The following is a 144,179-nucleotide window of genomic DNA, read 5'->3' as shown; positions in this document are numbered from 1 at the left end:
TGCTGCTGCTGCTGGGTTACCGTTGCCGGTCCCTGTTTATGGAACCTCTTATCTTTATTACATTTATGACTACATGGCGGTACAAAGCATGCTATCCGCACGCTTTTTGTCCTCATGCAAGGCCTGGGTTGTTGTGTCTCACAAAGCGTGGCCTTCTCCTCCTGCGCCTCCTCCTGTTCCATCACGTGTGCTGCTGCTGCTGCTGCTGCTGCTGGGTTACCGTTGCCGGTCCCTGTTTATGGAACCTCTTATCTTTATTACATTTATGACTACATGGCGGTACAAAGCATGCTATCCGCACGCTTTTTGTCCTCATGCAAGGCCTGGGTTGTTGTGTCTCACAAAGCGTGGCCTTCTCCTCCTGCGCCTCCTCCTGTTCCATCACGTGTGCTGCTGCTGCTGCTGCTGCTGCTGCTGGGTTACCGTTGCCGGTCCCTGTTTATGGAACCTCTTATCTTTATTACATTTATGACTACATGGCGGTACAAAGCATGCTATCCGCACGCTTTTTGTCCTCATGCAAGGCCTGGGTTGTTGTGTCTCACAAAGCGTGGCCTTCTCCTCCTGCGCCTCCTCCTGTTCCATCACGTGTGCTGCTGCTGCTGCTGCTGGGTTACCGTTGCCGGTCCCTGTTTATGGAACCTCTTATCTTTATTACATTTATGACTACATGGCGGTACAAAGCATGCTATCCGCACGCTTTTTGTCCTCATGCAAGGCCTGGGTTGTTGTGTCTCACAAAGCGTGGCCTTCTCCTCCTGCGCCTCCTCCTGTTCCATCACGTGTGCTGCTGCTGCTGCTGCTGCTGCTGGGTTACCGTTGCCGGTCCCTGTTTATGGAACCTCTTATCTTTATTACATTTATGACTACATGGCGGTACAAAGCATGCTATCCGCACGCTTTTTGTCCTCATGCAAGGCCTGGGTTGTTGTGTCTCACAAAGCGTGGCCTTCTCCTCCTGCGCCTCCTCCTGTTCCATCACGTGTGCTGCTGCTGCTGCTGCTGCTGGGTTAGCGTTGCCGCGTGGTCCCTGTTTATTGAACCTCTTATCTTTATTACATTTATGACTACATGGCGGTACAAAGCATGCTATCCGCACGCTTTTTGTCCTCATGCAAGGCCTGGGTTGTTGTGTCTCACAAAGCGTGGCCTTCTCCTCCTGCGCCTCCTCCTGTTCCATCACGTGTGCTGCTGCTGGGTTAGCGTTGCCGCGTGGTCCCTGTTTATTGAACCACTTATCTTTATTACATTTATGACTGCATGGTGGTACAAAGCATGCTATCCGCACGCTTCTTGTCCTCATGCAAGGCCTGGGTTGTTGTGTCTCAAAGCGTGGCCTTCTCCTCCTGCGCCACCCTCCTCCTGTTCCATCACGTGTGCTGCTGCTGGGTTAGCGTTACCGGTCCCTTTTCCTGGAACCTCTTATATGTATTACATTTATGACTGCATGCCGACAAAAAGCATGTTACCTGTGCAAAGAAAACAGACATTTCCCGCATTTAAAAGACAGTTTTCCCTTTGAAACTTTAAAATCGATTTTCTCAAAAACTATAAGCTCTTTTTGCTAAATTTTTTTTCCTCTTGTACCCACTCCCAAGGTGCACATACCCTGTAAATTTGGGGTATGTAGCATGTAAGGAGGCTTTACAAAGCACAAAAGTTCGGGTCCCCATTGACTTCCATTATGTTCGGAGTTCGGGTCGAACACCCGAACATCGCGGCCATGTTCGGCCTGTTCGGCCCGAACCCGAACATCTAGATGTTCGCCCAACACTACTGCCCATACAATTTTATGGGCCTGTTCACAGTGCTGTGTTGTAATGTATCACGTTATTCTAACTCACTGCATGCAGGCTTTGTATTAAGGTCTATGGCTTCAATTCATTAAAGGCTGTTTGATAACAAAAATCAAATCGTTAAAATACTGCATTCTGTATTTTAGACTTGTGTGTGTTAATTCATCAATATTTTCACAGCTGTGGTAGATGTTCGATAAGTTAACGAACGACTACGGCTTCGATTTATCAAAGGCTGTTGGATAACAACTGAGCAGCCTGGAGTGTCTGTGTCATTAACCTCCTTAGCGGTATGTCCGACACTCTGTCGGGCATACCGCCGGCTGTCCCCAGGAGTCCCCAGTATAATTTTTAGAGATCGCATTGTTTTAATAGCTTCAGCTAGCACTAGGCTAGCTGGCATCCCCTGTTTACTTTTGATCCCCCCAATCGCCGCTAAATAATAAATACATTACCCCCCCTGGATCCAGCGATCGCGCAGCCTCCCTGCACATCTCCAGTCCTCTCTATGGGGAGGATCCGGTCGCCGACGTCATGACGTCATGTTCGATCCTCCCCATAGAGAAGAGCGGAGCTGTCCGGGGAGGCTGCGCCATTTGCTGGTTCCAGGCTGAGCAGTGTATTTAGCGGCGATCGGGGGGATCAAAAGTAATCAGGGGATGCCGGCCACCACTGCTAGCTAGCCTAGTGCTAGCTGAAGCTATTAAAACAATGTGATCTCTAAAAATTATACTGGGGGACCCTCGGCTGCAAACCCTTCTGAGCGGCGTAACGCTCAGGAGGTTAAACGCTGCAGTGAGGCAATTACAATAGAGGCATCCCGACATCCCTTTAGATGTAAACATTTGTTATATTTCCTGTTTGTTATACTGCCTCTGCTGCTCTGAATCTGTCCATTAGTCTTTCTTAACCACTTGAGGACCACAGTCTTTCTACCCCTTAAGGACCGGCCACTTTTTTTCCATTCAGACCACTGCAGCTTTCACGGTTTATTGCTCGCTCATACAACCTACCACCTAAATGAATTTTGGCTCCTTTTCTTCTCACTAATAAAGCTTTCTTTTGGTGCTATTTGATTGCTCCTGCGATTTTTACTTTTTATTATATTCATCAAAAAAGACATGAATTTTGGCAAAAAAATGATTTTTTTAACTTTCTGTGCTGACATTTTTCAAATAAAGTAAAATTTCTGTATACATGCAGCGCGAAAAATGTGGACAAACATGTTTTGGATAAAAAAAAACCCATTCAGTGTATATTTATTGGTTTGGGTAAAAGTTATAGCGTTTACAAACTATGGTGCAAAAAGTGAATTTTCCCATTTTCAAGCATCTATGACTTTTCTGACCCCCTGTCATGTTTCATGAGGGGCTAGAATTCCAGGATAGTATAAATACCCCCCAAATGACCCCATTTTGGAAAGAAGACATCCCAAAGTATTCACTGAGAGGCATAGTAAGTTCATAGAAGATATTATTTTTTGTCACAAGTAAGCGGAAAATGACACTTTGTGACAAACAAAAAAAAAAAAAAAAGTTTCCATTTCTTCTAACTTGCAACAAAAAAAAATGAAATCTACCACGGACTCACCATGCCCCTCTCTGAATACCTTGAAGGGTCTACTTTCCAAAATGGGGTCATTTGTGGGGTGTGTTTACTGTCCTGACATTTTGGGGGGTGCTAAATTGTAAGCACCCCTGTAAAGCTTAAAGGTGCTCATTGGACTTTGGGCCCCTTAGCGCAGTTAGGCTGCAAAAAAGTGCCACACATGTGGTATTGCCGTACTCAGGAGAAGTAGTATAATGTGTTTTGGGGTGTATTTTTACACATACCCATGCTGGGTGGGAGAAATATCTCTGTAAATGACAATTTGTTAATTTTTTTTACACACAATTGTCCATTTACAGAGATCTTTCTCCCACTCAGCACGGGTATGTGTAAAAATACACCCCAAAACACATTATACTACTTCTCCTGAGTACGGCGATACCACATGTGTGGCACTTTTTTGCACCCTAACTGCGCTAAAGGGCCCAAAGTTCAATGAGTACCTTTAGGATTTCACAGGTCATTTTGAGAAATTTCGTTTCAAGACTACTCCTCACGGTTTAGGGCCCCTAAAATGCCAGGGCAGTATAGGAACCCCACAAATGACCCCATTTTAGAAAGAAGACACCCCAAGGTATTCCGTTAGGAGTATGGTGAGTTCATAGAAGATTTTATTTTTTGTCACAAGTTAGTGGAAAATGACACTTTGTGAAAAAAAAACAATAAAAATCAATTTTCCGCTAACTTTTGACAAAAAATAAAATCTTCTATGAACTTACCATACTCCTAACGGAATACCTTGGGGTGTCTTCTTTCTAAAATGGGGTCATTTGTGGGGTTCCTATACTGCCCTGGCATTTTAGGGGCCCTAAACCGTGAGGAGTAGTCTGGAAATCAAATTCCGCAAAATGACCTCTGAAATCCTAAAGATACTCATTGGACTTTGGGCCCTTTAGCGCAGTTAGGGTGCAAAAAAGTGCCACACATGTGGTATCGCCGTACTCAGGAGAAGTAGTACAATGTGTTTTGGGGTGTATTTTTACACATACCCATGCTGGGTGGGAGAAATAACTCTGTAAATGGACAATTGTGTGTAAAAAAATCAAAAAAGATTGTCATTTACAGAGGTATTTCTCCCACCCAGCATGGGTATGTGTAAAAATACACCCCAAAACACATTGTACTACTTCTCCCGAGTACGGCGATACCACATGTGTGGCACTTTTTTGCACCCTAACTGCGCTAAGGGGCCCAGAGTCCAATGAGTACCTTTAGGCTTTACAGGGGTGCTCAAAATTTAGCACCCCGCCCACTTGCCAGGACAGTTAACAAACCCCACAAATGACCCCATTTTGGAAAGAATACACGCTAAGGTATTCCATGAGGGCCATGGTGAGTTCATAGAAAATTTTATTTTTTGTCACAAGTTAGCGGAAAATGACATTTTGTGAAAAAAAAAAAAAACACAAAACCACAATTTCTGCTACCTTGTGACAAAAAATAAAACATTCTATGAACTCACCATGCACCTCACGGAATACTTTGGGGTGTCCTCTTTCCAAAATGGCATCATTCGTGGGGTCTGTCCTGGCATTTTAGGGTCTCTGCAATCATTACATGTATGGCCAGTATTAGGAGTTTCTGCTATACTCCTTATATTGGGCATAAGGGTAATGCACTGTGGGCTGAAAGGAAAAATTAACGTCAAACAATCAATCAATGTGGATGAAAAAATATCTGCCAAAAAATTTTGAAAAAAAAAAAAAAAAAAAAGAGGAGGAAGGCGTCTGCCAGGACATAGGAGCTGCCGCCCCAAAAATCCAAACCCACCAGCTCGTATGCCCTGGCAAACCTGATTTATCCATTCACACCGATCGATGTGGATGAACAAATCATTGCCAGAGTTCTTTTTTGATACAAAGTGTTTGCCAAAGCATATGAATCCCCAACACCACTCCTCGGCCCATATGCCTCGGCAAACGTATCTTTTTGACTGCAGAGGAGAAATCTCGTCCTGCAGCGCTGCATGCACCGACTTGTGTGTAAGCTGACAGACGCGCAATGTTCTGTCAGGATGCACCATCAGTGCTGCAGCTGATTGGTCGGTCTGGATAGAAAAAAAGAGAGAAGAAAAAAAGACAAAACAATACAAAAAGGAGGGGAAGGCGTCTGCCAGGACATAGGAGCTGCCGCCCCAAAAATCCAAACCCACCAGCTCGTATGCCCTGGCAAACCTGATTTATCCATTCACACCGATCGATGTGGATGAACAAATCATTGCCAGAGTTCTTTTTTGATACAAAGTGTTTGCCAAAGCATATGAATCCCCAACACCACTCCTCGGCCCATATGCCTCGGCAAACGTATCTTTTTGACTGCGGAGGAGAAATCTCGTCCTGCAGCGCTGCATGCACCGACTTGTGTGTAAGCTGACAGACGCGCAACGGTCTGTCAGGATGCACCATCAGTACTGCAGCTGGTTAGTCATTCGCTCGGTCCACCTGGAAGGTTATTGGATGGAAAAAGAGAAAAAAAAACCCCAAAAAACAAGCAAGCAGCAAAGCAATTACTTCATTAACATTAATAACCTTTGAACTTTTTTAATAAAAAACTTAACATTGCAAACCAAACATTAACTTCTTTGCTTACCTGTTTTTTGTTTTTTTTTAACTTACCTCCCGAGGACAAACCTCTCCTCCCCCATGGAACAATGTGCGAAGTGCAAATTGCACAGAGTTGTGGCGAAATACATTACGCAATTTGTCCCAAGTGAAAGGAGAGGTTTCTGGCAGCCCTGTGTATTAGGGTCTCTGGAAACCCGATGTTTGGTTTCACACTGCATATTGACATATCCGGTTGGTCGAGCCCGCCGCACCGTATCGTCCAAAACAGACCTTCAGGCAATACCACAAGAGTAGCATTCGGCCTAGTAATGAACTGCGTCACCATAGACTAACATGACTTCCGCGCCGATCGATATTGCCACAGAAGCCACGCAGTAACGTAGGCATGCACTAGCGTTAAGTCAAGCACTTCCGGCGTAGGGGGGGACCGCAAAGTGTGACTTTTGCTAGGCATTTTGCCCTAACGCATCGCAGCAGTGTGAAATAGCACTGAGAGACCCTTGTGTGCCTACCGCTGTGTGTGGAGTTCCCTACTCTCTAATAGTGTACCTGCTCGTGGTACCTCTCAAAACACTCCCCTAGGCATAGGCCAGGCTGGTCAGGACAGGTGGGACAATAAACAGTGGTGTCACGCCTTATTCCAGCCCTGCTGCAGACACGACAGCGTTTTCTTCAGATTCGTTGACCTGGGGTAGTCGGAATTGGATAGGCGTAATGCCTTCCATGCAGCCGGCTAGTTGCATCTTGGGGTTGGGCCACGGCACCTCCTGGATACAGGAGTTCCATCACGATCTGTTTATTAAATTGAATAAACGAGCCAGTTCTCCCAGCCTTACTGTAGAGAACAAAGCTGTTGTAAATTGCCAATTGAATGAGGTAAAAAGACACTTTTTATACCAGCGTCTTGTTTTTCGGGCAACTAAATAGGGCGCTAACCTCTGGTCATTGAAGTCCACCCCTCCCATGTTAGTATTATACTCGTGGACGACAAGGGGTTTTTCAATGACCTTAGTTCGCCGTTGAATTTCAACTGTCGTGTCTGCGTGAATGGTGGACAGGAAGTAAACCTCCCTCTTGTCCTTCCATTTCACCGCGAGCAGGTCGTCAGCACACAAGGCGGCCCTCTGCCCCCGTTGAAGTCTGGTGGTAATGAGCCGTTGGGGGAAGCCCCGGCGACTAGGCCGCACAGTGCCACAGCATCGGATTTTTTCTATTTTTAAGTGCTGAAAGAGGGCCACACTTGTGTAATAATTGTCCACAAAAAGATGGTACCCCTTCTGGAACAAGGGTGACACCAAGTCCCACACAACCTTTCCACTGCTCCCCAGGTAGTCAGGGCATCCGACCGGCTACAATTTTGAGTCTTTTCCCTCATAGACCCTAAAATAAGATGTATAGCCTGTGGCCCTTTCACAGAGCTTATACAGTTTCACCCCATACCGGGCGCGCTTGTTTGGGATGTACTGTTTGATGCGAAGGCGCCCGGTAAAGCGTATGAGGGACTCGTCTACGCAGATGTCCTGGTCAGGGGTATAAGCATCTGCAAATCTGGATGACAGGTGGTCTATGAGGGGTCGAATTTTGTGGAGCCGGTCAAAAGCAGGGTGGTCACTTCGATGACAGGTTTCGTTGTCATTGAAGTGCAGGAAGAGCAGGATGTTCTCAAATCGTGTCCTGGACATGGCAGCAGAGTACAGGGGAACATGATGTGCTGGGTCCGTAGACCAATAAGACCGCAACACATTCTGCTTTACTAGTCCCGTGTGAAGGAGAAGGCCCAAAAAAATTTTCATTTCGGAAACTTGGACTGGTTTCCACCGAAAAGGCTGGGCAAGGTACTTTTCCGGATTGGTGGTTATATATTGTGTGGCCTTACGGTTGGTCTCTGCCACAATTAAGTCCAAGAGATCCTGGGTGAAGAACAGATAGAAAAAGTCTAGGGCCGATCCTAGATTATCTGTCTCCACCTGGACTCCAGACTGGGCGGTGAAAGGGGGAAGTACGGGTGCGGCGGAATCAGGGGATTGCCAATTTGGGTTTGCCAGCACCTCTGGTAAATTAGGGGTAGTACGGGCCCGTCTTCTTGGTGGCTGCGACTGGGATCATACTGCACGTGCCACCGAACCAGTTTCAACTTCCATGCTGGTGCTCGCCACTTCACCAGGGTCTACGGAAGTACTGGTGCTAGGTCCAGGAGATGTTGTGCTGCTGGTGCCTGCCCCACCATGAAATCTCAGACCAGCACGAACACCACTCTGCTGCCCTTGAGGCTGATCCTGCGCCACCTGCGGTCCAACAACATGGGGTGTGGTACGCCTGGCTTTAGCCGGGACCTCAACCTCGTCATCACTATCGGTCAGTGAGCCACTGCTCAATTCAGGTTCAAACTCTGACCCGGAAGATTCGTCGAATGAGGCGTCCCAATCGTCCTCATCCGACTGGGCGATGTACCTGAGAACCTCATCATCGGAATACCCCTTTCTTGCCATGGTGGGCTGCTAAATTTAGGGGGTATTCCTCTGAGACTACGCAGAAAAAAGAGCACCTACCTAGCAAAAGGGAGTATTTGAGAGGTAGAAAGCTGTGCTCACTGAGTTTTGATAAAAAAAATAAATCAAAACTGAGGTTTACAGTGCCACAGCTATTGTACAGTGTTTTTTGCAGTGATCAGAAAAAAAATTCTGTCACTGCGGTGGGGCGGGCTGAACGCAAGTGCAGGCGAACGATCAGGCCTGATCGGGCAAACACTGCGTTTTTTTTTGTGGATCCTAGTGACCCTAATAGATCTGACTGCGATCAGTAATGATCACTTACAGATACTATATAGTACCAATGTTGATTAGCGACAGTGATGACGCTAATTAGTGACTGTGGTGCAGTGGGCTGAGCACTAACTGACACTTACAAAGGGGCCTAGCTAACTGGCCTAACTGCTAACACTAGTGATACTAAAAAAGTGACAGTTTTCACTGTTTTTAGATCACTTGGATAGTGACAGGGGGGTGGTGGCGAGTGGGGAATCGGAGGCAATCAGAAACAATCACAGGACAATCAAAGGCAATCACAGGGCAATCGCAGGCCAATCACAGGGCACTCAATTCCCGGGACAATCAAAGTCAATCACAGGGCAATCAAACCAATCACGACACAATCAAAGCCGATCACAGGCCAATCAAAGCAAATCACAGGCCAATCACAGGCCAATCACAGGGCAATCAAACCAATCACGACACAATCAAAGCCGATCACAGGCCAATCACAGGGCCATCACAGGGCAATCAAAGCCGATCACGGGACAATCAAAGCCGGTCACGGGACAATCAAAGCCGATCACGGGACAATCAAAGACGATCACAGGCCAATCAAAGGGCAATCACAGGGCAATCACGGGACAATCAAAAAAAATCACGGGACAATCAAATACAATTACAGCACAATAAAATTGAATGTCAGCACAATGAAATTGAATGTCAGCACAATCAAATACAATTGCAGCACAATCAAATACAATGCACTGGGAAGGTGATTGGGGGGGGCTGAGGGCGATCTAAGGGTGTGGGGGGTTGATTAGGTGCCCGCACGGGGCAGACTGGGTCCTGATCTGGTGGGTGGCAGACACAGGGGGTGACGATAGGAGATCAGTGAGGGATTACAGGGGAGAATAGATGTAAACAATGCACTGGGGAGGTTATCAGGAGGGGGGGGTCTGAGGGCAATCTGAGGGTCTGGGTGGGTGATCAGGTGCCCCCAAGGGACAGTTTAGGGTCTGCGCTGATGGGTGGTGGTGACAAGGGGTGATAGACAGGTGATAGATGGGTGATAGACAGGTGATCAGTGGGTAAGACAGCTATATAGCTGTATACAGCATACAGGGGGGTGGTCTGGGAGGGAGGTCTGGGGGGGATCTGAGGGTAGGGGGGGGTGATCAGGGGACCCTAGGAGGCAGTTAGGGACCTAACCTAGGGGATAGCGTCCCTAGATAGTGACAGGGAGTGATTGATGGGTTTTTAGGTGGGTGGTGGGGTGCAGATGCTGGTGTGCTGGGGTGGTCAGGGGGGTTCTGAGGGCTGGGGTGGGCGATCGGGGGGTCTGTGTGGGGCAAAGTGTGTTTTTTTTTACTTATCTGTGGGCTGCCTGTCCTCCCTGATGGTCGCACGACGAGTGACCATCAGCGGAGGAGGCAGCCAGTATAATACACTTTGTTACAATAACAAAGTGTATTATACTCCTCTGATTGGCCGAATCGCCGCATTTGAAACCCGCCGGCGCTGCTAATTGGCCGGCGGGTTTCCGTGCAGAGTGGGCGGAGCCTATTGCCGGCGGCGATCGCATCATTGATGACGCGATCGCCGCACAGCCACCGCTGATGCCGCCCCCGCCGATGGGCGTATTGCGGTCGTTTGGGCCCGGTCTTTGCCGCCGCCCATCGGCTGGGGGCGGTCCTCAAGTGGTTAAAGGGATACTGTAGGGGGTCAGGGGAAAATGAGTTAAACTTACCCGGGGCTTCTAATGGTCCCCCGCAGACATCCTGTGCCCACGCAGCCACTCACTGATGCTCCGGCCTTGCCTCCGGTTCACTTCTGGAATTTCAGACTTTAAAGTTTGAAAACCACTGCACCTGCGTTGCCATGTCCTCGATCCCGCTGATGTCACCAGGAGCGTACTGCTCAGACACAGACCATACTGGGCCTGCGCAGTATGCTCCTGGTGACATCAGCAGGATCGAGGACACAGCAACGCAGGCACAGTGGTTTTTAGACTTTAAAGTCTGAAATTCCAGAAGTGAACCGGAGGCGAGGCCGGAGCATTGGTGAGTGGCTGCGTGGGCACAGGATGTCTGCGAGGGACCATTAGAAGCCCCGGGTAAGTTTAACTCATTTTCCCCCGACCCCCCTACAGTATCCCTTTAAGATTTTATTTAATTGCCAAAGCTTAGATGAACTTCCTGGAAGACATTACACATGTCATGTTTGGCGATTTCTCCTCTAGCATCTCTGCATATTCAAACTGGAACTCAAAGGGTTACACTATTGAAGGGTGCCTGGAAAACATCTTTTGTCCTTTTTCTCTCTGCTCGCTGCCTGGGGGGGGGGGGGGTCTAAAAGCTCCATTCCACTGAAGAAGCCTGCGCTACCTATCAGCGGCACTTGCAAGACACAGGGGCTTTTTCTATTGGCTGCCTGCTTCTGTCAATCATGGGGATATCCACATGGAAGGCATTTGATTCTGTATTTTACCACCTGCTGTAACCTTGATGAATTGACATTTACTGATGTGTTGAGGTAATTACAGCTCAAGTCGGTAATTTATCTCACTGCTTGGTGATTTCAGCTTTTCATGCGGTAACAGCTTTGATGAATTGACATTTTCAAGTCGGTAAAGTCAGCTGTTTTCAGCATTACGGAATGCGGTAATGCTTGATGAATTGAAGCCTATGTCTAGTCTCCATTACATTTCACACTCATTATAACCCGTGCATGGTGCAACTGACCACTGTGAACCTAGCCTCAGGGTAACTAGAGTGGGCCATCAAAGCAGTGATCACCACAATAATAAATCAGATTGTCCATTTATATGATGACCTTAAAGGGACAATATGATTGTTCAAATAGGAGAGCAACATAGGGCTCTATTCACAATGAGTTGCCGCTTGAGGTAATTTAGGTAGTGATAAATACCGACCAAAATATCTCCATTTTGAAATTCACCATTTTTTTCCCCCTAAATTACCTCTTTCGGTAAAAGTGCAGTAAAAGTGAGGTAATTACCTCAAAATGTATCTCCAATTTGAGATTCCCAATGGAATACTTGGTGTTAACCCATTCAGGTTCCGTGGTTTTCACGTGAGAAATGTTCACCTCCCATTCATTAGCCTATAGCTTTATCACTACTTATCACAATGAACTGATCTATATCTTGTTTTTTCCGCCACCAATTAGGCTTTCTTTGGGGGGTACATTTTGCTAAGAGCCACTTTACTGTAAACGCATTTTAACAGGAAGAATAAGAAAAAAATGGAAACATTCATTATTTCTCAGTTTTTAGCCATTATAGTTTTAAAATAATACATGCCTCCATAATTAAAACTCACGTATTGTATTTGCCCATATGTCCCGGTTATTACACCATTAAAATTATGTCCCTATCACAATGTATGGCGACAATATTTTATTTGGAAATAAAGGTGCATTTTTTCCATTTTGCATCTATCACTATTAACAAGTTTAAAATAAAAAAAATATAGAAATATTTCATCTTTACATTGATATTTAAAATATATTTAATAATATTTAGGTAAATATTTACATGTTTTTTTTTTATTGTAATGTTTTTTTTATAGTAAACATTTTATTTGGGTAGTTTTGGGAGGGTGGGAGGTAAACAATAGATTTATAATGTAAATGTGTGTTCATTTTAATTTATTTTTAGTTTCAGTTGTAGTATTACTTTTTGGCCACAAGATGGCGGCCATGAGTTTGTTTACATGACGTCACTCTAAGCGTAACACGCGCTTAGAGTGACGCATCGGGGAGGGAACGGCCAGAAAAGGCGCAGCTTCCGAGAGAAGCTGTCGCTTTTTCAGCGGGGGAGAGGAATCAGTGATCGGGCACCATAGCCCAATACATTGATTCCCTGGCTACCGAATCCGCGGCCGGGAGTGCGCGTGCACGCGCGCGATCGGCCGCGGGAGCGCGCGGTAGCGCGCATGGTTCCTGGGCGTAGTTTCTACGTCCAGGAACCAAAATAGGTTAAGGATTTTTTTTTTATCACCTACAAATGGTAGGTGATAATTTTCACTTCTCTGCTGTTGGCCTTTAGGATGGAGCCTTTTGAGCTTTGTTTACTTGAGTTTATGTCAAACTTACATAGGAGGCAGAAAAGACGAGTGTGTCTAATCTCAAGGAGCACTATCAGACCTCGTACAGTCTTTTAGATGATTTTATATATGCCGAGGTGGAAATTCCTCTCTGCTCTAAAAGATAAACAACAGCATAATAACCTTTAAAGAAAAACATTTCTTTGTTACAGCGGATACAAATCCCCAAAAAAATCTCCAGTATGTGTACTTCCTGCTTTCATGGAAGCAGACATAGGGTTAACATGCTGTGTTTACCAATTAACTGCTCTTCTGAGGCAGCCAGCTGGCACAGCTGAGAGCTCAAATTACAGTTGTGATTATTCACAGATGAAGGGGAATTAGACAGGCTAAACTATATACATACAGGATGCATTTCTATATGTTTTCCTTCTGTTCTGCGCAAGAGTTGAGGTCCCACTTTAAATGTGACAGGCTTTCCTGGGTTGTCTCTGTGTAATGGGTGGCAAGTATATGGGCTGCCCTACAGTGGTCAAAAAAGCTTTATTTCTGTACATATTACCGACCAATTTTTGACTGTTTATTACCTGTTTTATCACCTGTTTTACCGCACGTTTATCACACATTACTCAAAAAATGGTAATTATCACTGGAGGTAATTTTTCACCCAAAAAAGAGTTACCGCACATGTTACTGTGAATAGAGCCCAATGTGGTGATTTGTTTGCAGATAGCCACTGGTTTTTAAATAGCTTTACTATGACTATAATGAGGACTCATGATATCATGAGGATATCAGATTGTAAGCTTCTTTGAGAGGTAGTCAATATTGTGAATATTGGGTTTACTTGGTTAAGGGCTGATGAAAATGTTGCCACTATAAAAATGTATAACAAGTGTGAATATAATAAATTATGATCACAAAAGTAATTGCAGTTAAATCGTCAGTCTGGCTAGAAATCAACTGTTATTAATTAAAACAATAATTCATTATTGCATAGCTGTGTGTTATGGAATATATAATTTATGAATTGTAAATATTGCTTTTAATTTTTATTAAATGATCTGCATGCTTAAAGATTTGAAATTTGATTTGTATAAACACATGTTTACATTTATATTGCTAAAATGTAATATCCAGTGGTTTATTCATATTTATTATTAGACACTTAATCACGATGAATTCATTAGATATATTGTTGGAGTCCTAGTATTATTATATATTAAATTACACTTAATGTGAAGATTTATTTTGCTGGTATAAAAATAAGATGCAGGTGATATTTAAAAAATAAACACTAATTTAACCTTTCATTTCTACTGCCTACTGTAAGTGACAGCAACAAAGGAGAAAAGTAATTTATTTCTCATTTTACTCTGGAAGAAACATACTTCCTATTTCTATGTGTTTGCATATATTTTAAAATTGACAATTGTTCGCGATAGTGGTCCTTTAAGAGACAACGGCCCATATGCATTTTTTTTCTCCTACGTTTTCTCCTAGGAGATAATTTTTCAACTTCTTTTTACCATAACTTTTCAGCACTTTGCAATTGAAAAAGAACCAAAAAGTATATTAAAAAAGTGCTCTCTAAATTACTTTAAGTATTTTCTCACTTGCTGGTGGTTTGAAAGACATTTGAATGACAAGGCACGAAAATATGATGTAGGAGAAAACTTAGGAGAAAAAGTGAATTGCATATGGGCCAATGGGACAGATTCAATTAACTTATTCTACAAGTTTTCTTATCAATAAAATGGAGAAGTTCTTGATTGATGGTTATCCATCGCCTCCAAGTATCTATAGAATGAGAGAGACCAGGAGCCCAATGCTGTAGTATTATCAGACAAGGTGCTTATAAACACACAATATACACACAAAAGTGGGTTGCAAACTTGCAACCACCCTCAGAGCCTGCGAGAAAAACACCGTCCTCAATCGGTATCCCAGGTCTGTTGATGCAGATGCTGGTTGGTTGCACTCCTGGAAGAGGTACTGAGGACCACCAAGGTCCCTGTACCCCGAACCTCCAGGGGTATAGACTGGATGCACAACCACTGGTGGAGGTGCCCTTGATGATATGAGTTGGTGGTGCTCGATGTAAATGAGGGGTATACTGTCTTACCTTCTCAGAAGAAAACAAACCAAAGATAATGGAAAGGTATATTTATTGATGCACTAAAGACTACTATAGTCTGACTTGCTGTTTAGAACATACCACAGATAATGGAAAGGTATATTTATTGATGCACTATAGTATAGCGCATCAATAAATATACCTTTCCATTATCTATCGTTTGTTTTCTTATGAGAAGGTAAGACAGTATAGCTCTCATTTACATCAAGTACCACCCACTCTTATCATCAAGGGCGCCTTCACCAGTGTTTGTGCATCTAATCAATAAAATGGCTTTTAAGCCACCAGCAAGCAAGAAAATACTCAGAATAATTTTGACAGTACTTTTCCTCCTACTTTTTGGTACTTTTTCAATTTATTTTCAAGAGAAGATGAAAATGTATCTCCTAGGAGAAACTTAGGAGAAAAAGTGAATTAGATAGGGCCCAATGTTTCAAGGCCACACAGGATGTCATAATCAGGGCTTAATAGTATACATCAGCACCCATTCTTACACAAACTGTCCCCTGCTAGCGCCTAACATTAACAACTCCACCTAGATAGCCACTTCGGTCAAGTTCCATCCACTGTGCAGATGAGGCTTAAGATTCTACTAATTGGAAATACTAAAAAGTAACCTTTAGTGCCTGCAAACAGGGAAATGGCTAAAGACATAGTCAGATTATAATAACCATTTTGATAGGGATGTGAGAGGAATAGCATTTCTAATTAAACTTTATTTTCAAGTTAAACGTTCTAAACAGCAAGTCATTAGAAATGCGCCTGTCTTTCTAGTAGTACTTTTGGGTTGAATTTTGTATCTGAATTGCTATTTCATGAAAATGCCCAAGTTATTTGCAACCACAATTTGTTTCAGCACATCAAATACCTCCCAACTGTATGATGAAAAACTGTGCAATTATGTTTAGTACTCATAATACAAACACCAAATGAAAAACATAATTATTGAGTCATCAAGGCACGCTTTTCAATCTTCCATTTCATGAACTTGTACTAAAATGTATCTGCACCCTGGAAACGTGACTTTTGCTATTCTGAGCATTTGTTATTCATGGTCCATTTAGTTTTTATTCTTGAAGATAAATTAGGAGTACTATCTCTTGTGTAAAATAATAACATGATTGACAACTAATAATTGTATCCGAGCTTAAGTGAGTTAATTGGCAATTAATATAATGTACATCTTATAAACTATTAAAGAAAACCTGTACTGCAATCCAGTGAAGTAATGCAAACATGTGAAAATATTATAGAGTTGGCAACCTTATCAGTGCCTCATGTCTATTGGTTCAGTGCATTTTTTGTTTACCATATTCTGAAACTGCTTTTTTTTTACTTATATTTCCGGACACTATTTATGTTCGGATGCATTTTTTTTCATGTGTGTATTTTTTTCTTTTAAGATAATGAAAGTTAATGGGAAATTGCATGCAATGTGTGAATTTATGCTGCAAGGAGCAAGTTTTTTTCACACATGCGAAATTGCTAAAATGTGAATTTTAGCAGATGTGTGATTTTCCATTGACTTTCAATAGGTGTGTGGCAAATGTGTTTTCACACATTCAGAAAAAGCATGTGATTTTTAAGAAGTATGAACCATGCTAAGATTTATACCTTAGTCATAAAGGGTGTGAGAGGGATATGTAGGCTGCCATATTTATTTACTTATATCACCACGGATAGGCTGACGTTTCAAATCCAAATATTGAGTGTAAAGTGTGTGTGTGTGTGTGTGTGTGTGTGTGTGTGTGTGTGTGTGTGTGTGTGTGTGTGTGGGAGGGGGGGGGGGTCAGCCTATCTGTGGTTGATATACCTTAGGTGACTTGGGGGGGACATGTGTGGGGGACTTCGTGTCGGATATATATCGAGTTGTGGATCATGCTACAGCATGTTTAGCTAGCTACCTTTTTTTGCCCTGGCTTGCATCCTCTAGTGTTACAGGCAGTTTTCCAAACTGACCAATAGAGCTGCAGGCTCACTGTGGTCAAGTGACATTAAAGCTGGAGTGCTAGTGGCCAGGCTGGAAAGCTGCTGGGAGCACTAGAGGATGTAAGCCAAAATGAGGACAGGTAGCTATTCAACTGCAGCATGCTCCTCAGTGAACTCTACACCCGCCAGCACACTCCAATGTGCACTCTGCAACAGCAGGACATTCTGGATCAGCCAATCGCAGGTTATAGATTCTGGCCAAAAGTGGAAGGTCGGCTTATGCGGGGCATACGGTTATTTCTCTTAATTGTCTTTCCTCATTTTTGAACATGGAAAAAGTAATAAGGAAAAAAAATTGAAATTGAAGGAATTTGTGTTCAGGAATTTTAGACAACAATTCCAGGGTCTAATGGACACAATTACATATAAACACAAGCTACAGGATTTCAGTCTTGTCACATTGAAAACTGCAGTATCTGATGCCTGCAGCTGGAGTTACAATGTATCCTGTAGAAATCCACTTTTCACAGTGATTTTTATAAATAGCAAATATACATATTTTTTGTGAAGGCGATGGCAGATGGTGAGCGAGACAAAGTTTCATCTTTTAGCTTGACTCTGAGCAAAGAGACAGAATGCTGTGCAATCAGAAGTCAGCTTTGTTAAGTTCAGTGTGGCTGCTTAGGTTTTCTGCACATATTTGCTCTTTCTGCTGAACAATGAAAGAGAGCCTTTTGTGGTCTGTCTAAATGACTCACATTGAAGAACATCCACAAACCCTGCTGACCACATTTAACACAGTCAGATTGATATCCTATGTTAATATTTTTGAGTTAAAGCCAAATACGGATGTTCATCCTTACAAGTTCTTATCTTTCTGGTTTTCATCCTAATTATTTAAGGCAATTATGTTAATGCGTGAGGAGGATGTGGATAAAAATAAGAGAATAATGTGACACAAATGTGTTATGTACTGCTCAGAGATTATCTCACAGAAGGATTTGTTAGAGTGGAAATATACTACCCTACAACTGAGTAAAATCATTGTTTATGCTCCAACAGATTTAGCATATGTCAATGCATTTTTTTACTCTTATCACAGAAACATTTTAACAAAAACAAAACATACTTTTAAATACATTCAATCAATATATTTGTAGAAATACAATGTTTTAATGTTAAACTAGTACCCATTCCATTAAATACGCTGAGGTTCTGGTAGTGTGACTAAGCCATAAAACAATCACTTTTGTAGAGCTCCCACATTGCAGTTTGGCTGCTTGGACTTAAAATGTTCCCCCATAGTACATCTGAGAGCATTTACCACACTAAGGGCTGGTTCAGACGGACGTTTGGAGGCGTTGCGTTTGCTGGCGTCGCGTTCAGCAGCGTTCGTGTGCGTTTGGATGCGGTCGCGTTTTTTCTTCCCCTAGGGGGACATAAGCCATCGCGGTTAACCTCCCCTGGAAGCTACATGTAGCTTCCAGGGGCTCCTTGAACGCCAGGGAAAATCGGGACCCGAACGCCGCGTTTGTGCAAACGCGCGTAAAAGCTTGGTACAAACGCTCCCATTCACTTGAATGGGAGCGTTTAACACCAAGCCCTGAACGCTGGCTGTAAACGCTCTGCAAGCGTCCGTCTGAACCAGCCCTAACAAGGACATGACAATAGCCCCCATGACTGCGACCACGGCAGGAGGGCCCATAGGGGGCCCCCTCCAGGCTAGATGCAGAGTGGAGCGATACAATACCAGTGCAAGTGACATGTTCTCCTCTCTCCAGCCATGCCCTACAGTCTATTTCCCTGCAGTGCCTGATGCACATGAAATGACATGCAAAGACAGGATCCACTGGAAGCTGCTAATGTATCGCTGTGCTGGTGCTGGGGGGGAGGGGTGATATAGCAATTTGCAGGGGGCCTGGCCAGAGTTTCAGTCTGGGGCAAGGAACTATGGGTATTGATAACAGTATTCAAGGTGAAGGTTGTGCAAAGAGGTTACACAGACAAATCAGCACATGGTGACAGAGTGCAAGATGCACACAGGAACAGAATACACTGAATAACCAAGTGACTGGCAGAAAAATATATAGTGTTTATGGGCAAGAACCTCTGGAATCCAGATGGGAGATTTTACAGAAGGGCATGGTTAAACAGTGCTAGGTCCTGTGAAACTTTCAGATCCAGGCAGACAGACAGTAGTCAGTAGTGGTGGGAGCATTCAGGGTGACGACTGTATTGTACAGAAGCCTCAAGCTTCCAAGCTCATAGCAAAGGAACTGAGTCCAAGGAAAAAAATGTTGAATTTGGAAAGCTTAGATAAAAGCTGGATTTAATATTTTTTTGTTATAGTTTCCTATAAGTGGGCGGAGACACATACAAATTTCACTGGGAAAATGTAAACTGCAGCCATTCTTACATTGTTACTGGTAGGGTTCTAATCTCAAACTTTGACTGGTATAGAGACATCATATTTTCTGAGTTCAAACGTAAGCTTCAAGCAGAATGGATGCAGTATTTTTGTAGGCTGAGAAGAATGATGGCATTAAATATCATGAACTTCATACCAATACAAGAAATTGCTACCATTGTTCAATCCTCTACCTACACATTTGAAAGTGGACCTGAACTCTTGCACAGGACAAACAGAAAACACAGAGAAATGCACCCTGTATGTATTTAGACAGTTTAGCCTGTCTAATTCCCCCTGATGTGTGTGTAATCACAAGCAGGGGTGCAGCTAAGGTTTTCGTGGCTCCAAGCGGACTGCAGGAAGTGGCCCTATCCTGCGGCATGCGAAATGGGTGTGGCTATTCTGCAGAAAGTGGGCATGGCCAGCAACAGTTATCCCAGACACCAGAAAATAAAACGCAATGTGGGCAACATTTCACCAGAAAAAAAAACGCAATTTGGGCCCACATTTCAGCAAAAAATAAACGCAATTTGGGCAACATTTCAGCAGAAAATAAACACAATTTGGGTCACATTTCAGCAGAAAATAAACGCAATTTGGGCCACATTTCAACAGAAAAGCGCAATTTGGGCCACATTTCAGCAGAAAATAAACGCAATTTGGGCCACATTTCAGCAGAAAATAAACACAATTTGAGCCTTGTTTCAGCAGAAAGTAAACGCAATTTAGGTCACATTTCAGCAGAAAACAAACGCAATTTGGGCCACATTTCATCAGAAAATAAATGCAATTTGGGCCACATATCAGCAGAAAACAAATGCAATTTGGGCCACATTTCAGCAGAAAATAAACGCAATTTGGGCCACTTTTCAGCAGAAAATAAACGCAATTTGGGCCACATTTCAGCAGAAAACAAACGTAATTTCAATTTGGGCAACATTTCAGCAAAAAAAAAAAATAATAATCTACTCACCTGGCAGAAGTCTCCTCTCCTGGCCGGGCCGGCCTCTGGCGCGCAGCTCCCCCAGAGATGCTGCACCTCCAATCTCCCGTGCTGACAGGCAGAGCAGGGCTACGGGAAGATGGGGCCCCGAAGCCTGTACTGGAGACACAAATAGTCTCCAGTACAGGGCTTCGGACGCCATCTTCCCGTAGCCCTGCTCTGCCTATATATATATATACTGTATATAGAGTGAGACAGGGAATGAGTGTGCAGTAAGGGTACAGAGGACACTGAGGACCTGTGAAGACTTTAGATTTGTTTATTATGCAACACATTTCAAAAGGGAATTCAGCTGCCCTTTCTTCATCAGGTAAATGTTTACCAAACAATACAGGATTGTTTTAATACATTGCAAAGGGAAAGCAAACTGGCAACATGTTCACCAATGGGTCTACCACAAGTAGTGTATTTGGTCCTATCAGAGGGTTCTCTGCACAATTCATTGCTGCCATAACAGGATATATTGGTGTTAAAAACAGGGGGTTACCTTTATAAAATGAAAAACAGTTATATATAGAGTACATACAGTGGGTTGCAAAAGTATTCTGCCCCCTTGAAGTTTTCCGCATTTTGGCGCATTACTGGCACAAACATGCATCAATTTTATTGGAATTCCATGTGAAAAACCAATACAAAGTGGTGTACATGTGAGAAGTGGATCGAAAATCATACATCATTCCAAACATTTTTTACAAATAAATAACTGCAAAGTGGGGTGTGCGTAATTATTCGGCCCCCTGAGTTAATACTTTGTAGAACCACCTTTTGCTGCAATTACAGCTGCCAGTCTTTTAGGGTATGTCTCTACCAGCTTTGCACATCTAGAGACTGAAATTCTTGCCCATTCTTCTTTGCAAAACAGCTCCAGCTTAGTCAGATTAGATGGACAGCGTTTGTGAACAACAGTTTTCAGATCTTGCCACAGATTTCGATTGGATTTAGATCTGGACTTTGACTGGGCCATTCTAACACAAAGATATGTTTTGTTTTAAACCATTCCATTGTTGCCCTGGCTTTATGTTTAGGGTCATTGTCCTGCTGGAAGGTGAACCTTCGCCCCAGTCTCAAGTCTTTTGCAGTCTCCAAGAGGTTTTCTTCCAAGTTTGCCCTGTATTTGGCTCCATCCATCTTCCCATCAACTCTGACCAGCTTACCTGTCCCTGCTGAAGAGATGCACCCCCCCCCCCCCCCCCCCGAGCATGATGCTGCCACCACCATATTTGACAGTGGGGATGGTGTGTTCAGAGTAATGTGTAGTGTTAGTTTTCCGCCACACATAGCGTTTTGCATTTTGGCCAAAAAGTTCCATTTTGGTCTCATCTAACCAGAGCACCTTCTTCCACATGGTTGCTGTGTCCCCACATGGCTTGTGGCAAACTGCAAACGGAACTTCTTATGCTTTCTGTTAACAATGCCTTTCTTCTTGCCACTCTTCCATAAAGGCCAACTTTGTACAGTGCATGACTAGTAGTTGTCCTATGGACAGAGTCTTCCACCTGAGCTGTAGATCTCTGCTGCTTGTCCAGAGTCACCATGGGTCTCTTGACTGCATTTCTGATCAGCACTCTGCTTGTTCGGCCTGTGAAATTAGGTGGACGGCCTTGTCTTGGTAGGTTTACAGTTGTGCCATACGCCTTCCATTTCTGAATGATTGCTAACAGTGCTCCGTGGCATGTTAAAGGCTTTGGAAATCTTTTTGTAGCCCAAGCCTGCTTTAAATTTCTCAATAACTTGATCCCTGACCTATCTTGTGTGTTCTTTGGACTTCACGGTGTTGTTGCTCCCAATATTCTTTTAGACAACCTCTGAGGCCCTCATAGAGCAGCTGTATTTGTACTGACATTAGATTACACACAGGTGCACTCTATTTAGTCATTAGCACTCATCAGGCAATGTCTATAGGCAACTGACTGCACTCAGATTAAAGGGGGCTGAATAATTATGCACACACTACTTTGCAATTATTTATTTTTTAAAAATGTTTGGAATGATGGATGATTTTCGTTCCACTTCTCACCTGTACATCACTTTGTATTGGTCTTTCACGTGGAATTCCAATAACATTGATTCATGTTTGTGGCAGTAATATGACAAAATGTGGAAAACTTTAAGGGGGCCGAATACTTTTGCAACCAATTGTATGGACTCTATATATAACTGGTTTTCATTTTATAAAGGTAACCCCCTGTTTTTAACACACATATATCATGTTATGGCAGCAATGAATTGTTCAGAGAACCCTCTGATAGGACCAAATACACTACTTGTGGTAGACCCATTGGTGAACATGTTGCCAGTTTGCTTTCCCTTTGCAATGTATTAAAACAATCCTGTATTGTTTGGTAAACATTTACCTGATGAAGAAAGGGCAGCTGAATTCCCGTTTGAAATGTGTTGCATAATAAACAAACCTAAAGTCTTCACAGGTCCTCAGTGTCCTCTGTACCCTTACTGCACACTCATTCCCTGTCTCACTCTACCCGCACCTTGAAGCAATGAGTGGCTGCAGTATGCAGTACTGCTCAGAGATGAAGGTGTTTACTGGCATCTTCAACCCCTCTCACAAAGGGGAGAAACAGACTCTACAGCACTCGTCTTGGTCACTGAGCCTCAGCAGAGTGCTGAATTCTTGTGACATTGCTAAGCTGAGCAGCGCTGTACAGAGGATTAAAATCTACAGGGAAAAAAGGAGACACCGTTGCATCTGCACCCACATGCCCGGTCCCCGGCTGAGTGGGACACATGTCTGAGTTGGTAAACCCATCCGGGAATATCAGCAAAAGACTGAGGTAAGATCATTCTACAGCCGCTTAGTGCTCTCCAAGTAGTGATGCTATCTTCAACAGACCTAGGAGCTGCAACCAGAAACCACACACAGACAACTTTGATTGCTCCTGTACACAGGAGTTTCCCTACTTACAACCATTGGGACATGGCCGTTTTCCTGGTTTTGCTCATATTTCAGGATTTCAGGAGCTGTGTCCTAAGAATGATGTTAGCATTCCTGTTTGGGTCTTAGCCATAAGAGAACTTTACAGTCCTTGTTTAATGAAAGTAGAGTCGGAGTGGAGGCGCCCGAAGTAAACGTAGCTCGTATAGCTAGATAATGCTATGTAGTGTTAGATGTATAAATAATAGATGGTCCTACCTTAAAAAGTAGTCCATTCACTTGGTTAAACAATAAACGTTTTTATTAGGCACTTTTTGAAAGAACGCGTTTCGCGGAAAAAAACGCTTCCTCAGGTCGTATGGTGTGCCGATTCACAGAATCGTAGAGTTTTGGGCGCCTGTACAGGACTGTACAGATACAGGCGCCCAGGACTCTAGGATTCTGTGAATCGGCACACCATACGACCTGAGGAAGCGTTTTTCCGCGAAACGCGTTGTCTTTCAAAAAGTGCCTAACAAAAACGTTTATTGTTTAACCAAGTGAATGGACTACTTTTTAAGGTAGGACCATCTATTATTTATACATTTTATACATCTAACACTACATAGCATTATCTAGCTATACAAGCTACGTTTACTTCGGGCGCCTCCACTCCGACTCTACTGACGAATTACCCCTATTCGGGGTCACCACTCCTAGCAAGTGGAACTTTTTAAGGAGCTGCGACCACTGGTAAACAAGGCCGAGCGAGGATGGTACTTCCTCGCATGTTCATTGAATGGTTGCTTGGCTTGCAACCTAATTTTGTGAGTATAATCACCTAAGAACTATATTTATTGAATTCCAACTCTAATCCGCAATACTACACCAGATTGGGTTCCCGGTTCTCTTCCCGTCCTTTTTTGTATCTACCCTACCCTGCTTGTTTAATGAAAATATTCTTATGGTGATTGCAGTTGTCTCTGGCCTCCTCAGAAGCGGGCGTCTTTTCCCGCGAGGTGCACTAAGGCTTCCATGTGGGCCTGGGGTCCCCTTTTCCTTCTCTCTTGCCATCCACACTGTAAGTATTGCGGCTGTTCTCTATCCTATCTTGCTCCTCAGTGCATCTTACACACGTTTATATTCCTTTTGCTCATATTTTTCAGCCATCCTTTTGGCTGTCGCCATAATTGCTCGTTTTGCCATCTGATTATTTGTATATGTGTATTTTCTATTACCATTCACTTATTGCACATAGTCACTTTATATTTTCATTTTTACTACCTCATTGCTATTTTGCACCATTGTACAAGGAGTTTTCATATTTATATTATCATTTTTGAGTTCACTACTGTCAGCCTCGTTATACCTTGTGTGCTTACTTTTTGGCAATTGAGAGAATTTGTATGTTTGTATTGATTTATTTGATACACTTTGCACTGGAGCATCATTCATATTTATATTAGTACTTTATGTATTAACTGAGCAAGTGTATTATCTACCTCTTTTGGGACCCCAGATCCATGTTGTCGTTGTTTTTAGATGTTTTTAATCATATTGATGTTACAATAAAGATGAATTGATTATTATGTTCTACATATTAGTCTAGTGTGGTGCTTGCAGGGCTTCTAGCTTTCTCTTTTTTCGTTTTTCAGCAATTTGTAGCCCATAGCACGCCTAGGCCTATTTTCATATTAGTTAAGTGGTGCTATGTTCCCCCAGTTCTTTTTACAATTTATAACCAAGTGAATGGACTACTTTTTAAGGTAGGACCATCTATTATTTATACATTTTATACATCTAACACTACATAGCATTATCTAGCTATACGAGCTACGTTTACTTCGGGCGCCTCCACTCCGACTCTACTGACGAATTACCCCTATTCGGGGTCACCACTCCTAGCAAGTGCAACTTTTTAAGGAGCTGCGACCACTGGTAAACAAGGCCGAGCGAGGATGGTACTTCCTCGCATGTTCATTGAATGGTTGCTTGGCTTGCAACCTAATTTTGTGAGTATAATCACCTAACAACTATATTTATTGAATTCCAACTCTAATCCACAATACTACACCAGATTGGGCTCCCAGTTCTCTTCCCGTCCTTTTTTGTATCTACCCTACCCTGCTTGTTTAATGAAAATATTCTTATGGTGATTGCAGTTGTCTCTGTCCAAATATGTAAGGACCTAACTGTAGCTGATGAGTGAATCTACCAAAGATCAATGCCCCAACATGCCAAAATTGATCAACATTACAGATTGGACACAGCTTTTTTCGGTAGTCAACAGGGGGCAGGGGCACAACAGTATCTATGGCAATGGGCAAGTATACCCTTGAGCCAGTAACTGCCCTTTTCCTGGGTGCTTCTGTCATCTCATAGTGCCCGTACTTCACCACCCCGTGGCATGTACATATTGAAGTAACATTCTACCAGATAACTTGGCCCCGGGAAATCACAGAAGCACTCAGGAAGGAGTGCGCTAGCTGGACCAGTGAGTGTGAGTGCACTACACTTCAGAATCCACCTCAAAATCTCAGAGCCTTCTTTCACACAGTTCATACCCTATGTAAGTCTTTACAATATTTAGAAAGTTCAGCCAAGTACCTGAAGGCATTTAAATACATAGTTAAAAATCCATCTGTTCAGTCTGACATTTACAATTTTTTTAATTCTGTGATAAAATCCATACTGCCATTAATTATTGGACTGAAACATGCTATGCACTTCAGGTCCTAAGGGAGAAAAGTGCTTTACAAATGTTGTTCTTAAATGCTGTTGTTGTTAAATACCATAATTGCTCTCTTCAAAAACCTGACTCAAAATGTTCCTTGTCTGTTTAGATTTAAGTAACAGGTTGTTAATTACCCTCTCTCTATTCTCTCGGTCTTTTTTATAGTTTGCTTAAAATATTAATATAGGTCTTCTAGTTAGAAACACTTGAAAATGTTGTTTTGTAACAAAATGTGCTAGAAGAAAAAGCTGAGACTGAAAGTGCTTTTTAGTTTTAGTTTTATGAGAACAAGTTGAAATAAGAAAAAAATATTGCTAACTGTATCCCACAGTGGCAAAAAAATGTTTGATTGTACATTTAATTGATATACTAATTAGATACATATTAAATATTACAAAACTTTGCATAATGTTATTTTTTTTTCAAAAATATAAACATAAAATAATTTATTGGCAACAATGTGTTCTTGTATTGTATAATTTGTTTCAAATATAAATGTAGACACCAGAATAATGTTTTCTTTTAATTCAATCGAAGGTTTTTAATCACTTTGTAACCAATCAGCTGTAAATTATTATCCTTCCTTTGCCCAATCCAAGAGTAAGTTAGTGCATACCCATTAATTAATGTGTCTTAATGACACTTATTTATATTTGCAAAATACACTATATGTACCTCCTTCTGATGTTCATATGCGCAAAAGCCACGTGTTTCAGCACAGGCATAGTCTGAAGAAGTTTTTTTTTTGTTTTTTGTTTTGTTTTAATATATATATTTTTTATGTGAACTTAAGTATGTTGGTAATTGTGCAATACACTGGAGTCCACTCTCCTTCCACCAGGGGTATTTACCCTTTAAGAATGGTAGTCACCTGATGAGGTGAGGTGGGTAAGGGGGTGTGGCCTCTGGGTATTTAAGACTGTGTGTAACATGTCATTATAGCTACGATTAAGGACCCGGCAGGCCCAGCAGGGTCAGAAATGCACCAGCTTGCATGCTGTTCTATTTTTGCTATTTTTCTATGATTATTCAATAAACATTAATTGATTTTACTATATGGAAGGTGTGCAGAGGAATCTTTTGAATAGAGTCTGAAGAAGGCCTAGGAGTGTGTAAGGGGCTTACATGGATCAAAAAGCCTCCTTCTTACTATAATGCTATGTAAAGCATAATTTAACCTTTCTAAAACAGAAGGTATTTGCAATTAATCATGTTGGAGTGAGCATCTGAGTTGCCCCACAGCGCATAACTGCTGAATAAGCAAATCATCCCTTTGTTGTCGCCATATTAATCCATGCCATGTACCGATGAGGATCAAGCAATCCGAAAAAGTCTGTATGCATGTTGGATTCGTTTTGGCTCTGTAATATTAACAAGCTGACAAACCATTGCATTCCAGCGGTTCTGGAGGTGTGTTTAGCTATCAGCGACCACAAATGGAAGGTTCCCATATACAGCAGTGATGCACTGTGGGACACTTCAATTGCTCACTCCAACCTGAATAATTGCAAATACCTTCTGTTTTAAGATGGCGAAATTCTGCTTCCAATAAATGGCTTCATCCTGGTTTATAACATCCATAGATATTATTTGTGAAATTGCATTTGCATACATGCATCTACAATACAAAACATTTACATACAAATTGTTATGAATTTATTTACAGAGTTCTGTAGGTGCATGCAGGTTATGGCAATAATTCATTAATCTTCAACAACACTTATTATTTGACCCAAGGGAGGATTACAATCAATTGGGACTGCTCATCCTTCCTGCCCATCCAGTTCTCTATGGTCTAAGGCTGTGACATCAGTGCAGCCGGATGGGTTGGCTGAAGTTCCAGTAGTCCAAGATGATAAGCCAGCAGATGATGAATCATGATGGGGATGGCGACATTGAATGGTGCGAGGATTGTGCAGTGCAGTTTGGTGGCCAAACTGAGAACCCAGTATTGAGTGTTAAAGAGCTAATTTACCTGGAAATACAGATGGAAAATGCTCCGACATCTCTACTAATTTTTAACAGTAAGAAAAGCCTATTTTCACATTGTTAAGCTATACTCTAAAATTGTGGTAGTACTAGTAATAGAATGCTTGTTTACATAATAACATTATTTAAACATGAAAAGAAATATTTTTTGACATAATGTTAAACATGTCAATAGAGATGGCCCGAATGGTTCGCTTGCAAACGGTTCCCGGCGAACTTCCGGAGGTTCGCGATCGCGGAGAACCGCAAACTTTACCGGAAGTTTGATTCGCCCCCATAGGGTCAACTTTGACCCTCTACATCACAGTCAGCAGGCACATTGTAGCCAATCAGGCTACACGCCCTCCTGGAGCCACTCCCCCCCTTATAAAAGGCAGGCTGCGTCAGCCATTTTACTCACTTGTGTGTCTGCAGTAATTAGAGAAGGGACAGCTGCTGCAGACTCTCATAGGGAAAGCTTAGTTAGGCTCTTGTAGGCTTGTTAGCTTACTCCTTGCTGATTCTTATTGCTAAGAAAAAAAGAAAAAGAAAAAAAAAGAAAAAAACCCTCAACAGCTTTTTTGAGAGCTAATCTTGTTCTTGTAATCTATTTTTTTTTCTTTTGTGTGTGTGTGTGTGTGTGTGTGTGTGTGTGTGTGTGTGTGTGTGTGTGTGTGTCCCACTGACACTTGTGTTGCATAGACAGCCTTGGTAATTCCTACTGTGTGTGCCACTGCCAGCCAGGCCCAGCACATTCAGTGATGACCTGTGTGTGTGACAGGTGAACATTGTAATACCCATCACTACATATACCTACCTGTTGTTCACTTCAGTCAGTGCACCCAGTTACCTACGTGAGCGCACGCAGTGTCACTGTGCCTGTCCAGTACCTGTCTGTGTGTGACAGGTGCACATAGTAATACCCATCACTGCATATACCTACCTACCTGTTGTTCTCAGTGCACCCACCTACCGATGTGAGTGCACGCAGTGTCACTGTGCCTGTCCGGTACCTGTCTGTGTGTGACAGGTGCACATTGTAATACCCATCACTGCATATACCTACCTACCTGTTGTTCACAGTGCACCCACCTATCTACGTGAGCTGAGCGCACGCAGTGTCACTGTGCCTGTCCGGTACCTGTCGGTGTGTGACAGGTGCACATTGTAATACCCATTACTGCATATACCTACCTACCTGTTGTTCACAGTGCACCCACCTACCGATGTGAGTGCACGCAGTGTCACTGTCCTGTCTGGTACCTGTCTGTGTGTGACAGGTGCACATTGAAATACCCATCACTGCATATACCTACCTACCTGTTGTTCACAGTGCACCCACCTATCTACGAGAGCTGAGCGCACGCAGTGTCACTGTGCCTGTCCGCTACCTGTCTGTGTGTGACAGCTGCACATTGTAATACCCATCACTGCATATACCTACCTACCTGTTGTTCACTTCAGTGCATCCACCTATCTTCGTGAGCTGAGCACATGCAGTGTCACTGTGCCTGTCCGGTACCTGTCTGTGTGTGACAGGTGCACATTGTAATACCCATCACTGCATATACCTACCTACCTGTTGTTCACAGTGCACTCACCTATCTACGTGAGCTGAGCGCACGCAGTGTCACTGTGCCTGTCTGGTACCTGTCTGTGTGTGACAGGTGCACATTGTAATACCCATTACTGCATATACCTACCTACCTGTTGTTCATAGTGCACCCACCTACCGACGTGAGTGCACGCAGTGTCACTGTGCCTGTCCGGTACCTGTCTGTGTGTGACAGGTGCACATTGTAATACCCATCACTGCATATACCTACCTACCTGTTGTTCACAGTGCACCCACCTACCAAGGTGAGTGCACTCAGTGTCACTGTGCCTGTCCGGTACCTGTCGGTGTGTGACAGGTGCACATTGTAATACCCATCACTGCATATAGATCAATTTAGGAAACAGTGCTTCAAAAGTCCAGTCCCTCAGGCGTCAGGCCTTAATAAATCTTCACAATAGTAGATATGCAATTCATAGGAGAGGGCGAGTAGTAGATTAGTACCACTCCCCCCAAAGCAAAACGACTCACCAGATGGAGCATATACCTACCTACCTGTTGTTTACAGTTCACCCACCTACCTACGTGAGCTGAGTGCACGCAGTGTCACTGTGCCTGTCCCGTACCTGTCTGTGTGTGACAGGTGCACATTGTAATACCTATCACTGCATATATCGACCTGCTGCTGTTCACTTCAGTGCACCCACCTACCTATGTGAGCTGAGCGCACGCAGTGTCACTGTGCCTGCCTGTGTGTGACTGACAGGTGCACATTGTAATACCCATCACTTCATATACCTACCTGTTGTTCACAGTGCACCCACCTACCTATGTGAGCTGAGCGCACGCAGTGTCACTGTGCCTGCCTGTGTGTGACTGACAGGTGCACATTGTAATACCCATCACTTCATTTACCTACCTGTTGTTCACAGTGCACCCACCTACCTACGTGAGTGCACGCAGTGGGATATACCACTCCATGCATACCTGTTAACTGCACCTGTGAAACTGCACATTGTATTAGTCAAGTCAGTGCATACCTTTACTTCATCCCCCTCAATATGGACAAAATGGACAAAACAGGTAGAGGCAGAGGCAGACCCAGAGGAAGGCCACCCAGCAGGTCTGTGCAAGGTAGTGTTGATGTGATTTCGTGCGGCCCTGGCCCAAAGTAAAGTGCTCAGAAAAAGGCACGTCGCATCAACTCCCAAGATTGTCAGGACGTGGTTGACTATTTAACTCAGAACACCTCATCTTCCGCAGCCACCAGCGCTACTACAAGCACTACATCCGCTGCATTTGACACTTCACAGTAGTTAATTGGTGGGGAATTAACTGATTCACAGCCATTATTGTTACAACCAGATGAAGGCACTAAGCAAGTTACAGCACCTCATATGTCTGAGTTAGGCGATACTGTGGACGTAAGGTGTGAGGATGATGAAGTACCTGCTGTTTGTGAAGTTTTGGAGGTGTCTGAGGCAAGCGAAGCTGGGCAGGATGATTATGATGTTGACGATGATACGGATACCACGTGGGATCCTAAGAGACAAGATGACCAAGGGGACAGTTCAGAGGGGGAGCCAGAGAGGAGTAGGAGGAGACGAGTTGCTGAAAGAAGGAGGGGGAACTCGACGTCAAAAACAGCTGGTGGCAGTGTCCGGTGCCAGCCAACATGCCCTTCAACTTCACCTGCTGATGCCACCATACTGGCATCACCCCAGGGAAATCAGTGGTTTGGAAATTTTTTAGTGTGTCTGCCGTAGATCAGAGCAATGCCATCTGTTCTCTCTGCCTCTAAAAATTGAGCCGTGGAAAGGCCAACACCCACGTAGGGACAACTGCCTTACGAAGGCACCTGCAGAAAAGGCACAAAGTGCAATGGGAAGAGCACCTGAGCAAAAGCAGCACACAAAAGCAAAGCCACCCTCCTTCTCCTCTTCCTCCTTCAGGTGCAGCATCTTCAGCCGCTTTTTCCCTTGCACCTTCACAGCCACCCTCCTCCACTCCGCCTCTGTCCTTGAGCTGTTCCTGCTCCTCTGCCCACAGCAGCCAGGTTTCCGTGAAGGAAATCTCTGAGTGGAAGAAGCCAATTTCTGCCAGTCACCCCCTTGTCCAGCGTCTGACAGTTGGCTTGGCGGAACTGTTAGCTCACCAGCTGTTACCACACCAGCTGGTGGACTCTGAGGCCTTTCCGTAAATTTGTGGCCATTGGGACACCGCAGTGGAAGATGCCAGGCTGCAATTATTTCTCTAAAAAGGCGATACCCAAACTGTACCATGAAGTGGAGAGGCAAATGGTGTCATCTCTGGCACACAGCGTTGGATCAAGGGTCCACCTGACCACAGATGCCTGGTCTGCCAAGCACAGTCAGGGCAGGTACATAACTTACACAGCCCATTGGGTCAACCTGGTGACCGATGGCAAGCAGGGAGTACATGGCTGTGCAGCAGACCAACTTGTGACACCTCTACGGCTTGCAGGCAGGCCTCCTGCCACCTCCTCTGCTCCTGCTACATCCTCTTCACTGTCGTCGTCCTCCTCCTCCTTAGCTGAGTGGCAGTTCAACTCTACTGGTGCTGCGATCTCCTCTCCCGCTACACAGCCCCATCTCCCCAGGGCATATGCTGCATGCCAGGCACGACGGTGTCACGTCATCTTAGACATGTCTTGCCTCAAAGTGGAGAGTCACACTGGACCAGCTCTTCTGGCTGCTCTTAACAAACAGGTGGCTCAGTGGCTGACCCCGCACAAGCTGGAATTCGGCAACGTGGTGTGTGACAATGGCAGCAATCTCATTTCCGCTTTGAATTTGGGAAAGCTGACACATGTACCCTGCATGGCACATGCGCTGAAACTAGTCATTCAAAGATTTGTGTCAAAGTACCCAGGCTTAGAGGATGTCCTGAAGCAGGCCAGGAAGTTGTGTGGGCATTTCAGGCGGTCTTATATGGCCATTGCACGCTTTGCGGATGTTCAGCGGAGAAACAACTTGCCGGTGAGACGCTTGATATGTGACAGCCCGACTCGCTGGAATTCGACCCTGGTCATGTTCTCTCGCCTGCTAAAACAGGAGAAAGCCGTCACCCAGTACCTGTAAAATTACAGTAAAAGGACACAATCTGGGGAGATGGGGATGTTCTGGCCCAACAACTGGACACTGATGCGAAATGCATGCAGGCTCATGCGGCCGTTTGAGGAGGTGACCAAACTGGTGAGTCGCAGTGAAGGCACCATCAGCGACTTGATCCCGTACGCTTACTTCCTGGAGCGTGCCGTGCGTAGAGTGGTGGATCAAGCTGTGGAGGAGCGTTAACAGGAACAGTTACGGGAGGAACAGCTGTGGGAGTAATTTTCATCAGAAACAAATGTTTCCTTAACACCTGCGGCAGCACAGAGGGGGGGGGGAGAAGGAAGAGTCATGTGGGGAAGAGGAGTCAGACTCGGATGATGAAGAAGGTGTTTCTTTGGAGGAGGAGGCGGCGGCGGCAGAAGAACAACCGCAGCAGGCATTGCAGGGGGCTTGTACTGCTCGACGTTCCCAATTTGCCATTCATCCTGCTGCCTTCCTTGGATGTGTGGTGGTGGTCGTCGTTTCTTAGGCTCCCACTCCGGACCGGAATCAAACCAGGATTCTCCAGCCATTACCCATGGTCACCATGCTACTGAGAAAGTACCATCTAAAGTTTCACGCATAAATAATCTAATGTTTAATTTATCTCCAATACATAACTGGTTGTATAAGTATTTGCAGAGTCATCAGAATCAGGTGCAGGATCTGGCAATAATCAAACCATCGACAAAAAACATACACACAAACCACCAAGCCAGCATTTGCTGCACACTGTTAATATGAAAAAAGTACCCTGCAACATATATTAGTGCAAAATTTGTAATAACGTTTATTATTGAATATCTTAAATAGAATATAAGCTATAATAAGCTTCAATCAGTGACTGCCAAACTCAACCTTGAGTCTGCCATATATCTCCCATCCCTCCAATTAAAAACATACATATATATATATTGGACCATACTGGTACCCTCCAATGCCTCCAGCAACCACAATGTGAGGTATCCTGAACCTCCCAAAAGGGTTATGGCCAGGAAAATTGCAAAAAAAATAGTACACTCACAGAGGTTAGAAAAATATTAGGGACCAATATGATCACAACATATAGTGCCGCCAAGCTCTACTGCCAGCCACTGTATACATGGTATAACCATTTATATGCAATAGCAATGAGTAATTAGGCCCTTGAAATTACCCATGTTAAGTACTCAAAATGTAATAAGCTCTAATGTCCATAGGAACACTGTGGTACCACAGAAAAAATATATAGCATGCTTTCAAAAAATATATTTCATAATGTTGGTATATCCAGAATTCCAGCCATATATCAAAAAAGCAGCATCCACATAAACCTGATATCTTCACTGCAGCAAGATATATAGATAGTAACCATCATCTAGTAAGGCATCCTTAATTTATGAGGTAAACTGTATATTCCTCTTCATATCACCGCTTGCATAGCTTGTAACCATGATCTAAATTAGTATCAGAATATCATTTCCATTCTTATGCCAGGAGTAATGTTCCACATCTTATATATGCATAATCAGCCTGTTCAATCGCAACAGGGCCTCTTCCACAAATGAATGTCCACAAGTTTTAGCATGATATAGGTTTATACTTATTGTTCCTGTGAGTAGCTTCTATGCTATGCTATGCGTCTCCATAGAACTTCACTGGGCCCAGGCTAGTTTAGAGCAGGGGTCCCGAACCACCGGGCCGCGGCCCAATACCGGGCCGCAGGACACGTTGTGTTGGGCCGCGGTCCCCTGCCTCACTGTAGTGCAGCCGCGGTTCGCTGGCAGCTGCGGCTGTACAATAAAATGTATCGATCGTACCCGGAAGCCTTCAGCCAGTAGACAGAGGCTGGTCCCCGGGTGGCTGAGCCAATACAAATCTCTTCCTCTGTCCCACCCTCCCTTCCTACCACCAGCCAATCAGTGAGGCTCTGGCACAAAGAAAGGGAGAGAGGCAGCCAATGAAACATGCCCACACAAACCCGGCTAGTTCAAGCAGCCTGGAAGAGTGAGGCAGCCTAGTCCAGGAGGAGCACGGCACAGTGAAGAGTCAGCTATCATTATTCCCTCAGTCCTGACTCTGCAGTAGCGAGGTAATTTTAGCTTTCTTTCCATGACTGGAATAGAAGGGGAGACGAGCTGCCATGCTTGAGCTGGGAGGAGACACAGGCAGTAGGAGAAGGGATTTGTTTAGAGCTCTGCACTTTTTCACCGACGGTTCAGAAGCACACAGAGCAGACAAACAGCACACAGCACACGCTGCCTCAGTGACAGCCTATCACTCAGCATGCACGTATCTGCTCTGGTTGCTTCTGAACTGTAGGTAAAGAAGTGCAGAGCTCTGACTGACAAACCCCCTCTCCTATTCCTGTGTCTCCCCCAGCTGGCAGCAGGATTTGGTTAACAGTGTTGCTTATCCCATTCTATAAGCTGGGGTCTGTGTCTCCCCCCCCCCCCCCCCTGTACTGCCACTGACCTGTTTATGTACTGTCTCCTCCAGTTAGTTCAGTGCTCCCACTTCTACAATAACAGAAGCACATTGCTTGCAGCCTTGACTTGAGCACCATCTATTTTAGAATCAGAGAGATTTTATACTTACCTGGGGCTTCCTCCAGCCCCAAAAGCACCACTGCCTCCCTTGCTGTCCTCCCGTGTGGCTCTGTTCAGCCACAGTCAACCCCGGTAATCTGACTCGGTTGCAAGTTGGGCTCTTCTGTGCATACGCACCTATGTATGGGGCTGGAGGAAGCCCCATGTAAGTATAAAATCTTTCTGATTTATGCTCTTGGATACATTTTCATCTGTATACACACCAGCAACTGATGTCACCCATCTGGGATCAGGATTTGATCCCCTTGGGCGACTTCTCTGGGCCGGGCTGCACACACGTCTCAGTTGAGTAGCTGATTATGCGCTGTGTTGCTATGGAGGGGGGGGCACGGAGGGACGTCGAGCAGCGTGCTCGATTTCTCTCCATCCCGGTCTGCCAGGCCTTGGAGAAAATGTCTTGCATCAAAGCGGTCCCCGGGTCCGAAAAGGTTGGGGACCCCTGGTTTAGAGTATTTGTCAATACAGTTACCATGCTGGAATGGCGGCTCGGCGTGCGGATGTAGATGTGAGTTGCGCTAATGCATTTCGCCCCGCCCCCGGAGCTTTGTCAGAGCGTGTATCACGTAATTCCGCAACGTATGCGTATTTATAGCCGGAATGAGTGACGTACAGGATATTATGCCATCTTGTGGTCAATTCAGTTCACATATTCCGCATCAATTGCGTACTTACAGCCGAAATGGTAGATATTGTGCCCTCTTGTGGTCAATTCAATTATCATTTTCATCTTTGCCCATTATAGCAATCTAGCACCATCTTGTGGCCTTTTGGATTAATACATCATGCCTAAAGGTCTGTTGATGTTTGTCTTCGTCTACTTGTAGCCTTATATTATGTTACTACATTAAATCCAAAAACGGTCCAGATTTTTCACGAGACCCAATAACAGTCGCGTGTTCTTTATATTTATAGGCTAATCAATCAGAAAACATTTTTATGCAATCCTATATTTAGTTACTTCTTATTATATGGGCATTTCCAATATGGGCTCATTTTATTTCCACTTTTTTGGCATTCCAGGTACATTTACTTAAATAACGCACCTAATATTCATCAAACCTTAGTTATATTAGAATATCCCTTTTTGTCTATTTTTTAATTTCAATATTATAAAAATCCAGCATACAAATAGTATCATAATGGAAAAATAGGACAGATATAACTTCTAATCCTACCCCCCCTCCTCCCCCCGGGAGAGTCCGGATGATGAGGAAGGTGTTTCTTTGGAGGAGGAGGTGGCGGCGGCATAAGAACAACCGCAGCAGGCATTGCAGGGGGCTTGTACTGCTCGACGTTCCCAATTTGCTATTCATCCTGCTGCCTTCCTTGGATGTGTGGTGGTGGTAGTCGTTTCTTAGGCTCCCACTCTGGACCCGAATCAAACCAGGATTCCCCAGCCATTACCCATGGTCACCATGCTACTGAGAAAGTACCATCTAAAGTTTCATGCAGTTGAATGAATGGCAGACTTGCCCTCCCCTTCTCGTTAAAGGATTTAAAGTTGATTCACCTCATATACAGCAGGGCTTCGAAAGTCCTCCTGTATTGTTATTTTTGGTCACTACCTCGGGACGTGCAGGCCATGCCTGCTGCCTTCCTTGGATGTGTGGTAGCCGTTCCTGCTCCATTGCCCACAGCATGCCTGCTGCCTTCCTTGGATGTGTGGCGGTGGTAGTTGTTTCTTAGGCTCCCACTCCGGACATGAATCGAACCAGGATTCCCTGGCCATTACCCATGGTCACCATGGTACTGAGAAAGTACCATAGAAAGTTTCACACAGTTGAATGAATGGTAGACTTGCCCCCCTTAACACATTCTTGCCAAATGCTTTCGATTTGGTTCATCTTGCGCTGGGTCAAGGGTCCATCTGACCACAGATGCCTGCCTGGTCTGCAAAGTACGGTCAGGGCAGCTACATTACTTATACAGCAAATGGGTCCTTACTTGGATGTGCAGTGGTTGTAGCCAGTTCTCAGGTTCCCACTCCGGACCGGAATCGAACCCTGATTCCCCGGCAATTACCCGTGGTCACTCACAATGGCAGACTTGCCCTCCATAAAAGATTCTTGTTGCAGGTACTGAACAGCAAGCAGAACACGTATTTAAAAAAATAGATGTAAGCTGGGCTTGCAGTGTCTGATGTCCTTGTCTTTCAGACATTGTATATGCTGTGTTAAATTGCACAACAATGCATATTCTGTAGTGTGAAAAAAGAATTTAAAGTGCAGTACTAAGTTGAGGTCCACTTAAAGCTATAAACCAGTTAAAGGGAAATGCTATTTTTATCGTCAATGTACTATAAATACACACAATTTTTATTGTGTTGCAGCTAGCTAAGATTTTCCATAACTGACAAAAATCTGAATTGCTCTTCTTTGCAATCATGGCATTGGTACTATTTTTGGCGTACTGTTGTCATCAGAATTGTCCATAAACTTATACCTTGCTGCAACAGTAATTACTGTAGGTGCCCAGCAAAGCTCATTTTTGGTCAATTACAGTACTGGGGCCCATATGCAATTAATTTTTTCTCCTTAGTTTTCTCCTAAGTAATGCCTTATAAACCACCAGCAAGCAAGAAAATGCTGAAAATAATTTTGATAGTACTTTTTCATATACTTTTTAATACTTTTTTTTTCAGTTGCAAAGAGCTGAAAAGTTATTTTAAATAGAAGATGAAAAATGATCTCCTAGGAGAAAACTGGCAGCAAACTTCAACACTGCCATCTGCCAATTGTGGAATAGATGTGTTTAATATGCACGTAAAAGTAAGCAAATTATGTCTAAAATTGATCCCATGAATATATAGCGCTGAACAAAAAGAGTTATTCCTCAACAAATGTAAAATTTCCCCTTAAAATGTCATTAGTATTGAAATACTACAGTATAGTGGGAAGTATGGCTCTGGTAGCAAAGCTATTATTATGCCTGGATCATGAAGGGGTTAAAAGCTTTATATAGATGTATAAATGAGCCATTGTAAACATAAATTTTACATTTTACAATTTTTGCGATAGTGGTACTTAAAGATGTGGCCATTCTGCATAATCACATGACCTTGATTAGATTGTGAGCTCCTCTGAGGGACAGTTAGTGACAAGACCATATCCTCTGTACAGCGCTGCATAAGATGTCGGCGCTATATAAATACTAAATAATAATAATAATGTTCTTTCATATAATTTTCAGTAGTAGAACAGAAAGGTCCAGATTTCTAGAGCCCATTTATCAATATGAATTGTCTCATAGAACAAAGTTTTCCAATGTATTAAAAAAAATACAAAAAATAATAATAATAATTAACTGTGCTTACAATTACCAATATTGATGACACTTACATTTCACATAATTTATTTTCATGAAAACTTAATTTTACAAATGCGTACAAGAGGAAATTAAGTCGTAAAGGCAATTTCACAATTATGCAGTAACCACAATGAATAGAGGGTGACATAGTACAACACAATTACAATATGTAATTTGCCTTTATAAAGCCAAACTCAAACAAACATGAACATTCCACTGCAGGACTTCTCAAATATCGAATAACACAAAGTAATTCGTTTCAGGGGTTTTTTTTAAAACTATTCTATGCAATTTGCAGTAAACATGGAGCAATGCTTTGAACAATGTCTTGACTTGATCTAGAAAAAAAAACAGTTCCTAATATAATGCTTGCAACAGTGAAGACAATGCAAAAGCCTTTTGCTTTAACATACAGCCCCAAACTTGTGATTATCATATTTTGAGTCCACTTAAAGTTGCACTACAGGGTTTCAGGCTGAATTCTAATGGCGAGGTTAAGGATGCAGAATTGGTTTTGAGAACAGTTGAGAAGCTTCCTCTTCCAGGGATTGGCAAGGCTAATGGAATCCTATTGAAACTCCTTCTAGAGACTTGGAGGACAACTGCGTATGAGGTCACTCACTCACATCTTCATCATGGTCCATGTCCCTAGAAAGTCAGGCCACACCCACTGTTCACCTACCCACAGACTAAAACCACCCCCACCCCTTGTGTGCACTGCAAAAGAGCAATGGCTAGATAGTGTACTGTTTACACACCTTGAGACCAGGGTTTATGTCTTGCGCTAGAATCAGTATCCATTCAGTATGGAGTTCTTGGGCAAGATTTCCAAATACTCCAGGGTGGCCTATGGAGTGTGCACTTAGTGGCTGTATCCCTCAAGCACTTTGTGAGCCACATGAAACAAAGTGAAATAAATAAATGTTTATACTTATAACCAATTTATAAAAGACACTAACACACACATAGAGACATCTGAACATGCTGCAAAATGTAACACATATTGCTCTATAATATCTTTTTAAGTATCATTCCAAGGCTGAAGACTGGGAGGATGACTGCTTACAATGTCACTGGCTCACACATTTCCTGCAGTGCACTGTGAATGTTGGACTGAAAATAATTTAGTGTGTGATAATCACAGTATTCAAATGAATCAACGTAGCAACTATACACTAAATAGCCAGCAATTGCTGAAGGATACAGTAAATAGCAATAAATAAATAAATAGTTATTTAAATACAATCCATGACCTAATGAAAACAGTGCCCCAAAAGTATATCAATGTGGTGGAAATATGCTTGAAACTAAATAGGTAATGATGAATAGGCTTACCCATAACAGGACAGCCTATTCCTTTCCTATTAATTTATACCAGACTGATATACTCTATGTGTGTATTCAATGTCAGCCCAAATGGAGGAGAAGTGAAAATATGAAAGGTGGAGGGGGAAACGGTACAGGCCATTTTTTTTTTTGGGGGGGGGGAGGTTTCTAATTTTTTTGTAAATGTTAAAACATTAAAAGAAAACAACAAAGTTATTAAAGAGAACCCGAGGTGGCCTTGTATTACGTAAGTGGGGCACAGAGGCTGGTTGGGCACACTAACACCAGCCTCTGTTGCCCCATCGTGTGTGTCAAAGACCCCCCTGCTCGCCGCTAAACTCCCCGCAGTGCTGGCGACATGCAGCGCGTCGCCAGCACAATGTTTACTCTATCGCTGTCTGTCAGTGCCGCTCCCACGCCTCCTCCGCATCGCCGCTACCCGCCCTCGTCCCTTCCCTCCAATCAGCGGGAGGGATGGGACGAGGGCGGGTAGCGGCGATGCGGAGGAGGCGGCGGAGCGGCGCTGACAGACAGCGCTAGAGTAAACATTGTGCTGGCGACACGCTGCGTGTCGCCAGCTCTGCGGGGGTATAGCGGCGAGCAGGGGGGTCTTTGACACACACGATGGGGCAACAGAGGCTGGTGTTAGTGTGCCCAACCAGCCTCTGTGCCCCACTTACGTAATACAAAGCCACCTCGGGTTCTCTTTAAAAACAAAGGTTACATTTTATATGTTAACTAACAAAGGGCTTAACCTTGAAATAAGCAATATGATTTTACCTAGGCAGAGCACACAGAAAGTCTCTCTCCCCTCACTAACCAAATTAGAGAAGGAAATAACCTCCAAAGGAGAGATAATTAAACCAATCTCCTTAATCTATAAATTACGCAACCACTGAATTTGGAGAAAAAAATCCTACCAGAGAAAATGGGAGAGAGATTTAGGACAGGTAATAGATGATCCCCATTGGGCTTTGATATGGAGAAACACTACAAAATGCTCCAGTAATGTCTCTCTGACAGAAACCTCAATTAAAATTATGTTTCGCTCATACCTAACCCCAGTAAGAATACATAAATACAAACCTTCTATCCCCAAAACGTGTTTTAGGGGCTGTCCAGACATAGGAGACTATTTTCATACTTGGTGGACATGCCGCATAGTTCAGGAATTATGGAACAGAGTATTCAGATTACTAGATGAAATATGGGAAAAAATATAACACCAACCCCAATGGTAGCTTTATTAAATACAGGCCTCCCCAGTTTACGCAAGGAAGAAAATAATCTCTTTACTAAAATTTTGGTAGCTACCAGATCACGTATAGCTAAGTCCTGGCTTACCAGGGAATTAAAGTGGGAAGAAGTTATACAAAAAATTAACTATATCTGTGAATACGAATGAATACATTATGGCTTTAACAACAGGTGACACCTCTAATTTTTTCTTCATCTGGCACCCCTGGTTGACATCTAAATATGGGAAACACCTTTACGTCAATCTCAACAATATGAAGAAGGAGAAATAATTAGCTATAGATAGCTTAAACATAGAGGTATAATACACTCTCATGACAAGAGGCCCAGAATGCAACCATGGTACCCCCTTATTACAGATCAATATACCATTCTCTGAGATTGATCCCAATTAATGGAATTTATTACTGGAATTGACCTTTTCCTCCGACAGGTTACTATCACGGAACTGATTGACTTTCAATATCTATGTGGGAGAAGCCCCATGGACACAAAATATGTTCACAATAATTAGTAGTAGTATTAGTATTAGAAAGTTTGTGTGTTAGTTCATCAGAACTTATTGATTTGCTGTAAACACTGCAAATTCTATTTTTGGTGTCATATTTTATATATTTGGCTTTGTATGACCTAATACCTCAATAAACACGTTTTTGAAAGTAAAAAAAAAGAAAGTCTCTCTTCCTTGCACTCATTTTTGTGCCTCACAAGTCTGGAAGCAATAACTGGATCAGTAGAGAAAAAATCTGAAGTGTTAAAATGGACATTTTTTACTTTAATGCATGGGTAATTAAATCATGTGGAAAAATGTGCATGTTCTAAGTGATCACTAGCTCTTAATGCTAGAGATAATTGTAACTGAATCGGGCCTTAGGTAATATACTGTTACTCAAAGTATGTTGTGCAAAGTCAATTTGGTTTTTTGGATCTTTGGGCATTTTATTAAAGGGATCAGGATATATTCAGAGATAGATGAAAGCATATTTCTTTAAAGGAATGAATGAGCATGATTCTACTGTCAGAGAACATTGAGCTCTGGTCAGCATTTCTAACTAGCTTCATTTTTTTACTAAATACCAGCCATGTATTAAAAGTATTGATTATTTTTTTCACATTTGCTTGTCTTTTAAGGGCATTCTTTTTGACTCAAAAGACCATTTCTGATGTTGATAAATGACGGATGTCAGAAAAACTAAAATAATTAGATTTGATTTTCCATATGAACTTCTGTGATTGTCGCATGCTGTGCCAATGCCAGTTAATGAAGCATGATTGTTCCCTATCCCTGTTCCCATCACCTGACAAATACCTCTTACTGTCTTGCTTGGAGCAGGCTTTTATTTCTTGTCTCTTTGCGCCTTTATTGCTTTTATTTTTTATAGCTACCTTTCAGAATGTAATGCCTTTTTTGTTGTTTCAGATTTATTTTGCACAACTGAATCTTATTTCCTTAAAAGATCAGCATACATTTTAAATTAATTCAAGTAAACTGATTAGCCACTGAAACATTAGGAATGCATTGTACGGTGGCAGAAGACAACATTAAAGCTTTTACTTGACTTTTCAGTACAAGTCTGAATAATTTGCTTTCATTGACTTGACTAATTAGAGCATCTGACCTTCATATTCAGCTAAACATAGAGATATGTGGCTATGAATCTTTAAAAGCCATCTTCTAACTGTCACATTGTGATAACTAGTGTTTGTACATATGGCACAAGCAGCATATAAAATAGGGATTTTATTTTATAAGTTTGTGCACTAATATTTCTGTTACTAATTTTGCCGGCTAAAGATGAAGCCATAGGGGAATAAATAAGTATATAATTATAGAACACATATACTGTACTGCAAATTAGTGAGGTACACATTTTTTTATCTGAAGTGAAATACAGTATATATCATGAAAAACGTGCATTTTCTTTGCATAAACATATAAAGATAAAATAATCAAAAGCAACATCTACAGATAGTGTACATCTACACTATTGATAAATGGCTGAAATAATGAATAGAAAATAGCATTCAACAGACATATTAAAGTGTACCTGATATTGAGAAAGTTGTCTTTTACTTACTTATAGCTTCTTCCAGCCTCCTTAAGTTTCCAGCTCCCTCTGTGTCATCCGGATTCCCTCGTTGTGCCACTGTCAGCACTGTTCAAGTCCATGGCTGGCTGAGTCTTGCACTATGGCACATGTGCTGTCATAGCCATGAACCTCCTCAATAATGCTCCCATAGCAGGGAGCCTTTAGCCGTAGACCCTAAACAAGCATGCAGATCAGATAGTTGACTGGATTTGACTCATGCTTGATTCAGGTGAGTGATTCAGACACTACTGATGCATAACGGATCAGCAGAACGCCAGGCAACTGGTATTATTTAAAAAGAAATAAAGTATAGCAAGCTCCTTAAAAGTGCTGTGGGGGGTCCCTTAACATACCAATTGGAATCCTCCTCTGTTACATTACAACTCTTAACTTTTTGTATTTAACAACATTAAAAATTCATTTCTATTACATAATGCAGCCAGATGGATTTTAAAGCCACACCAAGTGATTTAAAGCAAGCCTGAAGTCAGATTAAAAACATAAAAAAAAAAATAGATACTTACCTCAGTAGAGGGAAGCCTCTGGATTCTCCAGAGGCTCCCCCAATCCTCCTCAATCTCTCTGCTGCTGGCCAGGACTCTCTTATTCATCAGGGCTCTCCCCTCCATGTACAAGAGTGACCATGCAGCCCATATGCAAGAACCTGCGCAAGTAGCAAGAAGCTACTCACGCACAGCGGACAAACGTGTGTGCCAATGGCTTTGTGCTATTGTGCAGATGAGACCAGTATTTGCACATGCTCAGTACAGTCACACTCATACATGGAGGGGAGTGCAGCCACAAGCTACATATTTGACACTATTGTTGCACCTCAGTGCTCAGGTAAGCAGGAGATAATTGGTCAGTATAAAATCCCCAGTCTCATAAACTATGAAAAATCGTTCCAATTTAAGTTAAATAAGAATGATGGTAAGTTTGTAGATCAATACAATCTTACACAATAATACTATAAATTTAAAAACAGACTTCAAGTGCTGTGCTAAAAGATAACGCTATTTTTTTTCATTAGTACTTGAATATTATACAGCACACTCTCTTGCTCATAAACACCAATTACCTGCTGTACTGGTACTTCAGACTGTGATCACACCAACATATCCTTCACCTCTTTGATTTTCCCTCCATCAAGCAAAGTCATCTAATGCTGCAACCAACATTGGTTCAATAGCTTTTTGTAGATTCTAGACTTTATTTTTGATACAGTATCATGAGTGGTCAAAGGTAAAATATTACGTAGGGAAAACCCTGGATGGACCTGGATCAACATCCGCTATAAGACTTTCCACAAAATTTGCAGTTGTCCACTGTTTTAACCATCATAGTTAAAGTGACACTGAAGCGAAAAAAAAACTTATGATGTAATGAATTGTATGTGTAGTACAGATAATTGATAGAACATTAGTAGTAAAGAAAAGAGTAACATATTTTTATGTCCAGTTATATAGCATTTTTTAAAACATTACAGCATACTGTCACAGTTGCACACTCTGTATTTTAAGCTATAAAACAAAGCAGAAATAATTACCTTTTAAACTTTCCTGCAGTAAAACCTTATCTCAAGCTGTCTCTCACTGTTTCTTGGCTGTTTAAGTGCTTCAAAAAACAGGTCTGTATTCGACCTATTGGATCGAAGAGATACGAGAAAATCTTTTGCATAGATAAAGACTGAAGTTTTTTTTTTACTTTTCCTGTACTGGAAAACAATAAGAAACCAATTTCTTTACTACTTATGTTCTATTACTTAGCTGTACTACACATACAATTCAATATTTCATACATTTATTTTTGCTTCAGGTTTGCTTAACTTAAAGAGAATCTGTATTGTTAAAATCGCTCAAAAGTAAACATACCAGTGCGTTAGGGGACATCTCCTATTACCCTCTGTCACAATTTCGCCGCTCCTCGCCGCATTAAAAGTGGTTAAAAACAGTTTTAAAAAGTTTGTTTGTAAACAAACAAAATGGCCACCAAAACAGGAAGTAGGTTAATGTACAGTATGTCCACACATAGAAAATACATCCATACACAAGCAGGCTGTATACAGCATTCCTTTTGAATCTCAAAAGATCATTTGTGTGTTTCTTTCCCCCATGCACTGAAGTTTCAGGCTGCTCTTTTCTTCCTGCAAACAGCTTTGCCCTTGTTTGTAATTCCTCAGTATGTGAAAGCCCAGCCAGCTCAGAGGACGATTTATCCAGCTGATTAGAGCAGCTTCTCTCTTCTCTCTTATCTAAATAACACACAGGCAGTGTGCATAGAGGGGCCAGAAAGGGTGAGTTCATAGCAGAACCACAACACTGAAGAACTTGGCAGCCTTCCAGACACAGGCCGACAAGTCTGACAGGGGAAAGATACATTGATTTATTACAGAGACTGTCATAGTAGAAAGTGCTGCAGTTAGCCAGAACACATTAGAATAGCTTTTGGAACATGTAGGATGATAAAAAACAGGATGCAATTTTTGTTACGGAGTCTCTTTAAAGAGGAACTTCAGCCTAAACAAACATACATACTGTCATTAAGTTACATTAGTTATGTTAAAATAGATAGGTAATATAATCTCTTACCCACCCTGTTTTAAAAGAACAGGCTAATGTTTGATTTCATAAGGGCAGCCATCTTTTTGGTTGAAAGGAGGTGACAGGGAGCATGAGACACAGTTCCAACTGTCCTGTGTGCTGATCACTCCTCCCAGTTGCTAGGCAATGTGAATAACATAAGAAATCCCATCATGCTTTGCACAGCATCAGGGAAAAAAAGCTTGGGAAGTTTTCTTTGATGGGTGGAGCTTAGCTAAAAATGCAGCTAAAAATGATGCTTTGGTAAGAAAAACAAAGTTCTGATGCTGTGAAACTGTTAAAGAAACACCAAGCCTTTTCAGTTCTGCTGAGTAGATTTTTAGCCCGGAGGTTCACTTGAAGCATATAGAAAGATCTTAATTCCTTTCTGGATAGTACAAAGTGCTTCTACTCGCTCTTTCACAATACTATTATTTTACTATTTGTTATTTGTCAGCTCTACACAGTTGTAGGTAAACCCAGCAGTACAGCTGAAGAGACTCTTTATAAATGTAGTGGAGTATTGTACCATGTTACCCATCAGTAAAAGTAATAACTTATTGCTTCTTTAGAAATGTAATATCACGTGTCATAAGAGAGGAGCACTACAGCCAAGAAACTAACCTTTCTAATGACAGTTGCACTTTGGGTAATATGTAGCCATCTTCTTTTTTTGTCAGCATGTTAGTTGAGACAAAAGAGGCGGTACTACCTTCCAAGGGCTCTAGACTGATATGGCCAATAGGATGCTAATCAATTTGAGTTGATGCAAATGTTATATTGATTTTATAAAAAGCATATTCTGTTTTGAATTAGACCAATTAAAATCGCAAAGTAGTGCAATTGATTAGTCAAACTCCAATCTGCCTAAATTACAGTAAAATTAACATAAACTGCATCAACTCAAAATTATTAGCATTTTTTTAACCTTCCTTATTTAAGTCTGGCTATAGCAGCCTGAATAAACATGAGTGCTAACTACAGCTTTAAACAGACTCAAAAATAAAATCAAGTATCTCAATCTGATTCATATCCGCATTAAAATACTATAATGATAACTTCAAGACAAGGAACATAAGTTCTGATAGAGAAGCTTCAATCATAACAGCTGGTTGAAAATAGCAGCCTGGTAAATATAGTAAATTGTCACTGTTAATTTAAGGCACAGAAATGGCTAGAGGTGCACTCCTGCTGACCAATCGCAATAAACTAGAATCTATAAATACGTTGTTTTACAGAACTTTGCTTTTTTCATAGGAGAATCACAGCAGTAGCTTTTTATTAATGTTAATGCGGACAGAAAATGAAATTATGCTTCAGCCAGACATGAATCAAACAGTGAGCACTGCTTTACAGAAAGCAGAAAAGAGTGATGTCTGTTAAACTCTTGCTTTTATTTTTGTGTAGTCATGTATTTTATATTTCCTAATATCCCATTCTTCTATAATTTTCTGAACACTCATTTGCAGACTTTGTAACCATGGCAGTCTGGTAAAATTTGTACAAATAAATATGTAATTTTCCGCTAATAGCCAAGTAGTACATCTTTGTGCAAAAAGAGCTGAGAGACTGGTAAGATAATGCATCTAGATTCAACTCTTCAGCAGCCATCAGCGGCTCATTTTTTTTCTACACTTCCATTAACTTTCATAGCTGGTGGCGGTTCAAAAGAGCCATGCTAGCTTGAAATCACGCACAGCTGAAGCTAAACTCCAGGCGAAGAGCAAAATATACAAATAAACTGTAGAATATGCAGAATGTCATACCCCACCAAAATTGTATCATTTTGTTCAACCAGTCTTGTCATTTAGAAACGCAGCACACTATGACTTTTCATTCTCTTCTGTTGCAGATCCTAGTATTGGCATTAGGTAAAGCCTTTCTCTTAAATAGGAACCATAATGACATATAATAGAATGTCATCAATTTTTCAGGATATCCATTTTTACCATAAAGTGTACCCAAAGGGACAAGTAGAAAGGAAGGATGCACACAATGCCGTATCCAAAAATGTATCCACCTTTATTAAATCAAGTAAAAATCATTCAACGAGGTAATAGTTACCTCGCTGAATGTTTTTTACTTGATTTAATAAAGGCGGATAGATTTTTAGAGACGACATTGTGTGGAGCCTTCCTTTCTACTTGTACCTTCTAGATTAGAGTCGCCGGGTTCCTGCACTGCCTTGAATACTGAGTTTGTTATTTCCTCAAAAGAACAAGCCCAAAAAGAAACTACTAGCTGTCCAGTCTAATCCACTGACAGCATTACCATGTAAGGAACAATCATCTCTGGGGACTAGGATCATCGATCCAAAAACAATCTATTCAAAACCAAAAGAAAAAGTAGTCCCTCTCTGATCTCTAATAAGAACTTTTCTCACACCACCTTTGTGCCATATATCAATTCATATTTATTTAAACAACATCATGATTAAAAACAATTAAAAACAATGAGGATCCCCTGACCTCTTGCCATCCATAAATTCCACCGTATGATAATACAATATATAATTAGATCTGCTCAGTAAGGGCCAGTTCCAGGGTTGTCAGCACACTGATCCAGTGATAGTATAGTATGTAAGCCGTCAATCGTATACGTACTCCAGAAGGTGCTGAATCACTAGATCAGTGCTGCCGACCACCCAAGGAACCACATATAATGGAAGAATACATGATCAAAAAATACTGGCATGGAAAATGTGCAAAATGCAAATATACAAAGTGTCTGTGCCATACAATTCATACGTCATTCCAATAGAAAATGAATATATGTAAGTACAAATACATGTAAATAGCTTGTGCCATCACTAGTTATAAAGTGCAAATGCAAAAAACAGTATCAAAACAGGAGCTGAAAGGAGTCAGCATGTGTGAAACAAGAAACAACGAAGAGAGGACAACCAAGTGTGAGCTGAGAAGAAATATGAAAGAAAATGAAGAATCCCCCAAACATACGGAAAAACAGACCACGTGTATTAGACCATAGCCAGTAATTAGCCAGAATGGAGTAAAGGCATGTTAGGAAAAAGAAGAAACAATGTTCGCATAATGACTGAGCAGAGCTTACCCAAGTGTATGGGGAAGGATGGGGCCGCGGGGATCCGGATCCTACCGGTTACGCCAGAAGCTACCTCAGGGATATCTGTATCTTCCTACTCGCTGTTTAAATACTTAATTTCCGTACAAGACGCGGCCGCGTCATCGGCGTGACCCGACGCGCCGTTACCATAGCCGATGACGCGGCCGCGTCTTGTACGGAAATTAAGTATTTAAACAGCGAGTAGGAAGATACAGATATCCCTGAGGTAGCTTCTGTCGTAACCGGTAGGATCCGGATCCCCGCGGCCCCATCCTTCCCCATACACTTGGGTAAGCTCTGCTCAGTCATTATGTGAACATTGTTTCTTCTTTTTCCTAACATGCCTTTACTCCATTCTGGCTAATTACTGGCTATGGTCTAATACACGTGGTCTGTTTTTCCGTATGTTTGGGGGATTCTTCATTTTTTTTCATATTTCTTCTCAGCTCACACTTGGTTGTCCTCTCTTCGTTGTTTCTTGTTTCACACATGCTGACTCCTTTCAGCTCCTGTTTTGATACTGTTTTTTGCATTTGCACTTTATAACTAGTGATGGCACAAGCTATTTACATGTATTTGTACTTACATATATTCATTTTCTATTGGAATGACGTATGAATTGTATGGCACAGACACTTTGTATATTTGCATTTTGCACATTTTCCATGCCAGTATTTTTTGATCATGTATTCTTCTATTATATGTGGTTCCTTGGGTGGTCGGCAGCACTGATCTAGTGATTCAGCACCTTCTGGAGTACCTATACGATTGACTGGCTTACATACTATACTATCACTGGATCAGTGTGCTGACAACCCTGGAACTGGCCCTTACTGAGCAGATCTAATTATATATTGTATTATCATACGGTGGAATTTATGGATGACAAGAGGTCAGGGGATCCTCATTGTTTTTAATTGTTTTTAATCATGATGTTGTTTAAATAAATATGAATTGATATATGGCACAAAGGTGGTGTGAGAAAAGTTCTTATTAGAGAATACTGAGTTTGAGCGGATTTCAACCACTGTAGGCGGGTGGAGATGTTGTAATGGTTAAGGGCTCTGCCAGTAGGAGACCTTAGGCAAGTCTCCCTAACACTGCTACTGCCTATAGCGCGTCCTAGTGGCTGCAGCTCTGGCGCTTTGAGTCCACCAGGAGAAAAGCACAATATAAATGTTATTTGTCTTGTCTTGTCACAGACCTTACTCCACTCGGCTGTCCAGGTGAACTGGATGGGGTCGCTCTCTTGTTACAAAATAGCTCTAGATAGTTGTAAGGGTAGAAGGCCCTGACCAAAAAGGCTACGCCTCCCGAAGGAGGGTGTGTGACACAAAGGGGGATAAGAGGCGCCCAGATGATGAAAAACTGTGTTAAAAACAGTTAAAATAGAAGGGGTGAGGTGGCTTACTTCAATGACGGCAAAGACAGATAATGACAGAGAACTTTAATATGTGCATATTAAACTTCTCTGTCATTATCTGACTTTAACTGTTTTAATGCAGTTTTATCACCATTAGGGTTGATGATAAGTTAATTTTTAGGCATGAAAGTAACAGCTTCTGTATTGTCTGTACCTTGCGTCTCTGCTTTAGACAAACAAGAGTAAAATGAAAAAAAGACATAGAAAACAACACAACTACATCTACACCCTCTCATACAGTACGAGTTAGGTCAGTGTTGGGACAGTGCAAGGGATATGGGCTTCAAAATTCCTGTGTTGGTTGATGGTTGTATAAGTTAACAAGTTATGGAAGTTAATAACAAGTTTTTATAAGTTAAGTTATCAAATTACCCCTTCCTTTTTTTTATTTGCTAGTTTTTTGTTTTTTTATTGATTCCCATTCTTTGGCTTATTTCACCATATACATTTTTAGTGAGATTTCTTCTAGGAAATTGATTTCTATCTCAAAAAATGTCCATGCTATTGATCCATTCTGTGATTTTGGGAGGATGTTGGTTTTGCCATCAAGAGGTGATTCATTTCCTGGCCAATAATGTTCCAATTGATACTAATTTATCTTTGACTTTATCATAAATGTATTTGTTCCCCTTGGTTACTGACAAAAGGGGCCTTTAGATTGTTTATGCTGCACTTGTAATAACCTGTTTAGAAAAAAGTCTTGATTTCCTGTGCAAATTTTTATCTTACACTGCTCCTCCCCTTCCATAGCAGCCTGTCATGTCAATCTGAGAAGATAATAGCCTTTCTCAATCTATGTTTGCTCCAAAAAACCTAGAACAAGAATATCTGTGATAGACTTTCATTACATTTTATGGTCTTATTTAATCTAACATCTATGTCCGTTTAAAAAAAATCTAATGTTTTGTGGGCTTTAGTGTGTTGATAGGCCAGGGCAGGTCAGCAGTTAACCAGTGAATCATAACTCTGCTAGTCTCTTTCTTTAATCAATCTTTCCCAGCAAACATTGCAAGCATTAGCTATTAAGTATTTTCATAGGCTGTACATAACTTGAATGTGGGATAAAGGGGGAAGAGGCACCCAGAGAAGATAAAATGCGCTATAAAACAAATAAAATGGAAAAAAGTGAGGAGGCTTACCTCAATGAAGACAAATTCACAAATTAATAGAATTGTAATGCACTGGCAACGCATTTCGTGGGTACATACCCACTTCCTCAGGCCAAATAGCAGTGCCCAATAGTGCTTGTAGCCACAAATAAGGCTCTTATTTGTGGCTACAAGCACTATTAGGGACTGCTATTTGGCCTGAGCAGTAGCAAGCCTTCAGGGCACACCAGGAACAAATAGCCAAATCACCACAACAGTTTCAGCTTTACAAGCTGTCAAGCAGGAAGTGGCAACAGGATCACCCTGTATGTCACATTGGCAAAACAGTTCCACAAATTCAAAGCTCCTTTGTATGTGGGTATGAATTACATAAGTGTTTATCTCACTCAAGCCTCGACTGGTTCTATATTAGATGGTCGGCTGTATTTGCTACAGATGTCCATGTCACTCAGAACACAAAGTCCACTCACATATAGCCAGTGAATGTTCCACAATGTGTGGATGCACCAGCTGGATAGACGCTGTTGCAGACCAAATGGAGATATTTGCCTGCACAGGTAACCATAACAGATGGCAGGTGTATGAATTTGCGTCTCCATGTTGCGCGGTCTCCCTACCGCAGTTTCGCTGACTTCTGGCCTCCTCAGGGGGCGAGGCTTCGTACATTCACTAATAGTAATATACCCTCTTGACATAAATATTAAAAAAAGTTCAGTCCCTAAGGTAACTATTAATTTATTTACTTTTATTTGTAAATTTTTTTAATATCTTTTTTTTCAAAAACAATTTTTTGGTAACTATTGAGGATTGTAGGAGGTCAGGGACAATTTAACCACTTCAGCCCAACTGGACAAACATTCTCATCCAGTTGGGCTGCACGCACTCCTGCGGGCCGTGTGTGCTCCCGCACGCGTTCCCGCCGCCAGCCTGTTAGCCCTGCGATCAATGAACGGGATTATAGATCCCATTCACTGATCGAAGCCCCCGCAGGGAAACCGACAGCCTCTTAACAGAGGCTGCTGTTTTTCTGATTGTCAAAAAGTTTCCCGTCCTGGAAGCCTGATCGTACGCTTCCAGGACTTTTTGACTGTGGCCATCTTGTGGCCAAATAGTAAAACTGCACCCACATCTATTTTTTACTAAACAAATGCATTATTTTACATTCAAAATTAGCTGTTTACCTCTGACACCACAAATTACCCAAATAAAAATTTTAATAAAAAAAAAATTAAAAAAATTACAATTAAAAAAAACAAACAAACATAAAAAGTTACCTAAGGGTCTGAACTTTTTAAATAAGCATGTCAAAGGAGTACATTAATATAATTGTTTTAATTATGGGTTTGTAAATAGTGATGGACGCAAATTGAAAAAATGCACCTTTATTTCCAAATAAAATATCGGTGCCATACATTGTGATAGGGACATAATTTAAATGGTGTAATAAGCGGGACAAATGGGCAAATAAAATACATGGGTTTTAATTACGGTAGCATGAATTAATTTTAAACCATAATGGCCAAACACTGAGAAATACTGTAATGATTTTTTCTATTTCATTTCTTTCTTAATATTCCTGTTAAAATGGATTTAGAATAAAATAATTCTTAGCAAAATGTACCACCCAAAGAAAGCCTAATTGGTGGCAGAAAAAACAAGATATAGACCAATTCATTGTGATGAGTAGTGATAAAGTTATTGGCAAATGAATGGGAGGTGAAAGTTGCTCAGATGCAAAAAATAAACAACCCTTCGGGCTTAAGTGGTTAAAATGTAAAAATAATGTAAAAATAGGCCTCTTATTGAAAAAAAAAATGCAAATGTAATTTTACTATTTGGACGCAAGATGTCCTCGCAGCTGACTTCCGTATGTCTAGTATTACTACGCAAAGAGGAAGGGATGCGTGGACGGTCTTTGTTAATGGTGGTGCAGTCTCATGGATAGCTGTGCTCACTCACACGGGGACTGAACTGTGTTCCCATTCATTGATCTAGCGGCTAACGATCAGCGGCAGTAACAAGTATGAGGAGTTGCGGGGGGGACAAGTGGGAACAGTTGGTTGAGAGGGACGTAGTAGCAACGCCCCTGCAAGCAGTTATGGCATTTTGCAGGGGCGTAGTTACATGTCCTGGGGAGGGGAAGTGGTTAAACTGAAAATGAAAGTATAAAATTCAGTTCTAACTTATCAATGTTCTATTTACCATTAGTAAAATACAGGTTCACTTTAAGATGATATTGCAATATTATAAAACATCTCCTTCTATTCTCATCATCACCCAGATAAATTAGTCCTGAATTTGAAAGAAAAGTAATGTAGCCTTTATATGTTTGTTGTTGAGAATCCCAGTTTGTTTGATAGGCTCAGCCAGAAATAATAATTTTATGACAGATCTGTAAAACATAACTATGGTTTGGTATACATAACACTGGAGTTAGAAGGCATTGTAAACTCTCATTTTTATCTGTACAGAAACTCCTGCTATTTTTCTGAAATTATAAATGCTGCTGCTAAGAATTATGTGTCTCTCAACACAATACAGTTGTGCTGTTGATTTGCACTTTCTATTGAACCAAGAAATGAAGTCATTTAAGCTTGGCAATGTACAGTGCACATTTTGATGAAAAATACCATCTCTGTTTCCTCAGTATAAATTATTTATGCTTAATATTTTGGTATACAGAAATAATATTGAGTTCATTGACTCAGTACTACAGAGATAACGCATTAATTATTAAAGGCTTATCACATTAATGCAAATCTGATTCATGAAGGAATTGGAAAGGTACTGTATAGCATTAGGCGTATCTTAACCTATGTAACAGTATTTTCCTTGTATTATTGCAGTTTGTGAGCTTCAAGTTTTCATTTTATGAGTATAAACGTTATCTATCTATGTATCTATCTATTACCAGGTTGAAATGGATGGAACAATATACTGTACATCAGTAACAATAAATGGTGAAGTTGTATTGAGGCTGGTCACTCAGACCCAGAATTATTAAAAGTGGGCAGCACGGTGGTGTAGTGGTTAGCACTTTCACTTTGCAGTGCTGGATCCCCAGTTTGAATCCCAGCCAGGGCACTATCTGCATTTTGTGTGTTCTCCCTATGTATTCATGGGTTTCCTCGGGCACTCCGGTTCCCTCCTATTTCCCAAAAACATACAGATAAATTAACTCGCCTCCCCCTTAATTTGCTCCAAGGCTACATTGGACATGATGTGACTATGGTAGGGATTAGATTGTGAGCTCCTCTGATGCACAGTTAGTGACATAACTATAAATACTCTGTAAAGTGCTGTTGAAGATGTCAGCACTATTTAAAGAGACACTGAAGCAGAAAAAACGTATGATATAATGAATTGGTTGTGTAGTAATGGATAATTACTAGAATATTAGTAGCAAAGAAAATATTCTCATATTTTTATTTTCAGTTATATCGGGTTTTTTTTATAACATTGCATCATTCTCTAATATTTGCAGTTACACACTACTCAGCATTCTTAATGATTTTACAGAGCAGGCTAGTGAACTTTTGACATGTTCTCTGCAGAAAAAGAAAACAATACAGTGACAGACAGAGATAACAAGCTTCAGAAGACAGCGCTCTCTGTGACTTTGAAAGTTGTGGAGCTCAATGGCTCTTTTGCATAGATAACCACTGGAGTTTCTTAACTTTTCCTGTACTGGAAACAATATTAGACTTATGTCTCTGCTCCTAATGTTTTATTTCTTAGCTGTACTACACATACAAAACATTATATCATAATTTTTTTTTGCTTCAGTGTCTCTTTAAATACTAAATAATAATAATAATTCGATTAAGACATGAACAAAGTCTTTGTAGCTTCCATCTATACCTCTGACTTGAGGTATCCATGTCCATGCAAGATCTGACGGCTGATATGGGATAAACTCTGTGATATCTATATGTTAGTTATTCACGCGTTGTCGGACGTCATTTCTTATATGTTCCTGTACTTCTCTGCAACGCTACTGTATTTACATTACATTTCATTTTACATTTAAATTTCATCTTAATGGATTTAATTTGTGTTTATATATTTCCAACGTTGCTTTGACAATTGTTCCTCCTCCTCCTGTAGCTCTATCTCATCTTACATGAAAAGACATACCTCTGTACTCTGTACTGCGATCTTTCACTTTTTTCTTGGTTCTTTGCTATTTTTCGCCTCTGTCATATTAATTACTTGCTTTTAGATGTATATGGGACATCACCCATTTTTATCTTTGACCTCTCTCTTTCCTCCCCTTTCTTAGGGTGTGTCCCTTGGATTGGGCTGAGGTGGGAGTGGTTTTGTACATATATATGTGCACTGTGAACTTGTTCTGTGATTAAAAGACAACCGAGGTGATGTGTGACATGATGAGATAGACATATGTATGTACAGTGCCAAGCACACAAATAACTATGCTGTGTTCCTTTTTGTTTTCTTTCTCTGCCTGAAAGAGTTAAACATCCGGCATGTAAGTGACAATTTCTGTCCGGGTCGGGATTGGGCCAGACTATAACACAACCTTCACTGACAAGGAATTGCAGGCATATAACACTTTCCTGTCAGTAAATGGCTTCTGAGAGTAGGAACGAGCTAAAAAGGGTCAATAGTTCACAGATTTTATCTCTGGCATACTTCAATGAATGTGTCATTGAGAAGAGGACAGGAAACAGTAAAAACTTAAAAAGTAGTTTTAAATAAAATAAAACTGTGGAATAACTATAAAAGTCATTTTTAGAAGGAGGAGGATAGATACAATTGTTTATCTCATTACTTAATTTTCACCTTGGATGTCCTTTAAGGATTATTGTGAGTCCGAAACATGTCAGTAACCTGGCTTTGTTTTTTACTTGACTTAATAAAGGATTTTTTGCAAACTTGGAACTGCATTGTGCGGAACCCACTTTTTTTCTTAATTTCTTTGGGTCTGAGTTGCCTGTTCCTCGCACTGCCTTAGCGGCAAAGGTTGAGCGAATATCACCTGTATGGTAGAGGCACCTGGATGGGACTACACAGAACCACTGCAATGAGAGTAATTTGCAGCTGACTTGCAGCATTCCAATTCCAATTTAACAGTATTATTTATTTATTTATTGTATTTATAAAGTGCCAACATATTACGCAGCGCTTAGGTTAACCCAATTAGTACAAGGACAACAACAAAGACGAATTAAATAATGCAAGTCATAAAAGAAGAATTAAATAATGCAAGTCATAAAAGGAATTGCTCCATGCTAATTTGGAGCATATGAATGCATGCAATGCATTAATCAATACAGTACTAGTAATAAATGATACTGTATCATTAGTATACATGCAAGCTTACATTTAAATAGAACACTGAATTATTAACAATTAGAAAAATTTGAAAAAGAATCACAATTCTACATCAATTGGACAAATCCAACAAAAACACAGAAGGTATTATGTGAGCGTATATATGCAAAAAGGGGTGCTTGGAAATTTGGGGGTCCAGAAATAGCCAATAGTAGAATATCTGTAAATTTACTGATATTCTTCTCGTTTGCAGTGCTAAAGAGAATAATACTACTGTGCTTTAAAAACTTTTTAGCATACTGGATTCGAGTCTGATGTAAGCAGAATAGTCGAAAGCTTACTTTAATTTTTTTTTAAGATTCACTTCTTGCTACTGCAAATGAAGGGATTCATTCTTCTAGATTTTCTTTGTGTAAGCTTAAAAAGAAAATTAGGAATGTTATGAAGTTAGTACAAGTGTTTAATTACTTGATTATTGGGGATCGAAGTGCAAAGCAGTCTGAATTGCCAGGGGTAACAGACAAATGATCTGTTACCTCTTTGTACAGGGCACTCTCTGCGCATGAGCGTGACATCACTCATGACGTCACGCACGTGCGCAGAAAGTGCCCGGCAACAGGAGCGCGATCTAGGACGCGCACCGCCGGGCCAGCGCAGGCGTACTATTCCGGGTCATAGCGACCTGGAAGTAGTACAGGGCACATAGAGACAGAGATGTTCTGTCTAAAGTAGACATGTCATAAATTCTTAAAAGACCTGCAAATGATAAGAAATTTGGGCAAAGAAAATGGACTAGTCAATCTTGAGCTTGAGCTTCCTGCACAATATCCATAGAAAAAAAGCTCAAATTGTATCACCTGCTCATTCTTCCCCATGTTCACTTCTGAGCAAGCAATTGCATGAAATCAAAATCAGTAATGGTATCAGTAATGTAATAATGGAAATTACATTCAGTGGGTTTGTTGCCTGTTCCGAGACTAGCACAGGTTAATATAATTAAAAATTTGTTTGTGGCTCCTTTATTTCTAGACCATTGTGTTAGACCATTTCTTAAAGAAATTTTGCAATAAGAATGTATTTTTCTTTTGGATTCAGAATCTCAAAATAGTGTTTCTAACAAAGATTTATCATTATTACCTGGAGCTGAGACTTGTGAAGTTCTAGGTTTTGATGGTTTTGTGCAAAAATGTGTCTTTTGACATTCCTGATTATTTGAGACTGAGACTGAAATTGATATTTAGCATTACAAAGTGATGAAATCAATATCTGACAATCCTCAATCATTTTTGTGTCTGGATATAGCTAATGAATATTTAATTTGCAGGTAATTTATAGTACATGATATTGTCAGAAGCATGTTTGAAATTTGAAATTGAATACTGACGAGGTACAACTTCTAAAGACTGAGGTAGAATACTTGGGAGTGAAGATTGTCCATGGTATCCAATAACCATTGCAGGAAAGGGTTAAGGCTGTCATGTCACTTCCCATACCAACTAATCACAAAGCACTGAGATAGTTCTTTGGTCTTGTAAACTACTCGCGAGAATTTATAGAAAAGCAGGAGCATGTCAATTGTTGCAAAGGAAAATGAGGATTACTATATATTCTGGTGTTTAAGACTGCTTTTTAACCCAGGAAAATCTTCTCAAAATTCGAGGGTTGTCTTATACGCCGGGTGTCGTCTTATAGGGCAGCTGCTGAAAATTCCGAGCTGGACATTCCCACCGCATGTGGCATGCATATGAAAACAGCAAGGGCTTTACTGCTGTACAGGTATGGTAGAAGAAAATCCACTCATTAGGATTCCTGAAAAGAAGTGACTTAATGCGGTCCTGATGAAGAGGTGAGGAGGCACCTCACTGGGAAGGCTTTGTTTACAACAACCAGCCAATCGTTGGTAAGGTACATTGCTTGCCGTGATAGGTTGGTTGTTGTATACTATACACAAAATGGAGTGCGCTACCCCCTCCCAGTGTCCAAAACCTGTTAGGACAGTCCTTTATAGGCAATCTACTTTGCTTTTCAACGTCCAATGTCCAGACACTCCAGATATTCCATCCGTGGCGAAGAATTCACATATATGGAAGAAAAGACAAGAAACAATTCATAGTGCAATCCTGTTTGTATCAAAACACAGGGACCATCACCCTATGGGGCCCGGTTGTGCGGCTTCTACTGCGGATTCACCTCTATGTGAGAGACCATCAGCCAACAAATGGCACGCTCACCTTGTTGCAAAGCTGCCCAGCCTTACAGACAGCAACCGCACTTTGTGAGGTTCACCAACCTCTTCCCAGCGACCAGATCATATCCAATCTCAAAAAAGACCAAGAGAATAGTATCATAGTGCAAGTATGTCTGTAACAAAGCTAGCTTTCCACAGCAATATATCTAATGATCTCCTGCTCACCCTTTGCTGCTGCTGCCCACACTCACAGACAGCTGTCCTCGCTTTATGGGTGTGCAGTCTCAGCCACTATGCTTCCAGGTATAGTCCACCTCTCACAGCATGGTATCAGGCAGATATCTAGAAACTGACAGGCTTCTGATAGTGTAAAACCCACAGTTTTTATTGGATAAAAAAAGAGATTATACTCACAAACACATGAATAAAAAAGCGCATATAAGTTTAAAATGATCAGGGGACGTCTCCTCCTGCTGCTGGTCGCCTCCCTTCCAGGCTCCGCCCTACGCGTTACGTCATACGACTCATCAGGGGCTATAGGTCAGGAAGCGACCCAGCAGTCTCTTATACTCACATAGCTCATTTGCATATTCCACTCTCGTGGTTAGCAACCATGATAACATTCCTAAAATTAACTTTCTAAAATTATTCACATCTAAGAACATCATATGCTACCTAATTGATAGTTACTAATCCATTATATCTTCCTGATACTCCTATCGAGATCCTTTGCAAACGTATTCCCTATTTGTCCAGGACTACACTACCCAAAATGCTGTGTACCCGCCCTCTCGCGAGACTATATCCAGCCCATAACGTGAGACTCACCAGCCTGATGTAAACTCATTCTGGACAATCCCCCACGCCAGGACTCCATTTCCCATAGTGCCCCAGGTCTCACCATATCGCGAGAAGTGGCTACATGGTTATGAAATCAAAACAACATTCCCCACAGCCCTCCGCGCCTCCCGCGAGAGCTGCACATTTGAACAGTGGCCAGGGTTCACCTCTCCTCAGACCCCTCGTGATCTCACCAAGTCTCGCTCTATCGCGAGAACTTGCTACATTGCTGTATGGGCAAAAACTACATTACCCACAACCCTCCACACCTCTCGCGAGGACTTCATATTTAGTCAGTGTCCGGGATTCCCTCTACTCCAACCCCTCGTGATCTCACCGTTTATTTACCATTACAGGTATACCATCCCCAAAACAATTACACACCCCCTGCGTCCCAGCCCAACCTGGGTGGAGGTTGGGCTGGGACGCAGGGGGTGTGTAATTGTTTTGGGGATGGTATACCTGTAATGGTAAATAAACGGTGAGATCACGAGGGGTTGGAGTAGAGGGAATCCCGGACACTGACTAAATATGAAGTCCTCGCGAGAGGTGTGGAGGGTTGTGGGTAATGTAGTTTTTGCCCATACAGCAATGTAGCAAGTTCTCGCGATAGAGCGAGACTTGGTGAGATCACGAGGGGTCTGAGGAGAGGTGAACCCTGGCCACTGTTCAAATGTGCAGCTCTCGCGGGAGGCGCGGAGGGCTGTGGGGAATGTTGTTTTGATTTCATAACCATGTAGCCACTTCTCGCGATATGGTGAGACCTGGGGCACTATGGGAAATGGAGTCCTGGCGTGGGGGATTGTCCAGAATGAGTTTACATCAGGCTGGTGAGTCTCACGTTATGGGCTGGATATAGTCTCGCGAGAGGGCGGGTACACAGCATTTTGGGTAGTGTAGTCCTGGACAAATAGGGAATACGTTTGCAAAGGATCTCGATAGGAGTATCAGGAAGATATAATGGATTAGTAACTATCAATTAGGTAGCATATGATGTTCTTAGATGTGAATAATTTTAGAAAGTTAATTTTAGGAATGTTATCATGGTTGCTAACCACGAGAGTGGAATATGCAAATGAGCTATGTGAGTATAAGAGACTGCTGGGTCGCTTCCTGACCTATAGCCCCTGATGAGTCGTATGACGTAACGCGTAGGGCGGAGCCTGGAAGGGAGGCGACCAGCAGCAGGAGGAGACGTCCCCTGATCATTTTAAACTTATATGCGCTTTTTTATTCATGTGTTTGTGAGTATAATCTCTTTTTTTATCCAATAAAAACTGTGGGTTTTACACTATCAGAAGCCTGTCAGTTTCTAGATATCTGCCTGATACCATGCTGTGAGAGGTGGACTATACCTGGAAGCATAGTGGCTGAGACTGCACACCCATAAAGCGAGGACAGCTGTCTGTGAGTGTGGGCAGCAGCAGCAAAGGGTGAGCAGGAGATCATTAGATATATTGCTGTGGAAAGCTAGCTTTGTTACAGACATACTTGCACTATGATACTATTCTCTTGGTCTTTTTTGAGATTGGATATGATCTGGTCGCTGGGAAGAGGTTGGTGAACCTCACAAAGTGCGGTTGCTGTCTGTAAGGCTGGGCAGCTTTGCAACAAGGTGAGCGTGCCATTTGTTGGCTGATGGTCTCTCACATAGAGGTGAATCCGCAGTAGAAGCCGCACAACCGGGCCCCATAGGGTGATGGTCCCTGTGTTTTGATACAAACAGGATTGCACTATGAATTGTTTCTTGTCTTTTCTTCCATATATGTGAATTCTTCGCCACGGATGGAATATCTGGAGTGTCTGGACATTGGACGTTGAAAAGCAAAGTAGATTGCCTATAAAGGACTGTCCTAACAGGTTTTGGACACTGGGAGGGGGTAGCGCACTCCATTTTGTGTATTGTATTGATCTGAGATGTACATGTAGCATCTGTGTTTGAGCTGCAGCAGGCCCTGGGATAGAGGGGAGTGGGAGAGGAGGGGAGCGCAATTGAGAAAATATATCAAGGTTGTTGTATACTGGTGACCACATACAGTACAGCACTAGTATCTGTACCTGTTTATACAGTATAGCACCAGTACATACAGACAGTACAGTATACAAATGTCCAAGAGTCAAGAGGGATAGTCTTTTAGGGCGAGTATATCCCAAAACTGGAAAAGTTGGGGGTCATCTTATATGCCCAGTTGTCTTTATACGCCAGAATATACAGTATTTTTGTCCATGGGAGAATTTTCTGAAGAAGGAAATACAGGGGAATGCCAGAGAGGACAAGAAAACTAAAGGAAAAGAACTAATTCACATTATGCTGACGTTTTTTTTCTGGTACATGACTCTGCTCACATCAGTGATACATTATTTGACAATGACTTTGCAAGCTGAAGGAACTGACTTAAATTCTGAAGTTATATTGAAGGAGAAGTAGACTTTGATAAAAAGAAAAAGTTATTCCTCCTATAAAAAATATTTTAGAGAAAATACTGTTAATACCAATAATGATATTGTAGGATGTTTTTGTTTAGGTTCAGATCTTGATTGTTTACATTTATTTTTCCAACATGAATCGCATATAGATTGTCATGCAGTGATAGAAACTAGAAATGTGTTCACAAATATGTGTGTAATGATTTGACAGGCAATATAAGTTGTAGTTTAACTGCATTTAATTTTTTGTATGTAGAAATCAAAAGTAATGATACAGCAACTTGGTCTGGAAGTTTTACAAGTGCAGTTAATGCTAGTATGAGAAGAAGTGCTAAAATACTGGATGAGATGTCAATAGAATTTGGAAATTTCAAATATCTAGAGGAAAAGTAGCGGTAAATATTAAAATAAATATTACTGCATTAAGTATAGTATGTTAATAAAATAAGATAATGCCACATGTTAGATGTTAAGGAAGATTACAGTGATATAAAGTTGACATGCAACACTAGTGTATTGTTACCTCCAAATGGAATAAAGATGACAAGTTGTAGGGAAATGTTTATAAAGGTAATATACATGAAATTAATGAAGGTACTAAGGGAAATGTAAAATGAATGAAATAATTCTAAATTGATTTCTTATCAGAAAGAAGTAGCAGTGGAAGATCACAAAATTAATAAGTGTTGCATTAGAATGCAAGGGTACCCTACTAAATATAATATAACGTAAATGATAGTGAAATTTCAAAAAAAAACTATTTGTAAGTTTTATAAGGCAAGTCCTTTTCAATGTAATCATTTCTAGACCAAACCACTTTTGAGGGAAGTTACATTCGAGATCATTGCTTGGAAGTTTAATATTTCAAATGGGAAATTTTCCTCTGGATATCCTATATGCCAGAGCTATCTTGCAATGTGGATGCATGGGATGGAACAATGGTTTAGAAATAGTGTAGAAACTTTTCCTAGCAATAAGCAAGGAATTATTGAAGGAATTTTAGGTGGTGTAGGAACTATTGGAGCTATAACTAATAGTTGAGGTATAAAGACTTTGAAATCTAATTTAGAAACAGTAGGTTTGTTAGGAAATAAAGGTTTAAAATTACAAAGAAATTTGATGGAAACATGATTATGCAGACTGTCACTGCATCAGTCTTATGCCTCTCTGTAGAACATTTGCAAGATGTAGCTTTAACACTGAATGATAATTAACAAAGGTCACAACAGGAAAGAATGTTTGGAAACTCAAACTGAATATTCAACCATTTTTAAGATAACAGCACAAGTTTTTCAAGGACGTACAACACCTCTAGGAATTTTACAAAGCTTACCTATGAAGTATAAACATACTTTAAATCATATAGATGTATAGGCTAATAAATGGTATGGATGCAATCAAAATGAATGAATTAGCACATCAATTATACTGGTAGCTAGTAGAAAACACATTTTAGTGCCTGTAACAATGTTACGAATTCCAGTAAGTGATACACAATTAGAAGTATTTGATCCCCTGTTGATTTTTCTAATTTTTCCCTCTGATCAAGAAATGACCAGTCTATAAATGCAATGGTAGGTTTATGGTAGCGGTGAGAGACAGAACAACAAAAGAGCCCTAAAAAAAACAATGTACCCGAGCTTAATGTGCATTGTAAGGATTGAAATTAAATATTTGACCTCCTATGAACCAGCAAGATTTCAAGCTCCCATTAGCCTAGCAATGCAAGCAGGGGTGTTGCTAGGATTGTGAGAGATCTGTGGCACCCATAGGCACCCAGTGGGAGATGATGTGCGGCGCGCAAAGCACGCCATGGCAAAAAATGGGTGTGGCCTAGCATAAGTGGAGCTAAATGTGCATGAACCTAGCAGCGGTGTAACTTAAGAACCTTGTCTGGCTGATGGAGATGCTCTGCTGAGCATGTTTCTGGGCTGCTTCCTTCTTGGACTCATTCCACTGGCCGTGAAACTCTCTGAGGTGAGGCTGACACCCAGTGGGCAGGGGGTTAAAGAATGTGGACTGCTTCACACAGTGCCTTTTCTGAAATCTATTGAAAATCTATCAACTTGCAGCATTGCACCATTTCATACAGTGTAGCGCTATTGGCTGTCAATCTATCACCGCGTCCAATCAACCAAAATTTGCTGTTCAGTCAAATTATAATTTTGATCTTTTTTTGCTGCAAATTGATCAAAATTATGATTGATGTAGCTCATTGATGGAGATAACATCAATCATAGAGATAAAATCTGCCAGAAAATCTGCTGCATGTATGTGCATCTTAATGCTAGGTATACATGATGAGATTTTCTGTCAGATTCACTGTCAAATTAATTATTTCCAACAAGTGTGATCTGATTTCCAATCGATTTTCCATTCAATTCTATTGAAAATTGTTCCGAAATCAGATCTGTCAGAAATAATCGATCTGCGACAGTAAATCTCATTGTGGTTAGTTGTTATTCACAAGATTAGGGTGATTACATTTTGAGGGTAGATGGGAGAGGAGGAAAAGTAGAGAGGGTGACAGAGGAGAGATAAGGGGAAAGACAGTGAAGAGAGGGGGTAGAAAAGCAGAAAGAGGGAAGAAGATATTTGCCTAACCACATTTACATGTTTCTATTGAGCTGTGCTATTTGACACTGAGCAGTGATTGACACAGAAACCAAAGGTGATTGAGGGAGAGAGGTGAAGTGGCGATAAAATGAGAATAGCCTGGGACTGAACAGTTAAGAGCTTTATCTACATTGCAGGCAAGACCTCACACAAAGGCTATCTACTTGCCAGTAATACGACCCCTGTTTGTCCCTGACAGACTTTCTCACCACCAGTCTGCAAGCAGCCCGCTTTGACCTGTTTTGAAATTTGCCAGGGGAGTTCAAGTGGCCGGGGAGAGGGGGCGTGACTGCAGAACCAAGTGATTACAGCAGCAGTGATGTATGGGTCCTTTAATAGTACCGCTAGGAATTTCAGCCACAGGTTCACCGTACCTGTCCTCGGCCAGCTCCATGAAGCATGAAGGCTGATAACGCCACAACAGACTGGCCCTTATGACACAGACCTCTATGAGGCTTCTACAACCAGAAAGCAGCTATTGATCTGTGCTGCTCTTCATTCACTTGTATGCAATTAGTTTTGCATACATTACATATACAGTATATTATTAATATTATTATAAAATAAAAGTAACACCATATAACAGAGGCACTTACTGCTTATTGAACCCAGACTCCTCTGGCCCATACAGCAAGGATGATTGTGGAGTCCTGCCCCTGTCTGTTCTGCACGTGTATCCAACCAAATGACGCTGCCTGCAAGCACGGTGGGTTGGCGTGGTGTAGTGGCAGCAGCCCAATAGGAGGAGGGGGTTGGTCTGGCTGCAAGTGTTTCTTTATCCCTAGTTTGTGGAAGGCACTGGCTGTTCAGGGAAACTGTAAATGGTCAATTTTGTGAGCATCCCGGACAGATACATTCGGGGTACCATGACAACAGATCCAGGGGGAGTGCCCTGTATCTAACCCCTTATCGACAAGCCTGAATCAGGTAACACAGGTTGCACTAACTGCACAAGTCATGCTACGTAGTCTGTGGAAGTAGGCGTAAAATTGCTGTGCAATCCCTGTGCATAACAACATTACTTGAGTTTACTGAATATAGCCCTATGTTCTCAGCAGCAACACTACTGATTAGCCAGTGCCAATTCTGGTTAGGTGCTGGGGTTATATGTCTGATATTGTATGCCCTGAGTGAGGCCAAATACAAGGTTGATTAAAGTGTCCAATAGGATGCTTTCCACATCAAAGATGGTTGACAGACTTCCCTGCTCACCTCAGCCACTAATTTTTTTAAGCATAGCATTATGGCATAGCCTACTACTTTTGTATATTCTGATTAGATAAGGATTTGTGAAATAATCATGACCTTTAAAAAGGAACTACACCCTTGCTTAATATTTGCTATACAAATGTATTAGGGCTGCACAAATATTACAATTACCTTTCATTTCAGTCTGCAGCTAGCTATAAATGTCCAAATTCCAAAACTGACAGTAAGCCCTAGTTGCATTACTTTTCTAGTCTAAAATAAATAACCTGTGTTGTATGAGTTTTCAGTGCAGATGATCCCGTTCAGATTCCTCTAGCAGCAGCAGTAATCACTGTAGCTGCACAGATCTTGCCAAGGCTGTGGAAATAGCTGGGAGCTCTGGTACTCCCAGTGTCAACAAGGTTTTGTATAAGAAAGCTGAGCTGCTGGATTCAATTATTCAAAGTAAATAATTATAAATAATATGTGCTATCACTCCTAAAAATATGTAAACTTGAGCAAATTAAATTGCTTATTTCTCAGTAAAGGGCTAATTTCACTTTAACACTGCAGATCCTATTACAAAGATGAGGAATGGAGATAAGAAAGGTAAAATCAGTTGGACTGAATACACTGTCTAATGTGAAGAACTTGCTAAATCTCTCTCCTGGAATGTTTCTGCCTTGATGACATGTGCTTGAAATTGTGAAAAGCTCCTTCTGTACAAAGACAGTTAATCAAATGAATTATTTTCTTATCACAAGAAAAATGGGTTCTGCATAGCTCTAAAATTTCAGTATGAATTGGGAAATACATATAGTTTTCTAATCTACTATAGATCCGAGCTCAGATGTCCAAGGTCTATTCATGATTTAATTGAGGAGTATTTAGGTGTCATTGTGGATATGAGTTGTATTGACAGAGAGATCAGCTATCGTTTCCTTTGTTCTAAAATGACTGCATTGTATTAGTTTCTTATTCCCAGAGGTCCCAAGCTTTTTGCACGCTCTTGTGTGTTTTTTTTATTATCTTGTAACAACATTGGGTTTTTAATTAGTTCAGATGAATTTTAGTCTTCCTTTAAAGTCTTTTACAGAAAATGAATACTGATTTCCTTTTTATTTTTTGTAGGGTGCATGAAAAAAGAATCCAGCTGGATAATGAATTAGCGTTATTAAATCTCAATAACGATAAAAAACATTGTTAACGAAATTGGTTAACGATACATACTGTTTTAAAGGCCTCAGTCACCCCCACCGCTTACCCGATGTGTGGTCATCGTTGAGTAAAGGTACCCTATTTGCATCTACAGTGCCTCAATTCTTTTTCTTCTGTTATATACACATACTGTTTTAAAACAGAGGGGAGATAATAATGAAAAGATATTTACGTTAAAAATCATTACGTAATTCAACAATACAGCTTAACCCAACCCTATTCTCACACAGAACCCTCCCCTTGTGGTGCCTATACCTAACCACTCCCCTGGTGGTACCTAATCTTAACCATCCCCCGGGGGTGCCTAACCCTAATAACCCCCAAGTGGTGCCTAACCCTAACACCCTCAGTGGTGCCTAACCCTAACCACCCCCTGGTGGTGCCTAACCCTAACCACCACCACCCCCTGTGTTGCCTAACCCTAACTGCCTTCCAGGTGGTGCCAAACCACCCCCATGGTGGTACCTAGCCCTAACCACTCCCCCTGCAGAAACACCCTTACACACATAGAAACGATAATGTCTTTGATTACATAAAATCTGTATATACAAACAAAAATAATATGACAAAAACTATTATGTTGCAAGCTTCTAAAATGATGACATATTTAAAAAACTTTAATATTATAATGTTGTTAATGATATTTATGGTATGCCCTTTTTTCTACTTTGGGTGCCATATTAACGATAAATGCATTAGTCTATGGTTATCTCCTCCATGGGCTTTAACTATCATCTGTATGCAGATGACACCCAGATCTACCTCCACACCCCTGACATATCCACCACTACCATGGACAAGGTCTCCTCCTGCCTATCAGCCATCTCCTCCTGGGTGTCCGCTAGGTTCCTGAAACTAAATCTAGACAAAACAGAATTTATGATCTTCCCACCCCGGCCATCCACGAACCTCCCAGATGTGCATGTCACTGTTAACCACACTACCATTCGCCCTACCTTTCAAGCCCGCTGTCTGGGTGTCACCCTGGACTCCGCACTTTCCTTCACTTCCCACATCCAAAACCTTACAAAGTCCTGCAACTTCCACCTTCGTAACATCTGTATGATTCGCCCTTTCCTGACCTCTGCCACCACCAAACTCCTCATCCATGCCCTCATAATTTCCCGGCTTGACTACTGCAATGCCCTGCTGTCTGGTCTCCCTATGACCCGAACAGCCCCACTGCAGTCCATCACGAATGCGGCAGCCAGAATTATCCACTGCTCCCATCGCTCCACCACGGCAGATCCCCTCCTAGAATCCTTCCACTGGCTTCCTATCCAGTCCAGAATCAGATTCAAGATACTGTGTCTGACCTACAAATCTGTCCACAAAACCTGTCCAACCTACATTTCCGAACTTACGCAGAGGTACACACCTAGCCGCTCACTCTGCTCTTCCAATGAACTTCGCCTAACCGCCCCCTGCATCACCCAGTCCCATGCACGCCTCCAGGACTTCTCAAGAGCTGCTCCAATACTATGGAACTCCCTACCTCCACCCATTAGCGCAGCCCCCTCCTTCAACATCTTCAAGAAAGCCCTCAAAACTCACCTTTTCACTCTGGCCTACTACCCCTCACAAGTGCTCTAAACCTACAGCTGAACTCTGGTCCCCTATCATTCGTGTCCTTACCTCTCCCTCTAGATTGTAAGCCTTTGGGCAGGGTCCTCCTCCTTTTGTGTCCTACCTGATCTTGCACCTCCATTACTGTGAACCCATGCTATGCATCAGAGTGAACCTAACTTGCCTAATCTCCATGCTCCATCCAGTGACTGACTAAGCATTACCTGGTACTCATACTATGGTGTGTGATCTGGTTTTCTTGTATCCTGTATTGTCATATTGCTGTATGTCACCCCTAAATATTATCTGTAACCTAAATGAATGTTCAGCGCTGCGTAATATGTTGGCGCTTTATAAATACAATAAATAAATGGTCCTTTTTGTCCACTAGCCACCGGTGTCCTTTTTTCCTGCTTCCTTTTTGTACATAGTTATTGATTTTAATACTGAGAATTGATTTCAAATTTATACATATTTATAATGTTGTATAATCAGTGAAATGTAAACTATCTCAAACAAAAATTATATTTCTATGGAGTCCCAGCCTCTGGTTTGACTGGCAAGCTTTGTAAGCTGGAAACAGGTATTGCTTTCGTACTATGTAGAAAAGACTGCCCTACAAAGAACAATATGGCCAATTAATTTGTCACCAAGTCTGATAAGAGCTTTGTTTTTAAATAACTAAAACTTTCTCACAATGACAGTAAAAAAATAAAAAAAAAATCTGTTCAGCAGCACCAGATTTTAGGAGTCAAACCAGCAAAATAAAAATCCCACAAATGTAAATTGGTTTTAAAGGAGGCATTTCAAATCTTTAGGAAGTGTGCTGCAAAATGTAATTTAAAGTACAATATGCATTTAAAAAAGGAAAAAATCAGTGTAATGTAATAGGCCATGATACCACCTGTGGAATTTGTGATTTCCTTCAAAAGGTTGATAAAGATTGAGTATATGTTCAGTGCTGAGTACTTTTCTTAAAAATTCCAGATGCGCATATTAGAATTATAAATCATGATGTTTAATATTTTAAATGATAAGTCAAAAAGCTTTTGTACTTTCAAATGCAACTAAATAACTTTTCTTGATCTCCTGGAAAATAATAATAAATTGACCGTAGGGATGGTAGGGATGACCGTGGTGGAAAATTAACTTGTGAGCTCCACTGAGGGACAGTTATTACCATGAATTATTTAGTGCTTTTACAGGCTAGTGTTTCATAGCATTTATTTTCCTTGTAATTGGTGATACCAGACAGTATCCAGTGATGCCTAGGAAGTCCAAGCTTCCAAACACATGTGATAAAAATGCCTAGTTGTGCCAGATTTATGGTGTGAGATTTTTCATTTACACCAATAGATATCATATTTTTTTAGAATTTTGTTAGTGATGAAAATGCCAGTGTGTGCATGCTCAGAACATGGAAACCTTCTAACCCACCTTAGACACCACCTCTCACTTTTGTATCCAAGATGTGTCATGACTTTGTAATGCTCTTTCACATCTCATCTGTCAAGCCTCAAGCATTATAATCTATAATCTAACCCTAAAACGTCTGTCCCGCAGACAGATATACAGTCTGTCATGGTCCTTCTTCAGACACACTGCACCAGATGTCAACAGGCTCACTGCTTCACCCACTAGTTCCCTTCGAAGCTTGTATCTGTATCCTTAACTTTGAAGGATAGTGCCCTACTAATAATGTTTCTTGCCTCTGTGTACTTATTCTGTCCAATAAACATGGACCTGTATTGCTGGATATTATCCAACTAACTCTCCATACATTTATGAAGCCCAGTATTGTCGTTACTGTACTCTGTACAGTGCCACAAAAGATTATGACTCCTCCAAGTAAAATAAACAAAGTGACAATAATAGCACACCCTTATTAAAAAAAAACCTTGTTCCTAGTGTATCACTTTCTTGTAAGATACATAAGTGGGGTATATACTTTTTAAGATAACTGAAAAGTAAGCCAGAGTAGAGGCCTGCGCGGGTCCACTTTTTCATACCCGCACCCACGACCTGCTACCCGCACCCGACCCACAACCCGCTTTCTGGTGAATTTGATACCCGCAACCCAACCCGCACCCGCAGAACCGCTACCCGCACCCGACCCGCGACCCGCTTTTTTACATTTTCTTCTAAAGTGCACATTTAAAGTAACATTGAGATGTAAAGTTAATAAAACCTATTTTTATACACAAACCAAAGCTAAAGAAGGTTTACATGCTTGCTTTCACTACACGCGACCCGCACCCGCAGACCGCTACCCGCAACCCTACCCGCACCCGCAACTCACTACCCGCACCCGACCCGCACCCGCAGCTTAAATCAATTCGGGTACCCGAACCCGACCCGCATTTCGGGGTACCTATGGGTACCCGACCTGCTGCAGGCCTCTAAGCCAGAGTACTGGTATCAAGTCTATCTCCAGCAGCTACAGCCAAGTAGAGTACACCCGTGATCAGCAGTTAGGAAAAAAGGGAAAAGGAAACACCAAGACACTTCATATCTATAGTATGGACTCTACTGATTCACAGGACTCTAAAGTGATTAACTTGTCTGACACAGTATTATCTCAAGATTGTGTTTCAATATTATCTAAGGGTCTTAATTTTTGTCTCACTGGTAAATTCTAAGTAAATACATTTGAAGCAGATCTCAATGAAGCTATGCGTAAGATGAATGTATACTACTAAGTTCTACTCCTGTAAAAATATGGAAACAACTAAAAAAGTTGGGGTAAGCGTAGGTAATTTGAGTTCCACTCTTGGGACTGAGCTGGATACACGGGATGAGGAGACACTGGCCATACTCAGGATGTTGCTCATGGAAAATGGGGATGCGATGGGGGAGGAGGGGACCTGTGTGGGTAGCAATTTTGTGCACCTCCGCAGGTCAGCATTCTCCCCCCTGGTCTCCCCCGGGAGCCCCCTGGATGTTTTCCAGAAAGAGGTGTTAAATAGGGTCAGATCGTGTCTTTATCCCATGGACCAGCCAAATGTTACCGAGAGGGAAAAACGTGCACTTCACTGGTTGAAATCCTGCAAGGATCTTGTGTATAAATCTGCGGATAAAGGGGGGAACATTGTGGTGATACCTTCTACTATGTATGTGGCTGTAGCCAACAGGCAGCTTAGGAGTTCCTCTGTTTATGAGAAGTTAAGGGGGAACCGTATTGAGAAAGACAAGGCCAAACTCTATATTCTGTTGAGAAGAGGAGTAGAGTTGAGCTTTTTGTCCAAAAAAATGGGTGAAGACCTATTTGTGGAATTCCCCAGGCTGCCTGTTTGGTATTATATCCCTTAGATCTGTTAAATCCCTTCTGCAGGACACGGTAGATGTCATGCAGGTGATTGAGTCCTTTGACTGGCGGAGTAGTTTCCACCTTGCTACTATTGACATCGTCAGTTTATATAGTAGGATCCCCCACGGGAAGGGGCTGGACGCGATGCACTACGTACTGAATAATTTTGGAAAAAGTGAGGATTCGTACTCGAGCATAACACATTTAAATTTAATGGTGATTGGTATAGACAGCTCACTGGTACAGCAATGGGAACCCTGGTAGCCCCAACCTATTCTAATTTATTTTTTCAGTATGGGAGGATAAGGTGATCTGGTCCACCACAAATCCCTTCAGGCACTTCCTAAAATTATGTCGGCGATACGTGGATGACATCCTGATTGTCTGGGGTGGTAGCCAAGGAGAATCAACATGGAGTTTACTGCTAATTTTGGGGATACTAAGGTGGAGTTCCTGAACCTTATGATTGAGGTGTGAGAGGAGTGCTTCACCACCAGGGGGTACAGGAAGGCCACGGCCACCAATAGTCTCCTTCATTTTGAAAGCTACCACCCCAGACATGTAAAGGATGCCATCCCATATGGCCAATTCCTTAGACTCAGGAGGAACAACTCCAACATGATAGAGTTCAAGGCCCAGGAGTAAGAATTGACTAATCATCTTATAAAAATGGGGTATCAAAAGAGATCCATCAAACAAGCTCTGGAAAGAGGCATACTAATGTCTGGTGCCCGACTACTTACCAGGCGGGCAAAGAGGAAACAAGAGGAAAAGATATTTAATTTAATTTTTGATTATACCCCTATGTCTAATCAAATTCATCAGGTGATACATAGCCATTGCCATTTGTTGTCATTGGATGAACATCTGAAGGAAGTTGTTAGTAGGCCACCTAGGGTTAGTTTCAGGAGGGGTAACACAATTAAAAAGATGTTAGTTCACAGTCAATTTAAACCAGTACATGAGAAACAGAAAAATTGGTTAACGGAGAAAAAAAGGGAATTTCCCGTGTGGCCATTGTTCAGCATGTAAATTTGTGAGGAAAGGCAAAGTAGCTCTGTTAGGAGGCATTACGTGGCACATTAAGGAGTTTATTAATTGTAGGTCTACATATGTGGTGTATTGCATAGGGGAAACCCCTCAGCCACTCAAGGATAGATTCCTACAGCACAAAAGATCAATCAGGTGCGGGGTGGGATCACGTAAACTCATGCCATGGAGGTAATGCGAACTGTTTAGAAGTAGCTGCCCTTATAAAAATGTCAGATATGTCTAGAGGGGGTTCAAAGGAGGAAATATTATTGCATAAGGAAGCCTCTTTGATGTCCATGACCAATGCACTGGGCAATCTGGGGTTCAATGATAGAAATGAAATTACAACTTTTTTTAAGATGATTGTATCGGTTTTATCTGCATAGAATTGTATGTATAATAGTAGCATAGTAGCACCAGTTCCTTGAAGAATTAATGCTTAGGCAATACCTGAGGTAAATGTGTCCGGCGCCCTCACAGATAGCTATATAGGTGGGGTGGGAAGAAGAAGGGGTGAGCCTTGGTGTCCTGAGGAGGCGTGGTGTCACGCGAAACAGCTGTCGACACAGGCGTGTTTGTAGCCTGTTGCAAGTTTTATACCGTGCTTGATTAAACTACCTCTGCATTGGAGTGCCAGAATCTCTATTCTTCTTTTCATATTGCATAGTGCATAGTGCATATGTATTTAAATAAATGTGCATGTAGTAATTGCCTCTGCAGACACTTACTACATGCACATAATTGTAGATTCCCCACAGACAGATTACCATGAACTCCCAACAGAAACCATAAAACCATGCAGAACTTCTGATGCTAAAGAATGTGACTGTGCTGACCTATCCTTTGACCATATGCTGCCGTGGCAATTCTTTCCTTGGAGTTAGAGACTCAAATGACTGCTTTCCTTTCAATTTCCCAGCAATTAAAAGGGGCAGCAACATCATATAGTTGGGATAGGAGTGTGAAAAAAATACAGCAGACAAGTGGCAGAGGGTTTATATCACATGGGGATGTACATTCTGTAATTATGCAAATGTATTAATTTCTGAAAAACAAAAGTTTACTTTCTTAAAACAGAAAGAATTTGCGATAATTCAGGTTGGAGTGAGCTCGAGATGTCTCCCAGGGCATCACTGCTGAATATATGCAAATTAACCATTGTACCCTTAGAAGCTAAACACACCTCCAGAACTGCTGGAACGCAATGATGTGTCAGCTTGTTAATTTGTACAGAGCCATAATAATCCAACATGCATACAGGCTGTTTCGGATTGTTTGATCCTTATCGGTGCATGGCATGGGTTAATTTGGCTCTATGCAGTAGGGCTTGTTACACCGAGAGATACAGACTAACCAGCAAGCTCATGGTGACCCAGAACTCATTGGGGTGTGTAAGGGACTACAATGGTCCTAAAAGCCCCCTTACTAAGATGTTAAGAAAAACAAAAGTTTACTTTCTTAAAACAGAAAGAATTTGCGATAATTCAGGTTGGAGTGTCATAATTAAGCACTCAATTAATTTAAACCGTTTCTCATGTTATTGAGCCATTTTAAATTTGAGAATAAAGGGACAGCAAAATCCTAAAAGTAGGAAATGATATGGTCATAAATAGCAACAGAAACATGTGTTGAATGATCCCAATGGAACCCCTGTAACAAAAGAAAAAAAAAGTGAAAAAAGTACAATTTCATTTTTCCCTTGGAGAGTGATGTATTATGTTGTGATTGCAGCAATTTTGCTGAAATGTTACACTTTTCTAGAAATTCCACTAAAATATACTGTACTGCTCAGCTACAATGCAGGCAGCAATAATAATCTGACAAAGGGTATTTCTATTTTATATTCTACTATCAAAAACTAAAATGTATAAAATACTTGGCTGGAGTTTCCCTTTAACAATGGAAAAAATGGTTTCAAAGCTAAGAATAGACCTTTTGAGTCTAAGTAAAGATTGTTTGATTAAGGAAAGGATATTATACTTTGTCTGGTGTCTTTTATTCACATGCGTTTGTGCTTTAGATAGCATATCTTCTTCTTCCCAGCCACCTGCAATTACTACTATTAAAGTATATGCAATTGCCACAGAAAATATATTGTTAGCCGATTTCACGTGACACATATTTATTTAAGTAATAAAAGCCTAGCTCGGGTTCCTTTCTAAATCAGATAATGAATGTCTAAACCTGAACTTCTTTATGTTTAGCGGCAAAGAGGCATAAATAACTATTGACAAAGATAGCTTTAGTTACTGTTTTATTGACATAATAGCCCTCAGAAGGCACTTAAACTAAAGATTGTAAAAACGAGTTATAAATAAGCAATAGACACATTTAAACATATACATTGTGGTATGTCCATTTTAATGAAAATTGCTATATGTGTGAAGTGTCCTACATACACATAGTCTGTGTTATTATACTGGAAGATGTTGTCAATAATGTAAGCAAGCATGTGGGCAGAAAACGAAATAGATCAGTGAATTTGTGGTTAACCTAGGAATTAACTAAGTTAAATATGAATAATGCTACTAATTATATACTAAGATTGTTTTTATAATTTGCTGGTAAGAAATGATTGCAGCTATCGTCCAAAAGACATTCTGTAACAATTAGTGTACGCGTAGTTGTACATGTCAAATTGCCTCCTTGATTATGCATTGCTAGTTTTTTTTATTAAGTATATTCACCTAGTACAGCATTCATGGCCTTTTTAAGGTCACCATTGTGCATTCATCACCAGACTTTGTACTAGCCTTTACACAAACTAGAAATATGTACTCATTGAGCACAGCACAGTTCAGTCATTGGGGATTGTAAAATTGGTGGGTAGGCAAAGATTGTGAGTCACAGGATGTAACAATCGCCCCTCTGATACCTGCTGTTATGGTAGGGGGCTTGGCAGCTTGGGGGGCCGGGTCCTGTGTATGCAGAGTGGCAGTAGTGGTAAGCACTCTCACCTTGCAGCAATGGTTCCCCAGTTCATATCCCAGCCAAGGCAATATCTGCATCTAGTTTGTATGTTCTTCCAGTGTCTGTGTGGGTTTCCTCTGGGCATTCTGGTTTCTTCCCAAATACCAAAAACATATCAATACGTTAATGGCCCTAAACTATGATACATACACTACACAATACATACATATTGTAGACATATGGTAGGGATTCGATTGTGAGCCCCTCTGAGTTACAGTTAGATGAGAAGACAAAATACCCTGTACAGCACTAGGATTTATAATAATTCTTATAAAAATGAAGTTATTACAATAATTACCTGCTCCAGGTGGCGCTACAAGTCCTCTTCATTATCTTTCAGCGTATACGTGGTATACAGCCAGCAAATCGCTATGCGGCTTCCATTTCTGTCACATAACTTGTACGTTGAAGGGGAGTGAAGAGGACCTGTATCGCTGACTGGAGCAGAAGATAACATGTAATGCTCTGCTGCCTCTCTGCATACCCACAGGGCTTCCCTCACTCCCCCCCCCCCCCCCCACCAATGTAGCAGATGCATCCAGAGGAGGTTGGATCACAGTTTCATTGGGATAATAACAGATAACACCAAGGAAAGAAAGGACACATCCTAGTAGTCAACACCTCTAAACCGTAACACAGCAGGGAGAATAGAAAACCAGCAGAGATCCAGCCCAAACAGTGGGACAGTATAGCAGTTGTGATTATGTAAAGCCAAGGCTGCATTATCATACACCTCACATACTTCCTCACATGAAAAGGAGGAGGAAATCCATATTGCAAGAGAGCTGACAGAAAAGTTCATAGGGGTCATTAGCTCACTAAAATCTGATCTTGCTGACAATTTAGATAAAGTTAAAACCAATATGGACCACATAAAATAAGACTGTCGAACTCCAGTCCTCGAGGGCTAAGGTCCTCACAAATTTTTGACACAGCTCAAGTCAATTGATGGGATTGATTCAGGGAAGGTTTGGATCAAGTAGAACACCTTTCTTCATTTTTCAGTCCATCCTAAACATTGGCATGTATATGGCCCTCCTGGACTGGAGTTTGACAAATGTGTCATAAACATAAAAGGTTTTTAGATGAGATGAGCCCCTGGGCAAGATAGCAGTTTTTTTTCCACCGCTGATGAGTACTTGGCTTTTTTAGTAAGATTTGATGGGGCTAACAACCACCGGGCCCCTAGACTCTCTCCAGGCCCTAAGCAACTGACCAGATTTGCCTTGTGGATGATCCAGCTCTGGACATAAGGCAAGAGCTGCAAAGCTAGGAGCTAGAATCTCTAATGTGGAGAACAAAACACATGCTTTTAAAAGCCAACTTTACTACTCTAAATGTGAAAGTTGAATCCAGTGCGGTATTCTGCTGCTTATCCATAACTGACATTGTGAATAAAGTTGAACAATTTGCTATACCTGTAAATGTGATGAATGGGTGTTTCTGATAAGCAGAACAAAGATGTAAGCTAGAGAGAGCAAGAGAGATAATAGTACCTGGTGATCACCAGAAAACCAGGATAATCTAAAAAAAGAAGAAAGACCAGGAGCCCAATGGTGCAGTATTGCTGGATAATTTGATTATAGTAAATGTGTGGCTATACTCACAAGAGTGAATTGCAAGTAATCGTAACCACAGTTAGAGCCTATGGGAAAAGGACCGCCCCACTCTGTTTTCCAGGTCTGCTGTGCAGGAACTAGTTGGCCAATCTCCTGGGAAGTTCTTTAGGGGAAACACTAAAAAACTATTACCTCGCAATAGAGATGTAAAACAATAGAAAAACCATCGGAGGCACCCAATGGATATATATAACACTTAAGATCAGCTTAAAAAGTAGAGGCAGGTTTTTACTCAAGCACTAACTAGGGGCCGTATGCAATTCCCTTTTTCTCCTGAGTTTTCTCCTAGGTGATATTTGTAAACTTGTTCATAAAATGCATTTTAAGCCACCAGAAAGCAAGAAAATTCTCAAAATAATTTTAATATCACTTTTTCACCTTCTTTTTGGTATGTTTTTAGTTGAAAAGTGCGGAAAAGTTATTTTAAATCAAAGATGAAAAAATATCTCCTAGGAGAAAACTCAGGTGAAAAAGTGAATTGCATACGGCCCAATGTGTTTCTCAGGATCTGTCCCGCTTCTTTAGGTCAATCTGATAAAAGTGCCTTTGCAGTCTGGCCGAACTATCATGATTGCCTCTACAATAGAGACTGTTTACCTATGCATTTATTATACATTCCACTTGTATAATTAATCTGATGTCATTTGTCTTTATTATTGCAAGTGCATTCTGTATCTCCCATGTCGTACTGGTCATGACATGTTAGTGTAACTGCTTTGGGGGGAGGTGTTCAGACATTGCTAGCCTAATTAATAGTTGGTTGTTTACATTTTTTGAAAACTTCACTTAAAAAAATGTCTTTTAGTTAAAACAAAAATTCCATGAAACTCTGAATTATTTGCCTCTCATTAAACAACTCAAATTCCTACATCATTGGTTAGAGCTTACAAGGAAACCCTTGGCATTTAATAATTTAAAATATTGTTTATCCTAATGCTGAAATATATGCATGGATAAACACCACATATTTTAATGTTTAAATTGTCACTGTGGCGAGCACATATAAAAATGTAATCAGTGTGCTCTATGTTGTATATAGCCGTATTTGCTCTTATGGCTTGCAGGATCACACATATTAGGACAACCAGCAGTAAAGCAAACCGGTGAGAAAAAAAGCAAGTTCAAGCAAGCGTTGTCAAGCTGGGCTCCATACATCATTAACTTGTTCACAGTCCTCTTATATCAGTCTAACAAGCCCACAGTTTTGGGTAATTGTTGCTTACTTGCTAAAATACATCATTTTCCCATTTCAAAGTGAGACCAATTTATGGTGGCAGTATAAATATATTTATGTGTTGCCCTATACGGTTTCCTAGCAATATACTCTAGTTAAGATTAGAGCTAAAGGATTTGACAGTTTTATTGTTATAAATTACTCATCCTGTGGATAGATTTGCTTTTGAAAATGCTACTAGTACCATCCAATTTAAATTATTATATTTTGTTTGATCATTTCCACATAAAATGATAGGTTTCAGGCTATTGAAAATTATCATTTCAGAATTATTTAGAGTATGTTAATCTAGTGATCAAGAGTATTTAAAAAAATTACAAAAAAAAAAACGTTAAAAAAAAAAAAAAAAAAAAAAGGATTGAATGAAAATCAAAATAATAACAATGGATACATATAAAGTATATAGTTTGGTGTACAAAAAAAATCAATTAAGTCACCTGGTCTGGATTGTGCCTTGTTCCTGTTTTATCTATGTAATTATCAAGACTGGTGAGAAATACATCAGCTGTGCTGGAAAATCCCTAATAGGGTATTCTGTTACTGTCAATGGTTTACAAATGGGGCTGCAGGTCTTTAGTCAGTGTGGCCTTTTATATGATGAACAGCCATGAAGGTTCACTTATAAATAGCACAACCAAGACACCTTCTAGATAAACAATCAGTTCATTGGATTAAACCTTATTTCATACATACTCATAAAATGGGCCCGATCCAATTCAGTTTTTTTCCCATGATATTTTCACATCTTATCAATAAAATGCCCTTTAAGCCACTAGCAAGCAGGAAAACGGGACTTCTTATGCTTTTCTGTTTACAATGGCCTTTTTCTTGCCACTCTTCCATAAAGGCCAATTTTTGTGCAGTGCATGACTAGTAGTTGTCCTATGGACAGATTCCCCCACCTGAGCTGTAGATCTCTGCATTTCGACAGTACTTTTTAAACTACTTTTTAGTAATTTTTCAATTGCACAGCGCTGAAAAGCTATATAAGCAGAAGATGAAAAATTAGCTCCCAGGAAAAAAACTTAAGAGAAAAAAGGCTATTTGTAATTCATTATTTCTCCTGAGTTTTCTCCTAGGAGATAATTTTTCATCCTCGATTTAAAAAAACTTTTTGCAATCTGTGCTGGAAAAAGTACCATAAATTATGTGAAAAAGTACCATCAAAATTATTTTGAATAATTGGTTGCTTGCCGGTGGTTTAAAAGGCATTTTATTTACAAGTTGTGAAAATATTACCTAGGAGAAAACTCAGGTGAAAAAGTGAATTGCATATGGGCCAAAGTGAATTGGATCAGGCCCATTGGCCCATATGCAATTCATTTTTTTCTCTGGAGTTTTCATTTAGGTGATATTTTTAAACTTGTCAATAAAATGCATTTTAAAACCACCACAAGGTAAGAAAATACTCAAAATATTTTTGATATTACCTTTTCACCTACTTTTTGGTACGTTTTCAGTTAAAAAGTGCTGGAAAGTTATTTTAAATAGATGATGAAAAATTATCTCCTAGGAGAAAACTTAGGTGAAAAAGATAAATGCATATGGGCCATTATATCACACTCTTAACACTCAGCCAACGGGAAATATTTAGTTAAAATACAGTCTAGGATCCTTATTATATTCACCTTTTCTCCTAAGTTTTCTCCTACAAAATATTTCTCACCTTAGTCTTTAACATATCTTTTTGGCACACTGCAATTGAAAAAAGCACCAGGTAGCTGAAAAGGTACTGAAAAATAACTGTAGGAGAAAACTTAGGAGAAAAGTTATTTGAATTAATGCCCAGATGCTGTATGTATTGACTTACCACACAACGGCCCATATGCAATTAGCTTTTTGTTCTGAGCTTTCTCCTAGGAGATACCTAATTTTTCATTTTGTATTTCAAATAATTTTTTAGCACTTCGCAATTGTAAAAGTGCCAAGAAGTACTATCAAAATAATTAAAAAATGTTCTTGCTTGCTGGTGATTTTAAAAAGTATTTTCTTGACAAGTTGCGTATATATCACCTAGGAGAAAAATCAGGTGAAAAAGTAAATTGCATATGGGCCCATGTGTTATACTTAACATACACTGGGCCATATGCAATTCACTTTTTCTCCTGAGTTTTCACCTAGGAGATAATTTTTCATCTTTGATTTATTTAGAATAGCTTTACATAATTTTGCAATGGAAAAAGTAGCACAACAGTGATAAAAGCGTACAATTAAAATTATTTTAAGCATTTTTTTTTGCTTGCTAGTGGTTTATTGACAAGTTTGAAAATCTCACCTAGGAGAAAATGTAGGTGAAAAAGTTAATTGCATATAGGCCAGTGGCAATCTGACATACTTTCGGTTTTAAGAAGGCTAAATTATATTCTCTTATCTTATGACTTTTTTGTTGTTACATCCAGGGCCATATGCAATTCACTTTTTGACCTGAATTTTCTCAGAGTTGAGATTTGAAAGGTAGGTGAGTTTTGTCCTCGGAGATAATTTTTCATCTTTGATTTAAAATAACTTTCCAGCACTTTTCAACTAAAAAAGGTACCTAAAAGTAAGTGAAAAAGTACTACCAAAATTATTTTTTGTATTTTCTTGCTTTCTGGTGGCTTAAAAGGCATTTTATTGACAAGTTTAAAAATATCACCTGGGAGAAGACTCAGGAGAAAAGTTAATTGCATATAAGCCCCAGTCTGTTGGTTCTTGTGATATTAGGATGTTGATAAAATTGTTAAAAAATATACAAGCAGGTTGTCTAGTGAATAGTTAGCCTAAAGGTGGCCATTTATGACACAATCCCCTGGACAATTGATCATCTGATTCGATTGTTATGATTGATTGAAATTTATTGTTTGGGCCCACTAACAGAAGAAAAACTGCAAACCAATCCAATCTGCCCAGTCCAAAGACTGATGGTATTGATTCATTTTTTGATTAGTTAAAATTTTTCATCCATTAATGGCCCAATACGATCATTTCTGATCAATCATAATGGTCAAATGGGATGATCATCCGGGGATTGTATTGTTAATGGGCACCTTCAGTCAGACCAACATAAGTGCTGCATAAGTTTATACAAAACTACAATGATTAAACTATATGATACATTATTATTGATATCATCTTCTGTAAAACAGTATTTACACAGCTGAAGTTACATGCATGGTCATAAAAACTGATCCTGGACCACCTTTCGGGGAATCTCAGTACAAAACCCTCTTCCCACAGTCACTCAGGGCCCTTTTCCACTAGCAATCACTAGCGTTCGCGCTAAACGCTAGCGATTGTGTTTCAGCAAAGTACAACATTTCCCGGAGATTGCGATCTCGATTTTGCTATGCAATGCACTGCATAGCAAAATCGTGGCAAAAATCGATCCGCGGCGCAATCGCAATTGCGTAAAAACGAATCACGGTAGTGGAAATTACCGATTCCTATATTAAGCAAACTGTAGGGATTTTAAAATCACTAGCGTTTTGCGATTTTGCCATTCAGCATCGCAATCACCGCTAGTGGAAAAGGGCCTTATAATTAGCTGGTTCAGAGCCATGGCGTTGTGGGTTCTTAACCACAGAGATACAATACTCTCAATTATTAAAATATATTCAGGAAACAAAAGGAGGCAATTTGCCAAAACATATACAGAGAAATTGTTGTGACAGGATTATGGAGCCTGACATCTTTATCTCCTTGCTTGATTGACATGCTGATGTTTTAATGATAGTAATTTGAGTAATTCCACTGATACAAGCATGCTAATGGAGTCAGAACATCTTATACATGTACTTGTTCTGGGATAGTGACCTAAAAAGCAAAGGATCAGCACTGAAGCCAGGGAAGTAGAATTTTCCAAAGAAAGGATAAGAATCTCTTTATAGGTCCACATTGTCCCCTTCAGCAGCAGCGTCAGACTATTTCCTGATGGCTTTACTTTTACAAGTACTATTTGTAGCGTTTGTTTAAATAATAAAAAACACAGAATAGTCAACTTTTGTAAAACGGAAAAAGATTCTAAAAGGCTCCTCCAAAATGGTTATATAATTGCAAAACATTACTGTGTAACAGCAGACACAAATGCACAACCCACCTCTGGTTAAATTATTTACAGACATTGTACTACATCAAGCACAATATCAGTAATATTTACTGATAGTTTACTATGACCTAACCTCTGCCTACTCTCACACAGACCCCTCCCCTGATAATGCCTAACCATAACCCCCCTGGCGGTGACTAGCCTTAACCTCCCCTGGTGGTGCCTAACCTTAAAGTATACCCAAACTGACATGTGACATGATGAGATAGACATGTGTATGTACAGTGCCTAGCACACAAATAACTATTCTGTGTTCCTTTTTTTTTTCTCTGCCTGAAAGAGTTAAATATCAGGTATGTAAGTGGCTCAATTCTACGAGAAACAACGATCATTGTGAGAAAAAAACAGTATCCCAGCCTCCTAACTCTTCCTGCAAGCGTACTTCCTGTACACTTGCAGGTCGCATAAACAAAAAGTTACTGTGGCCATCTTGTGGCCAAATAGTAAAACTACACCCTAAAGCATTTTTCATATACAAATACATTACTTTTATACTAAAAATTAACTCATTACTTCCTACACTCCCCAGTATTTTCTTTTTTGTAATTATAAAAAAAAAATACAATTAAAAAAAATACATAAATAGTTACCTTAGGGACTGAACTTTTTAAATATTTATGTCAAGAGGGTATAACACTGTTACTTTATAAACTATGGGCTTGTAATTAGGGATGGACGCAAAACTGAAAAAAATGCACCTTTATTTCCAAATAAAATATTGGCGCCAAACATTGTGATAGGGACATAATTTAAACGGTTTTATAACCAGGACAAAAGGGCAAATAAAGTTCATGGGTTTTAATTACAGTAGCATGCATTATTTAAAAACTATAAAGGCCGAAAACTGCAAAATAATAAATTTTTTCCCACATTTTTTCCTATTTTCCCATTAAAACACATTTAGAATAAAATAATTCTTGGCATAATGTCCCACCTAAAGAAAGCCTAATTGGTGGTAAAAAGAACAAGATATAGTTCATTTCATTGTGATAAGTAAATGATAAAGTTATAGACGAATGAATGGAAGGAGCGCTGAAAGGTGAAAATTGCTCTGGTGCTAAAGGGGTAAAACCCCTCAGTTGTGAAGTGGTTAAGGTATTGGGATTGCTATTTGACAACAGAACCAGATCAATCCCAGATGGTGGGGTGCAAGGCAGCAAGTCTGCGTTGAAGGCCACGCCATCAAGCCCAGAGGAAGGGCTCACATCAAAGACATTGGCCTGTCAGATGCTTTTGATACTCTCATTAATCGGGGGGGGGGGGGTCCTTTAAAAACTTTGGGGGATTTGAATCTAGGCTTGTCACAAAATACTGAGGCCAAATCAGTACATAGTGCCTTCAAGAAGTGGAGAAAGACATACAGGAGGAAGACCTGGATGAGAACATTATACAAAGTTTTAGAGAGTAGAGAGTAGAGAGTAGAGAGTCCCCCCCCCCCCACACACACTATTAATAACTCTGCCTCTCCAAATTGTACGTTTCCAAAATATAGATCTTGTGCACCGTACGTGGTAGATCTGATGCACTGTGCACTTTGCCATAGAACAGTTCTGGGATGAGGTTATAAACTATGCAAATAAGTTCTGTAAGAAATATATGGTTAATACAAACCTCTCTTATGGGGAGGTTCATTTTATGTATTTCTTTATCTCCAGGTGCTCAGTTGCCTTTACAAGTTTATAAATAACAAGTAAATGAGCAGCGCTACTTAAAAACAGACTAGTGCCTACCTGCAAAAGAGTGCAAGCCCCACTTGTGGGGTCGAATACACACCGAGCATACACATGACCTGTCTACCACTAGAGGAGGATGTTGGTTTCCATTAACAGCTTGCATGCAACCTATTAAGTACTCGTCCCTCCCACTGCGAAGAAGTCAATCCTCCATGGGAGGGGCCTAACATTAACTAAATCCTAACCTATGTATATGCATAGCCTGGGTGCGGCTAATCAAATAAAATCAAAAATTGAAAATTGCGCAAAAAGGTGGATCAGCGCAACACCAGACCGCCTCCGAATGGCCTCCATCAGAGATGCGCTGAGCCCCCCCAGGAACTACAAACGCACCTTGAACCCAAACAGAAGCTCTGCATATACACCAAAAGCACGGCTGTTAAGTGGGAGCAGCTGACCAAAAACGAATTACATTAGTACATAGCAAGTAAATGAGCAGCGCTACTTAAAAACAGACTAGTGCCTACCTGCAAAAGAGTGCAAGCCCCACTTGTGGGGTCGAATACACACCGAGCATACACATGACCTGTCTACCACTAGAGGAGGATGTTGGTTTCCATTAACAGCTTGCATGCAACCTATTAAGTACTCGTCCCTCCCACTGCGAAGAAGTCAATCCTCCATGGGAGGGGCCTAACACTAACTAAATCCTAACCTATGTATATGCATAGCCTGGGTGCGGCTAATCAAATAAAATCGAAAATTGAAAATTGCGCAAAAAGGTTGATCAGCGCAACACCAGACCGCCTCCGAATGGCCTCCATCAGAGATGCGCTGAGCCCCCCCAGGAACTACAAACGCACCTTGAACCCAAACAGAAGCTCTGCATATACACCAAAAGCACGGCTGTTAAGTGGGAGCAGCTGACCAAAAACGAATTACATTAGTACATAGCAAGTAAATGAGCAGTGCTACTTAAAAACAGACTAGTGCCTACCTGCAAAAGAGTGCAAGCCCCACTTGTGGGGTCGAATACACACCGAGCATACACATGACCTGTCTACCACTAGAGGAGGATGTTGGTTTCCATTAACAGCTTGCATGCAACCTATTAAGTACTCGTCCCTCCCACTGCGAAGAAGTCAATCCTCCATGGGAGGGGCCTAACACTAACTAAATCCTAACCTATGTATATGCATAGCCTGGGTGCGGCTAATCAAATAAAATCGAAAATTGAAAATTGCGCAAAAAGGTGGATCAGCGCAACACCAGACCGCCTCCGAATGGCCTCCATCAGAGATGCGCTGAGCCCCCCCAGGAACTACAAACGCACCTTGAACCCAAACAGAAGCTCTGCATATACACCAAAAGCACGGCTGTTAAGTGGGAGCAGCTGACCAAAAACGAATTACATTAGTACATAGCAAGTAAATGAGCAGCGCTACTTAAAAACAGACAAGTGCCTACCTGCAAAAGAGTGCAAGCCCCACTTGTGGGGTCGAATACACACCGAGCATACACATGACCTGTCTACCACTAGAGGAGGATGTTGGTTTCCATTAACAGCTTGCATGCAACCTATTAAGTACTCGTCCCTCCCACTGCGAAGAAGTCAATCCTCCATGGGAGGGGCCTAACACTAACTAAATCCTAACCTATGTATATGCATAGCCTGGGTGCGGCTAATCAAATAAAATCGAAAATTGAAAACTGCGCAAAAAGGTGGATCAGCGCAACACCAGACCGCCTCCGAATGGCCTCCATCAGAGACGCGCTGAGCCCCCCCAGGAACTACAAACGCACCTTGAACCCAAACAGAAGCTCTGCATATACACCAAAAGCACGGCTGTTAAGTGGGAGCAGCTGACCAAAAACGAATTACATTAGTACATAGCAAGTAAATGAGCAGCGCTACTTAAAAACAGACTAGTGCCTACCTGCAAAAGAGTGCAAGCCCCACTTGTGGGGTCGAATACACACCGAGCATACACATGACCTGTCTACCACTAGAGGAGGATGTTGGTTTCCATTAACAGCTTGCATGCAACCTATTAAGTACTCGTCCCTCCCACTGTGAAGAAGTCAATCCTCCATGGGAGGGGCCTAACACTAACTAAATCCTAACCTATGTATATGCATAGCCTGGGTGCGGCTAATCAAATAAAATCGAAAATTGAAAATTGCGCAAAAAGGTGGATCAGCGCAACACCAGACCGCCTCCGAATGGCCTCCATCAGAGATGCGCTGAGCCCCCCCAGGAACTACAAACGCACCTTGAACCCAAACAGAAGCTCTGCATATACACCAAAAGCACGGCTGTTAAGTGGGAGCAGCTGACCAAAAACGAATTACATTAGTACATAGCAAGTAAATGAGCAGCGCTACTTAAAAACAGACTAGTGCCTACCTGCAAAAGAGTGCAAGCCCCACTTGTGGGGTCGAATACACACCGAGCATACACATGACCTGTCTACCACTAGAGGAGGATGTTGGTTTCCATTAACAGCTTGCATGCAACCTATTAAGTACTCGTCCCTCCCACTGCGAAGAAGTCAATCCTCCATGGGAGGGGCCTAACACTAACTAAATCCTAACCTATGTATATGCATAGCCTGGGTGCGGCTAATCAAATAAAATTGAAAATTGAAAATTGCGCAAAAAGGTGGATCAGCGCAACACCAGACCGCCTCCGAATGGCCTCCATCAGAGATGCGCTGAGCCCCCCCAGGAACTACAAACGCACCTTGAACCCAAACAGAAGCTCTGCATATACACCAAAAGCACGGCTGTTAAGTGAGAGCAGCTGACCAAAAACGAATTACAGTAGTACATAGCAAGTAAATGAGCAGCGCTACTTAAAAACAGACTAGTGCCTACCTGCAAAAGAGTGCAAGCCCCACTTGTGGGGTCGAATACACACCGAGCATACACATGACCTGTCTACCACTAGAGGAGGATGTTGGTTTCCATTAACAGCTTGCATGCAACCTATTAAGTACTCGTCCCTCCCACTGCGAAGAAGTCAATCCTCCATGGGAGGGGCCTAACACTAACTAAATCCTAACCTATGTATATGCATAGCCTGGGTGCGGCTAATCAAATAAAATCGAAAATTGAAAATTGCGCAAAAAGGTGGATCAGCGCAACACCAGACCGCCTCCGAATGGCCTCCATCAGAGATGCGCTGAGCCCCCCCAGGAACTACAAACGCACCTTGAACCCAAACAGAAGCTCTGCATATACACCATGCGCTGATCCACCTTTTTGCGCAAGTTTATAAATAAGCTTACACCATTGCAGGTTGTCCCTTGCATATGCACAGCAGGTTTTTTTACTTCGTAACTATGTGATTGATGTTTGTCCATTTATGCTTGCTTATTAATTAGCCTCCCCAAGTCATACCCGTAGACCAGGTTTAACAACATGGGCAGCACGGTGGCGTAGTGGTTAGCTCTCTCGCCTTGCAGCGCTGGGTCCCTGGTTCGAATCCCAACCAGGGCACTATCTGCAAAGAGTTTGTATGTTCTCTCCGTGTCTGCGTGGGTTTCCTCCGGGCACTCCGGTTTCCTCCCACATTCCAAAAACATACAGTTAATTGGCTCCCCCTAAAAAATTGGCCCTAGACTACAGTACTTACACTACATAATATAGACATATGGCAATGGTAGGGATTAGATTGTGAGCTCCTTTAAGGGACAGTTAGTGACTATATATACACTGTACAGCGCTGCGTAATATGTCAGCGCTATATAAATACTAAATAATAATAATAATAATAATAACAACCAGTGTTCACAAATAACACAATGACCTCCCATTTTCATAAAACATTGAGAATGTTTACCCTCCTTTTTATCTCAGTACAGATTTTTTTTTTAATATTACTTCACAAAATGTATGAAATTAGATATGCATACAAAATAAAAAAATTAAAAAAAAAACTTTGTACACAGCATAAAAAAGATCATCGCATAGTAGACTCTAAGAGGTTTTGCAGCATTTTCAAATAAGCACATAAACATTTCTGAAAAATAAATAGCATAAATCACTTTGATGCAGACTTGGCAACATTTTTAGCATTTGATCAATAGTTTTCTTCTTAATGAACCTTCATGTGTGTACACATTTCAAGTGAGTAGTGATTTCACTGCTTGCACCTTCAAAGATCCTGCACCTGCTAGGAATTTGTTTTGAGTCTGATGAGCACAAAGCAGGCTAATTACATTTTGTCATATTATTTTAAAGTGTTATGCACTAAGTTGTTTTTTATTATATTTGTTTAAGAAGGATGCTTATTACCCTAATTTATATGTACAACACTGAGAAATATTAAGAGATTTAATCATGTAAGCACTACAGTTCAAAGCGGGAACAAACACTTTACATAAAGAATTGTTTTTTAAAGAATATTTTTAATGATGACATTCATATTTTTAATGATTTCATTCATATCCTTGAGCTATATCTGTTTAGAATACAAGTGGTTCAGAAAGCACATTTTAGCCTGTATTAGCAATCTGATTAACATTTAGCTGGAATATTAGGAGACAAAGGAAGAAATCAGAAGATAATTTTATTTTACACGGTAAATTACAGCAATTTTTTCTGAAAGGAAAACTTTACGAAAAGTAACTTAATGATTAACACATTACAGACCGCAAGGCTCTGGCCGCTTAACCACCTGGGCGTTACGGATGAGCTCAGCTTGTCCAGTAACGCTGCGGTGGATTGCTCAGGCCCTGGTGGACCGACAAAAATTTTTTTAAAACACGCAGCTAGCAACACGCAGCTAGCACTTTGCTAGCTGCATGTTTTCTCGATCGCCGCCGCTCGCCGCCGATCCACTGCTACCCGCTGTGAAAGAGGGCCCCCCGCAGACCCCTTACGCAGCCTGGCCAATTACCGCCAGGCTGCGCTATGTGGTGGATCAGGACTCCCCCTGATGTCATGACATCAATGACGTCGATGACGTCAGTCCGATGTCGCCATGGCGAGGGGGGAAGCCCTACACTAAATCCCGTTCAGAGCGGGATTTCCTGATGGGTATTAACGCCGGTGGTGATCGGAAGGGTGGGAGGGAGAGAGCAGGGAGGGGGGAATCATGTAGCTAACGCTAGGCTAGCTACATGAAAAAAAATTAGGTAAAAAAAACCCTCCCGTGGCCATGCACTGCATGTAATCAAAACGACAGGGAGGTTAAGGACCTCGTTCAAATGTGTCCGTTTTGTGATCATTGTGATTGGCTCACAGTGATTACTGGGTCCTTACCGATAGGGGTAAGCTCGGCTGTCACAAACGTTGTACAAAGTGTCCAAAAACCCAGACTGTAGCATGGTGGAGGTGAATCAATGGCAAAAAAAGTTGTCAAAAATGTATTTTACACAAACACTTTTTGATTTTTTTTTTAAAGTGTCAATGGCAGTGGACATTAGCCATTAATAGCAAAGCCCCCTACATGCTAGAATAACTAAATTTCCAGGGTGGAGAACAGTGGGAACCAAGGGAATTTTGTTTTCAAAAAGACCTTGTAGTTTTTCAGAACATTAATTTTAAAGTTACGATAAGAAAAACATTGTTTTACATATATCAAAAGAAAGAGCAGTGAATTTAATGCTCGGGTGTCCAGGTGGTCACTAGTCAGTATGCTGTGCATACAAACTACCTGGAAACCCGGTGGACCTTGCAACGCTTTAGCTTTACACCTTCAATATGGCTGTAAAAGTATCCCTGGCAATCTTAGTGGTGATTTGGCTATTAAAAAGTTACAATAAAAAAAAATGATGTGGAGCCCCCCTCCCAAGCTCCCCAAATCCCTTGTCCCCCATGCAGGCTGGGATAACCAGATTGCATAGCCCAAACCATGGGGTGTTCCGCAGCCTGAGCTGTACCAGCTGCATGGTCAATGGTATGGGGGGACCCTGGAAGAGAGGAGCTGCCAAGCCTCCTCCTCTCCCCAGAGCCCTTGTCCAATCCAAGGACAAGGAGCTCTTCACCACCTCCGGTGCCCAGGTCCCTTTAATCAATATTCCCATGCCGATATCCTTGGGAATGTCCAAAGCCAATATCCTCTGATACCTTGATTGGAGATCTCCATACACCCATCACCGCACACCAGGCTGCCTCATGCAGCTCTCAGCTATAAAAAATGTAGCTGAAAGCCTGAAAGCATCTTTAAAAGTCCCTCCAGTCCTCCCCATTGCTCCACTAACAGACCAATGGGAATATGAAGGAAATTTTAACACCTGTTTATAAAAAGTTTTTCACAGTAAGAATGCTTAAGATGTAGGATGCAACTATAGCAAATTGTGTTTTGCGTTTAAAAGACATCCAATGTACTTTCAATGAACAAGAGGATACAAACTTATTATAGTGCTATGATTAAGGACCATCTTGGTCCGAAACATGTCAGCTTTTTGTGATGCTGGATACGTCATGAATAAAGTTTAAATAACAAGTGGACAAGTGTGGACCATCCCTGTTTCTTCTTCTAACGTATTACAGTTGATATAAATCTTTTTGCCCAAGAAACAGAGCAGGGAACACATGAAAAAAATAATAGTTCAAGATTCCTTTCTGTGGCAGCTGAAAAACACACAAAAAACTGTTATTATTTACCTGACTCTAGATTCAATTGCTTATCTCATCAGTTTACATTCACTTCAGGTTTTTAAAGAATTTACTGTATATAGCGCTGTCATCTTACGCAGCGTTGTACAGAGTATAGTATTGCCACTTAACTGTCCCTCTGCGGGGCTAACCATCTAGTCCCTGCCATAGCCATATGCCTATGTACTGTATGTATTGTGTGGTGTATGAAACATAGTCTAGAGCAGGGGTCTCAAACTCGCGGCCCGCAGGCCATTTGCGGCCCTTGATACAATATTTTTGGCCCGCGGCGGCAAAAGCTTCCTTATAGTTCGCTTCATTGCTCCTAAGTAATCCGCCGCATCCCCGCCGCTAAACGAGGGCTGCAGAGCCCCCAAATCGCCCAGGGGGCAATCCGCCGGCATTTCCTGGAAGGGGCAGAGCTTTCGGCTTCAACTCTGCCCCTCCTGACGCCAATCGTGGCGCATCGGCGCCTCTGCCCGCCCCTCTCACTCTTCCTTCACAGAGAGGGGCGGGGAGAGGCGGCGAATTGAGTTTGAAAGCTCTGCCCCTTCCAGGAAATGCCGGCAGATTGCTCCCCAGGCGATTTGGGGGCTCTGCAGCCCTCGTTTTATGGCGGGGACACGGCGGATTACTTGTAATGGGAGCACTGAAGCGAACTATAAGGTAAAATAGGCAAAATAGTTTGCTTCAGTTTGAATTTGATTTTGAAATTAAAATCAATGCAAGGGACTGGGGGGGGGGGGGCGGGGGGACTAGGGGGGCGGGAGCTGCTGATTGACTTTTTTTGTGAAATCCCTTATGCGGCCCAGCCTCATCCTGACTTTGCCTCCTGCGGCCCCCAGGTAAATTGAGTTTGAGACCCCTGGTCTAGAGCCAATTTAGGGGGAGGGAAATAAAAAAATAGGGTTTTTTTGTTGTTGTTTTTTTACAAAAAAAATCCACTCTTTTTTAATTAATAAAAAAAAATAGCAGCAGCACTCTAATACCACCAAAAGAAAGCTCTATTTGTGAGGGTTAAAAAGTTGTAAAAACGGTTCTGGTCTCTCGGGGGTATAAATCTTTGGCCCTCAAGTGGTTAAGGACAAGCTCACTGAGACCAACTCCACCTAATTTAATTGTTTTAATCACTTAAAGAGAACCTGAAGTGAGAGTCATGTGGAGGCTGACATACAGTGGGTTGCAAAAGTATTCGGCCCCCTTGACATCGGAAATCCGATCATACTTTGCACAGCATCAGGGGGAAAATGCACAGGCAGATTTCTTTGATGGGGCGGAGCTTAGCTTCTGTGCAACGGAAAATGAGGCTTGGGTAAGAGAAAAAAAGTTCTGATGCTGTGAAACTGTTAAAGTAACACCTAGGGCTTGATTCACAAAGCGGTGTTAACTGTTAGCACGCCTGTGAAAACCCCCTTAGCACGTCTAAACAAACTTTTCGCGCATAAAACTTTATGCGCATAAAACTTTACGCGCGCAAAACTTTACGCGCGCACTGCACAGAGCGCAGGGCGCTCCGTGCGAAGTGCCCATTAAAGCCTATGGGACTTAGCGCGCATAAAACTTTGCGCGCGTAAAACTTTGCGCGCGCAAAGTTGGCGCGCGATCTGATTGAGAAATCTGGTGCTAACCTACTTAGCACCCTGGTTAGCACGTCTAAAGGCTTTAGACGTGCTAAGTAGGTTAGCACCGCTTTGTGAATCAAGCCCCAAGCCTTTTCAGTGCTGCTGAGTAGATTTTTAGTCTGAAGGTTCACTTTAAGTATCTACTCTTAGGTACATACAGTGGCTTGCAAAAGTATTCGGCCCCCTTGAAGTTTTCCACATTTTGTCACATTACTGCCACAAACATGCATCAATTTTATTGGAATTCCACGTGAAAGACCAATACAAAGTGGTGTACATGTGAGAAGTGGATCGAAAATCATACATCATTCCAAACATTTTTTACAAATAAATAACTGCAATGTGAGTCAATACTTTGTAGAACCACCTTTTGCTGCAATAACAGCTGCCAGTCTTTTAGGGTATGTCTCTACCAGCTTTGCACATCTAGAGACTGAAATCCTTGCCCATTCTTCTTTGCAAAACAGCTCCAGCTCAGTCAGATTAGATGGACAGCATTTGTGAACAGCAGTTTTCAGATCTTGCCACAGATTCTCGATTGGATTTAGATCTAGACTTTGACTGGGCCATTCTAACACATAGATATGTTTTGTTTTAAACCACTCCATTGTTGCCCTGGCTTTATGTTTAGGGTCATTGTCCTGCTGGAAGGTGACCCTCCGCCCCAGTCTTAAGTCTTTTGCAGCCTCCAAGAGGTTTTCTTCCAAGTTTGCCCTGTATTTGGCTCCATCCATCTTCCCATCAACTCTGACCAGCTTCCATGTCCCTGCTGAAGAGATGCACCCCCGAGCATGATGCGGCCACCACCCTATTTGACAGTGGGGATGGTGTGTTCAGAGTGATGTGCAGTGTTAGTTTTCCGCCACACATAGCGTTTTGCATTTTGGCCAAAAAGTTTTTATTTTGGTCTCATCTGACCAGAGCACCTTCTTCCACATGGTTGCTGTGTCCCTGACATGGCTTGTGGCAAACTGCAAACGGGACTTCTTATGCTTTTCTGTTAACAATGGCTTTCTTCTTGCCACTCTTCCATAAAGGCCAACTTTGTACAGTGCATGACTAATAGTTGTCCTATGGACAGAGTCTCCCACCTGAGCTGTAGGTCTCTGCAGCTCGTCCAGAGTCACCATGGGCCTCTTGACTGCATTTCTGATCAGCGCTCTTCTTTTTCGGCCTGTAAGTTTAGGTGGATGGCCTTGTCTTGGTAGGTTTACAGTTGTGCCATACTCCTTCCATTTCTGAATGATCGCTTGAATAGTGCTCCGTGGGATGTTCAAGGCTTTGGAAATCTTTTTGTAGCCTAAGCCTGCTTTAAATTTCTCAATAACTTTATCCCTGACCTGTCTTGTGTGATCTTTGGACTTCACGGTGTTGTTGCTCCCAATATTCTCTTAGACAACCTCTGAGGCCCTCACAGAGCAGCTGTATTTGTACTGACATTAGATTACACACAGGTGCACTCTATTTAGTCATTAGCACTCATCAGGCAATGTCTATAGGCAACTGACTGCACTCAGATCAAAGGGGGCCGAATAATTATGCACACCCCACTTTGCAGTTATTTATTTGTAAAAAAAAAAATGTTTGGAATTATGTATGATTTTCGTTCCACTTCTCATGTGTACACCACTTTGTGTTGGTCTTTCATGTGGAATTCCAATAAAATTGATTCATGTTTGTGGCAGTAATATGACAAAATGTGGAAAACTTCAAGGGGGCCGAATACTTTTGCAACCCACTGTATTTCCTTTTAAGCAATACCAGTTCCCTGGCAGTCTTGCTGATCCTCTACCTCCAATACTTTTAGTCATAGATCCTAAACAAGGTATTTTTCAGGTGTGTAATTCAGACACTACTGCAGCCAAAGAGAATCGCAGGGCTGCCAGGCATCTTGCATGGCTTAAAAAGGTAATAAACATGGCAGCCTTTATATATCTCTTACTTCAGGTTCCTGTTAAAATGGATCTGACTAAGGTAAACTGTGACAAACTGGTCATAATAAAATAATCCTTAATGAGGCCTGCAAACAAAAATAAATTGAACTTTTTTAGAGTCTTCTGTGATAGGGCAGAGATATTATTTTTCCTGTTGAAAAGGCAGCATGGTGGTATAGTGGTTAGCACGCTTGCCTTGCAGCACTGGGTCCCGATTCGAATTCCAACCAGGGCACTATCTGCACAGAGTTTGCATGTTCTGCCTGTGTCTGTGTGGGATTCCTTCAGGCACTCTGGTTTCTTCCCATATACCCAAAACATACATCTACCGTATATACTCGAATACAAGTCGACCTCATATATAAGTCGACCCCAATATTTGACCCTCTTAATCTGGCATTTATTAATATCTCAAATAAAAGTCTACCCAGCAAAGTTGTGGTCAAGGCCAAACCTTCTGTCAGTATAGTAAGTGATAAATAAGGTTAACAATGGGCATGTATAAGGCAAGATACATGGAGCAACCCTGCATGATCTCCATGCATGTTCCCCACACTGTGTCGCTGTTAATGTGTTAATACACAACATTAACAGCAGCAGTAGTGTTGGAAACATGCTTGCAGATCATAAGGAGTTAATTGCTTCAAACAAGCACCAGCACACTGTACAGGAGCTGACAGGAAAGATAAGGCCAGTCCTGCACTTCAAAGCAACAATTAAAAAAATAAACAGTTTCCAGCCTGAGTGCTCAGGGCTGTGTAAACAGCTCTGTCAACTTTACCATTCAGATGCAGGGTGGGTCAGTGTCAGCTGTCAGTGAATTCCCCAGTGTGGATGCAGCTAAAACTCCCAGGCACCGCGGAACACACGCTGGCTTCAGCTTCCATTCAGCGTGTCCCATCGCTCGCTCTGATCCCCTCCTTCACTTCCTCATTCATCACTACGCAGAGCAGCCCAGCCTGTGTGTAGTGAAGGGGAACTGCAGGCACCAGCGAGGACAGTGATCTGTGGCCAGAAAGGACGGAGGATTTATGAGCAGCCAGCGGGGGTTAGAGCAGAGGCACACATTATAACAGGACTTTGAGCAGCTCCTACCCCCGCCGGCTGTTTAGCACCACGTGCTGTCAGAGCGGGGGTTAGTCCATTTTGCAGCTTGCAGGGGGGAGCTGCATTATGGTGACCCAGGCATCTGAGTAAAGAATGGACACATAATCTGGCTGGATGGCAGTATTAGGGGGCATAATGCAGCAGATGCACAGCAGAGGAGTCGCTTGATACTCAGCTACAAGTCAGAAATTTAGGTCTGATGCGAGTACAAGTCGACCCCACTACTTTACAAAAATAGATCAGACCTAAATTTCTCGACTTGTAGTCGAGTATATACGGTAAGTTAACTGGCTTCCCACTAAAATTGCCCCTAGATTACGAGATTACATTACAAGATACATACATAAACATATGACTATGGTAGGGATTAGATTGTGAGCTCCTCTGAGGGACAGTAAGTGACAAGACAATACTGTATACCATATTTTTCAGGCTATAAGACACACTTTTTCTCCCCCAAAAGTGGGGTGAAAAAGTTACTGCGTCTTATAGTCTGAATGCAGCTTTTACCAATATGGGGGCGCATGTGTCCGATGATAGCAGCAGCCGCTATAAAGTTTCCCCGCATCAGCCAGAGTGTCCGCAGCGAGGAGGCAGCAGCTGGATACAAAGTTTCCCTGCATCAGCCAGAATGTCCGTGGGAGGAGGCAGCCACTCGATACAAAGTTTCCCCGCATTAGCCAGAATGTCCGTGGGAGGAGGCAGCCACTCAATACAAAGTTTCCCCGCATTAGCCAGAATGTCCGTGGGAGGAGGCAGCCACTCGATACAAAGTTTCCCCGCATCAGCCAGAATGTCCGTGGGAGAAGGCATCCACTCGATACAAAGTTTCCCCCCATCAGCCAGAATGCCCGTGCGAGGAGGCAGCCACTCGATACAAAGTTTCCCGCATCAGCCAGAGTGTCCCCGCAGCGAGTCAGCAGCAGCCCGACCTAAAGTATTTCCTGAATCAGCGTGATCCGAGCAGTACAAAGACACCTTCAACCGCTATATCGGCAGAGGCTTCCATACTGCGTTGTTTATTGGTGTCAGCCCATGACCCCGTGCACGTGCGCTGCAGGTCATTGGAGGGCGCCAGTAAACAACACAGTATGGAAGCTTCAGAGGACTCTGCCGATATAGCGGCTGAAGGTGTCTTTGTACTGCTAGGATCACGCTGATTCAGGAAATACTTTAGGTTGGGCTGCTGCTGACTCGCTGCGGGGACACTCTGGCTGATGCGGGAAACTTTGTATCGAGTGGCTGCTTCCTCGCACGGACATTCTGGCTGATGGGGGGAAACTTTGTATCGAGTGGCTGCCTCCTCCCACGGACATTCTGGCTGATGCGGGGAAACTTTGTATCGAGTGGCTGCCTCCTCCCACGGACACTCTGACTGATGCGGGGTAACTTCGTATTGAGCTGCTGCCTCCTTGCTGCAGTGACAAGCTCATTGCTGATGCGGGGAAAACTCATCGGGCTATTGCTGCGGGGACAGGCTTATTACTGAAGCAGGGAACAGATGCCACCCAGGCTGGATAGGTGAGATAGATCTCATTTATATTGTAGTGGTTAGTATAGCTAGTGTTTTGGGGGAGAGCAGGGGTTTGTGTTGTGTAGTGTAATGTAGTGTAGCTGGAGAAGGTGGTATCAGTGGATTTGTGAAATGTAGTATAGTTAGTGGGGGCAGCAGTGTTTAGTGAAGTTAGGCAGTGTAATTTAGAGACATCTTTGGGAGGGGGTAAAGGTCCATAAGACTCTGTACAGCACTGCATAAGTTGTTGGCACTATATAAATGCTAAATAATAATAATTCATTCTTCATAATGATATGCATCACACATGTGCCTAGCCTGTGCTCAATTTATGTTTCAGATTATATTCCCCCTGTATTATTGTGCCGGGAGGTCAGCCTTTAAATTATTTTCCCAAGCACAGTCCCACTATACCTGCTCCATGATTGTTTTTTTTTCTGATTAAATGTAGTATTACTTGGCAAAAGAATACAGTGAGCGTATATTGTGATGTAAAGGCAATTTAAACGGTGGGGACTCGAAATGTAAGGTTCCCTTTAATGTTCTCGGTGACAGTTTAGCAATCAACTACATATAATCGTGTATTAATAATGCATTTTGAATTCCCCCAAGCTGGGATAAACAGTTCAATTACAATTCTGCAGAGCAGGTTTTTATAAAATGATATCAACACTACCATCCCACACATTACAGAAAAAATGAAGCACAACAGTAAAGAGGTTGACCTCTGAAAAAATGGCTTAGAAATTATATAAAACCATTTTTTAAGCAGAAAAAAATGCCCAGAGGACACAGTAATGGATGAGTGTTGGTAAAATGTTACATGATGTGACAAAGATGTTAGCATGGTATCTGAAGAGGGGGAAAAAGCCTTCTTACATGCAGGGAATCTACTAATTGGAATAGATGAAAGAGAAATTGATTTACTGCAATTTAAATTATACAGTAACCTCACTTTTATGTTGATTAAAGAAGCAGGGATGCGATGCTCAGTAATAGACTGTTTTTGTTTCTGACGATATGTTTATTTGTTTCAGGCTTCTAGCCATGTAGCTTTCATTTTTTTTCCTTTTTCATTTTGGTTAAAGCGCATAGCTGCATTAGATGATCTTCACAGTAATGGTTCATTTCAGTAAAAAGAAATTGTTCCCCAGGAAGCCTACTTCAGTAAAGTAGCAATGCAGGCTCTATGCAGATCCTTTCATTGTAGAGTAATGCTTTGGTTATAGGTAAAGCTTTTCATATTTTTTTTTTTCAAATCACAGAGGGCAAATTACAAGAACTCTACCTAAACTTACATGGAAAAACAAAAGGGAAGAAATTGAGAGCCCCGGATAGTGTATTATTGCTGAAAGGTAAGTTATTAAAATGTTAATGAAAAATCACTCACAAGGAGAGGTTGCCTTCAAAAGCAACCACTGTATGCGCAGATGGGGAAATTATCCTGTCCCCACTCAAGCTAAGAAGTCGCTCTCTGTAGAAAAGGAAAAAGGGCAAGAACACCCATCCACCGTGGTGGAGAGAGGCTCTAACACTCGTCCTCACACTTATACAGTAGCTGTTCTTTAGAAAATGTGCAGACCATTTATGGCTAGCAGCCTCAGGTTCATAGCATGTTTTAACTGTCAGAATCACAAACACATCACTGAAAATTGCATCAGAACAGACATGCCATGTGTTGCATTTACACATCCGTTTCCTGATGCGCTCAAGTGGAGAAGGTGTGGTGTTCATACATCTTGCTTTAGATAGCACTGTTCTACTTGTATAACTAATAAGATTATCAAGACGGTTGTGGATCTTTTGTTCCTGTTATGCCCTGGCTAGAAACACAGAGCAAAGATGCTGCTAATGTAGAGAGTTGGTGAATCTTTTAAATAAACCTAGTTTCAGTTATCCTGCCTTCATAACTACTGAACACAATAGAAGGGACCTTACTGTTGTATAGATGTACGTACCTGCTAGTGATAGCCAAACTTTAAAATTTTGGGTTCACAAATTTACCGTGAAAATTTGCAAACCAACCGCTCACGCCGAACTCCATAGACTTTAATGAGTAGGCGAGCTCTACAACTTTCAGGGCATCTCTACAGGCACAATTTCTTTGAAAAAAGTGTACCAAAACCCAGGCAGTGGCATAGTGGAGGAGGATCAAGTGCAAAATAGTCGCCAAAAAAAAGTATTTTGCGCAGGCGCTTTTTCAATGATTATTTTTAAAAAAATTTAAATGGCTGCCAACTTTAGCTGTTAATAGCAAAGCCCCCATAGCTGCTATAAACACCAAATTTGCAGGGTATGTTAGGGAGGACAGTGGGAACAAGAGATTTATTTTTTTTCAAAAAGACCTTGTAGTTTTGGAGAAAATTGATTAACCCTCCTGGCGGTCAATTAAAACCGCCAGGGGGCAGCGCAGCACTATTTTTAATTTTTTTTTTTAATCATGTAGCTAGCCTAGTACTAGCTACATGACAGCCTCTGTGCAGCGGCATCCCCCCACCCTCTTTGATCGCCTCCGGCAATCAAGCCTGTCCAGAAATCCCGTTCTGAACGGGATTTCCATTAGGGCTTACCACATCGCCATGGCGATGGGCGGGATGACATCACCAACGTCATCGACGTTGTGACGTCAAAGGGAGTCCCGATCCACCCCTCAGTGCTGATTGGCCAGGCAGAGCATGGGGTCTGGGGGGGGGGGGGGGGGGCGGCACGGCGGGTAGCGGTGAATTGGCAATCGGGCAGTACACGCAGCTAGCAAAGTGCTACAAAAAACAAAGTGTGTGTACAAAAAAGCGGTGAATCGGCGTGGAGCGGTGGCGATCGGGCAGTACACGCAGCTAGCAAAGTGCTACAAAAAACAAAGTGCGTGTACAAAAAAAATTATGCAAATCGGCCCAGCAGGGCCTGAGAAATCCTCCGGCGTGGCATAGCGTCAGGAAGGTTAATTGATAAAGTTAGAGGAAAAAGTCTATATTAAAATGCGGAAAAATGACAGATAATGTATCAACATGCATACAAATATAAAAATATGTATTTCTTTATATACAGGTCCTTCTTAAAAAATTAGCATATTGTGATAAAGTTCATTATTTTCTGTAATGTACTGATAAACTTAGACTTTCATATGTTTAAGATTCATTACACACAACTGAAGTAGTTCAAGCCTTTTATTGTTTTTATATTGATGGTTTTGGCATACAGCTCATGAAAACTCAAAATTCCTATCTCAAAAAATTAGCATATTTCATCCGACCAATAAAAGAAAAGTGTTTTTAAAACAAAAATAGTCAACCTTCAAATAATTATGTTCAGTAATGCACCCAATACTTGGTCAGGAATATCCTTTTGCAGAAATGACTGCTTCAATGCGGCGTGGCATGGAGGCAATCAGCCTGTGTCACTGCTCAGGTGTTATGGAGGCACAGGATGCTTCGATAGCGGCCTTAAGCTCATCCAGAGTGTTGGGTCTTGCGTCTCTCGACTTTCTCTTCACAATATCCCACAGATTCTCTATGGGGTTCAGGTCAGGAGAGTTGGCAGGCCAATTGAGCACAGTAATACCATGGTCAGTAAACCATTTACCAGTGGTTTTGGCACTGTGAGCAGGTGCCAGGTCGTGCTGAAAAATGAAATCTTCATCTCCATAAAGCTTTTCAGCAGATGGAAGCATCAAGTGCTCAAAATCTCCTGATAGCTAGCTGCATTGAAAAAAATAAAACACAGTGGACCAACACCAGCAGCTGACATGGCACCCTAGACCATCACTGACTGTAGGTACTTGACACTGGACTTCAGGCATTTTGGCATTTCCCTCTCCCCAGTCTTCCTCCAGACTCTGGCACCTTGATTTCCGAATGACATGCAAAAGTTGCTTTCATCCGAAAAAAGTACTTTGGACCACTGAGCAACAGTCCAGTGCTGCTTCTCTGTAGCCTAGGTCAGGCGCTTCTGCCGCAGTTTCTGGTTCAAAAGTGGCTTGACCTGGGGAATGCAGCACCTGTAGCCCATTTCCTGCACACGACTGTACACAGTGGCTCTAGATGTTTCTACTCCAGACTCAGTCCACTGCTTCCGCAGGTCCCCCAAGGTCTGAAATCGGTCCTTCTCCACAATCTTCCTCAGGGTCCGGTCACCTCTTCTCACTGTGCAGCGTTTTCTGCCACACTTTTTCCTTCCCACAGACTTCCCACTGAGGTGCCTTGATACAGCACTCTGGGAACAGCCTATTTGTCTAGAAATTTCTTTCTGTGTCTTACCCTCTTGCTTGAGGGTGTCAATTATGGTCTTCTGGACAGCAGTCAGGTCGGTAGTCTTACCCATGATTGCGGTTTTGAGTAATGAACCAGGCTGGGACTTTTTAAAAGCCTCAGGAATCTTTTGCAGGTGTTTAGAGTTAATTAGTTGATTTAGATGATTAGGTTAATAGCTCGTTTAGAGAACCTTTTCATGATATGCTAATTTTTTGAGATAGGAATTTTGGGTTTTCATGAGCTGTATGCCAAAATCATCAATATTAAAACAATAAAAGGCTTGAACTACTTCAGTTGCGTGTAATGAATCTAAAATATATGAAAGTCTAATGTTTATCAGTACATTACAGAAAATAATGAACTTTATCACAATATGCTAATTTTTTTAGAAGGACCTGTATGTTCAGAGTGTGGGAAATCCCCCAAAAATGACATTGGATCCCCCCCCCCCTGAGCCTCCTTAACCCTTTGTCATCCATTTCACCTTTCATATAGCTGAGAGCTGCACAGGGGAGCATCAGCCGGGGGAGATCTTCAATCAACGTAACAAGAGGATATTGGCGTGGGACTTTTCCGAGGATATTGGCGTGGGAACTTTTTTTTAAGGGTAAGTATCCATGGTTAATTAAGAACATTAAAGGACTTTTTAAGTGGTTGCATTTTTATTTCAATTTAACCCTTTGTGGAAAGGAAATGGATTAGGAGTAGTTATTTTACTCATTTCACCTGGGGAGGGGGCTGGCATCTGAGGATTCCCTTCTACCACGTAAGGGGGCTTTGCTATTAACCGCTAAAGTCGGCAGCCATTGACTTTAATGTTAAATGCGAGTGCAAACTTTTGACAAAAAAAGCTTGCATCAAATGTGAACGGCAAACAGCGGACGTTCGCTGGATACTGTTCTCCCAATTATTCGAGCCAGGGCTAATGCCTGCTTAATTAAGATCTTGGATCCTAAAACAGTTGTTAAAGAAAACATTACATATGCTGTCTATTTTGTTACTTAAGTTATCATATTTTTTTATACAGTAGCAAGGGCCTTTTTTTTTTCTTTGAGGATAGGTAGCTTCATCCAAAGTTTTGCTAGGTTGTATTGGAGGCCCTGTAAGCTTCTAATTACACCCCTGATAGGTTCACACACATTATCTGTAATATCTGTAATACTGTATTATAACAATAATAATAATAATACATTATTATCTGTAATACTGTATTATAAAAACATGTGAATTAGTTGCATTTATTTTTAGGGGATGTGAGTGGTAGAAAACAGAAATCTATATAGATCATACATGTCAAACTTTGGCCTGCGGGCCAAATCTGGCCCTCCAAGCCATTCATTTTGGCCCTCAAGTGGTTTCCCCACTTAACATTATGTTTCACCCACTCTAGAAAATCAGGGAAGCTGAAGCCCGAGACCACCAGAGAAGCCATTTGGGGGAGGTAGGGAAAAAGCACTAAACACTAGGGAACTGTATAGGGGAGGAAGGGCTCTAGACATCATGGAACTGTATAAGGGGAAGGAGGATCACTAGACACCAGGGAACTGTATAGAGGTCAGAGGGGGCAATAAGACACCTGGGAACTTTATAAGGGAGGAAGATGGCCAGTAGACATTGAGGTTGGCTCGCGACTAGGTCCCATTGTACAATATTGGCCCACTTTGTATTTGTGTTTGACACCCCTGACATCATCTATTTAAAATCAATAATACTCCATTTTATTATCAATGAAAATTCATGGTTAAACACATAGTATAGTTTACAGACACTTTACGTAAGTACATATAATTCTTCAAGCTCAGAGATGTGGATTACTTATCTTACTATAATGTAAGATATCCATCTAAATTGAGATATCCTGACTCACATAGAAAGGCTGTATCAACTCACCAAGGTCACATATGGAGGGGATTTACAATATTACCTGGGTACGAGAAAAAAAAAGGTTAATATCATATAGCTCAAGCTGTTTCATGAAAAAAATAATTTACTTCTTTAAGAGAGTTCTCATTGTATACTAAGTAAACCTAATCTTCAAGCTTGCAGGAATATATATGCATGTCTCTGTCAAATGCCTTATTTGTTTTCTAATATATTTGTATTCAAATAAAATGGAGCTTGGTTGATTTTAATGAGATGATTAGAGGATCTCCTAGCAGCACACCTGGATGAAAGGAACTGCAAGCAGGCTGTTTTAGCATCTCTAAAGCTAAACTGGAGTTATATGTGCAGAATGTGGCCTTCTCTACAAAGATATCATCTGGATGTTAGCCTCAAACTATGTATATGGCATTGAGGCTTTCCCAGATGTGCAACCTACCCACTTTGAATGTAGTTATATACCCCCAAAGCATCACAGATTGTGGTTTTTGAACTATGTGCTGATAATCGGCTCAGTAGTCCATCTCCTCTTTAGACCAGAGGATGCAGCATCCATGATTTCCAAAAAGACTGTCACATTGTGACTTTCTAACTGAAGTTTTCTACTTAATCTCCATTCACTTTAAATGAGCTCAGGCTCAGAGAACACAGCAGTAATGTTTCTCTATGGTTTCTCTTTGCACAGGTAGATTTTTAACTTGCATTTCTAGATGCAGAGGTGAACTGTGTTCACAGAAAATGGTTTTCAAATTGTTTCTGAGCCCATGCAGTGATATTGACTATGGAATCATATCTGTCTTTAATAGCACTGCCTGATGACCCAAAGAACAGGACTGGCTTGCTGGCTTTCAACCCTCTCACTTGTGTGTGTAGAGTCTTCTGTATTGTCTGAATCTTTTTTTTCTACATTGAGAAACACTGGGGTACATTGACATATCTTCTGGCAGAACTGACTTGTGTTAAGCAATACACCTCATTATTTAATACAACAGATGTGTAGGAGCCAAAACTGTCTGTTCAGGCTCTGAAACGCTAAAACTCAACATCGTAAAAACTGCTGGCTGCTGCTGCAAAGGATTTTAAATGTTCCTGCACATAATGTATCTGTGGTACAGAGCAGGTCTCTGCATCCTCATTAATGACAGTGGTATTTGATATTTATTTCCATGTATATAAAAGATGTCCAGTAATTAATCAGACCTTAGCAATATCAATCCAGTGAAAACAAAAATCAAACATACCAGCGATGTCTAGAGGAAATCCAGAATTATAGTGAGGTTTTCCTTATCATATCCCTAGTCCTGACTCTAGATTTCCAATTCAGGCCACTATTCTTAAAGTGGAATAAAATTCTGACATAACATTCAATAAAAATGTGTTACTTTTCATTACAGTTACCATATTTGCTTTTGTGCCTAAGTAATATTGCCTATCTACAAATTACAAATTCCCAAAGTACAGTTTATCTGCTCTGAAAGCCCTCATTGCATTTCATTCATAGATTTTAATGTATAAATACAGCAGCTAGCTATTGAAAATTTCTCATCTGTCTCTACTTGTCAGCTCAGTACAGTTCCGTGTCAGCGCATGGCTGGCTGTAACTAATTGTAGCAACAGATGAATGTAAACAATAGATAATGTTATCACCTTTTTGGATGCGGATTTCCACTGCAGAAGTGCTGTGTTTAACTGTTTGAATACTGTTCTGCTACGATTTTTTGTTATAGTAGGTTTAAGGCTGTAAATAATCAAAAAAGAAATGCTGAGTTTCAGACCACTTTAATATTATGATAGGATCAAAATTACTCAGTTCTGATGGGGTAGACTTTGGCCAACAGAAATTATTACTATCACATTGGTGTAAACAGCAGAAATGACAAGAAGGAGGCAGGACTAACCTGACAGTGAGTCCAACCCTTCCCCACTCTCACTAAAATAAAATACATGGTTTAGCTGGAGTTCCACTTTAACAATGGAATAGGTGATCAGAAATTCATCAGGTTTTATAACCCTTCTATTTTTCACATTTAAATTGTGTTATTCATTTTACCGATATTTTAGTAGCAAGCACTAATTTTCTAAATAGTTTCTGATAAAGATTTATCATGCAACATTTTTCTCCAATTGCTATTTTATCTTTTACTACAGATGCAAATTGCAGTCATTTGTATTTATTTTTGATATTACAGCTAACTAATTATAGGTGTATTTGAATTCCCAGCTGATGACACTTGTGCATGCCACTTCTATCTATTTGCAACCAAAATACAATCAATGACATGAAATGAGAGATGATAGAATTTTTTTGTAAATTCTCAACGTCTGTAAAAACTAATGTCGCCATTAATACTTATTGTGAGAAGCACACAATGGTAAAATGTCACTGCAAGTTTTGTATACCATCATACATTATTATACTTTAATTAAATAATCTGATGTTCAATGAACTAGATTTATGTGTATAACTCCTAATTTGTGATTGTTACATGGTTTGCTTCTCTATGCTTTACTGAACATTATTACTTGTATTTCATCATTATCAAAGAGATATTTTATCTTCTGTAAAATTGAAGACAGTCATTATTCATGCATTTTTTAAAATAGACTGAGGAGACTTAATGAGACACAAATAAGAAAAAAGGAAGGGAGGCAAGAAATAAGGAAGAAAATAAATGATGCAAATAATGTTTGTCCAAACAACCTGAGGGCTTTACATATGAACTGCTTTCATTTCATTTAAAAACTTGTATAATTGTTAGTTTACAAGCAAAATTCAGCTTACCGTTTTCCCCATCCAACTTATAGCGCAGTAATACGTGAGGCATATTGAATGGATACAAGAAATGTGGCATACTAACCTTGGGTCACTGATTCTTAAGTTATGCTCATTATTTGGTCCTGCTAATAGTCAGTTGTGACCATGCCCACATTTTGCCACAAAGTAATGGATGCAAATATGTTCATGGCACCACAGATTTTCTCTTGGCCCCTTTTGTACCACTGAAGGCATTGTGGGGTAGGGAGTGATACTATGGGTTCCTACAAAATAGGTGTCTTTTCCTGTATCTATTTCATATAAAGTGGACCCAAATTAAAAATACAAGATTTCAGAAATAAAATCTATTTTCTAAATTATAATAATAAATAGCAGCCTTTTTTCAGCTGCATGATGACAAATATAAAATATTTTACATTTATTGGAGAAAAATGATGGAGTAGATGGTGTCCAGCAAAGGAGGAATTGCTAATGGCTGCCACCTGTATAGCCCTAGTTATGAAAAGAGAATGGTGAAAAGCATGAACTGAAATGCTCATAGGTTTGAAGGAGTGTTTATTTATATTTGTGTGTGTCAGAGTGGTGCAACTAAAAATTTTGATTAAAAAAAAATGTTTAGTTTGGGTCCGCTTTAAAGAGCTGCTATATAAGATGTTATAGATGTAGTTTGAACTATAAAGCACTTTTTTTTTTTACCAATCAACCGCTTAACCACTTGAGGACCACAGTTTTAAACTCCCTACAGATCAGGCCATTTTTTTTCTAAATTGGCCACTGCAGTTTTAAGGCCTCGCTGCAGGGCCGCACAACTCAGCACACAAGTGATTCTCCCTCCTCCCCTTTCTCCCCACCAACAGAGCTCTCTGTTGGTGGCGTCTGATCGCTCCCCCAGTGTTTATTTTTTTATATAAATATTTATGTGTTTATTTTATAAATGTACCTATTTATTTATATATTTTTCCTAACTGCCTCCCTTCCCCCAGCCAGCCAATGACGGCGATCGGCTGTCATAAGCTTCAGCCTATGAGAACCGATAGCTTTCCTGTGTCCCAGGGGGACAGCCGTGTCACACGGCTGTCCCCAGTACAGCGCTGCCTTAGATCGCAGTGCTGTACTATGTTAATAGATGACGGTTTTGCCGTCTAACAGCCGCTGTGAGACTGAAGGTGTTCCGCTCCGGAGCTCCACCATCCAAGCAGGGATGAGCGTGCATCGGCGCAAACGCAAGGACCTTTGGCGTTAGGTGGTCCTGGGGCTGGCGCCGCGTGCACCACCATCGGTGTGACGCGGTCACCTAGTGGTTAATAAGAGTAAAAAGATAGCATGCAGAAGCGCAAACAATATAAGCCAAAATATGAAATGTAAGCAGAATCATAATAGCCAACTGGATGAGAAAACTCACACAAAATGCAATATATACAGGGTATACATAGTCCAATGTAAGAATAAATAATAAAATATAGTAAGCTACACGATCAACCCCTGTGTGCTGTCAAAAGGTTTGGATCCAAGCATATTCAACATTTTTCTCCATGAACGACAGAGAAAACTCACAAACATATTGTGCAAATTGCAAAGGAAATATAATTTTATTAACATTACATTATAAAATAACTTAAATAGCAATGACATGTGTATGCTATATAATTCAAGGGAAAAAAACAAAGTAATGTTGTTTACCAACTGCAGCAATGAGCATATTTATCTCATTTGCCTACTTGACCTTGTAGCCGTAGTATTCATGTAAGCCTATGATGCTACATGCGTAGTAATAATCAGAGCTGGTTCACAAACCCCCCAAAAAATAATCACCCAAATTAACTGCTTAACCACTTGCAGACCGCCCACTGTAGATTGGCGGAGGCAAAGTGGCAGCCCCAGGACCACGTATTGCACATTGGCGTCGGGTCCTGGGACTCTTCCGGGCCGGGGATCGCGCGCATTGATGCGACGACATCCCGCCGGCCATACGGAAGCGCCGGCGGGATGTTAACCCTCGATCTGCCGCATACAAAGCGTATAATACGCTTTGTATTGTATACAAAGCGTATTATACAGGCTGCCTCCTGCCCTGGTAGTCCCAGTGTCCGAGGGACCACCAGGGCAGGCTGCAGCCACCCTAGTTTGCACTCAAGCACACTGATCTCCCCCCCCTTCCCTCTGATTGCCCACAGCACCCCTCAGACCCCCCCCCTGCCCACCCCCCAGACCACTGTTTGCACCCAATCACTCCCCTAATCACCCAGCAATCACTCCCTGTCACTATCTGTCAACGCTATTTTTTTAAATTAGGTCCCTAACTGCACCCTGGGGGCTCCTGATCACCCCCCCACCCCTCAGATTCTCCCCAGACCCCCCCCCCCAGTGTACTGTATGCATCTATCCCCCTGTAATAACCCACTGATCACCTGTCAATCACCTGTCAATCACCCATCAATCACCCCCTGTCACTGCCACCCATCAATCAGCCCCTAACCTGCCCCTTGCGGGCAATCCGATCACCCACCCACACCATCAAATCGCCCGCAGATCCGACGTCAGATCACCTCCCAATTGCATTGCTTACATCTGTTCTCTAAACACCCACTAATTACCCATAAATCACCCCCTATCACCACCTGTCACTGTTACCCATCTGATTAGACCCTAATCTGCCCCTTGTGGGCACCCAATCAACCGCCCACATGCTCAGATTGCCCTCAGACTCCCCCTTATCAATTTGCAAGTGCATTATTTACATCTGTTCTTTCCTGTAATAACCCACTGATCACCTCTCAATCACCCATCAATCACCCCCTGTCACCCCCTGTCACTGCCACCCATCAATCAGCCCTTAACCTGCCCCTTACAGGCAGTCTGATCACCCACCCACACCATCAGATCACCCGCAAACCCGCTGTCAGATCACCTCCCAAGTGCATTGTTTACATCTATTCTCTCCTCTAAACACCCACTAATTACCCATCAATAACCCATCAATCACCCCCTGTCACCACCTGTCACTGCTACCCATAAGATCAGACCAGTATCTGCCCCTAGGGCACACAATCACCAGCCCACACCCTCAGAACGCTCTCAGACCCCAGCCCTGATCACCTCGCCATACTACTAATGGAATACCTTGGGGTGTCTTCCTTCTAAAATGGGGTCTCTTGTGCGGTTCCTATACTGCCCTGGCATTTTAGGGGCCCTAAACCGTGAGGAGTAGTCTAGCAACCAAATGCCTCAAAATAACCTGTGAAATCCTAAAGGTACTCATAGGATGTAGGGCACCTTAGCGCAGTTAGGGTGCAAAAAAGTGCCACACATGTGGTATCTCCATACTCAGGAGAAGTAGTACAATGTGTTTTGTGGTGTATTTTTACACATACCCATGCTGGGTGGGAGAAATATCTCTGTAAATAGACAATTATGTGTAAAAAAAATCAAAAACATTTCCTTTACAGAGATATTTCTCCCACCCAGCATGGGTATATGTAAAAATATACCACAAAACACATTATACTACTTCTCCTGAGTACGGCGGTACCACATGTGTTGCACTATTTTGCACCATAACTGCGCTAAGGGGCCCAAAGTCCAATGAGTACCTTTAGGATTTCAAGGGTCATTTTGAGACATTTGGTTTCAAGACTACTCCTCACGGTTTAGGGCCCCTAAAATGCCAGGGCAGTATAGGAACCACACAAGTGACCCCATTTTAGAAAGAAGACACCCCAAGGTATTCCGTTAGGGGTATGGTGAGTTCATAGAAGATTTTATTTTTTGTCACAAGTTAGCGGAAATTGATTTTTATTGTTTTTTTTCACAAAGTGTCAATTTCCGCTAACTTGTGACAAAAAAAAAATCTTCTATGAACTCACCATACTCCTAACAGAATACCTTGTGGTGTTGTCTTTCTAAAATGGGGTCACTTGTGGGGTTCCTAAACTGCCCTGGCATTTTAGGGGCCCTAAACCGTGAGGCGTAGTCTTGAAACCTAATGTCTCAAAACGACCTGTGAAATCCTAAAGGTACTCATTGGACTTTGGGCCCCTTAGCGCAGTTAGGGTGCAAAAAAGTGCAACACATGTGGTACCGCCGTACTAAGGAGAAGTAGTATAATGTGTTTTGTGGTATATTTTTACATATACCCATGCTGGGTGGGAGAAATCTCTCTGTAAATGAACAATTGTGTGTAAAAAAATCAAAACATTGTCATTTACAGAGATATTTCTCCCACCCAGCATGGGTATGTGTAAAAATACACCCCAAAACACATTATACTACTTCCCCTGAGTACGGCAATACCCCATGTGTGGCACTTATGTGCAGCCTAACTGCGCTAAGGGGCCCAAAGTTCAATGAGCACCTTTAGGCTTTACAGGGGTGCTTACAATTTAGCACCCCCCAAAATGCCAGTACAGTAAACACACCCCACAAATGACCCCATTTTGGAAAGTAGACACTTCAAGGTATTCAGAGAGGGGCATGGTGAGTCCGTGGCAGATTTCATTTTTTTTGTCACAAGTTAGCAGAAATGGAAACTTTTTTTTTTGTCTCAAAGTGTCATTTTCCGCTAACTTGTGACAAAAAATAAAATCTTCTATGAACTCACCATGCCTCTCAGTGAATACTTTGGGATTTCCAAAATGGGGTCATTTGGGGGGTATTTATACTATCCTGGAATTTTAACTGCTCTTGAAACATGACAGGTGCTCAGAAAAGTCGGAGATGCTTCAAAATGGGAAAATTCACTTTTTGCACCATAGTTTGTAAACGCTATAACTTTTACCCAAACCAATAAATATACACTGAATGTTTTTTTTTTTTATCAAAGACATGTAGCAGAATAACTTTCACGCTCAAATGTATAGGAAATTTTACTTTATTTGAAAAATGTCAGAACAGAAAGTTAAAAAAGTCATTTTTTTAACAAAATTCATGTCTTTTTTGATGACTATAATAAAAACTAAAAACCGCAGCAGCAATCAAATAGCACCAAAAGAAAGCTGTATTAGTGACAAGAAAAGGAGGTAAAATTCATCTAGGTGGTAGGTTGTATGAGCGAGCAATAAACCGTTAAAGCTGCAGTGGTCTGAATGGGAAAAAAGGCTCTGGACCTTAAGGGGTGTTATGACTGCAGTCCTTAAAGGGAACCTAAACTGAGAAGGATATGGATTTTTCCTTTTCAAAGAATACCAGTTGCCTGACTCTCCTGCTGATCCTGTGTCTCTAATACCTTTTAGCCACAGCCCCAGAACAAGCATGCAGATCATGTGCTCTGACTGAAGTCAGACTGGGTTAGCTGCATGCTTGTTTCAGGTGTGTGATTCAGCCACTACTTCAGCTAAAGAGAGAGAGATCAGCAGGACTGACAAGCAACTGGTGTTGTTTAAAAGGAAACATCCATATCGCTCTCAGTTAAGGTTCCCGTTAAGTGGTAAAGGGACTCCGAGCACCTCTCATGGGCATGCCTTTAAGCCAGACGACTTCCAACAAAGTTGTGCTATGACCCCTTTGGAGGAGTCTTTTGCAATGGCCATGTATGTCACTTCCTTTTCCTGTTTCATTCAGTGATGCACTTCTCTAACTGAGAATACAGGGGTGACCCGGAAGTTATAACATAGCCAAGATGGCAGCCGCAATTTTTAAATTGAAATCAAAAGAAAACTATTTGGTGATTCAGGCATCAAATAAAAAACAAGAACACAAGCTACAGGATGGTATGCATCTTTAAGTACTTTGCAGTACTGGTCAGAGTCTTAAAGGCATACCCATGAGAGGTGCTCGGAGTCCCTTTAATTTGCTAAATAACAGAAAAAAATATTGTTGATTACTAACTATGAAAGTGATATACAGTGCATCACTATCATTAGAGTTTATTATGACACAAGGAGCACTAAAATTCCAGATGACTTAAACACTTAACATTTTTATAAATTATATTTTATATTATATCATGCTGTAAAATTCCATTAATCAAAAAAAATTATAAATAATTGTATAAAATGCATCAATTACCTTGTCTTTTACAATAAAATGTTACCTGAATCAGACAATTTGAGTCTTCAATTGTGTGTAGGGGGGGGGGGGGGGGGGTAAGTCTACCATTTGCTCCCATCTTGAAGCTGTTTTTAGTGCATTTTAATCCTCCTGTTTTTGTTTTCTGATTGCTTCATTATGCGATGCATTAGAAGCCGCCGGGGAAAAGTGGACGGAGAGAGAGGATGGGCCGCGCAGCTTCTGGGCAGCACGATGGGACCTTCTACCGCCGTGGTGAGATGTCCTCTATTTACCTTCCGCTGCGCCTACTCTGCATTAAAAACGGCAGCAGAAGAGGTAGTTCCCGGCGGCGTGATATCATCGCAGCGGGTCGGCGGGCGTTCGTATCGGCGGGTTGTTCGTAAGTCGGGCGCTTGTAAACCGGGGACTACCTGTAACTCACTTTTTGCGTATTACAGTTTACTGCTATGTACTCTGGCTTCACTATGCAGTGGCAGCAGGGTCTGGAGCTTGGAGGTGCATGGGAGGCAGTCCTATGAGGAGCATTCAGCACAGCAGAAGCATATACATTACCTGCTATCAGCAGACACATCTCCTCCAATCACTTCCTGGTTAGTTATTAAGTGCCACTGTGTGCAGTCACCCAATCACCATGCTCAGGACTGAAGCTGCAGGGTGATTGGCTGGCTGCACACAGTGCACAGCAATGAAAACTAACGAAGAAGTGAGTGGAGGAGATGCGTGCGCCAGGAGCAGGTAATTTATACGCTTCGTCTAGAAAAAAGAAAAATGTGTGGTGCGGCACTTCCCACAGTGTTGCTACATGAGCTATGGTTCACACAGGTCAGTGTCCTTCCACTCTCCTGCAACATCCACAGTTTGTAACAGGATATGCCATCAGACGTGTGCTCCGCACAAAAATGTATGAAGAACAGACAAAATCTTTCAAGAAAAGAAAACAGCAAAATGTCCGTGCACCTTCCGTCTTGATAAACAGTGTGTATTTATGAAAATGGTGTCAAATCACATTGAGAGTACAAACTTGCTTGATATGACGTTAAGTCAAACAATCATGACGTGGAATCAGCACAGGGTTTAAGCTTACATGTCCCCCGGCGTGGAGCAGGATGAGCGGTGTGGAGGTGGGTGTCAGGCACTAGGTGGGAGAGCGACGGCCGTTTCACGTCTAGATGACGCTTGGTCACGCTGCGTACCACTTCCAATGGTACGCAGCGTGACCAAGCGTCATCCAGATGCGAAACAGCCGTCGCTCTCCCACCTAGTGCCTGACACCCACCTCACCACCGCTCATCCTGCTCCACGCCGGGGGACACGTAAGCTTAAACCCTGTGCTGATTCCACGTCATGATTGTTTGACTTAACGTCATATCAAGCAAGTTTGTACTGTCAATGTGATTTGCCACCATTTTCATAAATACACACTGTTTATCAAGACGGAAGGTGCACGGACATTTTGCTGTTTTCTTTTCTTGAAAGAATTTATACGCTTCTGCTGTGCTGAAAGCTCTGCATAGTGATGCCCCTTAGCTCCCATCCCACTGAAAGATCTCTGCAGGGTGGCCCAGTGCAGCACAGTTAAGGTGCGTACACACGCACTACAGCAGCCAACAACGGGTTCATCAACACCTCCAACTGGGCGGGTTTTCAGCAGACTGTAGTGCGTGTGTACGCACTGTCAGCAGACTGATAAGGCTGTTCCTGAACGATGCGCCTGGTGGATCGTGCAGGAACAGCCTCATCAGTCCGCCGACAGTGCGTACACACGCACTACAGTCTGCTGAAAACCCGCCCGGCGGGAGGTGCCGACGGACGCGTCGTTGGCTGCTGTAGTGCGTGTGTATGCACCTTTATACCCCTGACTATGAACTAATTTATGAGAATGAAACCTTGTTTTAAAAAAGCTAAAGCGGATCTGAGATTAAAAACTAACTATAACAAGTAATTGTCTATATATCTTATCTAAAGTTTAGATAGTGTACACAGAAAATCTGGCTGCATACAGCTTCAACAGTTTATGAAGATTTATTCCTGTGATACAATGAGAGCGGCCATGTTCTGTTTGTCATCTATACACAGGTAATCTGCAACTGCACCTCCACCCCTCAGCCTGTGAAAAATTCACTTCCCCCCCCCCTCCCCTCTGCCTCTGAAATCTCTGGCTAGTAACCTCCTCCTCCTCCTGCCCAGACTGAGCTCCCATAAGCCCTTGCTACATGGATCTGAGTGCCTTGATGTTTTGGAGAAGCTGTGGGCAAGGCTTGTTTAGTTTATAGGGAATTAGAGTATTAAAAAAAAATTATTTGGCTTGGGGAATGCCCTATAAACTATATGTAAGGAACACAATTATGCAATGATTAAAAGTTCATCTCGGATCCACTTTAACTAACACACCCTTTAGTAATTTACTAAAATGGGTTGAAAAAGTTTTATGTTCATCAGACTCAACCAGCATTTAAATATGCAGTTATTTTGGGGGAAATGGTCACATACTAATGTCTAATCTTCTTTTCATTTTTTCTCTGAAAAATAAAGTGATCTAATTGCAGTTAATCACTTTACCTCTAAGGTTTTTTTCCCCCTTACAAATCAGAGCAATTTTCACATTTCAGCACTGTATTCATTCATTCGGCAAAAACGTTATCACTACTTACACTCACACCTAAATGATCTATACATTGTGTTTTTCCACACAAATTAGGCTTTCTTTTTGGGTGCTACTTTTTGCTAATAATTATTTTATTTGAATGCATTTTAAAGGGAATAAGAAGGAAAATAAATAAAAAAATAATTATTTCTCAGTTTTCAGTGCTTATAGTTTTAAAATAAAATACACTAGCGTAATTAAAACCCACACCTTTTTTGCCCATTTGTCTCAAGTTATTACAACATGATTTTGGTTTCTCATTGTACCCTCTCAATAATTATAAACTCTTATTGCAAAAATAACAGTAATACACCCTCATGGCATACATATTTAAAACTCTAAGTCCCTAATAGTGATGGCTGAACATTCTGCGATTTTGTTTTCAAAACATGTTTGCAAATGTTACCGCAAACCCATTTGCAAACATTACCACAAACATTTGCGAGGCCCCATTGACTTTAGATTTTCAAATAATGGTCTTTAGTAGGGCCACTGCTGTTAACTGCCTAAAAAAATTGTTATTTGCAGCACTTTTGAAGAGACCAGAAAAGCGTGTCATTACAAATTTATCTATTACATTTTGAAAGTATTTGTGACCTAAAATTTCAACATTTCAAATATTTCAACTGAGCGTGCCAAGTTGCCAACGACTTCACTCTACATAGTCACACTGTCTTTCCTGCCCGACGTAAAAGAGTGCCAGTCCTCAGAGAGGCCTGAAGAAAGTGTCATTCCAAATGTATGCATTTCATTTTTAAAAATTGTATATCATCAAAATTTTTCATTTCAAATGGTGTCCATTACAACATTGTAATTGCATCCACTGTAGGCAAGAAAAATGTGTGGTGTTAGAAACTCCCCTCAACAGTTACATCATCCTTCCTGCCTGGCATAAAAGAATGCCAGTCCACAGAGAGGCCTGAAATATGTGCTTTTTCCAATTTAATTTATGACATGTTTAAACATTTTATGTCATCAAAATGTTTCCACTCTAATGACATGTTATTTGCAGGCACTGTAACATGGGCCTGGAGAAGGTGACAGGCAGCAGAGTAAACATTGTTAGTTGCCTCCATTGTGGGAGAGGCCTGGAATATCAGGCATTGTATATTAAAGCTTTACATTTTTTTAATTTACATTTTTTGTAAATTTTTACATTTTGAATACATTAAAAAAATGTCACTTGTGAGTCAGGCATCCAGTTGTCTCTACTCTTAGACAGGTGGCATCCTGCTGGATCATGAGAGATTACAGAATTTTCTTCCTTGCATTCAGTTATGTTATGAATTTTATGTTATGTTATATTTATGTTATGTTATTAATGACATGTAAAATGTTTTTAGATTTTTGGCAGGCACCAGGCACACAATGTGGCGCACTCCATTCTTAGTAGGAACAAATGACATACTGAGTGCTAAAGGTGTGGTGCAGGATAGCTGTCCCAGTGGCCAGGCATGAGGCCTGGTGTCCAAGTTTTTAAATTTTAGTTAATTTATGGCATCTAAAATGTTTAAGGTGTGTTGGTGTAACAAAGTATGCTAATTAACAATCAGTAAGTGGCTCCATTGTAGCCCCTTGCACACTCCAATGAGTTCTGGTTCACCATGAGCTTGTTGGTTAGTCTGTACCTCTGGGGGTTTCAAGTCCTACTCCATTGAGCCACATTAATCCATGCCATGCACTGATGAAGATCAATCAGTCCAAAACAGTTTGTATGCATGTTGGATTATTTTGGCTCTGTACAATTAACAAGCGGACACATTATTGCATTTCAGTGGATCTGGAGGTGTGGCTAGCTTCTAAAGGCAACAGTGGTTGATTTGCATATTTCAACAGTTATGCACTAGGAGACATTTCAAGCTCACGCCAACCTGTATTATTGCAAATACTTTCTGTTTTAATTAAGTCAACTTTAGTTTTTAATGCCCCTGACTCTGTATTTTTTTTTTAACCACACACGCCGTTTAATATCACCGGAAGTAAACCACAATAAGGTATGCTGATGTAACAACATATGCTAATCAACAATCAGTAAGTGACAAAATTGTCAGTGACACCGTAAATATTTTTTTAACCACACACTGACTGTCTGATATCACTGAAACCAACACACAGTGAGGTGAGTGACACAGGTAACGCTATGTGGGGGTCAATGACAATCAATAACATATATGCAATGACAGTTACCTAGAACAGGGATGCAGGAAGCCACACACTACACTGTATACAGGTGTTGTGTTACTACAACTCAAACCACACCACAATGCAACAACAAACTATCAGTATAGTACACAGGAGGGTCACTGTCAGTACACAAAATGAATTTTGTGATCAGGATGAGCCCTCAAATGGACTATTGGAGGGTCCGTAGTTGGTGCACTAGAAGAAGCATTGCACATAGGACGCAGCTACACAGCACAATATAAATACAGCTTATATAGTCAGGATGAGTGCCCAAAAGGACTATTGGGGTCACTAGATGGTTTATGAGTACCTACACAGCACAATATCACAATAGAGCCTATCTAACACTGTCCCTACAGCAACAGCTCCTCTCCCTACACTGACTACAGGCAGAGTGAAAATGGCCACCAGTATTGTGCCTTTTATGGGGGTGGTCCAGGTGGTGATCAAGACAGATTGGCCAATCCTGTCCCACCTGACTTTAGGGTGAAGGGTCAAAAAATTGCCCTATCGGAAAGTATAGGGTGGGCGCAAATGGCTGTACTGTTCACGTCTAACTTGAACTGGTGAACGGCGACTGTTTGTGAACAATTCTGCCATCACTAGTCCCTAAAATGACAATTTATGTATTGTCTTTAAAATTCTGTCACTGTCTTCTTTTTTTTTTTTTTTTTTTTTACAATTGTGTTACATGGGGGCAGGGAGGCAGAAGAATGGGTTAATGGTTAAGCTATAGGAATGAGCAAAGTATATTATTTTTTTATTGTAATATTCTTTTGGGCCACTAGATGTCCCCATGCATATTCCTGTTTGGTTAGAACACAGCTCCAGCTGCATTCCAGCAAGCAGGGAATGACAGTTACTAACATTTACAATGCAATGCAATGATGCTGTTTTTCCTTGCAACTTCCTCGCTGGTTGTGACCCCAAATTCTTTAAATGTTGGCGAAGTAAACGACTACATAAAACTGTCAAATTGATCAGACACCACAAGCATGTCTCCGACTCTCCTGGTGTTAAAATTCAGATGAAATATCCATATGTGTAAGAATGTTACAAAAATACACAGGCTTTAATAAGTTTTTTTTTCCCCACATGACTGTATGTGATAATTCAGGGATGCCAGGAGTGATAGCGAAACTACACAGCAGCAGACATAGATAATGTGATGGATGGGGTGTTTATTGGGCACACACTGCACACAAAACTGGTCAGAAAACACACTAGTTGCCACGGCTTCGAACATAAGACAAACTCAAAATCTCAGCAACACAGCAAATTAAAAAAGTCTAAAAAGTTTAAGCAGGGTTACCATTCTCTGCAGCAGAATAGAAAAAAAATTCCCATTGGAAATAAAGTTCTCAGCAGGAAACTGAATGAGCCACACATTTATAAAGTCCCTGTAGAAAGCTTAATCCACTGGAGGAAGGGAGAGAGATCAGTAGTAAGATTCAAGAACTGGAAACTAGTCTAAGGCCTTCTGAAAGTTGGATCCACATGAAGTCACTTACTCATCAAAAAAAGGCTGCCTGGTTTGAATACTGGTCTTTCTAGTTTCTCTCAGGACAAAAAACAGATAAACTCTGTGTCCTATTCTCTTCTCTCAAAGAGGAAGGTATAGGCATGGTAGAGCTGGATAGCTTCCCAGCTGAAAGCTAGAATGAGACAGAGACAGAGAGCATGGAAGAAACTTGTGCTGCTCAGGTGGAGAGGCTACTATTGTTTTCGGTGGAAGAATTCCTGCTCCACTATGGACTTGCTCTTGTAGTTTTTGCAACAAATAACAATGTCTACTCAGCACCTCAAAAACCCCAGATGAGCCATAGAAGGGAAAAAAGCCATTGAACAAATGCTTTAAAAGAGAAAAAAAATATTTCATATTAGATAAAACCCCACCAACACAGCACTATTTATCTTGGAAATGTAGGTAGACATTTATATTTGGTTTCACAATTACTTATGCTGGAAAAGAATTCTATATTTTTACAACCTTCACATTGAAGAACCCTTGCTGCAGCTGCAGATTAAAAAAAAGTTATTCATATTGAAGCCATTTGGCCGTTAAGTTGTGAAATATAATACAAAATGAAAACAATACAGAGTTCAATTAAAGAGATAAAACAATCCCCTACTGTGGAAAGCATATCTTGGAAGCCCATGGATAAACAGAGAGCATCTGTGGCTATGGAGAAAGGAATTATATGTGCACCAAGATAAATACAACATAGCATTTTAATCACATAATTATATAATTATGTTTTTAAGTTGTGGCAACTACGGAATTGCTGTTGATAATTAGCCTCAAAAAGAAGTTGAAAAAGTGTTTATGTACGACTGTTTTGTGGATTGCTGAAGTTCATAGTTGCAGGGGGTAAGCAAACAAACAGCCATCTGAATGACATACGGATACCAATCCTGCTCAGAGTAATGTCTTCTCTATTGTACAAAATATTCCTAAAGGACTACATGTTTCATGCACTAAACATTTTCAGTGCATTTAATCTGGTTTCATCTTATGTTTTTAGGCTTTTTCTAATTTTACTTTATCTCATGATCAATATTGAACAGTTATAGAAACCTTAATTTTACGCCTAATTACATGCATAAACTAATATGCACACAATTATGCATAGTTTATCTCAGTATTACCAAATTATTGGATGACTAACTTAATGAAAACCTGTAACAAGGAAAAACTCCCCTGGGAGGTACTTACCTCGGGTGGGGGAAGCCTCTGGATCCGATCGAGGCTTCCCCTGTCCTCCTGTGTCCCACAGCAGCGGCGAAAAAGCTCCAGGAACGGCGAGGATGTAAATATTTACCTTCCCAGCTCCAGCGCAGGCGCAGTATCGGCTCTCCGCTTGGAGATAGGCTGAAATAGCCAATCGCTGTCGGGCCGCTCTACTGCGCAGGCACAAGTCTCCTGCACCTGCGTAGTAGAACGGACCCGACAGAGATTGGCTATTTTCACCTATCTCCGTGTTGAAAGCCGCAACAGCACCCCTGTTGGAGCCAGGGAAGGTAAATATAGCATGCCTTGTCAGGCTTGTCGGGCACAGATTGCGGGACGCTTTGGGAGAGCCAGAGCTGGATTTCCTGCAGCTACAGGGGAGGGAGAAGCCTCATCGGGACCCTGAGGCTTCCCCCTCCTAAGGTGAGTACCCCCAGGGGAACCTTTTTTTGTTTGGCACCTGACCTGCCTAAAGCATGTGTTAGCTGAGAAAATATACTATTTACCTTGTTTACAGAGAGTAAATAAATTGAAAACCTGCGCAGGGGGTCCTTGCTAGAGGTATACCCAGGCCCGGATTTACATAATAGGAGCCTATAGGCACAGATGTCCTAGTACCTTAGATTTCGCCCTCTATGGACCTGCAAACCACTGCCTCCTCCCCCCCCCCCGAACCGCACCACAGTGTGCTGGCTGGCCCAGCTGTCACCACTCCCCTATGTCACCTGCCTGGTGTAGTTATACACAAGTGCCCCTTAGTATTAGGTAGCACGAGGTGCCCTCAGTTTTAAGTAGCAAGAGGTGCCCCTGACTGAAGAGAGATCTCATTAGTGTAATGCAGAGAGCCGAGTGAGTAAAATTAATTTACACTTTGCTTAGGACTCTATATAGTGTAGGATGGAGGTGGGCAATTGGGGAGGAAAGTGAGCTGCCTTTGCATTATCAGTCACCTGTAGGCACATGCCTACAGTGCTTTATGGTAAGTCCAGCCCGGGGTATACCAACCACCAACCCTAAGGCACAAAGGCAAATAATGACCAGAAAGAGACTTAGTGGGCGTATAAATACCTCTAGCTCTAGTTACCAATGTCCTATGCATGTTAGCAGTGGAGGTGCCTTCTAAATCTTACCTACAAAATACCATCCATAGTGCTTATGGGCCAGGCTGGGCCGAAATTACGCATTAATTACGCATCGTAATTCACTACAAATGCACCGTAAGCGTTACGTGTAAGGTTACGGTATTACGCGTAATTAATTACGCGTAGACCATAGGTTACGTTATTGCGCGTAACAAATTACGCGTAAGACAGTAAACTCCCATTGAAATTACACAGTCTGCCGTAATCGCGTAATATTACGCTCCCGTATAATATAAAAAAGCCGCCGACTTTAAGGGTTAATAGCAAAGCCCCCTTAAGAGCTAAGAGCCTCAAATTTGGAGAATATATTAAGGAGATCAGAAGGAATAAGAGGGAAATTTTTTTTTTCAAAAAGACCTTATAGTTTTTGAGAAAATCGATGTTAAAGTTTCAAAGGAAAAATATATACATTTAAAAACCCGCCGATTTTAACGGTTAATAGCAAAGCCTGCTTAAAATTTAGGAACACCAAATTCACAGGGTATATTAAGGGGATCAGTGGGAATAAGAGGAAAAAAAATGTCTTTTAAATGCGGAAAATGTTTTTTTTGCACAGGTAACAATAGTGTTTTATTTTCATAGATTCCCAAGTGGGAAGAGTTTTACTTACTTCGTTCTGAGTGTGGGAAATATAAAAAAAAAACGACGTGGGGTCCCCCCTCCCAGACCTCTTTAACCCCTTGTCCCCCATGTAGACTGGGATATCCAGAATGCGGAGCACCGGCCGCGTGGGGCTCCACACCCTGACTATACCAGCCCGCATGGTGCATGGATTGGGGGTCTCGGAAGGGGAGGGGCAGCCAAGCTTTCCCCTCCCCCTCCGAGCCCTTGTCCAATCCAAGGACAAGGGGCTCTTCTCCACCTCCGATGGGCGGTGGAGGTGGAGGCCGCGATTTCCTGGGGGGGGTTCATGGTGGCATCTGGGAGTCCCCTTTAAAAAGGGGTCCCCCAGATGCCCACCCCCCCCTCCCAGGAGAAATGAGTATAGAGGTACTTGTCTGATTTGAAGGAACCCCATTGGTCTGCTAAGGACCAATGGGGCTCCTTGGAGTCCAAATACAAAGATGCTTTAGAGAGCTCTGAGCTATATAGCTCAGAGCTCTGTCGGGTGAAGGACGCTAAGTCCCGCCGGCTCTCGCTGCCCTCCCCGCCTCTCCCACATGTCACCTATATACATGCTGGCACCCATGGGTGCCAGCATGTATATGGGTGACAGGTGTGGGCGGAGTGGACGGTGGGAGCCGGCGGGGACTTAGCGTGTATGCGGCGGCCGGCGGGTGAGCGGCGAGTGACGTCGGGTGCGGTGGAGTTACAAAGTAACAAAGTTGTTACATTGTAACAACTTTGTTACATTGCAACTGATTAGTATATTTCCGAGGATATTACGTGGGACAGGTAAGTATTAATGGTTAATTAAGAATATTAAAGGACTTTTTTCGTGGTTATGTTTTTTGTTCAATTAAAATACTTTTTCTATGTGTTTGTGTGTTTATTAACTTTTAAGTCTTAAAGGAAATGGGTAAGGGGTACAAGTACCTCTATACTCATTTCTCCTGGAAGGGGGGGTGGGCATCTGGGGGACCCCTTTTTAAAGGGGACTCCCAGATGCCACCATGAACCCCCCCCCCCAGGAAATCGCGGCCTCCACCTCCACCGCCCATCGGAGGTGGAGAAGAGCCCCTTGTCCTTGGATTGGACAAGGGCTCGGAGGGGGAGGGGAAAGCTTGGCTGCCCCTCCCCTTCCGAGACCCCCCAATCCATGGACCATGCGGGCTGGTATAGTCAGGGTGCGGAGCCCCACGCGGCCGGTGCTCCGCATTCTGGCTATCCCAGTCTGCATGGGGGACAAGGGGTTAAAGAGGTCTGGGAGGGGGGACCCCACGTCGCTTTTTTAAAATATTTCCCACACTCAGAACGAAGTAAGTAAAACTCTTCCCACTTGGGGGAATCTATGAAAATAAAACACTATTGTTACCTGTGCAAAAAAAACGGACATTTTCCGCATTTAAAAGACATTTTTGCCCTTGAAACTTAAAAATCGATTTTCTCCAAAACTATAAGGTCTTTTTGAAAAAAATGTGTTTCCTCTTATTCCCACTGATCCCCTTAATATACCCTGTGAATTTGGTGTTCCTAAATTTTAAGCAGGCTTTGCTATTAACCGTTAAAGTCGGCGGGTTTTTAAATGTATATATTTTTCCTTTGAAACTTTAACATCGATTTTCTCAAAAACTATAAGGTCTTTTTGAAAAAAAAAATGTCCTCTTATTCCTTCTGATCTCCTTAATATATTCTCCAAATTTGAGGCTCTTAGCTCTTAAGGGGGCTTTGCTATTAACCCTTAAAGTCGGCGGCTACCTAACATTGATCCATGCGTCAACTTTTCCGCTTGGCAGCATGACCGCATTAATTGCTAGTAGGAATTTACGCGTAAGCCAATAACGTAACAACCCGAATTACGGTATTCTTACGCGTAATTGCGTAAGGGCTATGCGTAATTACAGACATGTACCGTAAATGAATGTCTACGCCGTAAGCGTAATTCCGTAATGCGTAATAGCGTAAAATTACGCGTAATGATCCGTAAGCGTAGTTTTTTCCATTACGCCCAGCACTGCTTATGGGAATAAAAAATCTTTGGACACCACCTTGGTCAGTGAGGGTGACAGATAAGCAAGGATTACAGTGATCTGTATTTGTTTTGACAATGAAGTAATCAAATATGTGATTCCACCCTGAAAATGAATGTACTTTTAGCAGAACCTTGCCATAAGTCTCTCCACATCTAGAAAGCTTATACTCTGTGGCTGCTAAGTTTTCTGGTTCAGGTAACCACACTAGATAAAGAATGATGGCATTGCACCAGTTGGCATGTGTCATTAAACCCATGTTTAAAAGGTGAAGATAGTATTATTGAGTAAATATTAGAAAACATGAGACACATATCAAGGGACACTATCATGAAAAACTGTAAAAATGTAAAATACCTGTGTACATTTACATATACCATATCTAGTCCTGACTCGACCTTTGTAGAGGGAACAATTCTCCAATCTTTATCTTTTATTCATAATGCAGTGACACAGCTGACGAAGGGTGTGTGGTCCGAAACATTGTGCCGGACCAGTATGCTGTTTCACTGCCTTATGAATAAAAGATATTGATTGGAGAATTGTTCCCACTACAAGGGTCGAGTCCGGACTGGATCTGTTGCAAATACGTTTGGAGGTTTGATGGACCTCCACCATTGTCTGTGACTCCCCACATTAATTGCTTTACATCTGAGGCCCATGGATCCACCTTATATTTGTTTAAACACATATATATATATGACATACATTTCTCCCAGAGTAAAATGCAATTAAAATGTATTTTTCCTGAACTGACCAACCACTCAATGAGTGCTTTTGAAAATAAGGAGAAAATGTCACATTTTTACTACCTACTGTAAGTGACAGCAACATAGGAAAAGAGAAATGTATAATGCATTTTACTCTGGGACAAATCTACTTAGATGCGCAAATTTCAAATTTTAAATGTTTTTTAAATTACTCTAGCGTTTTTTAAGCGATTTTCATAGATGCCTTTAGCAGCACAAAAGAGCATTTTTTTACATTTTTGGGGACTATTCTGTAATGGTGAACAGCACAATATACAGTTGAAATTCAGTTTTTAGGTGGTACATCATTTGGTAGTTAAAATATCAGATAGCTAATTGACAGTATTTCGCATAGACAGGTCTTAAAGGTAACTGAGCTCCACTGCAATTTTTTGTTTTTTAAATGAACCTTCCCATAAGGGAGATTCTTAACTGAGTGTGTCGCTGAGGACAGGGGTTGGGGAGAGCATTATTACTTACCTATGAGGTGCTCTTCCTCTGGTCCCCCTGTCCATTTGGGATGCGCCATCTTGCCTAATGTCACTGGATCATGATGGGACTAATTGTAAAGCAACTTTACTATGCACCCTATCCCTGCAACAACTACCACAGCAGTCCCCTTCTCTTTGCAATTTTTTCTTAGCCTATCAGTCCTGGCAATGTAGAAGTAACAAAATAGGACAAAGCAGTGGCATAGCTAAGGAGCTATGGGCCCAGGCTGTCAGTGGCGTAGCAATAGGGGTTGCAGAGGTACCAACTGCATCGGGGCCCTTGGGCTAAAGGGGACCCATGGGGCCCACTGTCAACCACAGTATTACCTCTTTGTTGGTCCTGTGCTTGTAATAATCCCTTCTATATATGCTTTGAATAATAGTCATCATTAACACACTGTTCCCCATCCCCTTCTTGCACCTCTGACACCTTGGTTGGTTTTGGTGCACTGTATCAATTATGTATAGAGTGCTTGGGGGGGGGGGGGGCAATGCAAAACTTGCACTGGGGCCCACAGCTTCTTAGCTACTCCACTGGGCCCTGGTGCAAGTTTTGCATTGAGACCCCTGACACTCTATACATAACAATTGATATGGCGCACCAAAACCTGCCAAGGACAACCACAGCATCAGAGGTGCAAGAAGGGGATGGGGAACAGCTTGTTAATGATTACTACCATTGAAAGCATCTATATAAATAATTATTGCAGCACAGGACCGCTAAAGAGCTAATACTGCAGTTGCGGGAGGGCCCTACAGGGCCCTTCTGGCCCAAGGGCCCCAGTGTGGTCGAGACCTCTGCAACCCATATAGCTACACCACTGGGACAAAGATAAGTAGGTTGTAGACAACCTAGAACAAGAGAAGGAAGGAGAGGGGGGCTACTCAAGAAAAATTCCTTTCATCACCATCATTAGCCACTGCCCGCAGTTAGAAAGAGCAGGCAAAGGATAACTCTCTCACAGCTCCGTGACTCATGGCAGCCAAGCAGGAAACAGCAATTTGGCCACTAGCAGGGAAAGTCAACAAAAGGATTGAAAGCTTTTCAGTGACAAGGCCTTGCATCAGGTATAACAGGCAGCATTTCTCAGCAATGGTTAATGGATATGTCAGCACCAGATCTGACATCTGCCACCTTCAAAGTAAAGGGCTACTAGACTACTTGGTGCCCATGGTTGTCCAGTGGTTGACCAGTGATAAATTTTGCTCTAGAGGTGTTTCCTGTTATGTTGAGAGTGTGTTATTGGAAAGTGTCAATGCAGCTGGGGGTCTGTAACTTATAGACTCATTGGCCTTCCCACAGCCAAAGTAGACTGGCTGAGTTTTATGAAAAAGAGCTTGGATCTTAGTAGACTTCGACAGTTCTCTCACAGAGTCCACTGATTAACTGCAACATAATGCTAGACATCAATTACAATTACAAAAATGAGGACCCCTCCCACTGTCTCTCTGCATTGGCTTTATGGCCTACCTTATTTAACCACTTAACATCTCAGTCGTTTTCAGCTTATGCATCCGAGCAATGTTCACCTCCCATTCATTAGCCTATAACTTTATCACTACTTATCACAATGAACTGATCTATATCTTGTTTTTTCCGCCACCAATTAGGCTTTCTTTGGGGGGTACATTTTGCTAAGAGCCACTTTACTGTAAATGCATTTTAACAGGAAGAATAAGAAAAAAAATGAAAAAATTCATTATTTGTCAGTTTTCGGCCATTATTTAAAATAATACATGCCTCCATAATTAAAACCCACGTATTGCTATTGCCCATTTGTCACGGTTATTTCACCATTTAAATTATGTCCCTATCACAATGTATCGCGACAATATTTTATTTGGAAATAAAAGAGCATTTTTTCCGTTTTGCATACATCACTATTTACAAGCTTATAAAAAAAAATAGAGAGAAATATTTCATCTTTACATAAATATTTAAAAAGTTTAGACCCTTAGGTAAATATTTATGTTTTTTTTTTTTTTTATAGTAATGTTTTTTTTGTTTTTTTTTATTAAACATTTTATGTGGGCATTTTTGGGAGGGTGGGATATAAAAGTGTTTTATTTGGGGAAATATTGGTGTATTGTAATGTTTTTGGGAATTTACTTGTAGTTTTACTTTTTGGCCACAAGATGGCAATCTCGATTTTTTTTACATGACGTCACTCTAAGCGTACAATGTACGCTTAGAGGGACACAGCTTCAGAAAGAGCGAAGCTTCCGAGAGAAGCTGTCGCTTTTTCAGCGGGGGAGAGGAATCAATGATCAGGCTCCATAGCCCGATAAATTGATTCCGTGGCTACCGACTCCGTGGCCGGGAGTGCGCGTGCACGCGCGCGATCGGCCGCGGGAGCGCGCGGGAGCGCGCCTGTCCTCCTTGACGTTTTTATACGTCAAGGAGGACAAAGTGGTTAATCTTGCAACCACAAAGTCCCCTCTAACTGCCTTCTGCCTCTACTCTGTGCCCTTTCTAATTTATTCTTGCAATTGTGAGGACCCCCCTCCTCCAGTCCCTCAACCCCTGATCTGTGCTAAACAGAGCCTTCTGCCTCTGCTCAGAAGCCTATATAATTTATTTGCCTGAAACATGCAAACTTTCTAACCTTTGTGCTTGTGGATTATTTAAAAACTTTATTGGATTTTAATTACTTTCATCCAGGTTTGGGTGAGTTTCAGAGCTGTCTTTCTCATTACGCCTGTACTTTGTTCAATACATTATTTTAACCACTCAGTTATGTGTTAGCCTTCATTTGAGCCACTTCAGGTCAAAAGACCAAATTTTAAAATAGAAATTTTAACTTCAGAAGTTGTGATCGACATAGTAAAGATAACAATTGGGCACTTTACTTACCAAAATATTTGATGTTTATAAATTAACTTTAAAACAAATTAATTAAGGGAGAAGCAGTCATTTTTAAAGAAAGTAGGCAGAGTGTATATTTAAATCATTTAAAATGGCTCTGAGGCTTTTTTTCTTATTAATTTCAGCAAAAAATGAAGCAAAGCCAGCAAAATATAATTTGTATCTTATTTCAAACTAAAAACGCAGTTTTACGGCAGAAATGATTTTGCATGTCCTTCACTAATTATAGCTATTGAATAAGTAATTTTAATTAGGAATGGATCTCCAGTGTTTGCTTTCTGCTGAGCGCCATCCATATTATCTAATAAAGCAATTGAGGGGGGGTTCACATTCTGGGCTTGTTGATTCAGAGACACTTTAATTTGATCAACAGCAATAACACAAAACATGAACTATCCTGCAGGACATAAAATATGCATCCACACCAGCAGAGGAGCAAAGCAAGGGCTCCTATTCACCAGTGGCAATAAGGTTATGATTTGAATTTAACATGAATTTGTCTTCAAATTATATAATTCGCATTCGATATGCATGTCATTTTTGCAAGTTATATTCCAATGTAGAATTTCATATGACTGTTTCGTTTGAACACATGCATATTAGATGTACATTTCTCTTAGAGTAGAATGATAAATGACTTATGATACATTACTTTTTTTCTATGTTGCTGTCTCTTTCAATAAGTTGCCCATCTACTTAGGGATTCTCAGATTTTCTTTTATTCTTAAAAAAGCACTCACAGGCAAAAATCTGCAAAGATGCAGTTTTGCCCACCTATTTGCTTGCCACACAACTTTGGCTGTTGGACTGAGCAACTGCCATTCAGTTAGGCTTGGCTCACAGATTAAAGGTGACCAGCCCTGTCTTGTCAGTTTTTGACAGTTGGCATCAGTTGTGTATGTGTGTCTATGGCTGCAGTCACACACAAAAGGTGTACATTTCCTGTCCTGTCAGATTTGTATGTGTTTTTAAGGGTTTGTTCACACATAAAAAGTATACATTTCTGGTCCAGTCAGGTAAAACAGATAGAAAACTGATGCAAAACTGACAGGACACGACAGGACTGGACTGGATCGAAAATGTGTGAACCAAGGCAAGGGAACACACTTGCCTTTTCCCATTACCTAACTTGAAAAATGCATATGATTCTGCTAAGTGTGTTCCCTGCCTTAGTGCTTTTGAAAATAAAGAAAATCCTGAAATTACCCCTTGATGCTATGGATTAGTCCAAAACCTGTCAATGCTGTCAGAATACTACTACTTAATGTAAGTGACCGTGACATAGGAAAAAAAAGTATACACATGGATTTTAAATGTTACAAATTTGGGGGATAGAGGTCTTTTAGTAGTGTTGAGCACAAGAATGTTAAGCCCATATGCGAGTAACTTTTTCTTATTGATAACTTATTAATAAAATACCTTTTTAGCCACCAACAAGAAAGAAAATGTTTAGAATAATCTTGGCAGTACTTTTTTTACCTACTTTTTTGGTACTTTTTCAATATTGGAGTGATGAAAACTTATTTTAAACAGAAGATGAAAAATTATCTACTAATAGAAAACAGGAGCATGCCATTTAAATAAGGGTCCCAGACTGACTGATGACCTTTGGTCAACACATGGGCCAAAAGATAATTTTATGGGTTTGTAAAATTGTATTATTTATTAGAAGGTATTGCTTTGAATTCATTTATATTTTAATGATACGTATAATGATAATACGTTTTTGGGTATGCTACTATGTCTGTTGGGGGAGGAAGTATGAGAGGGGAGTGGATAGCCATAGGTGCACTTCCAGTATTAGGAAAACATATATGTCTCCCAGTATTAGGTATCCAGAAGTGCCACCAGTATTTGGTCACCAGAAATGCCCATTAGGTAGCCAGAGATGCTCCCCAGTATTAGGTAGCCAGAGGTGCCCCACTGTATTAGGTAGCCAGAGATGTTCCCCAGTATTAGGTAGCCAGAGGTGCCACTCTGTATTAGGTAGCCAGAGATGTTCCCCAGTATTAGGTAGCCGGTGGTGCCCCACTGTATTAGGTAGCCACTAGCCAGAGGTATCTCCAATGCAGAGTGGCAAGTGGAGAAGTAGCTTACATGACTGCACTCCAGCCACACAATCTCACTTCATCCTCCTCAGAGTTCTCGCCTGTCTATATGGCTCTAAGAGCATCTCTCATCATGGAACCCACTGGTAAATGCTGGCAAGGTATATGATGAGAGATGTTGCTGAAGCTATGGAGATTAGGACACTGAAGAAGGAGTGATGGAGATACATTGCTGGAGAGAAGGGATAGGTGGGTTACATCTCTGTATGAAGAAAATGTGCAGCACCCCAGGAAAATGCTTATGGTGTGGCAGGGTGCTGCAGCATCTACTTTTAGAATTTCTGGATTGTGGTGTTTTCAGGGAAAAATAAATGTATAGCTACCACTAAATGGCAGGGCTCCCTCTCCATCCAGAATGAGCAGCAGGTTGTGTACTGTAATGTCATGCTGCAGCTGCTTTGATTGTACCTTGGATGGAGAGGGGATGTTCACCTGATGAAGGAGGCATTTCCTGAAATGCATAATTATGCTGATCTCTCCCTTGCGGGTTGGTACAGAGTGACTTGCATCCTGGTACCTACCTGACTGGCTGAGGGAGAGCAGCACAGTTCGGAGTGTGCCCCCAGCCAAGAACAACTTGGTTCAGTAGTTGGCAATTTAATATAAGTTTGCTGCAAAGTTCTTGTTTGGGTACTTTAGCAGGGTTTTAGGTGTGGATAAGTTAGCTTTTTGTTTGTTTGTTTGTTTGTTTGTTTTTCAGTCAAAATCACCCCTCTCAAAGCACCTGCCCTGAGCTGCCTTGGGATTTCCTAATTTACTAGCAACAGCTGTACATTTGAATTTCATGTAATCTGTTTTTGTTGGCTGGTGTCCCTTGAACCCTTGCAAAAACACGTTGATTTGATGACCCTCTCAAATTTGAAATTATTGAGCAAAGGAAAAGGTTTTCCCTCTTGAAGATAAATGTAAAGATTTCCATGTAGCACCCCAGCATTACTTATCTTTAATTTCTTGTACCCGAGAAAAATAAAGCATGCAGTGTAAACACATATTACTGAATCTCTGAACTGGGGCTATTTTGCTAATTGGGCATTTTGTGATCTGATGATTGCATTAACCCCCTTGCCGGTCCAATTCCTGCGGCAAGGGGGCAGCACAGCACTTTTTATTTTATTTTATTCTTTTAAAATCATGTAGCGAGCCCAGGGCTCGCTACATGATAGCCACTGAGCAGCGGCATCCCCCCACCCACTCCGATCGCCTCCGGCAATCAGAGTAAGCAGGAAATCCCATTCAGAACGGGATTTCCTGCTGGGCTTCCTAGGTCGCCATGGCGACGAAGCGGGATGATGTCACCAACGTCATGGACGTCAGGACGTCAGAGGGAATCCCGATCCACCCCTCAGTGCTGCCTGGCACTGATTGGCCAGGCTGCCCAAGGGGTCGGGGGGCGGCGCGGCGGGAAGCGGCGGATCGGTGACAAGTGGCAGCGATCGGATGTTACAAGCAGCTAGCAAAGTGCTAGCTGCATGTAACAAAAAAAAAATTATGCAAATCGGCCCAGCAGGGCCTGAGAAATCCTCCTGCGCAGGCTACCCAGAGCTGAGCTCGGGATAACCGGCAAGGAGGTTAAAATCACTAAACTCAGTTTACTAATATAAACCACGCGGGGATGTTTCCAGTAGTGGTGCAATGCGACTGATCACAATTTTCATGCCTGACGCATTTTTAATGCAAGTGGCCACCTATATAAAGTATAGGAGTGAAGGATAATCGCCCCACTGTGTGTTTTTTACAGTGATTCAAAATATTTAAATTTTTTATTATAATTTTTTTTGCAAATACATCACAATTGTGCTGTACAACTGACGGATCATAGCAGAATTGCGGGAAAATTGCAGAAATAGAAAATTGTAGAAATGTGATCGCATGCAAACACGATCCCAATTGCAATCACGTTTCTTAGTTGGAAACAGCCCTTAAAGTGATTGTCTTAGTCAAGAACAGTCTGCAATTCTTTTGCTTCTGTTGTGGCTGCATAAATATTTTATAAAGTGTTAGCGAGCTGAGCAACTATAAAATGCAATTGTGTAATAATAACATTTTAACTGGTGTTGTTTTCGTCTGTTAAAAGTTAATCTGATGATTAGTTAGGAAATAATTATGCAAATGAAAGTGAGGCCTTTCACAGAGAGGGCTCTTCTTGTCATGAGTTTGAAATGTTCCTTGTTTTAGCAAAATCTCTTAATTTGCAGCGAGATTTGGAAGTTTTTAGTGTTCTCTTCCTGGAATGGAATTCAAGCAGGCTATACGATAGATGGAAAACAATGAGGGTATATGAGGACAGGTCAGATATGCACTGCAGTAGCACAGCCATAAGGGATTAATGCAGACATGATTTGTGTTTACCATCTTTCTTGATCATTAGCTTGCTGCAAGTTAAACCGTATGCTCCGTATATACAGATTAAAAAAGTATGAGCTTTAGGGCACAGTAGCAATGCCTTCTGGGGTCAGCTGTCTATTTTTAAAAGACATACTAGGAGTACCACTGCTTCCCCCCAAAATGACGCTGTTGAAGGATGATGTCCCAGGTATGCAGAAATGAGAATAATAATTCCTTTTTTTGTATAGTGCTTTTCTCCTGTGTGACTCAAAGCGCTTGCGAGGCAGTCACTAGAGTGCACTCAGTAGGCAGTAGCAGTAGGGAGTTCTTTGCCCAAAGAACTCCTTACTGAATAGGTGCTGACTTACTGAACAGGCAGAGCCAAGATTCAAACCCAGGTCTCCTGTGTCTGAGGCAGAGCCCTTAACAATTACACTATCCAGCCACCAAATGATGATGCCCTTATAACAGGTTTACTGCTTTTGGTACCAAGTTTAAAGGAGTACTTAAGTCAGCTAAAAAAAAAATCACTTTTACTCACCCGGGGCTCCGCTCAGCCCCCTGCAGCTGAACGGTGACCTCGCCGTGTCCCTCTGATGCGCCTGGACTCGCCGGCGGCCACTTCCGGTTTGGCCGTCACCGGCCGACAGGCTGGAAACGCGGATCATTAGCCGCGTTCCCGGCCGCAATAGCGCCCTCTATAATGCTATTGCGGCCGGGAACGCGGGTAATCAGCTGCGTTCCCAGCCTGTCGGCTGGTGACGGCCAAACCGGAAGTGGCCGCTGGCGAGTCCAGGCACATCAGAGGGACACGGCGACGGCACCGTTCAGCTGCAGGGGGCTGAAAGACAAAACAGTTCACTGCATAAATCAACTTGCCTACTGCAAATCTAGCAATGTATATACTAAACTCAAATGTTCTTCTTTCCATTAAGGGCTCTTTCAAAAGGGCAGCTGCACCTGCGAGCTCCTCTCAAGCACTGGCTGGGGGCTAGTTAGCGCTCGCTACTGGTGGACGACAGCCCCCGCCCCCCCTTTAAGACCATATGCTGTGGTTTTCTGCCACAGAGTTACATCACCCCGGCATGTCAAGTACTGTAACTGGTGTTACAACCACTGCCATATGCATGTGTTTCACTTGCACCCAAATGGAGCTCATGAACGGCAGACGAGATGCTAAACTGCAACAAGTGCACAGTTCACTCATCTGTCTGAAAGAGACCGAAGTGTACAACAACCCCAAAAACTGTCCTCAAGTACCACCAAGAATACATGTTTTGCAGGTAACTGAACATTTTCACAGGTCAAAAATTAATTAATTGAGAGGTATTGTTAGGAGAGGGAGGGTTAGTATGAAAGAAAAGTTAGGAGAGGCAATAATAGAATATAAGCAAAATTACCAATATACTATTATCAGAAATATCCTGCGCTTAATAGTAGAATATCAGCATTACTGCCGATATTCTTGTAATGGCTTCACCTTGCGCAGGGGCATAAGAATCCCACCTGCAAGAGATGCAGGGCAGGGGGGCCCATGGGGGGAGAAGTCACGGGTAGGCCATGGGGGAGAAGTTTATTTTCCCTGTCCTGAGAGACTGACAACTAAGGGCACCTATTGAAAAAGCTTTCTGCTCTCTGTACAGTTGTTCTAATGACTGGGTCTGCTCAGCCACTGATAAGGAATCATACAAAGTTTTGTAGACAAAGATTTGTAGACAGTTCCTATTCAGTGAGCCACAGGTGGGCCAGTGGGGGGAGAAGTTCATTTTCCCCATCCTGAGAGACTGACAACTAAGGGTGGGGAGAGAAAAGGCTTTCGTCTGCTCAGCCACTGATAAGGAATCATACAGAGTTTTGTAGACAAAGATTTGTAGAAATTTCCTATTCAGTGAGCCACAGGTGGGTCCGTGGGGGAGAAGTTTATTTTCCCCATTGTGAGAGACTGACAACTAAGGGTGAGGAGAGATAAAGCTTTTGCCTGCTCAGCCACTGATAAGGAATCATACAGATTTTGTAGACAAAGATTTGTAGACAGTTCCTATTCAGTGAGAAACAGGTGGGACCGTGGGGGAGAAGTTTATTTTCCCCATCCCGAGAGACTGACAACTAAGGGTGGGGAGAGAAAAAGCTTTCGCCTGCTCAGCCACTGATAAGGAATCATACAGAGTTTTGTAGACAAAGATTTGTAGAAAGTTCCTATTCAGTGAGCCACAGGTGGGCCCGTGGGGGAGAAGATTATTTTCCCCATTGTGAGAGACTGACAACTAAGGGTGAGAAGAGATAAAGCTTTCTGCTCTCTGCACAGTTGTTCTAATGACTGCGCCTGCTCAGTCACTGATAAGGAATCATACAGAGTTTTGCAAAAAAAAGGATTTGTAGACAGTCCCTATTCAGTGTGCAGCAGGGTCCAGCACCCTGCCCCAGCCTCTCCGCCACCTCCCCAAGTGCTGTGTAGTACTGTAGTGATGCTGGAGACTACAGAGATCATTCTTCTCCATCAGAGGAAGACAGAGTGAGTATAATAAGAAGCTAAGACTGTCAGTTTTCTGCATGTGTTTTTCCATATGTGTTATTTGTACACCATATGTAGTCTGTATGTGTGAAAACATGTATGTTTTATTATTATTATTATTATTATTGATTTATAAAGCGCCAACATATTCCGTGGCGCTGTACAAAGTAAGAAACAAACATGGGGTACATAATACAGACAATGGTGTACACTAATATACAAGATACATAATTAGTGACAAAATACAAAAAATGATACAAAATACAGAATACAAAATACAGAAGTGGTAATGACAGTGATAAAAATAACATGATGAATAAAATGTATAATGATTTCCAAGACACAAAAGGGGAGAGAGCCCTGCCCTTGCGAGCTTACAATCTAAAGGGAATTGGGGGAAACAAGAGGAGGGGTAGTATACGATAAAATATATAAAGGCAGTGTGTTTTAGGATACCTAGTAGGAGTGCTGTTTGGTCTTAGGACAAAGGGAAGTGGCCTAAGGTAGCGCATATGCTTTTCGGAATAAATGAGTTTTTAGAGAGCGTTTAAAAGTAACAAAGGTTGGCGAGTGACGGATGTTTTGTGGGAGGGGATTCCTGAGAAGGGGTGAAGCGCGTGCAAAATCTTGTAAGTGTGAATGTGAGGAGGTGATTCTTGAGGAGGACAACAGAAGATCGTGTGCAGATCTGAGACTGCGATTGGGTTTGTATCTGGAAATTAGTGAGGATATGTCCCGGGGAGAGAGATTGTGGAGAGCTTTGTAGATTAGGGTTAGGAGTTTGAACTGGATCCTCTGGTTAATTGGCAGCCAGTGAAGAGCTTGACAAAGAGGGTCGGCAGAGGAAGATCGAGAAGAAAGATGAATGAGACAAGCAGCTGAGTTCAGTACCGACTGGAGCGGGCCAGTTTGTTAGAAGGTAGTCCACAAAGTAGTACGTTGCAGTAGTCCAGACGAGAAATTATAAGAGCATGTATTAACATTTTGGTTGTGTCTTGAGTGAGAAAGGGACGGATGCGAGATATATTTTTGAGTTGGAGATGGCAGGAGCTGGTTATGGAGTTAAGATGAGGAATAAAAGAGAGAGAAGAGTCGAATATTACCCCCAAGCACCGTGAGTACAGAAGCTAATGTACTTAATAATGTAATTAATAATAATAATGTAATTGATAGAGAAAATGCATGCAATGCTTCACTGCTGTCTGTTTTTATCTGCATGGAGAAAACACATTCAAGTGTGCACAAGCCAATTGAAAATAACATTGGTTCTCGATTTTCCTGTGCAGAAAACACATAGACAAGTGCGCTTCCAGCCTATAATAATTTTTTTGTTTTTAATAATCTGCCTGGCCTGCCTTCCCAATTTCTGCTTGGGAGGGAGAGGGGCCACATCCAAAGTTTTGCATGGGGGCCCAGTGATTTCTAGTTACGCCTCTGACCCTGCACCTAAATTTTCTTAATAAAACATTAACTTTTTATATACGCAAAGAACTCCTCTCATGCGCACATAAAATGATTAAGCCATAACAAGTGCCAAAGGTTGCAGGATACTCGAATCCTAACTACAATTTCCTAGACCACTGCAGCAGGATACAGCTAATTAAATGTACTGCTTAATATTTAAATTGTTATCAGCTATGTACCGTAACATTGACTATGCATGTTCAAAAACAAAACATTTACCGTATTTTTCGGACTATAAGACGCACTTTTTCTCCCCCAAAAGTGGGAAGAAAAAGTTGGTGCGTCTTATAGTGCGAATAGTACGCTAGGCTCCGCCCCCGTCCATGGTAATTATGTCTGCTCCCGCCGGTCATTGTAATTGTATCCTGCTCCTGCTGGGTCTTTGCTGTGTCCGCTCCCACCTGCTGTGTATAATCAAGTCCGCTCCTCCCCACACCATAGAAATCATGTCCGCTCCCCGGCCATGCTAAGGATCTGTGCGCAGCAGCCTTCACCTGCCACCGCATGCATCTATATGCCTCCCCGTGTGTTTTTAAATACAGCCATGCCCGCTCCCCTGGCAATGCAATGCTAAGAATCCCCACGGCGACAGACCACGTGCTTCTATTCATCCCCGGGTGTTTTAAATACTGGCATGTCCGCTCCCCCTGGCTATTGTTAAGGATCCCTGCACGGCGACAGCTGAAATCGGCAACAGACCACGTGCTTCTAATCATCCCCGGGTGTTTTTTAAATACCGGCATGTCCGCTCCCCCTGGCTATTGTTAAGGATCCCCGTGCACGCCGACAGCTGAAATCAGCGAAAGTCCGCATGTCCCCGAGCTGCAACAGCCTGCTTCCAGTCTTCCGAGTGTTTCTTCTGGTTTACATCGTCACAGGCGCCCTCTCTCTGCTTGACCTGGCGGTGCACATGCGACTCAGAAGACTGGAAGCAGGCTGTTGCAGCTTGGGCATGCGGACTTTCGCTGATTTCAGCTGTCGGCGTGCACGGGGATCCTTAACAATAGCCAGGGGGAGCGGACATGCCGGTATTTAAAAAACACCCGGGGATGATTAGAAGCACGTGGTCTGTCGCCGTGCAGGGAACCTTAGTATTGCCATGGGGAGCGGACATGCCGGTATTTAAAAAACACCCGGGGATGATTAGAAGCACGTGGTCTGTCACCGTGCAGGGATCCTTAGTATTGCCAGGGGGAGCGGACATGCCGGTATTTAAAACACCCGGGTAGGACTATAGAAACACGCCATGACAGGTGAGGTCTTCCGCTGCTTTTTACCGTTGCCGTGCGGGGATTCTTAGCACTGCCAGGGGAAGCGGACTTGATTACAATGGGGAAGCACGCATACCGTAATTGCAAGGGGGGAGGCGGAGGGGAGCAGACATGATTACAATCGGGGGAGGGGAGCAGACATGATTATAATGGGGGGAGGGGAGAAGACATGATTACGGGAGGGAGCAGACATGATTACAATGGGAGGGAGGGCAGCAGACATGGTTACAATGGGGGGGGGGGGAGCAGACATGATTACAATGAGGGGGAGGGGAGAAGACATGATTGACATGGGGTTAGGCAGACCTTTATCCACTATGAGAGAAAGAAGTAAATACTTAATGATTGCTACATGCTTTCATGGGGAAACAGTTTGGAAGGAGAAGATCCACAAGACACCTCACACCATGGACGCACCAGGTTTAGTTTTTTTTTTCCTGATTTTTGCCCTCTAAACCTAGGTGCGTCTTATGGTCCGGAGCGTCTTATAGTCCGAAAAATACGGTATGTTAGGTATACTATTAAAAACTAACATTAGACGAACCATAACTGTTAGGAGCCCCATCAGAGCAATATTCATAAAACAAAGCTATTGCTGATACATTACTCCTGTTAAGTAAACATCAGGACCGTCCACAGTGAAAGATTAAATAAAAATCCTAAATAGATAAATGAGCTATACATAATTAGACCCCAAGCTGTTATGGAAATCTGATTTCAGTATTTACTGTATTTTACACAAGTACAGAATTGCAGACCATGAGCTGCCAAATTCCACAGAATTCTGATTTCCACATCAGAAATCGGCATTTTGATTCGGTGGGGGTTAACGTGCAGTGCGTTGACCCCCTCTAAGCAGGGGTTAATGTGAAGCAGTGCAGCAATGCAAGGGTGGCCAGGGGTGTCACAGGGCAGGGTGCAGTGGTTGCACTGACCCATGTGCCAGTGGTGGTGGCCAGGCAGTATATGTGTGGTACATCGGGGAGGACGAGGCTGGGCAAGCTTGAACAGGGTGGGGCTTGTGGGATGAGGTTTTCATAAAGCAGTGTCAGCTGCTGGCAGTTTTGTCAGGGCTTGCTAAAGTAAGTATAATGGGCAGAGCATCTTTGAAAGTCCCTACAGGCCTTCCTGTTGTTCCCTTAAAGCAGTAGGATCAGCCATACTATTCCAGGGAAAAAAACACATATATAAGTAGATACATACTTGATCTACTTACATAACACATGTATTATACTGTCCACGTTTTGATTTCAGTGAATGTTATATAGTAAATGACAAGAATTCTGTTAGTGGTGGGGGCCATGTCTTTTGCCCACAGTAAAGGCTAACTCGTGATGTCATTTCTGCCCTTTACTTTTTTTCTTGTCTCCTCAAATCACTGAGTCACCTCAGCCTTGCTTGTAAACACAAGTGAGTAGGGGATCAGGTTTCAGATAAGCAGCAGGCAGGGAAATAAAGGGAAGAGGAGGAATATATTATTGATAAAAAGAACCCCCAGCATGCAATTCTTTGGCACCGACTACTAAAGGGCCAGTGCTCCTAAGGGCCCTTTTACACTTAATCAGTTGCTCTCAGTTAAAACGGAAAGAAAACTGATTTTCAAAGTAAGTCCCATTTTTTCCTATGGCACCTTTCACACTTAACGCGTTTTTTAACTGAAATCTTTGTCACAATGCACTGCTATGGAAAAAACGAGTACTAACGCGTACCAACGCGTACTAACGCACACCAACGCGTACTAACGCACACCAACTGATTAAGTGTAAAAGGGCCTAAGGTATATGATAACTCCAAATCGTAACAGCAGAAAACGTTTTGAAAGTTTTGAATGCAGGATTAGCATCTTTATCACTTAATACACTCAGACCAGTTGCTGTTGAAATTTGATTTTTGATTTTTATGGTGACGATACCGCTTTAACAAACTCTCAGGGAGGATTCCCATTAGTTTGTTAAAGCACCAATAGGAAACATTGGAAGGACGTCAAAAGATGATCTGCTTGGGATTGCTATACTTACTTTAAAGAGACACTGAAGCGAAAAAAAAAATATGATATTATGATTTGTATGTGTAGTACAGCTAAGAAATAAAACATTAAGATCAGATACATCAGTCTAATTGTTTCCAGTACAGGAAGAGTTGAGAAACTCCAGTTGTTATCTTTATGCAAACAAGCCATTAAGCTCTCCGACTAAGTTAGTCGTGGAGAGGGCTGTTATCTGACTTTTATTATCTCAACTGTAAGTGAACTGTTTACTTTTTCTCTGCTAGAGGAGAGGTCATTACTTCACAGACTGCTCTGAAAGAATCATTTTGAATGCTGAGTGTTGTGTAATCTGCACATATTATAGAATAATGCAATGTTAGAAAAAACACTGTATACCTGAAAATAAAAGTATGAGAATATTTTCTTTGCTGCTAATCTTCTAGAAATTATTCATAGTACACAACCAATTCATTATATCATATTTATTTTTTCGCTTCAGTGTCTCTTTAAAAAACATTTTTTTAAGTATTCAAATTCGATTTCCTCAAAAACTACAAAGTTTTTTAGGGGAAAAAATCACTTGTTTCCACTACATTCCCGAAGATACCTGTCAAATTTGGTGAAGACTGCGTTTATGGGGACTCCAATATTAACCTCAGAAATTGGCAGTATTTTCTCTAATATAAATGGCGAAATTCTGCTACAGAATGTAATTTTATCAAGTTTTAAAACCATTTTTTCTTTGAAGTATTCAAAATCAGTTTTCTCAAGAACTACAAGGTCTTTTTGGATTTTTTTTTTACTTGCTCCCACTATTCTCCTGGAGATACCTGAAAAATTTGATGAAGATGGGGGCTTGAACATTAATGGGGGCTTTGCAATTAACTGCGGAAGATGACAGTATTGATTCTAATGTACATGGCGGAATTCAGGAGAATTCCACGTATTACTGATCGGAAATCAGAATTGCAAAGCAGAATTCGCAATACCTTCGGGTTTGGAATTTTACAATTTTGTCGATCCCTACATCAGATGAATACTTGTTTATGAGCTAATGCACAATATGTGTGATACATTATATATATATATATATATATATATATATATATATATATATATATATATATATATTTGCTACAATACTGTCTAGCCATGACGTGGTGGGGGCGCCATGATATTTCTGCTGGGAGGACAAGGCCACTAAAATTACACCACAAGTGCTGTTCTGGCAGTATGCTAGCTTTAAAAACAAATACTGTAAATGAATTAAAACATATATATATATATATATATATATATATATATATACATGTGTGTGTGTGTGTGTGTGTAGGAGACCTTGGGCAAGTCTCCCTAACACTGATAATGCCTATAGAGCGCATCCTAGTGGCTGCAGCTCTGGCGCTTTGAGTCCGTCCGGAGAAAAGCGCGATATAAATGTTATTTGTCTTGTCTTTGTTATATATATATATATATATATATATATATATATATAATTCATTTACAGTATTTATTTTTACAGCTAGCATACTGCCAGAACAGTACCTGTGGAGTGTATTTACATGCTACCTCTGGTGCTGTTATATTTAGCTAGTCCATGCTACCTCTGGTCTTCTCTTCGCCCAAGATGCAGCATGCTGTATGCTGCCCCCCTGAGGCTCTCAATGACAAGACATGCATCGGGAGCCGAAGGATCTCTGCATACAGCACGTAGACGCCAGTAGAAAGAGGAGACCAGATGCAGAGTGGACTAGGTAAATATAACTGCACTCCCTGCATCCTCCCCATGGGGTTAAACAAGGTCATGATATATATATATAGATATATATATATATATATATATATATATATATATATATATATATATATATATATATATATATATAAAACCTTTATGGTGGTTGTTTGTCTATAGTTTTGCAAATATAAAATATAGCAGCACTCCCTGCTCTTACACTGCACATGGGGGGAGATGGAGAGTACCCCATTAGTGCCCAGAGCCTCAACCCCCCAACCCCCCCCCGCCCCTCCCCCGTCCCCAAATACACAAACACACACACACACAGTTATGGAGGTTGTTGAGCTATTGCTATGTCACCAAACAGTGCATGTGCCCAGGTGTGCTAAACTTCCCTATTTCCGAAAACACCCTTTGTTGCATACAATTAGGGAATGTGGATCCTGGTAAAGGATCATAACATATTCATTTGTCACATCCATGGGTTGCTTAAGAAAAAGATTACATATGGAGAAGGGAAAATCTAGCTATCTTTCAAAATACAAAAATCAGAGTATGTTCTCCAATTTGCCTTTGATTTCTAGCAGACATGACATAATTTACAAGATTGCCAGTTGCTATGGATCCCTGGTTGTAAGCAGCATGACAGCAGAATTCCATACTACTAGGCATTATCAATGTAACAGGAAATTGCTATAGCTAGCATGGTGTTTGCAATTCAGAGTAATCACAGAGATTTAGTGAAAACATTGCCTATGATGTAAGCAAGCTGTTCATCAAATGATACTTACTGTAGTAATACTGTATGTTTTGCTGTATAAAAATACATTGGTGACTTTAGGGAGATGTTTACTTATACTCACTAAATATTTCCATATTGCAAGCTTTTAATCATGGATTATTTTATATATTATTGGCAGTAATTGCCAGGGACACAGAACAACTGTGGCAAGCACCCTTTATTTTATAGTGGTCTTACACACAACTGGTTCCATGACGGAAGGGTATTGGTGAAAATCTGTAAGGGCCAAGAAGATACAAGGGTAAAACCTTAGTAACCAGCTGGTTACTATAACAATAATTTAGCTGATGGCTGAACTATATTCAGAGAGGGAGATCAGTGGGTGTCACCACCAATGACCAGATGACATTCCTACTATAAACGCAGTAATTCACACAATGCAGGAGTGGATTAACTAGACGCTGTTAAAATTAGTTGTTAGTGTCTTTTGCCTCTTGCTGTGACTTAAAAGAATTGACTTAAGAATTAGAAAAAGTGTGCAAGATACAGGGTAGGTGATTTTCAGATTTTGTAGAAAGTAATGATGATAAAGATCTAATGCATTTATGAGATCTGGTCAGCAAAGGGAGATTACAACGTACATTGGTAAACCAATATTATTTAGTTATGTAGAACATGTTCATGCGCATAACATCATGACTACATCGTGCACATGAGCAGAGCACTCCTGGCTAGAGGTGAGCAATCAAGGACGTGCCTGTGCACTAATGCCCAACACACTTTCCCTGTATGTTTCAGCTCTGGTATCTTTTAAAGGATACCCGAGGTGAAAATATACTAATGAAATAAACAATTGTATCTATCAGCCTTCTCCTAAAAATTACTTTTTAAGATATTCTACAGTTTTATTTTATATTTAAATCTACTTTTCAAGTTTTTACTCTTTTCTTGTTTTTGCTTAATGACACATTCATTAAAAGTATGCCAGAGCTAGAATCTATGAACTATTGAGCCTTTTTAGATCTTTCCTGCTCTCAGAAGCCATTTTCTGCTAGGAAAGTGTTTTATAGTCGTAATTTCTTAGCAGTGAGAGTCACGCTGTAGCCTGACTCAGTCCTGATTCAGACAGGAACTGCCACTTACATACCTGATGTTTAACTCTTTCAGGAAGAGAGAGAGAAAAAAAGGAACACAGCATAGTTATTTGTGTGCTAGGCACTGTACATACACATGTCTATCTCATTATGTCACATGTCACCTCGGGTATCCTTTAAGCTGCCTGCAAACACAAAATGACAATCATCCTTCCCAGTTTGATCAGGCGATCATCATCTGCTCAAGGATGGAGCTCCCATTTCTTAGGTCTAATCAGTTGATCCGGTTCTTTAGAAAACCTGTTCCAATGTCTACTGTTCAATAAGAAATAGCAGAGGTGTCTGCTGTCTACTCTCCTGCTCCCTCCACAGATGTAAACATAAACAGTTTAAGAAGCAGTCACTTAAAAGAGTGGACTGATTTTGCTTGTGTTATAAACCTTCCACTTATAACTAGCTCATCTGGCTGGTGTTCCAGCAATTGGTCAGTCTCTTCCAGACCAAAAGCCAGCTTCCTCCACAGGTCAAGAAGCATCCCCAGTAGTTATGTACCTTTATGTGCATGCATGAGCTGACATCTTCCTAGATGGCTGCACATATCTTAATCTCTCCTTTGACTTTGATTGCCACCTGGACAGAAATCTGCTTAAGTACCCTGCCCTGCCCTTGGATACCATAAACTTCTAAGCTTCCGTGTATGACCTTGGCCTGAAAAAGACTTGACTGTCTTTTTTTACTTTTGGTACAATGCTATTTCCTGATTTTACCATTGCTGACTCAGACTGCTTGAATGCTCTTCTGCCTGTGCTCTGACCAGCGGGGTACTGGTGGTACTTTTGCCTTCCTGGCCTCAGTCCCTATCTAACACATTTAAAGGGAAGGTTCAAGCAAAAAAAAAATGAGATTCACTTACCTGGGGCTTCTACCAGCCCCATGTAGCCATCCTGTGCCCTTGTAGTCACTCACTGCTGCTCCAGTCCCCCGCTGGCAGCTTTCTGACCTCGGAGGTCAGGGCCACATTGCATACATTTTTACGCATTCCAGCTAGTGCAGGAACAAAAATTTACGCGTTTCACCACTAACGCGTAAAAATGTATGTGTTAATGTTCCTGCACTAGCGGGAATGTGTAAAAATGTACGCAATTTGGCCCTGACCTCCGAGGTCAGAAAGCTGCCAGCGGGGGACTGGAGCAGCAGTGAGTGACTACGAGGGCACAGGATGGCTGCATGGGGCTGGTAGAAGCCCCAGGTAAGTGAATCTCATTTTTTTTTCTTGCTTGGACCTTCCCT

At 41.6% G+C, this 144,179-nt stretch overlaps 1 long non-coding RNA gene across 1 annotated transcript; it reads right to left on the bottom strand.

Annotated features, from left to right (window-relative positions):
* Nucleotides 1-67,087: 67,087 nt before the first annotated feature.
* Nucleotides 67,088-128,368, bottom strand: LOC137551071 (uncharacterized). Its single transcript, XR_011026988.1, has 3 exons — nt 128,301-128,368; nt 103,439-103,472; nt 67,088-67,163 (listed from the first exon to the last, which is right to left on the bottom strand). It is a non-coding gene; the product is annotated as an uncharacterized lncRNA (long non-coding RNA).
* Between the last annotated feature and the right edge of the window lie 15,811 nt (nt 128,369-144,179).

The sequence above is a fragment of the Hyperolius riggenbachi genome, chromosome 1, assembly GCF_040937935.1.
Source record: "Hyperolius riggenbachi isolate aHypRig1 chromosome 1, aHypRig1.pri, whole genome shotgun sequence".
Lineage (NCBI taxonomy): Eukaryota > Metazoa > Chordata > Amphibia > Anura > Hyperoliidae > Hyperolius > Hyperolius riggenbachi.
The sequence above is the reverse complement of the archived record's forward strand: the minus strand, read 5'-3'. Positions and strand labels throughout refer to the sequence as shown.